At 36.8% G+C, this 112,444-nt stretch overlaps 8 protein-coding genes, 1 long non-coding RNA gene and 1 other non-coding gene across 10 annotated transcripts; 6 read left to right on the top strand and 4 right to left on the bottom strand.

The window, feature by feature from the left end:
* The first annotated feature begins 3,524 nt into the window (after positions 1 to 3,524).
* Positions 3,525 to 7,091, top strand: LOC103999931 (transcription factor VOZ1-like). The gene is made up of 4 exons (XM_065188390.1): positions 3,525 to 3,915; positions 4,037 to 4,192; positions 4,573 to 5,092; positions 5,272 to 7,091. The coding sequence occupies exons 1-3, from the start codon at positions 3,724 to 3,726 to the stop codon at positions 4,759 to 4,761; spliced, it is 537 nt and encodes a 178-aa protein (XP_065044462.1). The 5' UTR covers positions 3,525 to 3,723; the 3' UTR covers positions 4,762 to 5,092; positions 5,272 to 7,091.
* A 71-nt stretch (positions 7,092 to 7,162) lies between these two features.
* Positions 7,163 to 9,344, bottom strand: LOC135676796 (peroxidase 19-like). Its single transcript, XM_065188382.1, has 3 exons — positions 8,902 to 9,344; positions 8,614 to 8,814; positions 7,163 to 7,967 (listed from the first exon to the last, which is right to left on the bottom strand). The coding sequence occupies exons 1-3, from the start codon at positions 9,178 to 9,180 to the stop codon at positions 7,386 to 7,388; spliced, it is 1,062 nt and encodes a 353-aa protein (XP_065044454.1). The 5' UTR covers positions 9,181 to 9,344; the 3' UTR covers positions 7,163 to 7,385.
* A 17,235-nt stretch (positions 9,345 to 26,579) lies between these two features.
* Positions 26,580 to 28,376, bottom strand: LOC135676811 (uncharacterized). The gene is made up of 3 exons (XM_065188409.1): positions 28,173 to 28,376; positions 27,051 to 27,116; positions 26,580 to 26,961 (listed from the first exon to the last, which is right to left on the bottom strand). Exons 1-3 carry the CDS (start codon positions 28,351 to 28,353, stop codon positions 26,669 to 26,671), a joined length of 540 nt encoding a protein of 179 aa, XP_065044481.1. The 5' UTR covers positions 28,354 to 28,376; the 3' UTR covers positions 26,580 to 26,668.
* On the top strand, positions 26,918 to 27,917 carry LOC135676819 (uncharacterized). Its single transcript, XR_010514437.1, has 2 exons — positions 26,918 to 27,257; positions 27,375 to 27,917. It is a non-coding gene; the product is annotated as an uncharacterized LOC135676819 (long non-coding RNA).
* An 885-nt stretch (positions 28,377 to 29,261) lies between the features above and the next one.
* Positions 29,262 to 50,159, top strand: LOC103999796 (urease accessory protein G). Its single transcript, XM_009421657.3, has 7 exons — positions 29,262 to 29,430; positions 29,547 to 29,741; positions 30,825 to 30,885; positions 31,833 to 32,034; positions 48,521 to 48,642; positions 48,771 to 48,875; positions 49,773 to 50,159. The coding sequence occupies exons 1-7, from the start codon at positions 29,366 to 29,368 to the stop codon at positions 49,854 to 49,856; spliced, it is 834 nt and encodes a 277-aa protein (XP_009419932.2). The 5' UTR covers positions 29,262 to 29,365; the 3' UTR covers positions 49,857 to 50,159.
* A 682-nt stretch (positions 50,160 to 50,841) lies between these two features.
* On the top strand, positions 50,842 to 64,950 carry LOC103999778 (uncharacterized). The gene is made up of 3 exons (XR_010514439.1): positions 50,842 to 51,035; positions 60,190 to 61,807; positions 64,713 to 64,950. It is a non-coding gene; the product is annotated as an uncharacterized LOC103999778 (transcript).
* A 9,969-nt stretch (positions 64,951 to 74,919) lies between these two features.
* LOC135676831 (serine carboxypeptidase-like 50) lies at positions 74,920 to 76,480 on the bottom strand. The gene has a single exon (XM_065188446.1). It carries the CDS (start codon positions 76,447 to 76,449, stop codon positions 75,130 to 75,132), a length of 1,320 nt encoding a protein of 439 aa, XP_065044518.1. The 5' UTR covers positions 76,450 to 76,480; the 3' UTR covers positions 74,920 to 75,129.
* A 5,014-nt stretch (positions 76,481 to 81,494) lies between these two features.
* Positions 81,495 to 90,106, top strand: LOC103999762 (aspartic proteinase oryzasin-1). The gene is made up of 14 exons (XM_009421606.3): positions 81,495 to 81,594; positions 81,717 to 82,112; positions 82,193 to 82,253; positions 83,995 to 84,089; positions 84,188 to 84,300; positions 86,564 to 86,732; positions 86,850 to 86,889; positions 86,964 to 87,028; positions 88,581 to 88,694; positions 88,805 to 88,869; positions 88,990 to 89,146; positions 89,234 to 89,353; positions 89,608 to 89,696; positions 89,823 to 90,106. The coding sequence occupies exons 2-14, from the start codon at positions 81,738 to 81,740 to the stop codon at positions 89,905 to 89,907; spliced, it is 1,548 nt and encodes a 515-aa protein (XP_009419881.2). The 5' UTR covers positions 81,495 to 81,594; positions 81,717 to 81,737; the 3' UTR covers positions 89,908 to 90,106.
* Positions 90,107 to 92,600: 2,494 nt separating this feature from the next.
* Positions 92,601 to 93,958, top strand: LOC135676838 (protein RADIALIS-like 3). The gene is made up of 2 exons (XM_065188466.1): positions 92,601 to 92,998; positions 93,730 to 93,958. The coding sequence occupies exons 1-2, from the start codon at positions 92,764 to 92,766 to the stop codon at positions 93,732 to 93,734; spliced, it is 240 nt and encodes a 79-aa protein (XP_065044538.1). The 5' UTR covers positions 92,601 to 92,763; the 3' UTR covers positions 93,735 to 93,958.
* A 9,551-nt stretch (positions 93,959 to 103,509) lies between these two features.
* Positions 103,510 to 108,218, bottom strand: LOC135676840 (DNA-3-methyladenine glycosylase 1-like). Its single transcript, XM_065188479.1, has 2 exons — positions 107,091 to 108,218; positions 103,510 to 103,854 (listed from the first exon to the last, which is right to left on the bottom strand). The coding sequence occupies exon 1, from the start codon at positions 108,064 to 108,066 to the stop codon at positions 107,110 to 107,112; it is 957 nt and encodes a 318-aa protein (XP_065044551.1). The 5' UTR covers positions 108,067 to 108,218; the 3' UTR covers positions 103,510 to 103,854; positions 107,091 to 107,109.
* Between the last annotated feature and the right edge of the window lie 4,226 nt (positions 108,219 to 112,444).

Below are 112,444 nucleotides of genomic sequence, written 5' to 3' on the forward strand. Positions count from 1 at the left end.
ATATATGCAATAGTTATAAAGTGATATACGCCAAAATATAATAAGCAAAAAGATTCGGTATCAAGTCACACGTGCCATCACTCACGTGATTGGCTTGCTAGGCACCTATAACTAGCAGCTTAATGCATAAATATATTATGATGTTGATGGATCTGTGTAATGAGAATCAAATTGTGATAAGATCATGATAACGAGACTGATTTACCTCTAAACACAGGCCCTAAATAATCTTGGTCATAGTTTACTCGAGAGGGACATCGAGATAACCGGACATACAGGTATATTGTATACTCATCCATATGACAGAGGTGGCTAGTCTCATAGTTGCTCGTGTGGGGACACTAGAGCTATAGTGCAAATGTTCATTGGAGAATAAGTTCATTAATTGATCTGCTTGTGGAATGCTGGATGGTTAATGATACCTTATTGTCAGAGAGTGATTTCGTCATCCTAGTGGTATACCTGGTCTTTAGACTTGAGATACCAAGGATGTCCTGTATGAGTACTCCACTCTTTGATGCCAAACTTTTAGGTTTGGAAGTTCTGGATCTAGTACAACTAGTCATCAAGAGTAATAGTCAATCTTACGATGGCTATTGAGTGTCGATAAAGGATCATCCACTCTTAGTATCATAAGAGGAATATCTCATATGTTCTTGCTTAGATAAATCCTTGGCCAAGGTCATTCGGATTGAGAGAGAAAGAATTCTCTGGGAGAATCTGATTAGAGCGAGACTCAAGGAGAAACCGTAGAGACCTGACAGCACCAGGCTCGATGTATAATATCTAGGATATTAGATGGATGATAAACTATAAGTATACGATAACTAAGAACATATATGTTCAAATGATTGGATTCTCTTGTATCGTTTGGGGACTATAACGTAGTTGTCTAATACGTTTGTAGTTGATGAGTCGAGTGAATTATTATTAAAATAACAATTCATTGAGCCAAAAGAAGTTATGAAAGGTATAACTCATGATCAGCTCGATATTCGGCCTAGAGGGTCACATGCATATGATAGGTATTGTGATGAGTAGAGGTTCGGATATGAGATATCTATCGGAGCCCTTATTTTATTGGATATCCAATAACATCTTGAATTATTGGATCCTATGGATGATATCTAATAAGAGTCAATTAGAGATTATTGGATAGAGTTCTACTAATCTAAGAGGCTTCGGTAGTTGGATGGATATCCAATACCCAATATGGTAGGATCTATTTTGGTTAAGTTGATAAGGGACCTCTATAAATAGAAGAGAACCAAAGGGTTATAGGCTAGACTTTTTGATTGCCACCTCCTATTCTTCTCTCCCCTTCTCCTCCTTAGACAATAGGTTTAGAGATTTGGGCAGCGATTTGAATAGCATCTTCGTAGCCCTTATTGTGTGGATCACCACTAGAGAGGAGGATACTTGACCTTCTTCATCCTCTCCCATAGATCTGTAGGAATATAGGGATATACGATCTACATAGGTAACACAACTATCTCACACGTGATTTTTAGTTTCGTGGGTTTTTGCACACCAATCTTCGTACGATGATAAACACATTTTGAGAAATTTGATATTTTTGTTTTATGTTCTTCCGCTGCACATGTGTTGTCGCTCCTAAATTTCCCTATAGAGTAATTGGATAGAGTTCTAGTACCCAATAGGGCATGATCCATTAGGGTTAAGTTGACAAGGACCTCTATAAATAGGAGGGAACTAAAGGGGGCATAGGCTAAACCATTTTTGGCTGGCACCTCCTATACTCCTCTCTTCCTCTCCTCCTCAGTCGATAGCCCTAGTTTGGGGCATGTGGACAGAAAGAAGGGTCAACCCCTTCTCGATCATGTGGTGAGCGCGGAAAGAATGATTGTGTAGCGATTTGAGAAGCGTCTTCATCATATCTATTATGTGGATCATTGCTAGAGAGGAGAACAGTTGACCTCAATGATCCTCTCCTATAGATCTACATGTTTTCAAGGATATACGATCTCCTTAGGTAACACATCTTTAACATACGCATAGTTTTTTGGTTTTGCGGGTTTTTATGCACCAATCTCGCATGACGATAAGAAACTATTTTCTATGGGAAATGTAAGATTTTTATTTTTTGCTCTTCCATTACGCATGTGATGTTGTCCCAAGTTATCCAACAAACACTAGGGATATAATACAGGTGCTCATTGGATAATGAGTTCACTTATTGATTTACTCACGGAATGTTGGATAGTTGATGATACCTCATTATCAGACAGCGATTCTTTCATCCCAATTGTGTATCTGGTCCTTTAACTTGAGAAACCGAGGATACCTTGTATGAGTACTCCACTCTTTGATACCATACTTATAGGTTTTGAAGTTTCAGATCTAACATAATTGGTCATTAGGAGTGGTAACCAACTTACGAGGGCAATTGAGTGTCAATAGATGTTCATCCGCTCTTAATGTCATGAGAGAAATATCCTATGTATTATTGCTCAGGCAAATCCCTAGCTAGGGTCATTCGGATTGAAAGAGAAAGAGTTCTCTAGGAGAATCCGATTAGAGCGAGACTCGAGTAGATTCCGTATAGGCCTGACAACACCATGCCCGGCATGCGGTCTCTGGGATATTAGATGGATGAGGGACTATAGATACATGATAGTTGAGGTCAGATAGGTCCGATGGATTGGATTTCCTTATATCATCAAGAAACTACAACGTAGTGGTCTAGTACATCCGTAATTGATGAGTCGAATGAATTATTATGGAGATAATAATTCATTGAGTTGGAAAAAGTTTTGATATGTATGACTCATTATCAGCTCGATATTGGACCTAAAGGGTCACACACATATGGTAGGTGTTACAATGAGTAGAGATTAAGATATGAGATATCCGTTAGAGTCCTTATCTTATTGGATTTCCAATAAGCCCCTGAATTATTGGATATTGTGGAGAAGATCCAATAAGAGCCATTGAGAAATTATTAAGTAGAGATCCACTAATCCAAAAGACTTGGGTAGTTGGATTGAGATCCAATACCCAATAGGGCATGATCCATTAGGATTAAGTGTTATGATCATAAAGACACTAAGAGGAGAGGGTGCATTAGTGCTTTCGAAATAAAGTTTCGATTTGAAAGTTCGATGAAATATACATATCAAAAATACGTTTAACATAGAATTTGAGTAAGTGTACTGAGCAACTAAATCAGTTAGTAATAGTAAAGAAAAACATAAAGAGAAATGTAAACCAGATTTATAGTGGTTCAATCGTCCTAACTTACGTCCACTCTTGATTCTTCTTCCCTCGAGGTCATCGGCTTTCACTATCGATCTTCTTTCCAACGAATGAATATCAACAATCTTTACTATAACTTTTTCTTCTTTTAATAGGAGAAACCTTTTATAAAAGGCATCACATGCAAAAGACTTAATACTTTTTATAATACTTTTATTAATTTTTACTCAATTCTTATCTTATCAAACAAACATGATATTAACTCTAAGTAACTTTAAAAATAGAAGAAAAAAAATTAAATCCCCCGTCGTCGAAGCAACGGCAGGAACTGGGTGTCACCCCCGATTTGCCGCCTCTGTTTTGCGAGGAGGTTCCTACCATCCTCCATTGCGAATGCTTACTTACTGAGGCATCTTCTTCCACTTCTTTTTTTCTTGCCGCCTCGATTTCACCCCCGATCGCCAATTCTAGGGTCCCGATTCCGCCTCGATCGCTCGATCCTTCGCCATGGGGACGGGCTGCAAGTCGGCGTTGCACCATCTGCACAGGGACAAGGCCAGGAACCGGGTGGACGACCTCCAGTCCGCCATCAAGGATTGCCGCGCCGCCGACGTCGCTGTCCTCGAGGAGCAGGTCCACCAGAGGCTCCGCGAGTGTTGGGCCGAGCTCAACCAGCCTTCACCCGCCACCTCCCTGCAGGTAATCGAGTCGGAGGCCGATCTTTCTTTCTGTCTGTTTGTTTGTTCGGTCGATTTGGAGTTTTCGGTTGATTCTTTGTGGACAGGGGAAGACTCCTGACACTTGGGATGTGTTTTCGTAGACGCTCCGTCTGTTGCAGCTGAGCGAGGAGGAGGATGATGCGACGAGCAAGCTGGCCGAGTTGGCGTTCGGGAACACACCAAAGCCCGAGCTAGTGGAATTGCAACAAGCTGATGTTGGAGCCGCACAAGGTGGACGGGCTGCCAACTTTCAAGAGGTGAATACAAACCTAATCTTCTTTTCTTTGTGCGTTACCACAATTTGGTAATTGAATCTTTGGACAAAAAACCAATACACTGAGAGGTGAATACTCAGTCCTTTGCTTTCATTGTTCTAACCAGAGAATTCGCAAGTATATTCAATTTTGATGGAACTCTAAAGGCAGAGAAGAAAGCTGTTCATGAATAGAGTGAAAAAGAATATGACCCATGCAGGATATTTTGTTTTTGAATAAAAAATCAGGATATAAGATAAGAATATGGCCCATTTTACTTGCATGTTATGTGGGGATAAATATTTTAATAATTTAAACTTATTTTTTTCATTAATTTGTGGTGGTCATTTTGGAAGTGAAAGTTGTCAAATTGGCTCTTGCAGGAATACTATGTGAATCAGAATGTAGTTGGGCAGAAGCTCCCATATGCCGACCACTCTGAGAGCAACCTCCAGACAGGGCCAGATAAAGTGACTTGCCATGAAGGGGTCAATCATTATAATTATCAGCAATACAATATGCATCAAGAACTGCCCCATGATCTTTATGTTGATGTCGATCCTACTGAGTAGAATGGCCGAAATGTGTTTCCCTATATGTCAGATGTGCTGCCAGCTATTTGCCCTCGGCCTTCTGCATTTTTAAGGCCAAAGTGTGCTCTTTGGGATTGTCCAAGGCCTGCTCAGGGATCAGAATGGTGCCGAGACTATTGTAGCAGCTTCCATGCCACTCTAGCGATTAATGAAGATATGCCAGGTATGACGCTGGTGCTTCGCCCTGGAGGCATCGATTTGAAGGATGGTCCACTTTTTGCTGCTCTTAGCACAAAAATACAAGGAAAATTTGTTGGTATTCCAGTATTTGAAGGTGCTGCAACTGCAAGGTCACCATGGAATGCTTCAGGTATGGGTGTACTCCATCTTCAGTGACATTTAAATACTGCTCATTTGTCCATAATTTCTAGCCAGCTAGTTCACCCATTTGAAAACTCTACTGTGTGGTATGTATGGTTGTGTCTACTTTTCTCCTTTTCTTCTTTTGATGAACTTAGGATTGCCAGGAATTTTTGTATTATGCTGCAGAGCTATTTGATCTTTGTGTTCTTGAAGACGAATCACTAAGAGAATGGCTTTTTTTTTGACAAGCCAAGGAGGGCATTTGAGAGGGGGAACTGGAAGCAAAGTTCATTGCCAAATTATAATGGCCGTTGTTGGCATGAATCTAGGAAGCAAGTATTGAAGGAATATGGGTGGTTCAAAAGATCCTACTACATGGATCCTCAACCGCTAACTCACTATGAGTGACATCTGTATGAATATGAGATCAATGATTCTGAAGCCTTTGCATTATATAGACTAGAATTCAAGCTCATTGATCTAAAGGAAAGTGGCAAGGCTTAGTTGACCAGTAATTCACTTGTGGATCTGCAACAGCGGATGGGAAGGCTCAAAGCAGAGAACAGTGTGGATTCTAAGAAGAATACCAAGAGCAGGACAAAAGCAAATCAGAAAGACAGTGCTGGAGACTTCTATGTAGCTTCAGACGTGGCTGATCAAAAGGACAATACTCCAAATATTTTCCGTGCTCTGATCCAGATAGCTTCTCTAGATGAGAACTCTGCCTATGAGCAATATGCTTGTACGGTCAATAGCTTGAATGACTGTTATGGAAAATAGGAGAATGTTAGCAACCACTTGAAACTTGCTGCATTCAGACACGTAATCAGCATTTTCTCACTCATTTCTGGTAACGAGTTGTTTTGCTTCAATTTACAGCATACATCCTAGCTGTTTGATGCTGCTAATTAGTCACAGCCTTCTGACTCTGTTTTTCTGGTACTTTATAATACAAGTCTGCAGTATTAAGGATCAGCAAGTGTTAGAAAAAAAGAATCATTTTGAAGCACAGCAGCTTGATCATTCTGAAAGTTACAGTATGTTGCCGACTGTAATTATGTCAATTGGCTTGACAGTAGAGCATCTCTGTTTTTGGGATGCATCTTTTAACTGGAAGGACAACTAACTAGTTATTGCATGGCTTTTTGGAATGGGAGATGAGAAATTGTATGCTTCTCTCGGTCTCCACGGTGCAGTGTTTTCCTGAGATTTTGAAAAAGCTTAATTTGTTAGTGGTTCTAGTCATCTAAATCTCAAATCTTTTTGCACTAAAGGCTTGCTGGCGCAGGCTAAAGCCTGTTTGAACCCTTTTTTCTGCATCTGAAAGCTGCTGTTGTGATTTTGAGGTTACACCCTGATATATCAGTATTTTGTTGGTTGCAGTACTATATAGTTATACAGGATGAAGAAAGATGATACAGCTATTCTGTTGTGAATTACTTGGAGGACAGTGTGTTTTGTTCATTCTGAACGTATATTGCCTGTCAGAGTGTGTAAAATTGAAAAGCAGTGAAATCTGATTGTGAGATAACAGTCCTCAAAATGTAGTCCTCATGTTTCAGAAATGTTGTTCCTCAAGCAATAGCAGCATGAGTTCTTTTATGGTATAGATGAAGATAAATGTAACAGAAACTGCTGCTTGGAATCTCATGCTGTCATGTAATCTGCTAAACTGACCCAAAGCTTATATGATGTGATTGAGTGAGCAATCTTCAGATATCAAATGATGATAGCCACGAAAGCCAGCCTAGTTTGCTTGTGAGATGGTAATGGAGGTGGATATGTTTCAGCACACAGAGTGCCCAGTCCGGTGCGTAATGGAGAAAGGGTGCAGAGGAGAAGTCAGTCATAGATATATCTGATGTCCATAGATCCTGTTCCTCAATATGTTCAGCCACTCATGCTCAAAGAAGCACATCAACAGCAGGGTAGTAATCAAGGCAAAGGACATCTGCAACTTATCCATGTTTCACTCAGATTTCTTACTCCATGGCCTATATCATAAGGTTCTTGTTCTTTTGCCAATAACTTGTCTTTCTTAAGTTGTTTTAATGAAAAAAGTACAATTTAAATGGTATGATAAATAGCAGCTCGAATTGAGTACAGTGTGTTGCAGAAAAAGCGATCAATAAATGCAGCAGACTTCAGTTGAACAGACGCAGCAGCATCTCTTTGTTCGAGAGAGGAGATCGGTTCAACAAGGAAGCAAAGAATAGTGAGGCGCACAGATCAACAAATGAATACCTTTGGAAGTAGAAAAAGTGACTAGAGCAAGGCCAATACACAAAAGATCATGCACATCAAGCTGCCAGGTGCTTGCTACAGACCTTCCTGATCTCCCCCGTCTTCCCCTTCTTCACCCTGATGGATCCCATCTTCTCCATGCCCGCAGCGAAGGCGTCGAAGAACCTGACCTTGTCCCTTCCCAGGCCCTGCACCAGAGGCCTCGTCCGCGGGTCCAGGAACAGCGCCTGGTCCGTGGCCAGCAGCCCCATCTTGGCCTCCAGGTTGCCGTAGTACATGTGGTCGAAGGAGAAGGGGGTCTGCACGTCGAACGGCGCCACCACGTCGTTGTTGCCGCCGGAGCGGGGGCACGACATCCGCAGCGCCTTGAGGAGCCGCAGGTCGATCGAGGGGTCGGGCTCCCCGGTGCCGCGGAAGTCGTACAGTCGGCTCACGAACTGGTCGCAGTGGGAGAAGCCGATGGTGTGCGCCCCCGACAGCGCCACCAGGTCCTCCGTGCGAAACCCCTTGGCCGCGAACAGCCGGATGAGCTCGTCCACCGTGGAGTTGGCTCGAGGGAGGTTACCCCTCACCTTCCCCGCCATCGACACTCTGCTGTCCTTCCTCCCCTTCTTGACGCCATAGTTCGGCCCTCCTGCCTGCATGCACTCAACGATCTAATTAAAGGGAAATACCAATATACGCTTCATTTCTCTTTGTCCTTCTTCCTGTCACAGGCCATCTCAATCATGAGGAGATGGTGGGAGTGTTACACAGTGCATTTGTCACGAGAAATAATGGCCAAAGAACACATGTGAAGTGGATCTCTTACATCGAAGCAGTGTCAGATCAGTCGCTTGACACTGAGAAACCAGACAAGAAACGATGGGATAATCTAAGCGGCTACATGTATCAGACAGCTCAAAGAAAGAAGACACTCGACTAAATGGCAGACTTTGAGTTGATCTTGAGAAGGAAAACAGAACCCAGATGTCATCTACCAAAACAACAAAATCTTATGATTATATATTTACAGCTACAAGTAGATCCAGTTGTCTGCTGTGGGCTGTGAAACACTATCTTCTACCTAGCAAACAACTCCAGGCCACACCTAAGTTTGGCTTGTACAAGAAGCACATCAAGGAGAACCTCCAACACAAGTGAAGAGGCTGATGGAGACCAATTAAGGATTGCTTTGATGATATCATGAACGGGATGAGGTGCATGCATTCTTTTCGCTACTCCTAGTAGGTTATCTTTATGGCTTCATCGTTACGATAAGTATGAGAGCTTTGAAGGAAGTACCAGGCGGACGAAGTCTCTGGCAGCCATGGCAAGGATGTCGGCGCAGGTGACCATGCCGGGGCACTTGCTCTCCACCAACGCCTTGGCCATTTCCACTGTCTCGAACGCCTCGGGCGCCAGGTTCTTGTTGTCCTCCACGTCCCTCTCCACCACCACCTGCCCGCCGGTGGTCGGCGCGATCAGTATGGACGCGTCGCAGCCCTGCATCCAACACACGCGGCGCACTTTAGCCAGTGAAGATAGGATCCTGCTACAATGCGCCGCGCAACACAGATTTTTCGGCTTTACTTCGACGAAGCAGTCATGGAAGAAGAGGCGGATGGTGGCGGCACCGGACGCCGGCGAGTCACGGAACCGTCGGGCGGTGACGGAGGCGACGAGCTGGTCGACGTGGGGGCAGGTGTTGGCGTAGAAGTCCAACGAGAGCTGGTGCCGGACGGGGACCCTCTTCCTCTTCGTGGCATTGCTGTAGCCGCCCTCGACGAACCCAACACAACATGAGACGAAATAGAACCCCAACGAGAACGTGAGAAGGGCGACACGGAGGAAGCTGGAGCGGCCTCCCATGGCAGAACACAACAGCAGAAGAAACAAACACGCTTTGCCTCTCTTCTCACAGGGAGGAGGAGGAGGAGGAGGAGGAGGAAGAGGAGGAGTTCCAAGAAGAACCAAGCTGCATGTGGGATGGAAAGGATGTGCCCCTTGCAGCCATAAATGACGTGGGAACAAGACATCTAATGAGAGAATCCATAGCCCGTGACCTAAAGTGTGTCTCTTCTGGGTCCATCGCTGAGGATAGACTTCAAGCCACACATGCTTGGTTCCTTTTACCGCGGTCTATGTTTTCCGGTGTGCATCATCTAAAGCCTTTAAGTGACTCAAACCACATGCAAGCCACAGCCATGGTGGAGATTCCTACGTATGCCCACGTGACACGGCCATGGACATGGCAATACAATAACTTTAAGGACATAACAGCCGGGTAGTTGGTGCCTACCATGTCGGATTTAGATTGCTTTTTGGTCGGATTAGGATTCTGGTGGGAGATGGATCTTCAGTCAGATTCTGCAACTGTGTTCTTCTCACTTGGTTGCATGGAAGCAAAGGATGATACCCCCTTCCTGCATACCTCCAACTATGCACCGCTTTCTTTTGCTGGGTTGTCTTCCAAAGGAGAGCTTATGGCTTGAATTCCTGCTATGAGCTACAACTTGGGGACCAGGAGGAGTGGGAGGTGGGTGGTGGATCAGCTGAGTCAAGTTTTGTTTCAAGCTTGCTGCCTTTGTGTTCTTGGCGATTCATGGCTTGTTTGTCTGTTTTCTGACTCCGGTTTGTGCTGCCTTAATTCTACTGCTGTAACTCTTATAAGTTCAATATAAGTTTCCAATTTACTGCAACAACAAAAAAAATCTATTTTAATAATATGATTTTGATATAGATCACTTAAGTCTGATTTATTTATATCTAAAATAATCTTATATTTTTAAAAATATAACATATAATTTTTTATAAAATCTTAGTTAATAAACATTAGTTTACTGACTCACAATAAATAATTAATATAATGACACATATAATTTAAGTTAAAAAAATAATTAATATCTATTTTAATTTTTATAGTTTTAGTTACGAACTACTAAAGCTCTTATGATTTGTTCATGTTTAAAATAATCTCTACATTTTAAAAAACATAGTACATAAGTTCTTCTTATCAAGTTTGAGTTAACAGACGCTAGAGTCTGCGTACATGACATACTGACTCGTAATAAATTATTAATATGATGATACATATAATTTAAGTTTAAAAAAGATTAAAGTTCATCTTATCAAAAAAGAGAAAGCGACGGAGGTCATAGGAGTGGACGAAGGCGGAAAAGCAAATGTATGAGAGGCTAGAGGTGGAGGTAAGGAAGAGCTAGACCACTATGTTGTAAGCACGATGGGTCGGGGTGCAAGAGAGGACGAAGTGGGAGGTGGTGGGGATGAAAAAACATAGGAGGAAGAAGAGGGACTAGGAGACCACAGCATGCTTAGCGTCGGATTAGTTAACACACATTCACTTAGGCAGGATCGGAAACTCCTGAGCTTGTCATCAACATGAGAAAGGCAGTGTATATATGACGCCCTTTTAAGCAGTAGTAGCTCGGTGCTGCTAGTGGTGGTCACTTCCATGACAACATCTCATCTCGCCATTGATGGTGATCTTAGTTTTTTTTAACTTAAATTATGTGTCATTATATTAATAATTTATTGTGAGTCAACATACCATGTGAGCAGACTTTAATGTTTGTTAACTCAAACTTGACATTAAGGATTTATATATTATGTTTTTAAAAATATATGGATTATTTTAGATATGAATAAATCATAAGGACTTAAGTAATTCATGGTTAAAACCATATAAGCTAAAATAGATCTTAATCCTTTTTTGAACCTAAATTACACATATCATTATCTGAATATTTTATTATGAGTCAACATGTCAATTAAAAAAGCTCTAATATTTATTAATTCACACATAATGGAAGAAACTTATATATTATATTTTTAAAATATAGAAGTTATCTTAGATACGAATAAATCATAAGAGCTTAAATGATCTATGATCAAAATTACATAGGTTAAAATGGAGCTTAATGCAATGTTCAATATTTGTTATGATGTTTTGAATGTTTTGTAGAAAGTTTTTTTTTTCAATCTATTGACAATTTATTTATTATTATTTGATCATTTGTCCTGAAAGAATGATAAAACAAAAAGAAGACATTATTCAAGGAAATTTTTATCTGTCAGTACTTTCTTTATCATCATCAAATTATTTATCATGAAAGGATGATAATTGAAAAACACATTATTCAACTTTAACGTGTTTTACCAAAAACATTACACCTCTATTCAAAATATATTATAATCAATCTGGACTAACGCTGAATCGGTTTGGCTGAAAAATTCGGTTCAACAAAAAATCACTCGTATTTTATATATGAATTCTATGAAGCTTTAAGTCCATGGAAATATTGCATTGAAAGAATGACGAATCCAATACTGGGACATCACTTGGACAATGATGAAATGAAACTATGTGACCAGGAGATTCAAGCACAATCCATCTAAACAATATTTAATCTGATAGAGAAGACAAGATGCATTGATAAATACTATTATCACTGATGAGAGCAGGGTAAACCAGAAGTCATCATCATCCTAATAAATAATCCTCTATCAAGTTCAATTAACTTGTTGATAGAAATATATAATTAATTAATCATCATCCGACACGATAACTATCACGTGCTTATATCCATATGTTTGATTGAATAATAATTCAAAGAATATTTTACTTCTTAAAATATTTTATTCACCCATGTGATAATGTATACACATATATTTTTAATAAAGATTTATCTTTTTTTATCATTCGTTTACTCGAAGACTTGAGATTATTAAATTAAGTGTCAGAAGATATCGAATCAAAAAATCTTTTTGATTCCAATTTTCAAGTGTTACACCCAAAATTTAATGTCTTCATCTTAAAAATATTTTAAATAATTTTGTACATACGATTTTGAATCACATCACGAACAACTAAGCTTATGATGTCTCCAGTGCCACCTCAACACAGGAAGGAGACATGACTTGTGGTTGACCGCCTCCACTAGTGGGTACTCTTATTCATCAAGCATCGAACAGCACAAAGCTTCGTACCGTGTCTCACATGGCAGCCAAAAAAAAATCATTTGATTGATCAGATCATGATTGGAAATAAAGTGTTGATTGTTTTGTTCTATAATTATATTTGTGATTATTCTTCCCATGTATTGGATGTAATTTTACCATGTACATTATATATAGTCTATTTCTATTTCCCTCTTTGCATTTATTATCTCTACATTCTCAAACTTTCACTAATTTTCAAGCTTTAATACTTAAATCATTCAATCCTCTTGAGAAAGAAATAATAATTACAAGTTAATCTCATAATTTAATTTTCATATGGGTAACAACATGAGTCTTCTAAATTATCAAAGAAGATTCATAAATATATTCATGTGCTCAGTTAAGTAGTCCATGATTTCATAAAAAATACAAAAAATCATAGGCATAATTAATGTAAGTATCAGATATCAATTATTTCATTTTATGATAGTTTCGAGATAATATAATCAAGAAAATTAAGAAAAAAAATTCATAGATCCAAATAAGAAAAAAAAAAACCTTTTTTTAATGGTGTATATAATCTTTTTTAATCAAAGGTTGAATATATTTTTCGAAAATATCAATTAATTTAGCTGGTAAAATTAAATCCCCAACCCACAGATTTCGAAGCAAAACCAACGGCCAGTATATGATCTCTCACCAACTGCCTTGTGGGGCCAACGTCTGATGTCATCGCCCACATCATCATATATATTTATATTTATATTTATATTTATATTCCTCCCATTATTTATTTACTTATATTGCTTCCTTTGTCCGCGCACGTATATAAACGACGCCTAAGCTGGGATTCCATCGACGCCTCTTCCCTTTGCCTTCGAACCTTCACCGCACTTCACCTTCGCGCAATCGAGGGTCGCGTCGAGTGCAATGGCGGCCAGACTTCTCTTCCGGCAGCTCTTCGAGAAGGAATCCTCGACCTACACTTACCTCCTCGCCGACCTCGGCCACCCCGACAAGCTTGCCGTTGTGAGTCGGCCGCTCACCCCCCTTCATTCGCTTTTCCTTTGTTGACTTGCATTAGGTTGCGGTAGTTTCCTCTGTTTCTATTAGATTGTTTGGTTCATTCGACGAAACAATAATTTTTTCCCAATCACCACAGCCACCTCCTTGCCAAAACGCAACCACCACACCCCCTTTTATATTGATCTAGGGTTAGGTTAAGAGGGGGTATGGGCTGTACGCTGATAAAGCCCACCATGGGCTGAACCCACTTTGGGCTGTCAACCCAACAACCTCCCCCTTCAGCCCATAAGAGAGGCTGTCCCATGACTCCTCAACGTGAAGCCATGCCGACCAGTCTTTCTTTTGGTAAAGTTTTTGTCAACATGTCTGCTCCGTTGTCATCTATGTAAATTTTCTGAAGCTGCAACTATTTCTTTTCAAATACATTTCGAATCCAGTGGTATCTGACATCTATATGCTTTAACTTAGAATGAAACATTGGGTTCTTACACAAATGAATGACACTTTGGCTATCACAATGCACCAGATAATTTTTCTGTTTCAGCCCCAATTCTTGTAAGAATTCTTTCATCCATAACATTTCTTTGCATACCTCTGTAGCAGTAATATATTCTGCTTCTGTGGTGGAGAGAGCAATACATCTTTGTAACCTGGATTGTCATGTGTTAGGACTCTAGCTTGGAGAGTCCTAATTGAGAGGGACATTCATATAAAATTGTTAGGACTCTAGCTAGGAGAGTCCTAATTGAGAGGGACATTCTATTAGGACTCTAGCTAGGAGAGTCCTAATTGAGATGTGCATTCATGTAGGAGGTTTTTTCTTAGGGAAGAATTAGGAGTTGTAAGGGAATTTAACTAGGTAGATGCTTGTTAGAGCTTTAACGAGCATCGCCTCACAAACTTCTAAAGTTTTGGGTCCTTCCTCCACAAAATTTGCTTATTAACTCTTCTTTCACTTAGTTGTCACTTCCAAGTAGAAGTTAAAGTGCGACAACCGTACACGTTTATGGCAGCCATCTCTTTCACACGACATCAAGAGGAGCAATTGAACCATGAAGCTCGGAGGACTAGGGTCGCTCCTCAACCAGTAATATTGAAGCCCTCAGCCCCCCCTACTGTCGACCAAGTCCCTGCACCAAAGAGGTTAACAGGAGAAGAGCTTTGGGAGCGATATGCGAAGGGGTTATGTTGGCATTGTGACGAGCCGTGGAGCCGTGAGCATCGCTGTAGTAAAAGAGGACTTCTTATGATTGAACCGATAGAAGAAGAGGTCATTGAATATTCAGAAGAGAGCCTTGAACATGAAGAAAAAGATGCAGAAGAAGAGTCACAATCGACCGAAGTTACGGTACAAACACTAGTTGGCTACTCAAACCCGCAAACGATGAAAGTTGGAGGCCTTCTCAAACAACAACCGATCACTGTTCTCATCGAGACGGGCAGCACTAATAACTTCCTAAACAGTAAGGTTGCTGTCCATATGAACTTACCTATTGAGAATTGCAGCAGGTTTGTCGTTATGGTCGCCAACGGACGGATTTTGAAGTGTGATCATAGGTGCCCGCAGGTGAAACTATTGCTGCAGGACCAAGAGATAATTGCAGATTTCTTCCTCCTCCCTCTTGATGATCATGAGGCCATACTCAGAATTAAATGGTTGATGACATTAGGTGATATTTCTTGGAATTTTATGCAACTATTTATAAAATTTTACAGTAAGGAGAAACAGGTGATACTGCATAGGAAACGTGAGGGCGACGTAACGACGATTTGCACACAACAAATGGAGAAGGTTTTGCATAAAGCATACAACGGCTTTTTGGTACAACTTGAGCAGCAAACTAAGAGAGAGCCAACAAAATTTGAAGATCCAAATCTGCTTCCTTTGCTTGCTGAATTTTCAGATATATTTGACGAACCGCGCAACCTTCCTCTTACCCGTCGGCATGATCATTGTATAATGATTCTTCCAGGCAAATCTCCAGCAAATGCTCAGCCATATCAGTATTCACATCTCCAGAAGGATGAAATAGAAAGGATTGTAAACGAGATGCTCAAAACAGGAGTTATTCGGCCATGTTGCAGCCCCTACTCTTCACCGGTGCTCCTCATACGAAAGAAGGATGGAATATGGCGATTATGTGTTGATTACCGAGCTCTCAATGGCATAACCATCAAGGATAAATACCCTATTCTAGTAGTAGATGAGTTGCTAAGGGAGCACAAATCTTCACAAAGCTGGACCTTCGATCCGGGTATCATCAAATACGAGTATGCGAAGAAGACATACCGAAAACCATCTTTTGAACACACAACAACCACTATGAATTTTTGCTTTCTTCAAAAGAAGGTGGAATATCTTGGGCATATCATATCAGAGGAAGGTGTGGCAGTAGACCCCTTCAAAATTGGAGCAATGCAAAACTGGCTGACTCCGAGGAACATAAAATTGCTACATGGCTTTCTGGGTTTAACAGGCTACTACTGCAAGTTCGTGAAAAACTATGGAGAGATTAGTGCACCAATTACTTCCTTACTGAAAAAAGATGTCTTCCAATGGTCGAACAGAGCCTCCGTTGCCTTCGACAAACTTAAGATAGCCATGACGACGACGCCGGTGCTAACACTACCAGATTTCAACCGACCCTTCATTATTGAGGCCGACGCATCTGGAGTCAGAATTGGAGCCATTCTCATGCAAGATGGTCAACCACTCACATACACTAGCAAGACATTATCTCCCTCCCATCAAAATAAGTCAACATATGATAAGGAGATGCTTGCCATTGTGCGCGCAGCAACGAGGTAGAGACCCTACTTGATTGGTCGACGATTTCAAATTAAAACCGACCATAAAAGCCTCGAGTACTTTTTGGAGCGAAAGATATCATCCCCTGAGCAGCAAAAATGGGTAACAAAACTTCTTAGATTTGATTATGAAATAACTTACAAAAAGAGGAAAGAGAATGTTCTTGTAGATGCGCTTTCGCAGCTACCCGAGCAAGCTGAAGTTTCGACCATTTCACTTCCGACCAGCAACTTTCATAAGGATATTAAGATGGAATGGCAGGAAGATTCAGAGACTAGTAAGATTATAAAAAATTTGGAGGAAGCACCAAGCTTCGTGGCTCATTACAATTGGGAATCAAAAGAATTATACTATAAGGGACGCATTGTGCTTATGATAAATTCTACTTGTATCTTCACGAGTAGATTTTGGACCAAGTTATTATATATGCAGGGTACTAAATTGAAAAGGAGTATGGCATATCACCCACAAATCGACGGTGAGACAGTTGTAAATAGGTGCTTGGAGACAGCCCAAGGCCACCCACCAAATATGACTACCCAAAGAGAACTCCAGACCCAGCGAAGTGCCATTATTGATTGACGGATCGTGACTCGATGACGACGACCCACTAATGAAGTTCTAATACAGTGGGCGAACCTACCAATAGAAGATGCCACTTGGGAGAACTATGACGACTTGAAGATCAAATTCCCAGAATTCATGAATCATCAGCCTCGAGGACAAGGCTGATTTGAAGAGGGCGGGTCTGTTAGGACTCTAGCTTGGAGAGTCCTAATTGAGAGGGACATTCATATAAAACTGTTAGGACTCTAGCTAGGAGAGTCCTAATTGAGAGGGACATTCATATAAAACTGTTAGGACTCTAGCTAGGAGAGTCCTAATTGAGAGAGGCATTCATGTAGGAGGTATTTTCTTAGAGAAGAATTAGGAGTTGTAAGGGAATAGGAGTCTTGACTATGAGTCCTATTAGGAGTTGGTTAGAAGTAAGAGTCTTAAGTAGGAGTCCTATTAGGAGTTAGGGTTTAGAAGCCCTATAAATAGCCATGTATTCCTTCTCTTTTCATAAGCAATAGATGAATCTTTTCTGCAGCCTTTGAGCAGCAACTTGGAGGGAGGAACCCCTATAGAGTTCCAAGGAGGCCGATCCCCTAAAGAGATCAACCCCAAGTTTAGAATCTGCAAGGGTTCTAACATCATGACACAACTCCCCCTGCAAAAGTAAGTACATAACCTGAAGTAGACTTCCTCATATCTGCATCTGTGTAACCTGTCAACACATGTGGTCCACCTCCAAAGCTTAAACAAACCTTAGAGCTCCCTTTGAGATATCTAAAAATCCACTTCACTGCTGCCTAGTGCTCTTTGCCTGGATTTGCAATAAATCTGCTAGTAACACCAATTGTATATACGATGTCTAGCCTCGTACATACCATTGCATACATTAAACTTCCAACCACTGAAGCATAAGGAACCTTTTGCATTTTCTCCTTCTCCTCATCACTTGACGGACTCTGTTCTGAGCACAACTTGAAGTGACCTACAAAAGGAGAACCAACTGGTTTTGCATTACTCATACTGAATCTTTCTAATACCTTCTCGATGTATTTCTCCTGTAACAACCAAATCTTCTTATTTTTCCTGTCACGGAAAATCTGCATACCCAGTATTTGCTTTGCTGGCCCCATGTCCTTCATTGCAAAAGACTCACTCAGCTCCTTCTTCAATCTGTCAATTTTAGACATATCTTTCCCAAGGATAAACATGTCATCAACATAAAGTAAGAGAATAATAAAATCCTCACCAAACCATTTTATGTATACACAATGATCTGAAGCCGTTCTTTTGTATCCATTTTCTGTCGTAAATGAATCAAACTTTCTGTACCACTGTCTTGGAGCTTGCTTTAGCTCATACAAGCTCTTCTTCAATTTGCAGACAAAGTTCTCTTTACCTTTGACTTTGAAGCCTTCTGGTTGCTCCATATAAATTTCCTCCTCCAAATCCCCCATGAAGGAAAGATGTCTTTATATTTAACTGTTCAACCTTCAAGTCCTAGCTAGCAGCAATACCAAGAGCAACACGAATATAAGACATTTTAACAACAGGAGAAAAAATCTCTTCAAAGTCAATACCTTTCTTTTGACCAAAGCCTTTCACAACCAATCTAGCTTTGTACTTTGGTTGAGAACAATATTCTTGAGTCTTCAACCTGAAAACCCACTTGTTCTTCAAGGCTTTCATTGCATTTGGTAGTAGCACCAAATCATAAGTGTGATTCTTCTGAAGAGCATCCATCTCTTCCTGCATAGAAACTAACCACTTCTCTTTCTGCTCACTTTCAACTGCTTCCTGGTAACTCTCTGGTTCACTTGCATCAGTAAGCATCACATACTCATATGTAGAGTACCTTCTGGAAGGTTGACGTTGTCTAGAAGATCTTCTCAACTAAGGTTCTGCGGGAAGTTGCTCTCCAACTTCTTCTTGCTCAACATGTCCTGCAGGTAGATCAACATCAGGCTCTACACTATCTTCCTACACATCTCCCCCATCACCTTGATATATTGGAGGAGTAATTGGGTCACAATCTGCTAATCCTTCTATAAAAGTATTGGCTGGTGCCTTCTTCTTCAAATCTTCAAAAGTTTGATCCTCAAAGAAGACTACGTCTCTGCTTCTAAACACCTTCTGCTTTTCTGGATCCCAAAGCCTGTAACCAAAATAATTATATGAGTAGCGAAGAAAAATACATTCTTTAGACTTACTATTCAGCTTCGACCTCTCATTGTCTGGAATATGTGCAAATGCACGATAACCAAACACTCTCAAATGCCTATAGGAAATATCTTTCCCTGACCATACATGCTCTGCAACATCACCATCTAGGGTTGTACATGGTGATAAGTTGATCACATCAACTGCAGTCCTCAAAGCCTCATCCCAAAACCTTTTAGGTAACTTAGCCTGTGAAAGCATACATCTGATCTTTTCCATGATGGTGCGGTTCATCCTTTCTGCAATTGCATTATGCTGAGGTGTACCAGGAACTGTCATCTCATGTTGGATCCCATGTTATCTACAATAATAATTAAATAATTCTGTATACTCACCACCATTATTTGATCTTATGCATTTCAGTTGCCTTTCTGTCTCCCTTTCAACCCTGGTATGAAACTCTTTGAAGACATTAATAACCTGATCTTTGGACTTCAAAGTATAGGCCCAAACTTTCCTGAAAAAATCATCTATAAAAGTAACAAAATAAAGTGCACCACTTATACCAAGAACATTAACAGATCCACCAGGAGTTTTTGTCCTCAAAGGACTATATATATATGTATAAACACGGTCTAAAGCATGCATTTTTCTAGATAAAGCAGGATTAGCAAATGAAACTCTATGTTGTTTACCTACCAAATAATCAATACAAGGGTTCAGATGTATACCTCTGAGGTTTGGTAATACCTCTCTCTCTTGGAAAGAGCTTGCAACCCCTTCTCGCTCATGTGTCCCAGTCACCTATGCCTCAACTCCATGCTGAAGTCTTTTTCTGTAGCATTTAACTGCTCACCATAAGCTTTAGCCTGCAACCTGTACAAAGTATGACATTTCTTTCCATTAGCTATAACAAGAGAACCCTTACTGAGCTTCCATTGCCCTCTGTGAAATTTGTTATCATAGTCTTCATCATCTAGCCTTCCAACTGAAATTAAATTCAGTCTCAAGTCAACCACATGCCTCACATTCTTAAGTACCAACTTGCAGCCAAGGTTGATCTTTAAATGGATATCACCCATGCCTATGATGTCTGCTGTGCCATAGTTGCCTATCTTGACAACACCAAAATTTCTAGACTTGTATGTAGCAAAAAATTCCCTCCGTGGTGTAGCATGATAAAAAATACCTGTGTCAATCACCCACTCAAGATCCTGACCCACACAATAAAAAAATATCATCAGAATGAGACAAAATCAAATAATCACCACCCTGCACTGTAGCTGTGATATTATCTTTTGACTCTATAGACTCCACTTCTTTTCCCTTTTTCTTGCTCTTCTTAGGTTGCTTAAATTGGTTCTTGTAATGTCCTTTCTCACTACAGTTATAGCAAACAATATCTTTTCTTGATCTTGACTTGCTCCTACTCATGCGTGAACTGCTTCTAGACTTTGACCTTCCTCTATTCTCTGAGATAAGTGTCTGTGAATCATTCTGAGATGTTGCTGAACTCTTTCAATTCCTCATTCAACAAACTGTTTGTTACTTGACTCATAGTGATAACACCATCTGGCGCAGAATTACTGAGAGAAACCACCAGTGTCTCCCAACTTTCTGGTAATGAATTGAGAAGTAACAATGCCTGCAACTCATCATCAAGAGATATTTTCATAGAGGATAACTGGTTAGTAATACTTTGCATTTCATTCAAATGCTCAGCAATAGAAGCACCCTCTCTATATTTTAGGTTTATAAGTTTTTTTGATCAAAAAAGCTTTGTTGTCAGCTGTTTTTCTTTCATAGAGACTTTCCAACTTTTTCCAAAGAGAATATGCAAAAATTTCAGTAGAAACATTGTGAAAGACACTATCATCAAGCCATTGTCGAATAAACCCAACTGTTTTTCGATCTAACCTCTTCCACTCATCATCTATTATAGTTGTGGGTTTTGCACTATCCCCCTGCAAAGGTTCATACAAATCTTTGCAATACAAGAGATCTTCCATTCTTGGTTTTCATATCATCTAATTGTTTCCATTTAAACTAATTATGCGAGAAACATTACTGGCCTCCATGTTTAAATACAAAAATTAAATCACCAAAACCCTTGCTCTAATACCAATTGATGGGGATATAAAGCGGAATAACTTTTGTATATGAATAAATACTAGCAGACCATGATATGTAGCGGAATTAAATGAAATCATAATCAAATAGAACACCAAGATATACGTGGAAAACCCCTCCAATGTGAAGGGTAAAAACCACGGGGCAAACTAGAGATAATCCACTATGAGAATAATGAATATACAAATCTCAATCTCTTGCCCTAAACCCTAGCAACAATCACAAGAGAGCAACTAGGATACAAGGATCACGTCACTGTCCACAATGTCTAAAACCTCCCCAAGTAATCACAACAAGAGTCTACTGTAGATTTAATCTAACCTGAGATGAGAACACTACCAGATGATTGAGAACAGTCTCTCTGCGTTGTCTTTGTTTTCTTCCCTTTCTTTCTCTTGTTTTTCTGTCTTTTCCTTCTCCTCTTTGCTGCTGCAAAGCTCTCCACGTTGCTGCCCTTTTCTGCCCAAAAAACGTAGCCACCTCCTTGCCAAAACGCAGCCACCACACCCCCCTTATATTGATCTAGGGTTAGGTTAAGAGGGGGCGTGGGCTGATAAAGCCCACCATGGGCTGAACCCACTTTGGGCTGTCAGCCCAACATCCAGGACGGCGGAAGTCAATGTTGTATAAAGTAGAAGTCAAACTTGTCTATGACAAGGGTATGTTCAACATGAAGTCTAAGTTTGCTGCAACGTGTTATCACAAATAGCTGCAATTGATTACATCAAGCACCAGTTAAATGATATATCATGGAAGAACTTAGCTTCTGGTGCCTTGGAAGGTTGATCCTTAGTTATTGTTCACTGGTGGATCCAAAATTTCCTCTGGCTTCTTTTCCAAAGTTTGTCAAACTTTTGAGTTCGTACACAAACCTGCTTCTCGATGCCTTCTTATAACTGTGTGTTAATGCATCTCTTGTCATCGTCTTTTCTCGTCACTGTGTATGGAGCATGGTTACAGTGAACATAGATGGGAGAGTTGATCTTATACCTGTGAATTATGAGAGAGCAGGCGCAGGTATGGTTTCAGAGAACTTGGGGCTAATAAACAGTTGTTCTGAGGAATAAATCAAGTAAAAGAAATGGACTGTGGAGCTTCCTGTTCTGGTAGAAAAGTTAGTCTACTATACATTCGAAGTTGGTATCCTACTCCTTTGACTGAGGATATTTTAGGTTTTTAGGTTGAGAAGCCTTATTCCACTATGGTTGACTCTGATGGTTGTTAAGTGATCAACTCACATTATAAAACATGTTAAGTTTTCCTGTTATAGGTTCCAATATTAAGATGATTATCTGTCTTCTACTCCTCTAGTAGTTAGTTGTTGAAGTCCTTCAATGTTAATATTGTACTCTTATTTATTATTTCCTAAAGATTCCTGCAATCTCTCGGTGTTGATTGTGGTGTAGCAGCATCTTTATTGAAAGGATAAAGCCTATGATGTGTAATATTTAAGATAAAGTTCTACCTGATAAGGTAATACTTGATATATTAAAACACAAAACTTAACAGAACATCTTGTAGTCATCAAAAAACAAGACAAGTTGACTATTCAGATATTTGTTCTGGAAATGACTCGTCTAACATCTCAAAACGTTACCCACTCAATGGTTGTGGTTTATGAACTCCTTTTGTTATTCTTCATCTAAAACACCCCTATACTATTAGAAACCTTAGGTATAGTAGAATTTGTTTGTTGGTTGCTTATAAGAACTAGCTTGATCTTGGGAGTTTTCAGCTCAAAAGCAATTATTTCAACGAGTAATGACATGCTTCTTCATACATTATCCATGTGTTAGGTAACAGTAGTTGAGGCCTAAAAAAATATTCAGGTAGCACATTTCACTTTGGATCAAGCTTTTACTAAAGTTAAATAACTTGATGATCTTGAGTGAGTTTTGAGCCACCCTTTTTGGTGTACACTTCAATATTCAAAGAATTTGTCTTTGGTATCCAAGATAACATTCTTGAACATGTCGTACTGCTGATTGAAGAATCCTGCAACATACTTTCACTCTTGGTCCATGATCTGGATTAACTATCAAGTTTTATTAAATGAACTACTATGATTGTGTTTGTAATTCTTGTTAAAAAAAAGATAAAACAGAAAAGTACGCTTTTCCCTTTAAAACTATGCAAACAGTTCATATGTTAAATATCTGTCTTTTGTACAGCTTATTGATCCGGTGGACAGAACTGTTGACAGAGACATAACTCTTGTTAAAGAACTGGGGTTGAAACTTGTCTATGCTATGAATACTCATGTCCATGCTGATCATGTTACAGGAACAGGATTGATAAAGGTACGTGCATCTTTATACAAGTCTGTTTTGCTGATAGCATATTGTCGGATATACTAGTGTTTTATGAGAGAGAATCACTCATATACTGTCATGAGTTTTCCCCAGAGAAAACAGAATATACTTATGCAGATTATGTACATGCATTTGGTGTGATTATGTCCCTTTTATGTTCAATTGTATATATCTCTTGCAGGCTAAGATGCCAGGTGTCAAGTCTGTCATCTCTAAAGCTAGTAAAGCAGTAGCTGATCATGTGGTTGAACATGGTGATAAAATATATTTTGGAGATCTTTTTCTGGAGGTAGGTGTATACGTTTGGATAGGTGTAGTGAACTCAATCAAGGCATTGTTCGAACTTCTATTTCTTTGCCTATTTTCAATTGTCATATGCCTCCCATCTTATTTATGTTAGTGCATGTCATTAAGTTCTGGAGTAAATTTAAGCTCTTTCATATTAACTATCGAAGATTATTGTTTATGTCGTTTATATTAATGCCTTTGCCACTGCAATTCTTTATAAGGGTAAAGCTTATAAATCTGACAAGATTGGTGGCAGAGAAACTTTCTGGTGTTTTGTAGATTCCAAGAACATTTCTAAATTACATATTGACAAGGAAAAGGTGTTATTAAGCTTAACATAAATGTTCAACACAAACCTCTTCACAAGGTTTTTATTGAAGGATAAAATACACGTCAAATTAGTTGTTAACTAATTTGTCATGTTGGCCGCCTATATTGGATGCGCTTATAAATATGATACCATGAAATGTCTAGTTTTGATTATAAACATTATAAAGACGTCCTTGGCTGCCACTTGACAAGGACACATATTTCCATAATTTTGCAGTTGGACATTCTAATATTTGTTTGATGAAAACTAAATCTAAAATAAACTTATACAGGTTCGTGCCACTCCTGGTCATACTGTGGGTTGTGTCACCTATGTAACAGGAGTTGGATCTGATCAGCCTTATCCACGAATGGCCTTCACTGGTGATGCATTGCTGATTCATGGCTGCGGAAGAACAGATTTTCAGGTACAAATATTTGAACTATCTTATATTATCATAAGACATATCTTAAACTTTTCCTTGGTATGAAACAAATCTAATTATGAACATTTGAATGTTATCCATTTATAGTTGTTAGCAGAAATAAGTTCTAATATAATACCGTTAAGAAATATTTAAAATAACTATATGACAATTAGATTTTAGGTTACTGTGGTCCTTCAATTGTTGATCTTAGAATTGGCCACATTTTTTAGTTCACAAAGGAGTCAGATCATGCTAAATGCATTAACTATGGCAAGATGATTATTTATCTTCTTATAAATTGGAGATCTACCAGTTGCAGGAATACGTCACTTACAAATATTTCCTGTTCATTCTTGGCATTCTTAGGGTTGTTATTATGTTTATTCGGTTGGTGGAGCTAGATAGCAGATGCTTTCATAAGGAAATTTAGATTTGATATTACATGGTTTCTATCATTTTTTTGCATTTAGTTACTATGGTTTTTGATGCGTTTTGCTAAAAGAAGTGGCAAGGTTCTTCAACTGCAAACTTGACAAGCTTTATGTTAATGAATTTCATCTGTGCTTGAACATGATACACATAATTTCTTGCTACTGTTGTCACTATGTCAGAGAAATGAAGTCTCTTAATTTATTTAGTTTTGTTGTGCTAGTTGAAACCAGAAGATCTCAGTTCTATTTTCAAATGAAGTTTTAATTGAATGGTCTGCTGTACAGGGTGGAAGTTCACATCAGCTGTACCAGTCAGTGCACTCACAGGCAAGAAACTGTAATTTCATGTGCATATTTAAACATATTTTTAGGTGCATTATCAATTTAATGGTTTATGTTATTACATGTATCAGATATTCACATTGCCAAAGGATACGCTCCTTTACCCTGGTCATGACTACAAAGGATTCATGGTAAGAAATAACTTCTTGCAATTTTTCCTTATCACCAGGATTATACATTCTGTTTCTGCATGCAGGTTACTACTGTTGGAGAGGAGATTGTCTACAATCCTCGGCTAACAAAGGACGAGGTGGTATCCCTTGCAATGTTTCCATTTTTTGATGGAGATATGCTAAGTATCTTAGTTATGAGAAAAGCACAATTTTTTCTTAAAGATGAAAAAGATTCAACCTCTAGCTTGATAAATCACTCACAAGGGAATTATATGTAGAATGAAATCCATATGAAGACAGTGGTACTAATCCAATAGTTAATTTGAAATGACAGAATATCCTTTTGCCTATAGTCGAGCTGATTCATTATTCAATTCATTTTTTTTGTTTTGTTTTTTCCTTGTTAATGTATCCTTTCTAATTACTCTTATCTTGAAATTTTCTTCACAGGAAACATTCAAGGACATCATGGAAAGTGAGTGTTGATAATATTTTAAATTTTATATATGTCTACCTGTAGATTTTCACTCGCACACTATTTCTACCAGCAAAGCCTTTTGTTCTAAATATGCTCCTTTTTTTCTGTGTTCAGATCTAAACTTGGCATATCCCAAGATGATGGATGTTGCCGTACCATCTAATATGGTCTGTGGGCTGCAAGATATAATCTCAAAAGTCTAAATATCTTCCGAATGAAAATGTTGTAGGTGTGGTTCCAGCGCACCATAGTGTTTCAAAGATTGCATGTTCCATTTTGTCAGTACAACTAGATTTTCTGAGTGTTGATACTTAAAGAATCTCCTGTCTTTACTAGTGGAACCTATTGGTTTTAGAAAAATAAAAAGGTCCACTATCTTGTAATGTGGTGATGTTACTAGTTGAGTACTACATTCTTGGCTTTCAACTATCGTTGAGGAGCCATTTGGTGTGAAAAGACAAATTTTCTACTCTAGCTTTTAATTTGTTTTAGATCATTTGTATTAAATATGGTCCAAGCAGAACTATGGATCTCTTGCTAACAACATCATCATCAAAACCCTTCTCTTCTCTGGTTCATGATGATATCAAGGCAAAACAAATTTCAGTTCTTGTACACCTTTTTTTTTTTTCTAAGCTGAATATCAAGGCATGGTGATATATTTAGATCTCAAGTTGGCAACCTGTGTTTCCTTTTCCTATTTGTGTCAATTATTATAGTTATAGTCGGATGCAGTAGCCTGGAGAGCATTGCTTGGAGCAAGGGAAGTATATGAAGACCAGTGCCATAGCAGGAATGTGCAAGTTTGACACAAGGCATTAATGGCAGGAAAAAGCTATATGAACCTGTAGGATGCAGTAACTGTGATATTCTGTGAAGAGAAGATTGCAGTAATGGAAGTATGTGAAGGATTTGCAGGAAAAGCCACTTCCTGAAATGTTCATGCTTCAGATTTGTAATATTGATGTCTAACAGTATGGTGAGCATAACATGGAAACAGAAACATCCTTTCTGTATTCAGGGGAAGAGCTGCACATATCCAGTCAATATGGCAACAGACAAGATGACTGCCGGTGGTAGAAGCACAAATGCTCCAATTGTTGCAAAGAAGACAGAGTCGTTTCTTTGTTCAACTTCATTCAGGTAAGCCTGTCGCTTGATGTTTCTTTTCTGTGATATGGTCAATGTATTCAGACTTGCTTTCAGCTTCTTACCAAGTGGAAGGATGAACTCACCATCTCTGTCTCCTACTATTTCAGAAAGCTGTTCTCGGATGGTAGGTCTGGGGGGATCACCAAGACTGTCATAACCTGTTTGCAAAGTCACAGTGAGTCATCTTTGACAAAGTGGTGGTGATGCTAATGCTAGCTGGTAATCCTTTTGGACAACTTGTACATACCACTTGCAGTAGGAGAGGAAGATGTCAGTTGTTCCAAGAGATCCAGTTGATTTCGTGCGGATGAGCCTTTGAACACACACACAAGTTTCAGATTTACTACAAAGAAAATGCTCAAGCATACATGTTCACAAATTTGTTTGAAAGAGTAGAAGCATTGTCGTCCTAAAGGTAGAGGCTATCAACAACGGAAGCAAAAGAAGAACCAAGGTAAGGGAAATGATGAGTGTGTGTGTATATACAATATGTATATAGGGAGAGTTCAAATCCTACTTTATTCATCCTTTCCCTTGTTCCTAACAAAGTTCTAAACTATATTTTTTTCAGGTTTCTGGCATTCATCTATGGTCATCATGATCATGTCCTGGAAATTTTTTTATGGAAGATCACTTTGACATTGAAAGAAACTAGTGGAAGTTGGTGCTTGCCCGAAGTTTATCTCTTTGAGTCTTGACCCAGGTACTAACATTTTCATTAGTATCCCTCTTTACTAATTGACTACACATTTATATAGAATGAACAAGGATAAAATTGCATGCTGCAGTAAGCATCTTGAAACTTCTGTAATGATAGAAGACAGGTGATGTTTTATCTTGAAACTTCTGTAATAATAAAATTCCGTGCTGCAGTAAGCATCTTGAAGCATCTTAAAATTGCATGCTGCAATAACCTAGCAGAGGTTAGGTGATTCTTGTTTTCCTTTTGATAAACAAACAACCCAAAAAATACACTACTGATTGATAATATATTTTGATAGAACACTTTGTTTTGGGCAATTAATGGCTGTAAAAGAAAACTATATTATCACTACAAGGCTGAGAAGTATTTCCATCTTTTTCCCTGTACTAAATGATTATTTCTGGTATCTGGCTAGAATTCACAACACTATCTATATATACTAAATGATTCTTTCTTCTACATGTTCGAAGATTACTCTTGTGGTCAGAATTGTAACAGCAATATAGCATTTGAACATCCAAAGCCAAATAACTGGTCTACAGCAGATTTTCTTTCCTTTTTCAGTTTCTATGATCTCTACACCTTTGGAATTGAGATCCTTATAGTATCCATTGCAACAAGAAAAAGAAAGAAAAGAACAACAAAAACAAAGGTGAGAATCTTTACTGGTTGGACTGGTATCCTCTGCAATACTCTCTGATTGTGATGCTTTACAGGGAGAGAAACACTTCTCAGAGCTTGTGGGCTTGAACAGCACACTCTGGTTCTTTGTTGGCACTCTCTCTGTAGCCTGAACCCAAGGAGGAGGCTTGGGGAGAGAAGAGGAAGGGGCGAAGTTCCAGGCCATGGATGATCTCAGAAGCTTTGAAGAAGTCCATATGATTGTGTGTTATTAGGTTGAGTTCCAGCCACAGAACAAAGAAGAGCTTAACACCACAAGTACTAGTGAGAGGGGAAGCTTGATACAAGAACACTGTGGAAGTACTTGCATGAAAGGAGTATCTTAGGACAACCAGGTCCACTATTTCAGCAAAATTGTCCATACTTGTATTGGATCAATAACTTTAATGGTTCCCATTTCTCCATGGTCTGAAAATTTTGCATTTATAATTCTTTAAGAATCTCCTTGGGAAATACATATATATATATATATATATATATATTTATATACATAAAAGAAGTTATTAAAATAATTTTTTAAAAGGATAAGACCAAGGTTTGCCGTATCGGACTGTACCGTCCGGTACGGGCGGTACGTACCGGTCCGACAGGCTAGCGGTACGTGGACCGCCCTGTACCGGTCCGCCCCGTACCGAGCACTGTAGCAGTGCACTGTAGCACTGCTACAGTGCTCGGTACACCTGGATATACCGAGCGGTATATCGTACCGTACCGGTACTGAGCCCGGGTCGAAACGTCGGTACGATACGGTACGGCGAACCTTTGATAAGATTAAATTTGTTCTTTAATTTAAATTTAAGAAGGTTGTTTGGATGAAAAAGAATATATGTTATAAATTATTTTGTTTACTGAATTGGACCTTATGAAATAGTATAGGCTGATATTACCTTTGGGTCTTCTGTTGAATATGGTTTCTTTTTCTGTTGAATATGGTTTCTTTCTTTAATATATCGTGAGATGCTAATAAAGTTAATGTACTTGATTAGGTACTTTCTGAATTTTTTTGAAATAAGAGATGATTGGGTGAGAAAAAAATATAAATATTATCGGCCAATTCTCTCTCTCTCTCTCTCTCTCTCTCTCTCTCTCTCTTTCTCTTACTTCTCGCTCTCTCTCACCTAATCTGTTTACCCCTCGGATCTCACTTTTCCTCACCGTGAACTCCTCCCTCCGACTCCATGTCTTCCCAAGACCACCACCATCATCACCACCACGAAGGCGATCGCCACCATCATACCCATGAGTAAATGTCCTCTCTTCCTCTCCTCTTTTCGTTTTGTTGATGCCACTCGCGGGGCGTTTCCTCGTCTCTCTCATTCACGGGCTGCTCTTCTGTCTTCTTGATGTGGTTTCCCGCAGAGAAGGCTCCTTGGCCGCGGCATCGTGGGTCGGTCCGGATGGGAGGGTGTACCACTCCCACGACGGCCTGGCGCCGCACTCGCACGAGCCCATCTACTCACCGGGATTCTTCAGCAAGCGAGCGCCGCCCCTTGTTGACAGGGACTTCAAGGAGCGCGCTTTCACTGTTGGCATCGGCGGCCCCGTCGGCACCGGGTTACCCTTCTCCTTCCTCTTAAATCAAATAAAGCACCTTTAAGTTTCAAAGATTCTTAAAAAAATATTTTTTTGTCAATTTTTGGACTTGAAAGGTTAGAATTTTGGCTCAATGTTGTCACATAAAGGGATCTCTCAACTTCTTATGGACCAAAATTTTAGGTAAATCATAATGTATTTAGGTTTTGGTATAAGTAGAACAAGTATTACATAATATTTTGTGGTGCATCTACACACAGTGTGTGAGCTATCTAACTTGTGGTGTCACTTGTTTGACCAAAGTTTTATTTTGGAATTAAGCTCTATTATCAATACGATGACTAAGTTTTGCTTGTTTTATGGATACTGTTAGTTTGATGTCAAATGCAAAGGATTGACTTGAAGACCTTACCATTTCTTAGTGAAACTAATGTTACATACACACATTACAGCAAGCAATATACCCTGGAAGTTCTTTTAGAAAAATGACAGGTTCTAATAGTGTAATTCCTTCTAATAGTGTAATACCTGCTAAATCTCTTGGGCCAGATGATGTCATGAGTATAAAAATATCACAATATCTTGCATTTGAAGAAATTAAAAAAAAGGAAATGAAGTATACCGTAGAACCTTGCTGAGCATCTGGGGCATCAGTGATGATGAATGTCTTAGATATGGTGGATGTGCTTCGGGCTAACAACAATGTTTTCTGATAGGTTTTGATTGAAAATAATGAACAGTATAAAGAAATACAGGGATCTTAATAAACATGATGCTTGCAATGAAAGTGAACGTGAACTTTTCTAATAATTTTCTGAAAATTATTGTATTGTACCAACTAATCTGCAATTCAGTTAAGATTTTTTTCTGAATTTATGATCGGATGCAAATTACTTATAATTTCAAGTTTTTATCTGTACCATGGTCTTGTCATCAAGTAATCAGTCTAGTTTCTAAAGTGATTTTTTATGTGCTTATCTTCTTTTTTCCTTAGTGTGCTAGGAGTTCCTTAAGTCAAAAAGAGGATCTCTAAGATATGATTGTAGTATTTACTCACACAAGGTTGATTATCTATTAACATCACTAATTTTTTGCATGATGCAGAAAAACAGCTTTAATGCTGGCACTTTGCCAAATTCTACGTGACAAATACAGTCTTGCAGCGGTAACTATGAACTTCGAGATCAATGCAGTTTAAGCTTTTTGTCCTCTGTTTCTTTGAATTTTTTGTCAGTGGATGACAATGATAATTTTTCTGAGGAAACATGGAAGTAAAGAAGAGAACTGGATATCTTATTTGTTGCAATTTATTTCAATTTCTTGATCTGGTAGTTATTGCTCTCTAAAATCAAGAGGTTTAGATGGACACATGAAGCAAGACTTATGGAGAAAACTTTCGATTAATGTTGACGTTGTGAAAGTGTTGGAAGGCCGAACTTGTTGTGTTGGAATTGATACAAATTTGACAATTTTAGGTGCTTAAGGTATACTGTGAAATAAGTGTTGTTATAATATTTGTGCTTATTCTTCTTGTTTCTTATTTGGTTCCTTTGTTTTAAGCTTAAATGATATTGAACTTTGCTCCAAAGGATGAAAAAGAAGGAATTTTATACTCTAAAAATTTGCTGCCTCATTAAGAAGTTTTACTTTTGAACTTTCTAAGGCTGTACATAAGAAATCATCAATGACAAGCTTGAACTCAAAGATAATGCCAATGAATCAGTAGAGGTTGCCCCTTGAAGCATAGAAGTTGTGCATTGCATCTTTTGTACGTTTCTATGATTCACATATCATGGGTAATTTATGGAACCTCTTAAGCATAGTTACATAAAGAATATATGGTTGCCACTAAAAATGGTAGCCCAGCGCATGAGATTACCGCCACTATGAGGAGGTCCAACATAACCAACCTTACCACTGCAAGAAGAGACAGCTTCCAAATGATTTGGTTTTGCATGAGAAATACACGTTCAAATTTTTTTGTGCAGAATGCAAATCTGCCATATAGCGTTTCTTTGCTTCCTACAGTTTTCAATCATATTATATATTATAAAACTTCATTGTATTAGTCTGGTTTAATTCTTTTAATGAGTTTTTTATGACATTATCCAGGTAACAAATGATATATTCACAAAAGAGGATGGAGAATTCTTAGTGAAGCATGGAGCACTTCCAGAGCAAAGGATTCGTGCTGTTGAAACTGGAGGCTGCCCACATGCTGCTATACGAGAAGATATAAGTATTAATCTAGGCCCTCTGGAAGAGCTATCTAATTTGTTTAAGGCAGACATACTTCTTTGTGAATCTGGAGGAGGTATTTTCCTCAACTCAATCTTCAGCTAGAAAATTTATTTAGACCTATATATTATGCACCACATATTTGAGTATCAGTTTAAGAAAAAGGTTGACTTAATTCTAGCCTTAAATTTGGGTGTCAATGTGTCATGTTAGATCAAGATGTATATACTTGTACAGAACTCTCAACCCAAACTAAACCCATTTAATAATCATCGGAAATATTCGAATCCAAACCTCAACCCATTTAATAGTCATGTTACCCAACTTAACCTACTTGACCCTTTAATATAAAGGCTTGGTCAAATCGTGTTAATCATGACATGATTAATCTATTTTCAAGAAGACTTCACCTTCTTACATGATTTAAACGTATTCATTTATCCTAATCATTTAATGGCACAATTTGAGTTACATATTGTCACGCCCCTCCGAATTTAATTTTCATTCAGGAGGTGTGAACCTAACTCAAAATTGATAATATTATAATTCAACAAATAATCTAGGATCTAATCACACATTTGAGGTCACTAAGAAAAACATTCAAGTCATTCACCTCTACAATCCACAATTCACAAAACCCGTACAGTTTATAATCATACATCATGTCACTAGATGATTCTTAAAATCCAAAGACAACTTAACTAGACCATAACCACATCATAAATCCATAGTTGTGAAAATCTATACAATTACAAAACCAACATGTACCACATGTTTATATCATTCATTACATAATTTTAACTCAACATTCCCAAAATCATAACATAAGAGATACTTTTCAAATATTTATAGGATACATCAATTTAGATTTGTCATTGATACACATAAAAGGAACTTATACAACATCAACATATCAAGTACTAAAGATTTGCCCCAAAATCTTCTAGCTTCTAATTGTCTCAACCCAACTACATATTTTAGCGAGCGATAAGTTATCCTGAAAAATTTATATATCAATGGGGTGAGCATATAAAGCTCAGCAAGTGACTAACATATCCATAGCAAAGAGGACAGTTTTTTTTTTTTTAAACAAATAAGGTATCAAAAATACAAAGCAGAGATACAAGATGAAACAGAAGCATGTGTTGTTTGAATGCAGAATTACGATGTCATTTCGTTGGAAGCATGTTTTGTTCATATAATCGAGGAAGGGTAATTAGAGCATATCATTGACATAAGGAGCATATCCATGGCATATGGTAATTTCAAGGTATAACAAAGACTTATAACATTTCGGAAACATATCAAAGAAAAAAATATAAATAGAAACTCAAATGTCACATGACGATGCATTCATTTCATTCTTATCCAAAGCATGCATAGAAACATAGCCAAAGCTTTGGATATCATATCAAACACATAGAAGGTGAAGTGAGATCATAACATAATATGATCCATCCATTTCTAAATGACCACCAAACATAAGTCTCCCACGTTTGGGAGCTCCATCCTCCCACGTCTGAGTGAAGTCAAAGGGGGCCGGTAGAGCATCGCGGGCTCTAAGCATAACTCCCTTTACCATTTCTGGCAAAGGTTCACATTTATCCCACAAACACTAGACAGTGATTGAAAGAGCCGCTCGGGCGCTCGCCTAGGCACTCGCCCGAGCCCAGGCGCCGCCTGGGCACTCGCCCGAGCCCAGGCGCTGGGCGCTTCGGGCGAGCGCCTGGGTAAACCAAGTGACCGAACCAAGATTTTAGGTCTGGTTCGGTCCTGGTTCGGTTGTTAGTTGGTTCAATCGAACCAACTAAACCGATATAACCCTTACCCAACCCTAACCCGCTGTCGCTGCCGCTCCCGATCTCGCTGCTCGTCGCTCCTGCTCCCGCTGCCGCTGCTCGCGCCTCCCGCAAGCCCTCCAGCTGCTCGCGCCTCCCGCGAGCCTTCCCACTGCTCGCGACTCCCGCGAGCCCTCCCCCTGCTCGCGCCTCCCGCGAGCCTTCTCGCTGCTCGCGACTCCCGCTGCTCGCGCCTCCTACTCCCTTTCCCTTCCCCGCTGCCGCTACCGCCGCTCGCCGCTGCTTCCTCGTTTCTCCGTCAGGCTATACTCTTAATATTAAGTTTATTTGAATTTTGAAATGATTAATTTTCAATACTATTAATAGATTAATAATATATTATTTTGATTTTAATGTTGTTAATTTTTATTTATTTGAAATTATTGTTAGGTTTCAACATAAATGGCAAGTGTAGAGAGCAACTCAATAGAGTCTCCAATGGTATCAAAAAAGGATCCTGCATGGAAGTATAATTATTTAAAGGATCCGAAAGATCATAATGCAGTGACTTGCATATTCTGCGATAAGACTACCGGAGGTGGTATTTTTTGTGCAAAACAACATCTAGTAGGAAATTTTAAGAATGCAGCAGCTTGCAAAAGATGTCCACCTGAGGTAAAAGAAGAGTTGTTGAGAGTTATATGAATGAAAAGAAGACACAAAAGAATGAATCTTACGGGAATTTACTAGAAGACAATGTTGAACATCTCAGGGATGAAGAAGAAGATTATTCTATGAGTATTAACTCAAGTGAAAAAAGAGTATACGACAAAAAGGGAAAAGAAGTTATGAGTACTAAGAAAGGTAAAAAAGAATCGATGGATCTATATATGCTTCAAGGATCCCAAAAACAACAAGGGCAAGTAGGAGGCTCAAAATTTAGACAAACAAATATAAGTGATGCTTGTGATAAAGAAATAAGAGGAAGAACAATTCAGCACATTGTTCGCTTCTTCTATCAGGTTGATCTTCCCCTTAGTATAACTCGTTTAGACAGTTTTAAGGATATGATTGAAGTTATTGGAAGATATGGTGCAGGATTAAAACCTCCAAGTTATTATGAGATGCGAGTTCAATTGCTGCAAAAAGAGTTGAATTATACAAATGACTTACTAAAGAGTCATAAAGAATCATGGGCAACACATGGTTGCTCTATTATGTCAGATGTTTGGACTGACAGGAGGCGTAGGAGTATAATTAATTTTATAGTTAATTGTTCTTTAGGGACTATGTTTGTGAAGTCAATTGATGCTTCATCTTTTGTAAAATCTGGAGACAAGATATATGATTTGCTTGACAATTCCGTTGAAGAAATTGGAGAACAAAATATCGTTCAAATCATAACCGACAATGGAAGCAACTATGTTTTAGCTGGTAATATTCATCTTTTGATTTTGTTAATTATTTTATCTTCAATTAAGTGTGTTAAACCTTTAAGTCTTATCATTTTTGTTATCCTTTGTCTCAGGTAAATTGCTTGAATAAAAAAGACAACATTTGTATTGGACTCCATGTGCAGCACATTGTATTGATTTAATGTTGGAGGATATTGGAAAGATCTTAGAAATCAAGAAAACCTTAGAAAGGGCAATTTTTGTTGTTAGATTTCTTTATAATCACATTGGGGCTTTGAATATGATGAGAGAATTTACAGGGAATAAAAAATTAGTGAGACATGGTGTCACCTGATTTGCTACTTCATTATTGACATTACAGAGCGTGCATCGTCAAAAACATACTCTGAGAAATATGTTTACCTCTGAGAAATGGGTGACAAGCAAATGGGCAAAAGAAGCAAAAGGCAAGAGGGCTATTGATATCATCTTAATGCCATCCTTTTGGAATCATGTAGTTTATATATTAAAGGTAATGGGTCCTCTTGTTCGAGTCCTTCGGTTGGTGGATAATGAAAATAAGCCTACAATGTAATATATTTATGAGGCTATAGATAGAGCAAAGGAGACGATTAAAAGATCTTTTAATGAAAATGAAGAAAAATATGAGAAAACTTTTACAATCATTGATGAAAGATGGAATTGTCAACTTCATCGTCCCTTACATGTAGTAGGATATTATTTGAACCCTGAATTCTTTTATAAGATTAAATATGTTAGATTTGATGCAAAAGTTTTGGGTGGGTTATATCAGTGCGTTGCAAGATTAGTTCCCAGCCTTAAGGTTCAAGATAAGATTATTCATGAATTATCTTTATATAAAAATGCTGAAGGTCTTTTTATAATTCCAATTGTCGTTCGATCCAGGACAACTACCTCTCCGGGTATTAATAATTTGATATAATTAATTTGATATATATTATGTTACTATGTTATTGCTAATAATAACATAAATTTTGCAACTAAATGGTGGAGTCTATTTGGAAATTTCATCTCGAACTTACAGAAATTTGCTATCAAAGTATTTAGTTTGATATGTAGTGCTTCGGGTTGTGAGCGAAATTGGAGTGTCTTTGAGCATGTAAGTATTACTAAATATTTTTGTTTTAATTTATTTATTTATTTAGATATATATATTAATATATTTTTAAATTATATAACATGACAGATTCACTCGAAGAGAAGAAATCGGTTAGAACATCAACGATTGCACGATCTTGTTTACATAAAGAATAATCAAGCTTTGAAGACTCGTTATGATTTGAAAAATAGATTTGATTCAATCTCATTGCAAGATATTGATGATTCAAATGAGTGGTTAGTATGAGAAATGGGTGCTAACTTGCAAGATGCTGAAGACGAGCTTGTATTTGAAGATGATAGATTGACATGGGGAGATGTAGCAAGAGCTTCAAGTGCTGGAGAATTACAAACATATACAAGACAAATGTCAAAGAGAAAAATGAGTGCAAAAGCATCAAACTCGGCTCCTGCTATTGTTGAAGACATAGAGAATGAAACATATCTTGATGAAAAGGAAGGAATCGAAGGACAAGAGGAAGAAGACGAATTCAACGAAGATGATTTGTGTGAAAATGACGATAATATTGATTATGATGAATGACTTTGATTGAAAATTTTATTGTTTTGAATTTTGAAACTTAATGTGACATTGTGATTTTGTATCTTAGATTTTCTTAATTTAATAGCATATTTTTATTTAAAATTTTAAATAATTATATTTATTAATTATATTATATATTTTTATATTTTAGCGCCTCGCTTCGCTCGGGCGAGCGCCTACCGCCTCAGGCGTTTTTTGACCTTGGCGCCTTTTGGCGCCTAGCGCTTTTTAAATCACTGACACCAGAGTACAAAGGGACAGTATGAATAATGAAATCAGCATATATTGGAAGCACATGCGGAACAACGATATGTACATATACCTTTCGAGTCAATACGATACAAATATAATCTTTCACAAATGTATTCAGATTTGAAAGAAAACAAAAGCAAGAACATACAAGGATTTCAAGAAATCACGTATAGATCAATTGGAATAAGAAAGTTAGATGAATTCAATGTCCAAAGAAATGAAACTGGAAGTAAATAAAGGACAAAAGTATACAGGAATTTAAGGCAATAATGTAAAGCTTAATTGAAGTAAGAGTTTTTGCTGAAATCGATTTCCAAAGAGAAGAAACAAGGAAAGACGAAATCGACCAAAGCTCAATTCTGACAGAATTTGATAGGAACATTTTATGAACTATTTGGATAACCAATTATGCTCCAATTTATACAAAATATGTGTCATTAGAAAGCTTTGTCAATCTAGTTTTAGGCAAATCAAGTTTTATAAGAATTGGAATTTACCACAGGGAGTTACAAATAATTTCGTAGCGAAAGGTCTGAAAATATTATCTCTGTTTTACTAAATCCATAGGGTCGATGAAAGCAAATGTTTCAGTTAGCAATTGTACTCTAAAAATTTCAAATCAGTTAGCAATTGTACTCTAGCTTCGAATAAATCATACTTTGTATGAATCTGAGTTCACAACAGAAAGTTATAAGTAATTAAACAATAAGAGGTCAGAAATTTCAGTTCCTGTTTTGCAGAATCTGTAGGATTAATTTAAACAGAAATCTTAGTAGGCATTTAAATACCAAATCATTTGATCTTAGTATCAAAATAAAGATTTTTTTTTGTCTACTTTCAAATGGAATAGGTTTTGTCTAAATCAGAGTTTATTACAAAATGTTATGATCGAAATATTGCATAGAGGTCAGATTATCGAAAAATTATAGATTCATAGCTTTATATCAAAACGAAAGAAGGTCTAGTTCTCAATTGAAATTTTTCAAATTTTGCAGAACAAAAATGGAAACAGAAATTAAGGTTACTGTGGGATGGGGTTAGAACACTTGCCTTAAAATTATTTGAATCCCAAATGTGAGAAAATTGATGAAAAACCTCAAGCTCTTCTTCCCTTCTCTTCTCAAACTCACGTTGGCTACAACTCTTCAGGTTTGTTTTCTTTAACCTTTCATCTAGTTCTATTTTTTTTTTGGGTTTTGGCTAATGCAAAATTTGCAAGGTGTCATGCATGCATGAAAGGGGCTAGGTGTCATATTTAGAGTAAATATAAGTGGCACCCTTAGGTTAGCTAGTGACATATGTCCACTATTTTCTTTTTTTTTAACTTAAATCTGAATCTTTCATAAATTATATTAAACTTCTAATATTTACTCTTAGGTCCCTAGTCATAAACTTTTAATATAATATCATTTAATATAAAATAATTATTAAATAATCCTTATTTTTATAAACAAACATTTTACTAAATTTTCAAAAATGGGGGATGTTACACTCTCCCCTCCTTAAAGAAAAATTTAGTCCTCTAAATTTATCATACCTAATTCGACAAAAAGATGAGGATAAGTTTTCATCATTTCTTCCTCAAGCTCCCAGGTTGTTTCCTCTCTAGAATGATATCTCCAGATCACTTTAACTAGAGGGATAACTCGATTCCTCAAGATCTTTTCTTTGTTATCAACAATCTGAGTGGGCTCTTCCACATAAGACAAGTCTTTATCAATCATCATCGGCTCATACTTAATGATATGAGAGGGATCAGGTATATACTTTCTGATCATTGAAACATGAAATATATCATGGATATGGCACAATGATGGTGGCAAGACAATCATATAAGCAACATAACCAACCCTCTTAAGAATCTCAAAAGGTTCAATAAATCTTGGGCTTAACTTTCCTTTCTTCCCAAATCTTACAATGCCTTTAGAAGGGGAGACCTTCAGGAATACAAAATCCCCGATTTGAAACTTAATATTTTGTCTTCTGTTATCAGCATAACTCTTTTGACAACTCTGAGCAGTCTTTAACCTTTTTCTTATAAGTTGAATTTTCTTAGTAGTCTCTTGTATTTTTTCTGGTTTTAATAACTTTCTGTCGCCAATTTCTTCCCAACATATAAGCGTTATGCACTTTCGCCCATATAAAGCTTCATAAGGAGCCATCTGAATACTTGAATGATAACTATTATTGTAAGTGAACTCAATAAGAGAAATATCTTTATCCTATTCACCTTTCCAATCCATAACATAGGCTCGAAGCAAATCCTCAAGTGTTTGAATGGTTCTTTCTGATTGACCATCAGTTTGAGGGTGATAAGCAGTGCTAAACTTGACTTTAGTGCCAATAGATTCATGTAACTTTTTCCAAAATCTAGATAGAAATCTAGAGTCTCTGTCAGAGATTATCTCCTTTGGAACACCATGAAGTCTTACTATTTCATTGATATATAAATCTACAAGCCTATCAAGAGAATAAGTCATATTAATCGGTAGGAAATGTGCAGATTTTGTTAACCTATCAATGATAACCCAAATAGCATCATGCTTTCTAGAAGTTCAGGATAGTCCTGAAATAAAGTCCATGGTAATACATTCCCATTTCCATTTAGGAATATCTAAAGGTTGCAACAAACCTCCAGGTCTTTGGTGTTCTGCTTTGATTTGCTGACAAGTCAAACACTTTGAAACATATATTGCAATCTCCTTCTTCATGTCTTCCCACCAATAATGAGTTTGGAGATCTCTATACATCTTAGTGCTATCAGGATGCATGGTGTACTTTGAATTATGACCTTCCCTCGGGATTTGATTTTTGATATCTGAGTCATTTGAACACATATTCTATCCCCAAATCTCAATAGGCCATCCTCTGAAACTCAAAAATTCAGTTTCAATCCCTTTTCTACTGCATTCCTTAAGTAGATCAAGCGTCGATCTCGTAGTTGTCCTTTTTTAATTTGTTGAATGAGATCAGATTACACTTGGATGGAAGCCATTAATATCATTGAGTCTTGCCCTTTTCTCATAATATTCAAATCATAATTCTCTTCTAATAATTTCTATTGCTTCACAACCAAAATCGTCATAAAACTTATAAATTTTCTACTAAGGGCATTTACTACAACATTAGCTTTACCCGGGTGATAATGAATGGTATAATTATAATCCCTCAGAAGTTCTATCCATCTCCGTTGTCTCATGTTTAACTCTTTTTTTGAGTAAAAATATACTTTAAACTCTTGTGATCAGTAAATATTTCAAATGTTCACTCATACAAGTAATGCCTCCAAATCTTTAGAGCAAAAATAATTGTTGCCAATTCCAAATCATGAGTTGGATAATTCAGTTTATAACTCTTTAGTTGTCTAGAAGCATAAGCAATCACTTTCCCTTCTTGCATCAAAACACGTCTGAGGCCTTTTCTTGAGGCATCAGTATAAACTATAAATCCCTCATCACCACTTGGAATAGTGAGAATAGGGGCACTAATTAATCTCCTTTTTAACTCTTGAAAACTTTGCTCACAATCATCACCCCATACAAATTTCACATTCTTTTGAGTGAGTTTGGTGAGAGGTTGAGCGATTCGGGAAAATCCCTCCACAAATCTCCTATAATAACCTGACATGCCCAAGAAGCTTCTAACTTCTGTCACGTTTGTTGGTACTTCCCACTTAACAACAGCTTCCACTTTCTTTGGATCAATAGATATACCCTTCCCTGAAATCACATGGCCTAAGAAAGCAATTTCATTCAACCAAAATTCACATTTGCTAAACTTTGCATACAACTTCTTTTCTCTTAGTATGAATAATATATTTTTCAAGTGTTCTTCATGCTCCTGATTACTCCTTAAATATACTAATATGTCATCAATAAATACAATCACACAATCGTCCAAGAATGGCTGAAATATCCTATTCATCAGTTTCACAAAAACTGCAGGGACATTAGTTAAACCAAAAGGCATCACTAAGAATTCATAGTGACCATATCGAGTTCTAAAAGCTGTTTTTGGAATATCCTCCTTCATGATCTTCAACTGATAGTAACCTGACCTTAAATCAATCTTGGAGAATACTTGTGCACCCTGCAATTGATCAAACAAATCATCAATTCTGGGTAGGGGATACTTGTTTTTTATGGTCACCTGATTTAATTGTCTATAATCAATACAAAGCTTTAATGTTTCATCTTTCTTCTTAACTAATAGCACCGGAGCACCCCATGGTGAAACATTGGGTCGAATGAAACCCTTATCTAATAGTTCTTGTAGTTACTTTTTCAATTCCTCTTGCTCAAGTGGTGCTATTCTGTAAGGAGGTTTAGATATTGAGGTTGTCCCGATGACCAAATCAATAGTAAATTCACCATCTCTATTTGGAGGTAAACCAGGCAAGTCATCTGGAAATACATCAGGTAAGGAGGTAAATCATGCCCAATACTCTCAAAATAAAAGATGGGATGATCTAGTATACAAAAAGTGATCATTTTGTATAACAATCTATACTGGTATGATTGGAAGATAGTCAATCCATACTTAGTATAATATCAAAACTCCAAATATCTAGGAGAACCAAATCAGCAAGAAGTTCGTGTTCTCCAATAGAAATCAAACAAGATGACCAGATCGAGTTTATTATCAAACAATCCCCAATAGCCGTATTTAAATATAACATATAATCCAGTAGTTTAGGTTGAATGCCCATGTGATAAGCAAAATATTACGAATCAAATCATAGATGAGACACATTTTCAAACAAATATTTGCATTCTTTCAGAAACATGAATAGTACCTTCGACTACTAATTCAAAAGCTTTAGAATCATATTCCGTGATAACATATATTCTGACATGGGCTGATAATTTATGAGACAGTAATTCTTTTTTCTTGTTCAAAAGGCAGTCTTTTATTTTATGATCCAAATTTCCACAAGCAAAATAGGCTCCAATCACCTACAAGTACAAACTTATTTTATAATCTAACTCGCATCGCACACAGGATTGAATCTTTTGTGGTGACTTCCCTTTTTCAAATCGATGATGTCTTGACCCTCTTATTATCATATTCTGATTCATTTCTAATCTTTTTTTTTTTTTTTGTAAACTTGTCCTTGCTATTCCTGTCTTTGATCTCCAGAAATTCTTTTGATCATCAGAACAATTTCGTACATCAAATATCTTCTCCAATCGCATCATCTATTTTTCTGCTACCAGTGTATTAGGTTCACCACGCTTCTACTGTGCCACTCTGATTTAATATCCCCGATCAACCCTTTAATCGCACTTAATTAATCAAAAGCATATGAAGTAGGAGGACTAAATGTTCTCGTCATCTTAGATTCCTAAAATGCATCAAAAAAAATTTTTCACCAATCACTATAGTTTACTAGACCTCAATATATTTTGCACGTCAACATATCAAGTATTTCAGTGATCCTCAAACCGTGCTCTGATACCACTCTGTCATGCCCCTCCGAATTTAATTTTCATTCAGGAGGTGTGAACCTAACTCAAAATTGATAATATTATAATTCAACAAACAATCCAGGATCCAATCACACATTTGAGGTCACTAAGAAAAACATTCAAGTCATTCACCTCTACAATCCACAATTCACAAAACCTGTACAGTTTATAATCATACATCATGTCACTATATGATTCTTAAAATCCAAAGGCAACTTAACTAAACCATAACCACATCATAAATCCATAGTTGTGAGAATTTATACGATTACAAAACCAACATGTACCACATGTTTATATCATTCATTACATAATTTTAACTTAACATTCTCAAAATCATAACATGAGAGGTACTTTTCAAATATTTATAAGATACATCAATCTAGATTTGTCATTGATACACATAAAAGGAACTTATACAACATCAACATATCAAGTATGAAAGATTTGCCCCAAAATCTTCTAGCTTCCAATTGCCTCAATCCAATTACATATTTTAGCGAGCGATAAGCTATCTTGAAAAATTTATATATCAACAGGGTGAGCATATAAAACTCAGCAAGCGACTAACATATCCATAGCAAAAAGGACAATTTTTTTTTTTAAACAAATAAGGTATCAAAAATACAAAGCAAAGATACAAGATGAAACAGAAGCATGTGTTGTTTGAATACAGAAGTACGATGTCATTTCGTTCGAAGCATGTTTTGTTCATATAATCGAGGAAGGGTAATTGGAGCATACCATTGACATAAGGAGCATATCCATGGCATATGGTAATTTTCAAGGTATAACAAAGACTTATAACATTTTGGAAACATATCAAAGAACCAAATATAAATAGAAGCTCAAATGTCACATGACGATGCATTCATTTCATTCTTATCCAAAGCATCCATAGAAACATAGCCAAGGCTTTGGATATCATATCAAACACATAGAAGGTGAAGTGAGATCATAACATAATATGGTCTATCCATTTCTAAATGACCACCAAACATAAGTCTTCCACGTCTGGGAGCTCCATCCACCCACGCCTGAGTGAAGTCATAGGGGGCTGGCAGAACATCGCGGGCTCTAAGCATAACTCTTTTTATCATTTTTGGCAAAGGTTCACATTTATCCCACAAACACCAGAATACAAAGGGACAGTATGAATAATGAAATTAGCATATATTGGAAGCACGTGCGGAACAACGAAATGTACATATGCCTTTCGAGTCAATACGATACAAATATAATCTTTCACAAATGTATTCAGATTTGAAAGGAAACAAAAGCAAGAGAATCAAGGATTTTAAGAAATCACATATAGATCAATTGAAATAAGAAAGTTAGATGAATTCAATGTCCAAAGAAATGAAACTGGAAGAGGCGCATATCGAAAGCAAATGCGGAACAATGGGATGCATGTGCCGAACCATTACGATGCAAACATGATCTTTAGATTATAGCTGCAGATATACAAATAAATAAAGGACAAAAGTATACAGGAATTTAAGACAATAATGTAAAGCTTAACTGAAGTAAGAGTTTTTGCTGAAATCGATTTCCAAAGAGAAGAAACAAGGAAAGTCAAAATCGACCAAAGCTCGATTCTGGCAGAATTTGATAGGAACATTTTATGAACTATTTGGATAACCAATTATGCTCTAATTTATACAAAATAGGTGTCATTAGAAAGCTTTGTCAATCTAGTTTTAAGCAAATCAAGTTTTACAAGAATTGGAATTTACAACAGGGAGTTACAGATAATTTCATAGCGAAAGGTCTGAAAATATTAGCTCTGTTTTACTAAATCCATAGGGTCGACGAAAGCAGATGTTTCAGTTACTAATTGTACTCTAAAAATTTCAAATCAGGTATATACAGAAAGCATTTTGAGTCTAGCTTCGAATAAATTATACTTTGTATGAATCTGAGTTCACAACAGAAAGTTATAAGTAGTTAAGTAATAAGAGGTCAGAAATTTCAGTTCGTGTTTTGCAGAATCTGTAGGATTAATTTAAACAGAAGTCTTAGTAGGCATTTAAACTCCAAATCATTTGATCTTAGTATCAAAATAAAGATTTTTTTGTCTACTTTCAAATGAATAGGTTTTGTCTAAATCAGAGTTTATTACAAAATGTTATGATCGAAATATTGCATAGAGGTCAGATTATCGAAAAATTACAGATTCATAGCTTTATATCAAAACGAAAGAAGGTCTGGTTCTCAATTGAAAATTTTCAAATTTTGCAGAATAAAAATGGAAACAAAAATTAAGGTTACTGTGGGATGTGGTTAGAACACTTGCCTTAAAATTATTTGAATCCCAAATGTGGGAAAATTGATGAAAAACCTCAAGCTCTTCTTCACTTCTCTTCTCAAACTCATGTTGGCTGCAACTCTTCAAGTTTTTTTTCTTTAACCTATCATCTAGTTCTAACCACATCCCACAGTAACCTATCATCTAGTTCTAACCACATCCCACAGTAACCTTGAGCTTATCCAAAACCCAAAACAACTTTTGAATAAATCATACTTTGTATGAATTTGAGTCCACAGTAGAAAGTTATAAGTAGTTAAGCAACAAGAGGTCAAAAATTTCGGTCCCTATTTTACAGAATCTGTAGGGTTAATTTAAACAGAAGTCTTAGCGGGCATTTAAACTCCAAATCGTTCGATCTTAGTATCAAAATAAAGGTTTTTTTTTGTCTACTTTCAAATGGAACAGGTTTTGTCTAAATCAGAGTTTATTACAAAATGTTATGACCGAAACATTGCATAGAGGTCATATTACCGAAAAATTACAGATTCATAGCTTTATATCAAAACGAAAGGAGGTCTGGTTCTCAGTTGAAATCTTTCAAATTTTGTAGAATAAAAATGGAAACAGAGATTAAGGTTACTGTGGGATGGGGTTAGAACACTTGCCTTCAAATTATTTGAATCCCAAATGTGAGAAAATTGATGAAAAACCTCAAGCTCCTCTTCTTCTTCTTCTTCTTCTTCTTCTTCTTCTCTTCTCAAACTCACGTTGGCTGCAACTCTTCAGGTTTGTTTTCTTTAACCTTTCATCTAATTATTTGGGTTTTGGCTAATGCAAAAGTTGTAAGGTGTCATGCATGCATGAAAGGGGCTAGGTGTCATCTTTAGAGTAAATATAAGTGGCACCCTTAGGTTAGCTAGTGACATATGTCCACTATTTTCTTTTTTTTTTAACTTAAATCTGAATCTTTCATAAATTATTTCAAACTTCTAATATTTACTCTTAGGTCCCTAGCCATAAACTTTTAATATAATATCATTTAATATAAAATAATTATTAAATAATCCTTATTTTTATAAACAAATCTTTTACTAAATTTTGAAAAATGAGGGATGTTACACATATGACTCAAACATGGTACTGTTTACATGCTAATTAAAACAAATGCATGCTTAACATGTTTAACTTGATTATTAATCGGGTCAATTCAGGTAAGTAATGTCAGTCCCCCAAATCTGAAGCCGACCAATTTTGCTAATCAGGTTAGTCAAGTCAACCTATCTATGAGCCAAATCCAGATAGGCTCAACACAGACCTAACTTATTTCTGTTGGGTTCTCGTTGGTTTGCTATATTGGGTCAAGAATTGACAGTTCTATGTTTGATCTTCTTTGTGCCTTATTTCTTGCTTTTAGAATAAAAGTGCTGGGTAAAATGGATAAGCTGATGTTGATATTACTGTGGGTAAAATAAATAAAGATGAAATCCTATATACAAGATAAGGACATAAAAGAACATAGGCAGAGGTTGTTGGATGAGAATGAAAATCGACAATGCTCGTCTTTGGTGGTTATGGAAATTCTTATGGAGGGAAATTAATAGTCCTCAAGCTTAGGATGTTTTAAGATGTACAAATGTATTCATCTTGTTAGGTAAAGTTGGTTTTTGATAATTTCTTGCACGCTTTAGGTATTCAGAGGATGCGGATCGGCAGAAATCTTTTGTCATGCCAATATGCATCATTAGGTCATCCTAATTTAGCAATGTACAATTGTCTTAAGCAACATTTGCAAATGCCTATGATTGGGAACATTTTGAAAGCATAAAATGTTTTTTAACTATATATAATCCATAGAATATCGACTAAGAATAATTTTGTGATCTACAGACAAGCCCTTTTATGTGTGGAAGCATCCTGAATGATTATGGTGGTTAAAAATTTGTAATCTTAGGCATGAAAAAGCATTTAACATGTAAAATGTATTAACATTGATCTAATTGTAAGATTTTAGGGATGGCCTTTCAGCATTAAAAGTAACATCTGCAAGTGGTATCCTCTTCCCTCCAATGACTATGAGGCAAGATCAAATTGTTCTTCTGTCTCAAATTGTTTTCAGGTTTTCCTACATAATTTTGTATATTTGGCATTTTATGGGTTTTGCTTGGCATGTGATTTAATTTTTTTGACTTTTTGGAACTATTTTGACTGTTGAAAGACCTTTCTGGTTTCTGGACAAGATTTATGATATGACTAGAATAATATAGGCTCCAGTTAAAAATGACAACAATGAATGGGCGATGCATTAGTAATTTGGTGGTTATGAAAGAGAATCTCTTGGACCTTGTTAACTGAAACCTTGATGTATTTATTTGGTCTTTTAGGACCTTGGGGTTAGAAAACTTGTGTTCTCTTCTCACTTTGTAATGTATTCTTACTAGCAAGGATTTAAACCTTGGTGAGTTAATTTACTAATCATATGCGGGGTAAAAGAAATTCACAGCTTTATTTTGCCACTTCTTTACTTGTTCTTTATGCTTAACTGTTGTGTTCTGATGCTGGTTGGTTGTCTGAAGCTGGACAAGACAACTTTTCCTGTTTCTCATTTATTTATATTACTTATCCCTTCTGCTGTCTTTGCTGTGCATAGCAATGAGCCGCAGATTGACAGCTCTTCTTCATAGACAGAATGATTTGATAATTGAATATGCCTTTATGCTTTCTCCTACAACGATTTAAAAAGGTGCTCGGGCGCTCTCCTAAGCGCTCGGGCGAGGCGAGGCGAGGCCCGAGCGCCTCGCTAAACTTCCAGGCGGTGCGCTTCAAAGAGGCGCCGCCTGGGCGCTCGCCCGAGCCCAGGCGCTGGGCGCTTTAGGCGAGCGCCTGAGTTAAACTAGGCGACTGAACCAAGATTTTAGGTCTGGTTCGGTCTCCGGTGGCTAGTTGGTTCAATCGAACCAACTAAAACCGATATCAGCGACAACCCAACCCTAACCCTCATTGTCGTTGCCGTTGTCGTTGCTCGCAACCGCTGCCGCTATCGCCGCTCGCGCCTCTCGCTGCTCGCGGCTTCTGCTCCCTCTCCCGCTGCAGTTGCTCGCCGCTGCCGTTGTCGCTGCTCGCCACTGCCGTTGTCGCTTCCTCCTTACACTCCCGCTGCCACTGCCTCCTTACACTCCCGCTGCCGCTGTCTCCTTACATTACCGCTCCCGTTGCCGTTGCCTCCCTACACGCCCGCTCCCGTTGCCACTGTCGCTTCCTCTTTTCTCAATTAGCACCCCCTTACACTCTTCCTTCTTCTCTTTCTGTATACTGTTAACAGAATACAACAGTATATATTTAATATATTATATCTTAGATTTTCTTAATTTAATAGTTAATTTTTATTTAAAATTTTAAATAATTATATTTATTAATTATATTATATATTTTTATATTTTAGCGTCTCGTTTTGCTCGGGCGAGTGCCTAGCGCCTCGGGCGTTTTTGGACCTTAGCGCCTTTTGGCGTCTAGCGTTTTTTAAATCACTGTTCTCTTATAAAGTAGGGTTCTGATGTAGTAAACTATTACTTCATTTATGACGATCAGAATCGGGCCTGGTAATTGTTCGTTTTTTTAATTAATTTGTGTTGCATTAGCACTCTTTTCTTTGTCCTTCTTAGATTGAGTTATATGGATCCATTACATGGTTTGTTAAGATACATGGTTGAAATTAATTGATCTTACTTATTGATGCAGATAATTTAGCTGCTAACTTTAGCAGAGAATTAGCAGACTATATAATTTACATCATCGATGTTTCTGGTGGTGATAAAATACCTAGAAAAGGCGGACCAGGCATAACCCAAGCAGATCTTTTGGTATGCCAGAATGTCGGTTTCTTCTTTGTTTTTCAAGTTACAATTCCCTACTACTCACTTTGCTCTATTGCCTAATACTTGAAATTGAAGTGCGAGTATCATCTGATTATCTACATTTTATGTCTTAGGTAATAAACAAGACAGACATAGCACAAGCGGTCGGAGCTGACTTGAAAATTATGGAAAGGGATGCACTACGCATGCGCGATGGAGGGCCTTTTGTTTTTGCTCAGGTTCAGTAAACTGATATAAAGAACCAACTTAAAGATTATGCGAGATAAACTATCTTTAGTGGTATTCTGACAGTTGAATCATTGTAGGAAAAATGTAGTTTTTTTTTTAAGTTAGAAAACATCAGGCTAGATAAACTATCTATAGTGGTATTTTGACAGTTGAATCATTGTAAGAAAAATATAGTTTTTTGTTGACAGGTGAATCACTGTAGGAAAATTGTAGTTTTTTTTTTAAGTTAGAAAACATCAGTTTAGCTAAATTGCTGAAAAGAGGTGAAGACCCTTTATATGTAATTGATTGGAGAGTTGGAGACTGATAAAGAACCAAAGGTGACTCCACCCCCTAAATGACAAAACCATGTGAGGTCCATCTCCAAATGAACAATTCCTCATGGTTCAAACAACCTGCAAAGAACCTGCACCGGCCATGGTACCATGTGTGGCTCACCCTAAAGTGGACAATTAGCTGAGAGAGCAGCTACATTGGTGATGACTAGTTATTGTGTTTTAGAGGTTTTTGTTCTCATTCTCTCGGTTGAATTACTGAATTGGTATTTGTCATCTTCATTGCTCCCAAGCTTAATCCTTTATTTGCTGTTTAAAAATTGCATATATCACATGTTAGCACTTTACTCCCATCTTATATCTTATTTCAGATGAAACTACTTCAAAAGAAAGAATAATCTACAGAGGGTACGGTACTGGACGGAGTGCCACAACCCACTTAAGTTCTTTCTATTGACATTGCCATGCTCTAATTTTTTTTTTCTGGTTTTATGACCACAAAAAAAATCTAGCATATATAAACTACATCTTGATACAAAATGGACTTTTATCTTGTACTGCTCTTGCTTTTTGACATGGTGTTTGAAGCTTATTCAGGCTGTCTACTTGCAGGTGAAGCACAGAGTTGGCGTCGAGGAAATCGTAAACCATGTCTTGCAAGCATGGGAGGCAGCTACCGGCAATCGGCGCCGTTGATCTTGATGTATGCTCCCTGAATCAAGCTTTGCAACTCTCAAGGCATGCACTTCCTAATAAGTATCGGCACATGTTGAGAGCTAGAAATGTATGAGGACTGAGGAGTTGGTACTACGTAGGATCTTTAACTTAATGCTTTGCATGTGCATTTGTACGATCTCCACGAGATGATCCTTGTGGTTGTGGATCATGTTTCCCGCTAACTCTTTTTAAGGGTTGAGAACACTGTGAACTAAATTAGCAGGGCGTTTGCTGGAGACACACACTCTCTATATTTATTTTGCGTTCAGCAGTTATGATGAAGTATCAACATTAGCAATAGCAAGAACACACGTGAAATTTACATATATGATCAGGACAAGGAGTGAGTAGTACTCATGATAACAGTTCTGCTCATTGATTACTGTCATTATATATTTAATGTCTGTATTGGTACATTATAAATTTTTTTAACGCCAATTTTTTATGGTTGATCCGTCATAATCCAATTTGTTTTTATAGAGAAATCGATTTAGAAAGAAAGGTTGAATCCCTCAGTGTGGATATTTGAAAGAGAAATTTCTGATTTGCATGTAAGTGTTTGATGTGGGAGTAAAGCAGTAGCTAGTCTTTTCATCGAACAATTGATGGGCATCATCGGTTGTTTAAAGGGTGCCATGGATAACATTAGGCCGGTGGGAAGAAGAAGATTAATATCTCCAAGACGTAATTGATATCATTACGACTTTCTCAACTTCTTTGAAATCTTGCATTAAAGATTAATAGAAACCAAAGGAGACCAATTTGGAGCTCTTCTCTTGCGAATGTCTCGGAGGACCATCTCCATCGAGTGTGACACCGAAGTCCTCGACGCGTAAGAAGCCGGAGTTCGTCTCTCACGGCGTTTGTCGCCGGCCCGAGGAAGCACAGGATCGGACCTACACGGCCGTCGAGGACGGGAAGTTGATAGGTTCGAAAAGGCGCCTCTCTCTCTCTCTCTGTCTCTGTGATCAGTATCACGTATCTTGATGCCAACTTTAGATTTGTTTCGCGATTGTTCTGGCCATTGAGTGGGGAGTCGACGGCCTCTTTGTTCTTCCCCGCAGGGCCCAAAGCGGAGATACTCCATACACGTCGCCTCGCCGTTCGAAGCAACTAGTCGCCGTTGGTCGCTCCCTTGATGGGAAAAATTAAGAGCCGGTAATCCCTAAATTTTGATGCTTGATGGATTTCCTTGTCCAAAATCCCTCTCCTTGTTCTTGCTAAAACCGAAAGTTTTATTCGATTCTCAGATGGTCACAAAACCCATATTGATGCACGAATTGGTATTTTACTAATACGAGCTGAGATGTGATGTGAGACTGATTAGGTTAATTTTTGTGCTGTTTGGCGGAATAGTTCTTGTCGATGGGTCAAACTAAAACCGTGTACCATTTCTGGAATTTGTTGTGATTACAGATCTTTCTTGAGTTTCCTCAATGCATGGAACATTACACGGTTTCTTAAGGTAAGAACATTTGACGTGTTTATAGGAAAAAAGATGGTTTCTTGAATATATATATCTCTTTTAAACCCCATCATTGAAGAGATAAGAATTTGAATAAGAAGTGCTTTGGGGCAATATTAGTTGATGCATATCACAGCTATGCCAATAAAAGAAGTAGGCAATAGTTTGAATTGAAATGAAACCATTAGGGATTGTTCCTTCTCTTCAAGTTTCTCTAACTTCGGAGAGAGAGATTTTCAGCTTGAAGAGAAATGTAATTTCCGTTTTTAATTTCTTCTCTTCAAACTGGAGAACATTGCTTTGTCTTTAATTTTCTTTAGTTATTGTAAGCAAGCATGGGCAAATTTCTCTCATTATTACTTTCATTTGGTTATCGCATTCAGACAAGAGAAAGCAACCTTCTCTTTGGCCAAACAGTCCATTAGATATAGATAATTGTCCATTTTGTCAAGTAACACTGGTGGATTTGTAGTGAAGCTTGGTTGAAATTGACTGGTGATGATAATGTCTCCCTTTTTTTCCTGTAGTGAAAAAGGTTTTCTTATGAAATTTCTTCTGTTTTCTATTGCATATTATATTTGCTTATGCTTGGCTTATCTAGTCATTCAGTGGGCCAAGAAAGATTGTCTGATCTTATATCTTGTACGACGCTTTACCATAGCTTTTAGTCTTGTTAAGATTGTCCATGGTGGTCATCCATTGAACTTGCTTCTGGCAAAAGAAAATATGCTTGACATGAGGAACTTTCATCCTTTAGATATATTTCTTATCACATCCTCAACAGAAGAGTAATACACGACTAATTTTCAGTGAATTGAGCTCCTTATTCTTGTGTCAGCAAAGCATTCATGTGACTTGCATATTCTCTGTTTTGTGTATTTTCTTAAATGATGGATTTTTTTTCCTTGTGGTATTGCTACTTGGTTCTTTATATACTTCATTATTTACTAAGTTCATGGTACTTTACTTTCTTGGCTCACAGCATATATACCATATGCTAGTTTGCTTCTTGACTTTCCTGCCAGTGTAAGGATCTTGTGCTAGAGTGTCCCTTTGGTTTCTTGGTTCTAAAGTTCTAATCATGTTATATATTCAAGTCATCTAATGGGATGCAAGTCATTCAAGAATGTGTCCAAGTGCATGATTACCGAAGAGAATAAGCAGCATGAATGTAGTTGGAAAAGAGTTTAAGAAAGCATTGCTTGAAGATTTTGATTAAATTGTTTCTTATTTTCTTATTCCATGGGCTGATTCCCTATACCAAGTTTTAGTAGACATTTTATGGATATCAGTGTCACAATGCTATTCTTGAATTCTGATAGAACTCTTGCAGATTCTAAACTTGGGGTTGATCTCTTTAGGGGATCGGCCTCCTTGGAACTCTATAGGGGTTCCTCCCTCCAAGTTGCTGCTCAAAGACTGCAGAAAAGATTCATCTATTGCTTATCAAAAGAGAAGGAATACATGGCTATTTATAGGGCTTCTAAACCCTAACTCCTAATAGGACTCCTACTTAAGACTCTTACTTCTAACCAACTCCTAATATGACTCATACTTAAGACTCCTATTCCCTTACAACTCCTAATTCTTCTCCAAGAAAAAACCTCCTAACAGAGTGTCCCTCTCAATTAGGACTCTCCTAGCTAGAGTCCTAACAGAATGTCCCTTTCAATTAGGACTCTCCTAGTTAGAATTCTAACAGAATGTCCCTCTCAATTAGGACTCTCCTAGCTAGAGTCCTAACAGAATGTCCCTCTCAATTAGGACTCTCTAGCTAGAGTCCTAACAGACCCGCCCTCTTCAAATCAGCCTTGTCCTCAAGGTTGAGATTCCATGAACTCAGGGAACCGGGTCTTTAGCTCCTCATATGGTTCCCATGTGGCGTCTTCAAGCGGTAGATTATTCCAATGCACTAGTACTTCAGTAGAGGGATGTCGGCGACGCATCACGATCCTGCGATCGAGGATGGCCTGTGGTTGGGCTTGAATAACTCCATCCTCAGTTGTGTTGGGCAGTTGGATCTGGGGTGACTCGTGTTCTCCCAACTTGGGCTTTAGGCATGATACGTGGAAGACAGGATGAATTTTGGCATCTTCAGGTAATTTAAGTCTGTATGCCACGGCTCCAATACGCTCTGTGATCTGATAGGGCCCATAAAAACGTGGGGATAGCTTCATGGAGGCTCGAGTGTTGATAGAGAGTTGCTTGTATGGTTGTAGGCGAAGATAAACCCAATCTCCCACTGAAAATTCTCTTTCACTTCGTCGTGTGTCGGCTTGCTGCTTCATTCTGGCTTGAGCGGTAGAGAGATTATCTTTTAACAATTGTAAGAGTTTGTCCCTATCAATCAATTCTTGGTCAACCTGATCTACCTTGGCCGAGCCAATTACATACTTTGGAATCACAGGTGCTGGTCGACCATACAATGCTTCATAAGGGGCACATTTTATAGATGAATGATATGCAGTATTATACCACCATTCGGCCCAAGGAAGCCATTTTGCCCACTCTTTTGGTCGGTCGCTAGCGAAACACCGGAGGTACGTCTCTAAGCACCTATTTACCACCTCTGTTTGGCCGTCAGTTTGTGGATAATATACTGTGCTCATCTTGAGTTTGGTGCCTTGTAACTGAAATAACTCGGTCCAAAATTTACTAGTGAAGATCCTGTCACGATCACTTACGATGGACCTTGGCATCCCATGCAGTTTAACAATATTTTCTATGAAAATCTGAGCAATACTAGCAGCAGTGTAGGGATTTCTCACAGCACAAAAATGAGCATATTTCGTAAGTCGATCAACCACCACGAGAATCGTGCTTTTACCTTTGGAAGATGGCAGCCCTTCAATGAAGTCCATGGAAATGTCAGTCCATACTGAGTCTGGTATGGGTAGTGGTTGTAGCTTCCCTGGATTTGCCACAGTTTCACCCTTGTGCTGTTGACATACATCACATTGTGCCACATATTCAGCAATAATTTTTTTCATCCCTCTCCAATAAAAATTTTGCTTCACTCTTTTGTAGGTTCTTAGGAATCCAGAGTGCCCTGCTGAAGGTATAGAGTGCATTTCATGCAAGATGATTGCGATGCAAGGAGAGTCAGGTATAAGCACAATGCGACCTTTGTAGCGTAAATCCCTCAAATCCCAAATGTAGTGGGCTATTGCACTTGGATCCTCCTCCAATTTTTTTATGATCTTGCTGATCTCTAGATCCTTCTTCCATTCTTCCCTAATGTCCTCGAGGAGACCGGTGGTAGGAAGGGAGATGGTTGAAACCTTAGCTTGTTCAGGTAGCCGTGAGAGTGCATCTGCAACAACGTTTTCTTTCCCCTTTTTGTAAATAATTTCATAATCAAATCCAAGAAGTTTGGTTACCCATTTTTGCTGCTCAGGGGATGATATCTTTTGCTCCAAAAAGTACTTGAGGCTTTTATGGTCAGTTTTAATTTGAAACCGTCGGCCGATCAGGTAGGGTCTCCACCTCGTTACTGCGTGTACAATGGCAAGCATCTCCTTATCATATACTGACATATTTTGATGGGAGGGAGATAATGCCTTACTAGTGTATGTGAGTGGTCGACCATTTTGCATGAGAACGGTTCCAATTCCGATTCCAGATGCGTCGGCCTCAATGATGAAGGGTCTATTGAAATCTGGTAGCGCAAGCACCGGCATCGTTGTCATGGCTGCTTTAAGTTTGTCGAAGGCAGTAGAGGCTTTGTCCGACCATTGGAAAGCATCTTTTTTCAGTAAAGAAGTGAGTGGTGCACTGATCTTCCCATAGTCCTTAACAAATTTTCGGTAGTAGCCCGTTAGTCCAAGGAACCCCCGTAGTAATTTCACGTTTGTAGGTTTCGGCCAGCCTTGCATTGCCTCAATTTTTGTTGGGTCTACCGCCACTCCTTCTGATATTATATGCCCAAGGTACTCTACTTTTTGCTGGAGAAAGTTGCACTTTGGTTGCTTAACAAAAAGAGTATTCTCCCGAAGGATCGTCAAAACAATCCGTAAATGCTGAAAGTGAGTCTCAAGAGAAGGGCTGTAAACGAGAATATCATCGAAAAATACCAGCACAAATTTACGAAGAAAGCTCCGAAATATATCATTCATGAGACTTTGAAAGGTTGAAGGAGCATTAGTGAGTCCAAAAGGCATTACCAAGAATTCATAATGGCCATCATGTGTGCGAAATGCAGTTTTTGGAATGTCATCGTTACATACCCGAATTTGGTAGTAACCGGATCGGAGGTCCAACTTCGTGAAGACTCGAGCTCCTTTCAATTCATCAAGAAGTTCATCCACCACTGGTATTGGGTATTTGTCCTTGACGGTGATGCCATTTAAAGCTCGGTAGTCGATGCACATCCGCCAAGTTCCGTCCTTCTTGCGTACAAGTAGCACCGGTGAGGAATAGGAGCTGCAACTTGGTCGAATCACCCCTGTTTCAAGCATCTCCTTTACGATCTTTTCAATTTCATCTTTCTGGAGGTGAGGATATCGGTATGGTCGAGTGTTCGCTGGTGGCTTGCCCGGAAGGATTGGAATTCGATGGTCATGTTGCCGAGAAGGAGGAAGACCGCGCGGTTCAGCAAATATGTCAGCAAATTCAGTAAGCAATTGGGCAAGATTTTGATCTTCAAATTCTATTTTCTTCCCCTCTGGTTGCTGCTGGAGGTGCATCAAAAAGGCACCATTTACCTTGTGTAAAACTTTTTCCATTCGTTGGGTCGAAACAGTGGTAACGTTGCTTCCGCGCTTCCCGTGTAGGATGATTTGTTTGCCCTTACAGTAGAATTTCATAATTAATTTAGAAAAGTTCCAAGAGACATCACCTAGTGTAGTCAGCCATTCTATACCAAGCACTGCCTCATAGTCATCGATTGGTAGGAGGAAGAAATCGGTGGTAATTTCTTGGTCTTGCAGTAATAGTTTCACCTGCGGGCATCTTTGGTCGTACTTTAGGATTCTACCGTCAGCAACCTTTACATCGAACTTGCTGCAACCTTCAATATGCAGTGCCATCCGAGCAGCAACCTTACTATTCAGGAAGTTATTAGTGCTACCCGTGTCGATGAGAACAGTGATCGGCTGTTGTTTGAGAAGGCCTCCAACTTTCATCGTTTGCGGATTTGAATAGCCGGCTAGTGCGTGTACCGTAATGTCGGTCGGCTGTGGCTCTTCTTCCATATCTTCTTCTTTATGTTCAAGGCTCTCTTCTAGATGTTCAATGACCTCTTCTTCTACTGGTTCAATCATAAGAAGTCTACCTTTTTTACAGCGATGCTCGCGGCTCCACGGCTCGTCGCAATGCCAACATAACCCCTTCGCAGATCGCTCCCGAAGTTCTTCTCTTGTTAACCTTTTCGGTGCAGGGACTCGGTTGATAGTAGGGGGGGCTGAGGGCTTTAGTATTGTAGGTCGTGGAGTGATCCTTGTCCTCCGGGCTTCATGGTTCAATCGCTCCTCTTGAAGTCGTGCGAAAGAGATGGCTGCCATAAGCGTGTATGGTTGTCGCGCCTTAACTTCTCCCCGGATCTCCGGCTTTAAGCCCTCAATAAAAGTCCCCAATAACTGTTTTTCAGACCAATCACGAGTTTGATTAGATAACCTTTCAAACCTGGCTTGGTACTCCTGAATGGTGGAGGTTTGTCGGATCTTTGCTAGTTGTCCGTCAATGTTCTCGTAATAAGTTGGTCCGAAGCGAATCAATAGTCCTTTGAATTGTCGTCATGAAAGGGCTCCATAAGTGTGTTCAAACCAGTCAAACCATTGTATAGCATCCCCTTCAAGGTGTATAGCTGCAATTTCAACCATGGATGCATCCGCAGTTTTATGGTACCGAAAATATCGCTCAGCGCGCGAGATCCAACCAATTGGGTCTCCTTCTTCCCATCTAGGGAAGTCCACTCTCATGCGTGAATAGTTGGGGTCGGTCATAGAGCCTCCCTTCTCTTGGAAGTCATCTCTTTGGGCATGATGTGATTGGTTAGAGCTCTCTCCTTGATGTGATTTCTTCGGGCTTGGTGGTCGGCCCAAACTGAATTCAGTAAGGAGAGTCCGAATCTTATCCTCCATTCGTGCTTCAAAGGCTTCAAATTTAGCATTTATTGCCTCCTCAGATGCCATAGTATATGACTCTAAATCTGTGATGTTAAGATCTCTCTTTTGTTGACGAGTTAAAGGCATGTATAGGTTTGATAGAAATCAGTGAAAGTTTGCTGCAGAATTGTGTTGTCTTGTAAGAGCAGAATTATCGTCGAAGAAACAGCGGTTTCTCGACGAAATTTCCACAAAAATTTGAGAGATTTGAGGAGAGAGTTGACAGCAATATCTCAGTTTATATGATAGCAAGGATGTCCATCAAAAAAATTTCGACAGTAACAGCAAGAAAATTGGTGTAAGTTGCGATAGCAGAATTCTCGTCGAAAAATTTCAGCAACTTACGATGAAAATTTGCAGCAATATAGGAACGAATTTTTTTTTTTTTTGGATTTTCGGAGAGGGATAAATAAATTGCAGCAGCAGTAAGGTAGGAAACCAGAACCTGTTGCAATTCACGGGGAGATCAAAGGTTGATCTGCGGTGGTGGAGATGATGGTGGAATTCGGCGACGATCTTTTAAGCAATTGTGGGAATTGCTTTGGATGGTTGTGGAGGGTTGATGGATGGCTGTGGAAGGGCAGCGAGACGCCAAGAACGCTGCTCTGATACCAGGTGATAGAACCCTTGCAGATTCTAAACTTGGGGTTGATCTCTTTAGGGGATCGGCCTCCTTGGAACTCTATAGGGGTTCCTCCCTCCAAGTTGCTGCTCAAAGACTGCAGAAAAGATTCATCTATTGCTTATCAAAAGAGAAGGAATACATGGCTATTTATAGGGCTTCTAAACCCTAACTCCTAATAGGACTCCTACTTAAGACTCTTACTTCTAACCAACTCCTAATATGACTCATACTTAAGACTCCTATTCCCTTACAACTCCTAATTCTTCTCCAAGAAAAAACCTCCTAACAGAGTGTCCCTCTCAATTAGGACTCTCCTAGCTAGAGTCCTAACAGAATGTCCCTTTCAATTAGGACTCTCCTAGTTAGAATTCTAACAGAATGTCCCTCTCAATTAACAGAATGTCCCTTTCAATTAGGACTCTCCTAGTTAGAATTCTAACAGAATGTCCCTCTCAATTAGGACTCTCCTAGCTAGAGTCCTAACAGAATGTCCCTCTCAATTAGGACTCTCTAGCTAGAGTCCTAACAAATTCAGACCACTTTAATGATGTCTCACTTATCAGCTGTGTTAAAATAAGAAAACATTTCAAAAATTTTGGGTTTGATTTGGGCCAGCTATCATATCATACACAATTTCATGTATAGATCCTGGTTTCATACTCTATACAATAAATGTGTGAAATCCATGAGGAATCATACTTTAAAATATGTCGAATAGTGGTCAGATCTCCAGGTTATCAGGCTCCATCAACACCCCTGCCTGACTTTGGGCTAGAATACATGCAGAATTAAGTTGTAACTCCTTTGACCACCCTTCATTCTTCTTGAGTTTCACTGTTGCTTCGCTAATTTGGCTAATCATGTAGCAAAAATTAACAGAGATGTAAACTTATATGATGGAGCATGTTTCCTTTTGTTTCATTATTATTTGTTATATTATATTATTTATATAATATGATAATGCATGGCCAATTATATACAACATAACTTGCTTGGATTTTCAGCTGCCTTTATAATTTACCACATAAATAGCTGCTCAAATGAGTATCAAATGTCAAGTTGTAAACTCTTAGAATCGTGATTTGATCATAGGGTATAGTTATTGTTAAGTTTTTGAAGTTAATTATTTTGTCAAGTTAGTTATTGAGGCGGAATACTGGCATTTGTCCCATTATTTTGTCAAACATGGAGGGAATTGTTCAATCCCCACCAATATGAATTGTGTAGATCATTAAGAAAAAAAAATTAATCACTACTGCTACCTAGATCATAGGCATAACAATTTTGTGGGAGCTGGAGTGCAATTGAATTGCATTGTTTCCGCTTTGTCCCCACAGTTTTCAATATCAGCTTTTTAAGTTATTATAAAGTTAGAGATGCATCTGTACTTATTTCCACAATCAATTTTCCTATGACACTCCAGCCAATTGCAACAAGGATGTTATTGAGATAGTAATTATCACCAAGGGTAGCTGTTCCTATTCCCAGAATAGCTATTTTGGAACCAAACATGGCTTAGTGTCATGGATAAACATAATTGTCATTTTATGCCTCCTATTGTATTTTTATACATCATCATAGTGTTATGGTTTAGTGTTCAGAGTAAGCAAGTAATCCTTCATATTTTCACTAAAACGTTTATCCTGTTGAATGCTAAATTATTTCTTTCTTAGAAAGTGATAGAGCAATCAAGTTTATCAAACATGAGTTTGTACAGTCCTGAACATCATCTTTCTTCCTTATTTGGATTAATTTTTGTGGTGTGCTTATACGAGGATCATTTATAAGATGAGTGCATGATTTGAATTTGTAAAACCCATGTTGGTCTTATTCTGTTGCCCTTCATTTGTCCTGTTTGGCAATTGAGTAAATTGCCAAAAACATGATTTATGTTTGGAAATTGGTCTTATTCTGTAGCAGCTCATTTGTCCTGTTTGGCAATTGGTGTAAAATTTTTTTACAACATTCCTAGATTTTCCTCTACCCAATTAGTTGGGACTTACGGTTTTTTTGTTGTTGTATGTTTCTGTTGTGCCAATTTGAGTTCAGAATATTTAGTTGGTGATATTTATGCTTGAAGTATTGTCATAATATGAACAAGAACAAGTATATTGGCAGGTCTGATCTGCTGCCAAGATGCATGGATTTGGACACCTGTTAAAACCAGTGTCTCTCTGAAGATAATTTTGACTCACTCTTCAGAAATCTCATGGATTTATCAAACTCGGTAGCCGAGCATGAGGAAGTGGAAAAAGAGTGGGTGATAGTTAAAAAACAAAGGATTGTCATTTTGATTCCCCCACCATCACCTGTAGACCAACCTGAGAGTCCTGAGGCAAATTCTACCAAGTCAACGAAAATCATCAGGAGGAGCTCAGGTAATCCAAAGAAAAGGGGTCGCAGGCTCTCGAACAGCCGAAGCTATAAACCTACTGCAACCATTTCTAAGGGTAAATCTCATATTGAGGTTGAACTTAAACCTTCTGCAAAACCTTCTGAAAATGGAACTCAAACTGATGGTGAGCGACTGGGATATCAAAGATCATTGCAAAACCTTGTTTCTCCAGTTGCAATCGGTACTACAGATAATATTCAGCATCATGCATCTCGGATGCCATTGATGCAGCATGCACCACTAACTCATGAACTCATAAATGGAAATTGTATGGTTTATTCCAAAATGCAAACATTCATGTTCTCAAGAAAAACTGGAGGCATTCCAAGGCTACCAATTTGTATGTCAAAGGTTGCAAATTGGAGATTGCGCGCATTAAACCTTGAGAGGAAACTCCAAATATTGGGAGGGCTTAGAACCTGGTTGGTCTCAGCGGGGCTCGGTCAATTCATTCATATTTTTGAGAAGGAAAAAGTGGGAATTTATCAGTTAGTCAATCTTACAATGAGCAAACTCAAAGATATGGGTGCAGATGCAGTTGGGCCAAGGAGGAAGCTGATTCATGCCATCGAGTGTCTCTGCAATCCTTACTACACCGAGGAATGCAGTAATTAAACTATTCAAATGAATATCTCCTTCTGTATCTCCATCAACTTTCTGTTCCTCTTTGCTGCATAAAAATTTTGATGCTACATATACCGACATATGCTATGGAAAAAGGTATAAGACGTCTGCTCTCACTCGTGGATACTGGATACCAACATTCTCAGTGATCAGAAAATTTGTGGCTTAACAATTTATCAAGATTATATTGTTCATGTACATGTCGAAATTGTTATCTCATACAGTAGACTGAAACTCTGGGCTTGTACTTAAATATGCTTCAGGATGAAGTTAAGATTTTAGTCAGAAAAGTTGCTGAAAATGATGCCAAAGTCAGGTGACATAAGACATTTTAGCCATTATTCTATTGGTTGCACCAGTTGCTGAAAATGATAACTGGAGTTGAAATCCATCGTGTTAGACCTTTCAAGTCAAGCTCTGGAACCCCACTCAAAACTTATGCTCTTTATTCCTAGATTTTTGCGTGTGGTAATGGCTTAAATCCTCATGTATTAGCAATTACAAGAACAGGGCTCTATTCTTTATTATATTGTGGGTTCCCTGCAGATCAAATCATACTACAAGCATTTGAATTCTGAATCCTTCAGTCTTGAAGGAACTCGTCGATCTTGTGCGGTTGGTTGACCAACTTCTCTTGCTTTCGGTTGATGCATGTAGAACTTCTGGTGTAACAACAGCTGCTAAGATTCAACCCCCCAAGTCAGCAAATGTCATCAGGTCAGAAACTATTTCAGAAAGAAGTCATTTTAGTGTTAAGAATATTGATTTATGAACTTTATATGATGCAATATGGATTGTTCATTTCATGTTTTCTTCTTGCTCCATGGATTCTGTCACAAATAACTGGAAATCTTGACATATTTCTTAGCTGGTTATTCCAACCTAACTCTATTAGCTATACAAAGAGTCCCTAGTCTGGAGGCACCAAAACTGCTGTGAGCAGGCTAATGATACAAGTACATGCACCCAATTCTATTTGATTTCTAATCCATTTGTTGGACTTGGTTCATCACTAAGGGCTTAATACTGAAGCTGCAATCTATTTATACTCCATATCTTAGATCAATTGTCTCGCAGGCATCTCATATTTTGATGTTTGATCTTTCAAGTAACAAACATATGCATTCCGAAAGGCTTCTTTTTCATTTTTATTACCATGCACCGTAGTTGACTACATGACTCAAATTCTTTGTTCTCATCTGTGTCGGTTCTAATTCTTCCTTTTAAGTGATAATTTTGTACAACATATAATGGTTCCTCATAGTTTAGGGTTATATACTTAAAGATAATAATATTATTTCAAAAAGATGATATTAATCGTCCATACATAATTTTAAGTGAATATTTATATGTTAATATTTCACCCAAAGTAGAAATATTGATGATATCAATAGTTCATAATATCTTGAAAACTCAAAGCATTAATATTATTTTATATTTTATAGTGGTACTTTCTTTCATAACTCTCATGCTTCTAATATCCCTATACTTTTTTATCTAAATTATTCAGAATGTTTAGGCCATGTGTAATTCACTGTGTATTAGATCTTAACTTAAGATTGTTTATTGAAAGATCCGTAGACTTAATTGATGAAAGTAGTATGAAATAAATTAATGAAATAAATGCTTAAGAAAGATCTAATAGGTTTAGTTTAATATTTATAAGAATGATGATTATAAATAACATAAATACTTCATTATATAACACAAGAATATTTTTAAGAGTTATTAAAGATATATTTAAATCTACTAATAAGTCATTGGTCTACATTAATAAAGGAATTAACTATGACTCAGTATGATAATACTCGAGAGATTCGGATCACATCCTCAATATAGTTAACACGATTACAAAACTTAAAACATAAGTATTATGCATGAAAGTTGATAAGTCTTTTTTTATATGGTTCATTCTTAATTCTCTTTCTCTTTAGTTTGACCTATTCAAGATTGATTATAGTATAAATAAAGATAAGTGGAATTTGAATGAACTAACTAGTATATATGTGTTCAGAAAGAATTAAGATTAAGGTAAAAAATATCTTATAATATTCTGACTACTACACAAGGAGTCGGTAATAAGAAAATAAGGTTGAAATATCATTCATTAAAGAAATTTATCGGGTTTAAAATTATTAAATAGATTAATGAAAAGAAAATTGTCCAGTAAAATGATTTTTTTTACAAGAAAAGATATATAAAAAGGATATTAAATATATAGCTTGGTTCGAAAAGAAAGATAAAAATTTGACCTTGTATGTTTCGAATCAAACATTACAGAAATTTCATCTAATACTTAGTGAATTGATTCTGATACTTTAACTTATGTTACGAATAATATATAAAGATTTTTTAATCCAAAAATTAAAAAAAAGAAAAAAAAGAAAAAAAAGAAGAAAGATTCATCATTAGCAATAATAGATTTGTAAAACATCCTGAGCTGAAAAAAAAAAAAAAGTGAGACAAAATCTTAGGAGAAAAAAAAAAAAAAAGGAGAAGAAAGAAAGAAAGATTCGTTGAATATGATTTCTCAATTTAGAAATCCAATCCAACCACATCTATTGTTTAGTTGAATATGATTGATATGGATTGCTGAAAAAACAAACAAAAATCGTGAGAAATCTCACCTAAACAAAATGAATGACATCTTTTTCCTACTTCTATTTTTTTTTCTATATTACTGTTGTATGCATTCAAATGAGAAGGTATTTTATATATCAATTGTGGATAAGGACATATCAACATATCCCCATTTATAATATCACAAGATGACAATGAGGAAGCTCTTAAAAGAAAAGGAAAACAGTCTTTACATGATGAAGGATAAAGAATCCAATCACAGAAAAGGGCTCATATAATTACATACAATGAATAAGAATGACAGTGTGCCATTCTTTGTTGTACAAAATTGTCACTTAAAAGAAGAATTAGAGCTGACACAAATGAGAAGAACGAATTTGAGTCATGTAGTTTACTACGGTGCATGGTAATAAAGATGAAAAAGAAGCCTGTCGGAATGCATATCTTTGTTACTTAAAAGATCAAACATCAAAATATGAGATGCCTGCAAGACAATTGATCTAAGATATGGAGTATAAATAGATTGCAACATCAGTATTACGTCCCTTAGTGATGACCTAAATCTGACCATTACACTAGATGCTGACATTTTATAGCCAAAAGATGAAGCTTCAGCAGCATATAACCTTCCACTTGAGGAATTCCATTATCAAACATGTCAAGACCAAAATTATTATCAAGAAGATGAATCAGAATAAGTCAGAGCATTCAGCAACCACAAGCAAATCAAACACTCTCAATAGATATTTTTTGCTTCTTGAAATGTTACACAACCATTTCAAGCTGTGTAACATCTACATCTCAAGTGCCTGCAATCAATTGAGCCATCAAGGGCTAACATTTCCAATCATACATGAAATCTTAGCAGCATGTAACCTTCAACTGACATCAAGATGTCATTAGGACATTCATCAAGTATTTAGCATAAAGAAGACCAGAATTTTTATGAGGAATAATGATCAGGGTAAGTTATAGAATTCAGCAGACATAAACAAATATGCTGACAGCATGCATTCTAACTCTTTCCTGTTTCCAACCCCAGACAAGGAGCCTTCAGCTTAAGCGAATCCACAGACTCAAATAAGGATCAGATTGTCGCCAATAATGTCAAAGCACTGCAGAATTAGCGGACTGGACAGAGTCACAAACAACTACGGTTTGTCTCTGCCCTCATTTCTCCACTCCTGAAACCATCCTCGATTCCTACTCCAATCACTGTACTTTCTTCCACAAACACCCTGTGTGCAAGATCCCTCGACCGGGCGGCCATGGCAGCAACCGTGACCAACCAACATCAACAAGATGTGCAATCATAGAAGAACAGAATACAACCCAAAGCCATCCCTTGTACATCGGAAGAACAGAAAAATCGAATTTTGGATCAGATGCGGCAGCCACAGAAGAGGAAGAAGCAGCAGAAACCGCCGACGAGGACGACGGCCTCAAGGAAGTAGAGGACACGGAAGGTGAGGTCGTCAACGAGGGAAAACCGGAGCCTGGGGCGCTTCCACCACCATGAGGCGGAGAAGCTGGGTTTCCACAGCCAACGGTGCTCCTTGTTGAGTTTCCTGAACCAGCCGCGCTTTTCAGCCATCGGTCTCCACCACCAAAAGGCCCAAGTTCGGGGGCTACCACGCTTGGAAGCTTCGCTAGCGACGTGTAGTTGGAGGGGCTATATATAACGGAGGACGAAGTGGTGCAATCTTCGGAAGGTTCGTCGACACGCGCTTTGGTTTGGCTTGCAGGCTTTTTTAGCACGACGAAGAGAGCAAATGCCTTCGCTCTCAAGTATGCGTTGAAATGAAGTAATGCCTCAGCAATATTCTTCTCCTTTTCAACAAAGATCTCAACTTTAGAATTCGGATCACCAAGAACACACATCAGAATTCCACCATGATTACAAGTAGCTGGCTGAGGAATCTAATCTACTTTCTGGTTGTTCTTCTCTTCTTACCAGATTACTGGATGTAACGACAGAAACTTAAAGCCTTGTTCACATTTCCTTTTGTGCTTAAAGGAGGCATCTTTAGCTTGCAGATTCGGCGTAGGGGAAGAACAATATGATTCTGCTGTGACTCTCAGAACATGGAGGTGCGGAAAGATGGATGGTTCTTTTTGACGACTATTAATGCTGTTGATCGAAGATTAGGACTTCTCGAACGAAGCTAGAAAGAAGATACAAACAACTGAGCTGTCGCGATTCGTAGTGATGGATGACTAACAAAGCTAGCACAAGGTCAGAAGAAGATTAGCTCAACGATAACAGGCTTCACCGGCACAATTCATACGCCGCAAGGAAGAGATTCTTCATAAACAAGCTTGACAACAAAAGTTATCCTAGAAATGAGTGAAAGCAGTGATCGAAAGACATCGAATAACTTTGTTTGGCTTCGTATTGTGATAAGCCAATCAAATTTTGATGTCAAGAGTGAATCCTTTTGATTATAGTTAACCTTTTCACTACATCATGGAAAAGAAATGGCTATTTCAACTACGAAAAGATTAGTTATTTCTTGGTTTCATTCATCTTGAGTTGCTTGCATATCGATCTTAGTTTTATAGAATAGACTTTTCAAGAAATCGTAAGCATAAAAATTATAATTTTATTATTATACAAAAATTTTAATATCAAAAGCTAAAATCAAATAATCATAAATCAAATATTATGATTGTATACCTTTTAATGTCGTTCAGAATAACTTTCTTTTGTTTTGCAAACGTATCGTCATCCAATTCGAATGAAGCAACTATATTGATCTACGAGGAATAACTATAACTATAGCGATGGAATATGAACTGAAAATAGATAAAAGAATATTTGTAATCTTGTAACTTAACATATAAAGTCCCTAAAAGATTTTGTTTACTTATATGCTCTAAATGTCTAAAATAAATAATCATAATGGTTCATCTCATCGTTGTTTTTCTCGGGTTTTAGTAAAATTGGAATGAAAATCAGGTGATCTATTAGCTAAAATGGCTTTGCTATCAAAAAAACATATAATCTTATCCTAGTTGGACTTTCTTTATATTGACCGATAGTCATAATTAGAATCTAATAAAATCTATAATATATTTTACCTAATTAAATAGAATTACATAATCTAACATTATCTAATTTGGTCTATTAATTGATAAAATATAAAAATAATTTAAAATAAAATAAATAAAATAAAATTTTATTTAAAAATAATCTTACCTAATTAGATTTTAAAATTTTTGAAAAGTACCACTAATTTTATAAAATAGATTAATAAGTCTAATAAATATAATAATATTATATTAAGTCTAACTATCAATATGAGTCATCTCAATTATATATCATTAATATAATACTTTTTTCTATTTATCATAACACTTTTAGTATTTTCCATAATAACCATTGTAATTTATCTGGTGAAGATAATCATATTATCATATTCAATTATAATATATACATATATAGATGTTAACATGATAGTAAAAAATAAATAATTTTAATTATGTAAGTAAAATATTAATTATAATATCCACTCAAATATACATCATCATATTTTTTATGGGTTGTTAAGTACTTTAGGTTGTAAGGCCTTAGTAAACATATCAGTAATCAATATAACAGAACTTAAGTTATCAATTGATATTTATTATTTCTGGACTCTTAATCAAATTATCAAGTACCTTATACTATAATATCTAGAACTGCTAAAATATTTATCATAGAGAAGAAAATTACTGTAATATATTATAAAGTATCTTCAACAACTTAGCAATTGAGTTTGATCACACTAAGTTCTGAGATAAAATTTCATAATCATAAAACTTGATTAGTAACCTCAAAGCATATCATAAAATTAACTTTTATTTTTAATAATATATATTATATTATATTATTTTTTAAAAATTATTACTTCAACTAATATAAATATAAATAATAAAGTGGGAAGTAAATTTATAAAATTAGCATATGAAAATTTTATCATCTTAAGCTGATCTCATTTCTTATATATGAGTATATAATCCTTTATCCATTATAGATTCCTTACTACTTTATTTATTTTATTTATAGCCTTTCAATATTCCATTTATGGGTAACTCTAATATCTATCCAACTTTCTTTTCAATATTCCTTTCAACTTTCATTTATGAGTATAAGCTTAATCATATAATAAACTTTTAACTAGACATCCATAAGAAATATATTTTTTTATCTTTTTTCAAGTCCTTCCTAGAACATTAGGTTTGCCTAAAATTTTCATATATATAGTAATGGGTGTATCATAAGCTGAATAAAGTTGTATACTAAATCTCTTTAAAACATAATCAATATATCCTTTCTGATATAGTCTTAATATTCTTTGAGATCTATCCCTAAATATCTTAATGTCAATATCATACGCTATCTTATTCTGATCAATCATGTTAAAATTTTTAGTGAGTGACATGTTAGTCTCATTCAATAAACTAAGATCATTATTAGTAAATAAAGATATCATCCACAAACTAATATAATAAACTTTTTCCAACTTATCTTCATATATAAATATTGAATAATAATTTTTTTAAAATATGAAGAAAGTAATAATATTATAAAACTTTATATGTCATTGTCTATAAGCTAGTTTAAAATTATAAATAGATTTTCTAAGCTTGCAAGTTAAACTTTCCTTTTTCCTCTTTTATAAATCTTTTAAGTTATTCCATATAAAATTTCTCATCTAAATCCCTATTGATAAATGTTATTTTCATATTCATTTGATATAGCTCAAGATCATAATGGGCTATTAATGTCATGATAATCCTCAATGAGTAATTTTAGAAATTAGAGAAAATATCTCATTATAATTGATACTTTCTTTTTGAGAAAAAAAATATTTGACCACAAGTCTAGTTTTACATCGTTCAATACTAACCCTCAAATAATATTTTATCTTAAAAATCCATTTGCAATTGATTCTTTTATAGTTATTGGGTAATTCAATTAGTTTTCAAATATAATTCTGGTCTATCAATTTCCAAAGTTTCTTTTATTGAATCATACCATCTTTCAAAATCATTATTTTCGATGAGTTATAAAATTAATAAGAGATTCCTTTTGATACTTATGGCATAATCTGATTCTTGTAGATATATTAAATAATTATAAAAAATGATAGGTCTCCTTTTCTTTTGAAATCTTTTCAAAACTCACAATTGTGGTTATTATATAAGATCATCAATAGTGATATCAACATCATATGGGACCTTATTAATATTATTTTATTATTTATCTTCATCAAATTATTTAGTAATTTGAGAAACAACAATCTCTTGAATAGGAAATGATAAAGATGTATCAATATCTCTTCTAAATTAAATTTCATGATTATCACTCCCACTAATTCATTATTCTATAGGAATCTAATAAGAAGAGTATAATTATGATCCTCATCCATAAAAGTTATTATTCCTATCAAATCTGATAATTTTAATATTTTATCTAATTATTTCTTAATTTTATTTCTATAATTTTAAGAGTGTCAATAGCTTGAGACATTACATAAATTAGATATATATAGCCATTACTTCGATATATCATTTATAAAGATGATATGATTTTTTTCTTCGTATAAAAGGAAACATGGAATGATTAACATATATAAATATTATTAATCTCAATAATTCATAAAACTATATTTTATGTTAAATACTTGATTATGGAGTCATTATTGTTTGGAAATCTTGGGGGCGACATCATATGCGCAACGGAAGAACAAGAAAACAAAATCCCCGATTCCCAAAGAGATGTTCATCGTCATGCGAAGATTGGTGCGCAAAATCCGCGAAACTCAAAGCTACGTATAGAGTAGATTGTGTTACCTAGGGAGATCGTATATCCCTATTTCCTTACAGATCCTTAGGAGAGGGTGAAGGAGGTCAAGCGTCCTCCTCTCTAGCGGTGATCCACACAGCAGGGTTGCAACGACGCTCCTCAAAACTTCAGGCCTGCTTTGAGGTGGAGAGGGAGAGGAGAATAGAAAAGGCAGGCAAAGGCTCTAGCCTATGAGGCTCTGAATCCCTCCTATTTATAGAGGTCCCATATCAAACCCTAATGGGTCCTCCCCTAGTGGGTATTGGATCTGCATCCAATAAGACAACGGCTCCGTCGGATATCTCATATCCGAACCTCTACTCATCGCAATGCCTACCATATGTGTGTGACCCTCTAGGCCCAATATCGAGCTGGCCGTGAGTCATACCTGTTAGAACTCCTTCTAACTCAGTGAATTATTATCTCTGTAATAATTTACTCGACTCATCGACTACGGACGTACTATGCCACTATGCCGTAGTCCCTAGACGATACAGGGGAATCCAATCCATTGGACCTATCTGTCCTCAGTTACCGTGTACCTATAGTCCCTCATCCATCTAATATCCCAGAGACCGTATATCGAGCATGGTGCTGTCAGACCCATATGGTTTCTATTCGAGTCTCGCTCTAATCGGATTCTCCCGAAGAACTCTTTCTCTCTCAACCCGAATGACCCTAGCTAGGGATTTGTCTGAGCAAGAACACATGGGATATTCCTCTCATGACGCCGAGAGTGGATGAACCTCTATCGACACTCAATAGCCCTCGTAAGGTCGACTACCACTCCCAATGACCAACTGTACTAGATCTGGGACAACCAAACCTATAAGTCTGGTATCAAAGAGTGGAGCACTCATACAGGACATCCTTGGTGTCTCAAGTCTAAGGACTAAATACACCATTAGGACTACGGAATCGTTGTCTGACAATAAGGCATCATAAACCATCCAGCATTCCGTAAGCGGATCAATCAGTGAACTAATTCTCCAATGAGCACCTGTATTGTATCCCTAGTATCCCTACACGAGTAGCTATGAGACCAGCTGCATCCATCATATGGACGGGTATACAGCACACCAGTCTGTCCGGTTATCACGATGTCCCTTTCGAATAACCTATGACCGGGATTATTTAGGATATGTGTTTAAAGGTGAATCGATCTCATTATCGTGATCTCATCACGATCCGATTCCCATTGCACAAATCCAAGGACATCACAATATATGTATACATTTATGTAATAGTTATAAAGTGATATACGCCAAAATATAATAAGCAAAAAGATTCTGTATCAAGTCACACGTACCATCACTCATGTGATTGGCTTGCTTTGCACCTATGACTAACAATTATAAACTCAAGATTCTTATTAATTTTATATAAGTTCTTATACAAATTTCATAATCAACTTTTATTAAATCATAAATATATTAAGTTTGTCATCACAAAAAGAAAGATAATATCCTATTAATTTTAGATAAAAAATAAATGTTTAGAATTATAAGAATATAGTATGCATTATCAAGATCTATGAGATGAATTATTTTTAAACGTAGGATAAAACTATCACTTAAAATGATTCCCGATGATCTTTCATGGTCCTTTATTTTTTTTGAGTTAAAACAAAATCCTATCTATTATTAATAACATCAGTTGAGACACAAAATATAATTCACCTAATTTAAAAAGAGATTTTTATAATATTTAATTTGAAACATATAAAGTTTAGCTTGTACCTTTGCCTTTAACTTTTCTTGTTACATAAACATACAAAGCAAATATTATAATATTTATTCACCTGACTTTTCTTGTTACAGAAATAACATTCGTTTTTCTTTTATGAGTTTGTATGTTATTTATAAACTCAACTAATTTTTTTATGAATTACGCTTTATTTTTTATTATTATCTACTCCTCGAGTCATAATCAAAATCTCATGAGATCTTTTCTAGTTTAATCTTAATTTTTTCATAAATAATTTAGCTTATTTAAAATTTATTTATTATTTATTTGTGTTGTAATGAATTTTAAATATAGAAGAAAGAAAACTAAGAATGAATTGAATGATAATATATTTAATTTTTTTGACAAAATAAGTCGTAGAATTTATCAAATTATGTAACATAGAGCTTTAGTTAACTCTTTTGTTAAGGTGTTAGCAAATGACTTGTTAATAATTTTAATGAGCAAATTGATTTCTAAAATAAAATTTAAATATTATTACTAATTATAGCCTAAATAAATATTTTACAATTATTTATGTCATAAAATTTTTAGTAGTCAAGGTTATGCTTGTTCAACAAGTTTGAATAACATTTAAAAGACTTAATATAAATGGTATATATTCAAGTCATTTATAATAATAAAAATTATCATTATAATAAAAAATATATATATAATATTAAACCTTTCATTTTTGTAATAAATATTGAATTATTGATATCATGTTTATTTCATCTTTGAGTGAAATATTAATATATTTAATATTCACACAAGATTTTACAGGACTTATATCATGTGGAATAGAATTTATTACCTTTGAGTATACAACCCAAAACTATAATAATATCTAAAATAATATCATCCTACTTTATCACATAACTATTCGAAGTAGATATTATTTTGAGATTATCTAAATATCTTAATTATGTATATTATGAATTTTATTTTTTTAATATTATTTAAGACTAATTCTATAATATAATTTATAAATCTATTAGTCTAAACTACTTTTACGGCTAAAAAACTAATACAATAATATTAAATATTATGTAAACAATAAAATATTTATTATAATTCACATAGCATAGCATGAAGCCACTTTGATGATTATAAAGTAGATAAGACTCAATAATATAAATTATAAATAATATTTACAAAGTTTCCTTTAATGTAATTCATATAGAAGCCATTCAATAATAATAAAATAATAATTATAATAATTATTAAATATTAATCAAATTAAAAAATCATATGATGACTATAACAATGATAAAATATAATTATACCTTCATGTGAAAAATAAATATTTTTTATAATTTTTTAATATACATGTGAATAACCACATAAATATTTAAAAATAATAATTAAAATTTAAGTACCATAAGCAAATAAAAAAAATTTATAAATATATTATATGAGAAAATTATAAAAACAATAATTTATATATTTTTTAAATTTTCGTAAAAGACCTTAAATTGGTCCAATCAATCAATTTAATTGGATAAACCCATAATTGGGTAATCCAAATTGGATTCATCACACAAATCCAAAATTAAACAATCTAAATTGGGTTCAATCGATTTTGGGCTAACCACCAATCCAGTTAGACTATTCAGAATTGATTAAAATTATCAACATTTAATTTATCTAAAATGAAAATTAGGTTAAAATCTAGTTGTGATCAAAATCCAATCAAATTACAAGGTCATTAAAACCAAAGTCAAAATCATAATTTGATTAAAATTAAGGTTAGGCCAAAGTCATGATTAGGCAAAATTTTGATTTCTAAACAAATTAAGTCAAAATCTTAAAGGTGTAGCTCAAACTTAGACTTTGACCAATTAGGTTAAATTTAGATTCAATCAAAATTAGGACTCCAAATGGCAGGCAAAATCTATATTTGATCACATTGACTGACATTAAAATTCATCCAAAATAGAATTTTGTTAAAATCAATTTATGGTAAGATTTGTTTAAAAGTGTGTCACCTATCATTGCAACTCGTTTTACCCTAATCGAAAGTAAATCCTTTGAGATACGCAACTCTTGCGTAATATATTTATATTATAATCTAATATACTATTACTACTGAGCAAGTCTATCTTGATATTTCATAAACTTGCTGGTATAATTCATGTTATATATATATATATATATATATATATATATATATAAGTCTGACATAATACAACAGAGGTCAATGGCTGAAGAAATGATTAAACAAATTGTTTCATTTAGCTGGGGAAGATAATTGACAGGAGAAGTACGCATGGGTGGTGGATTCTTGCAGCTTACAAGAACTCCTTGGAAGTCACAAGCAAAGTGGGAATGACAACACCTGCAACACATACATCAAGCACAACTTTAAAGTTCTTTGACATGGATCATCATGCAAGGTTGTCTGACCACTTAATGTACTACCAATTCATACACATACTCTTGCAAAGTTTGAAGCAATACAGAAGGAAAATAAAATGATGGACCAAATTGAATGAAGGAGAGGGGAAAAATGATCAAATTAACCACGGCAAAAGATGTCCTATGTGCTATCTTTTGAACTCAAAAATATGGAAACACCTTTGCCTTGTCCAAGACTTGCATTTTAAGTCAAATATTAGCAGATAAAACTTCCAAGATAAGTTGAGCACATCAAGAAGAGTTCGTCTTGTCTTCTTCTGCCAAATATTAAAAGCTTCATTAAAATCATGACTCTCTCTCTCTCTCTCTCTTTCTGTATACACACATCTTTGTTATCGTGTATGTGAGGTTCTTTTGTTGAATGATGCACAGTAGGAAAACAACTGTGTTCAATCGCAATTGAACAACTATTCAAGTCTGGCCTTCTTGAAGAAACCATGTCCATATTTGTAGATCACTGCAGGTTGAAACAGACAGTAGAGAAGCAACGACTTACGACTTCTCAAAACACAAGCACACTTCTCCTCATCTCTTCCACCTGTGAATTATGTATGACACGAAGAAGTTTTTGTGGGATCATCATGCAAAAGTAGCATGGCTGTAAGCATCACATGAATCTTAAATGAGACAACAGGTTTGAAATAGTCTCCCGGTATGGCTTCAGCAAGTGTGAGCACGACGACTCCTGCGCTCGAGAAGACCAACGGTGCCACTGGGACGCGAATTTGGTCCGTCTGATCATGATCGAACGGGTGCGGACGTCGTCTCCGTGGTCAATTGTCGGTGGCCGTCAACGAACGCGTGTCGGGAGAACCGAACGAGAGAAGCTTAAGGAGCTGCGACATTTTGACCGTCGGCTGTGCTCGCCCACGTGACCAGGCGGGTGTGGTCGCTGACTCATCTACAGTCTCACAGGTTGACTGTTGACGACATTCATCCCTCTCAGTGTTATGGAACTCCAAATGGTCGAAGGCTAAAGTCCAAAGATATGATTTGATCGTTGACCATTCTCATCCTTCTCCTTCAAGCCACGCTCTTTTCAAAAGTGCCCGGTGAAGAAGAGGGTGGAGAGATCATGTTAGGATCCGACAATTGTGATCACAACCTACGAAGGGAAGCACACTCATCAAAGCCCCACAAGCACTGCTGAAGCGCCACCGGCAGCGCCCTCGACCAGCTTCCACCAAACTGATGAGATTTCTTCGGGAGTTCCTAAGAGAAATTGATCCAAGATTGATATCCAGAAGAGCATAATAGAAAATAAAATTTCTTCAACTATATAAGAAAATCTTTTATTCCGTTAAGAGAAATTATTCTATTAAGAAAAATTCTTAATATATTTTTTTTTTTTAATAATTTTTTTTAATAATTATTCTTATCTTTTATTATTTTATCGTTGAAATGATATAGTAGCAACAACAATTAATGAGGCCCTTGGAAGACTGTGGCAGAGAGAGCCAAAACACCATAAATGATCGCTGAAGCTTCAAGCACCGGCACCCCCAAACAAGCCCTTCTCCATGACCCAGTCCTCGATCATCGCCTGGGCTGACTTCCCTTGGTCCGCAGGCACAAGATGGCCGGCACCGTAGACGACGACATGGCTCAAGCTCCCCCAGCGCTGGACGTACCCGACGAGCTCGCCGTCCAGTTTCCACACCTCCCTCTTAGCCTTCATGAAGCTTCCCAGCCCTTCCCATTTCATCTCCTTGATCCAGGCCTCCGTTGACACCACGCCATCCCTGAGGTCGTACACCCCCTGGTACAGCAGCACCCTGCTCCGCCTCACCAGCTCCTCCACCATGAACTTGGTGCTCTTCATCACGTCAGCGTGAAGGGCCTCTCCGACCACCTCGCTGCACTCCTCCCACACCACCTCCTTGGCCACGCCCAGCGCCGCCTTCACCTCCTCCTTGTTCAGGAACACGTCCAACATGCCTGAGTCGTACGGCCTCTTCTTGGTCAGGTCGTACAGCGTCGCGAGGCCCGTGGCGTTCTCCAGCCACTCCAAGGCCTTGCCCCTCGCGTCCGAAGCCGCCGACCAATTGGCCGCCAGCGTCAGCCTTATGGCCTCGTCCTGCAGCTCCACGAGCCGCGCCCTCTGCCGCTCGTTGATCAGGCCGGTGAAGTACGCGGAGACGGCGTGGGTGCCGACCTGGGTGACGGGGTGCGTGAGCCCGTTGCCGATCGCGACGCCGCGGAGGTTGATCCGGCGGTGCGGCGGCAGCCGCGCGTTCTGCCGCAGGATGTAATACCCAGCGGAGGGGACGTACTTTCCGGCGTAGCTCTCGCCGGTGATGTAGAGGGGCCGGCGGTGGAAGGAGCGATCGAAGGCGAGGAAGTGGCGGAGGGCGGAGATGAGGTGGGCAGCGACGGCGGTCTGGTTGCGGGGGACATCGACGGGGGAGGGGGCGACGCTGAAGCCGGTGCCAAGGGGGTTATCGATGAAGAGGAGGCCGAAGCGATGGTTCCAGGTGTCGGGGTTCCGGCGGAGGGTGGGGGAGTCGGGAGAGACGAGATAGGGGCCGAGCTCAAAGAGGTTGCCGAGCATGGAGGAGCAGCCGGGGCCGCCCTGGAGCCAGATGAGGAGCGGGGTCTGCGGTAGAGGGGAGATCGGCTGCTGGGCCTCGTAGAAGGCGAAGAAGAGACTCGCCGCCGACGAAGTGTTGGCGGCCGCCGCGGGGCCGATTGGGAGGTAGCCGGATCTGGTTGGGCGGGCTTCTTTGGGGAAGAGATGAGAAGAGGTGGTGGGAGCCGCGAAGAAGGAGAACGGCGAGAGGAAGAGGAGGAGGACAAAGGTCTCCATGAGGGTGAGAGCTGAGAGACCTCCGGTGTCGCGGGCAAATAAATAATGGGAGTAGGAGAAAGAGAGCATTCATAGGTGTTGTCGATAGCATTGACTTTGTGTCTATCAAATAGAGAATCTACTACTTGCAGCAGATCAGTCAAGTAGTTTACAAACAGGTTCGATTTGCCATCAATTTGTGATTAAGTCACTGACTGATTGGATTGCCTGAAAAAGGTCGTAATAATTTGACGTACATGTGGTCGCATCTGTGACATCCACGTAGACGGCCGAATCTGACCATTCCTCGGCCGTCGGCATTTATATCGCACTATTTGGCGATAAATAAATGATAGGACGACAAAAAAAAAAAAAAAAAAAAGACTGATGGAATCATTCCAGAAAACATTAATTTTGTTCAAGATTGTACAATAGAATTCAAAATTCATTTTGATTTATGATGTTAAGGTCAAAAATGAAAAAAAAAAAAAAAACCTAATACACAGAGGACCTTCTGTACCTTCTGTAGCACATAGAACAGTTTGGAAGAGTGAGAGGAAGAAGAAAACGTGATGAAACAAGAGTATCTGTACAATAAATGACGGATGCTTGTATACTTGCACAAACAGAGGAAAACTATGTCTCGAAAGTAGAATGTCATGTTAATTTTGAATGTAATGGTAGGTATGGACAAGTTTGAAGATACATCACTGTGCTCTATGCGTTGTCAGACGAGGTGAATACCTGCACCTTTGGTTGAAGTGTCTCAAGGGGTCCTTTGGCCTCTGAGCGTGTCTTCCCTGCTGCAGTTGTAGAAGGGAAAAACAAAAAGGAAGATTTAGAGCAAAAGATGAATATCCACTGGCATCATGACTAATGCCAGTAAGTCGTGGCAAAGCAAAAGCAAAAGCAAAGGACAAAGCAAAAACTGTTTTCGAGAGTATTTCACTGACTGAGGGCAAAACGAAACTTGACACTGAGAGGAGAGGTTTCTGTCTCGACCGAACCGACTGTAAGGATTATCTATTCCTCTAGCCAATCATACATTATAACTCTCCTTTCTTTAGCTGACGATGGGATTGATTCTATACCTTCGAGAATCTTATGCCTATTGAATGATTCCAACTGAAGAATGTTCGGCTAACTCTGAACAATCAATGCAGGTTCAAGATGATAATAGTACCTTCCATAAAGCCCAAATTGGCAGAGTCAAAGTAAGCATGTTCATATGGTCCTACAAGAAGAATTGTTTAATATGTTATTGAGTTATTCCACAATAACATTCAAAGTAGACTGAAATGCATTATTGATTGTTTTAATTCAAATTTTTGTTCAGCTGAACCATTGCCTTCTTTGTGCTGTTAAAATCACACTTTTCACTGTGACAAGTTTGGCCATCTCCTACATCTGGGATCTAATTGCAAAAGCTCAAGTAACCCCTGGCAACTAGCACACAAACCAAATATAGAGAGATTGTTTTCATAACTCAAACTCTGATCACCTAAATTCGCATCCTTCTCATCGTACTGTCCTAGCAAACCAAATATAGTTTTAATTCCTAGACCAATACTAGTTTTGACACCTCGAACCAAAACCGATACACTGAACAGTATATCAACCTGTACCACCTGGTATCACTGAAAAATAAAATAAAATAAAATCGTAGACACCTCGAGCCATATGGTATACTACTGCTTAGTACATATTGACCGCACGTATCTAAAACCATGGTCTTGATAATTCAAACAACATAGAAAAATAATAAAATTTCAGATTTTGCTTCTTTCAAGCACTCTTTCATGAGAATCGTTTGCTTGTAACATTTGTATAAGTTATCCTCTTTTTTGTCTCCGTGAAACCAATTAATGGTGAGTTTCATTTTCCATGATTATACCTGAAAGTCAATATACAAAGGCATTATTCATTTACCATCTTCGCTTGTGTTATAGGTCCACATAAACAAAGCTCCAAAACTGGACCTCCATAATCCAGAAAATCTACCTAAGTTTCAATCCATATTTACAGTGGATTGGCATAAGTATTGCATCGAACATGCACTTCTCTGATTCAAGATAGAGAAAAGTATTTCAAATCCCCAATAACAGATGACTACTAATCCAAGAGTCAATCACTTTGTACCATGAGGTTATAAGATTGACTCGCCATATACCACCTATGCTCTTCAAATTGGCCAAGCCTACATGAAATAAGGCCCAAATACAAACGAAGTTGAGGTATTGCTTACAGCAACTACATACAGAGTTTACATACAGAAGACAGATTCAAAGCAGAATGACATATCCTTAGTGGTGAGAAAATGCGAATCTTGGATACAGAAATTAGTCATATATAAGCAGAAAACATGTAATGCATATAAAGAGCCGATACAAATTACCCCCACCAGTCAAAGATGGTCTACAAACATGTATTCGATCTGCAATTGTAGTACAACAAACAAATATCAAAGAACTGACAACAATTAGAACAGAACGGAACATATTATGACCAACCGGAACAAGTTATCAGACGGATCCTGGGAAAGCGGATAGAAATCCAAAGAAAAAATGACGCGAAATCAAAAGGATCCGACGAAGAAGAATACTTACCGTGTGTCGTTACCTTCCGCCATCGCCGATCTCGTCGCCGCCCGCGGAGGACTCGACCGGGTTGGGGCTCGAAACCTGGCTTGATATGGTCCGTCGAGGCATCTTTCGCGGGCTAAGAACATTCTGGAAACCATCTCGAGACTTTGGGATGTGTACACGAATGATCTTAGTTTAACCTAATAGTTGTTACCTATCACCTATTAAGTGAAACACGTACAAAGAATGCAAATAATTTCTTATTTAATGATTTGAGGCATTGATGTAAGGACATTAACAGAAAATTCAATACGGCATCAGAGTAGAATGTCGTATATTCAGATCCTATCCAAAAATTCAATTACAAATCTACCCTTTTGTTGCACCGATTTTACTTTATTTTATTTTTCCGAATGGAAAACTAAGCTTCAAATTAGGTTATTGGAACGGAATATATCCCAAAAAAAATACAGAATTCCTTTCAAGACCGGAGGAGAACAAAATATCTTATCTGAACGGTAAGATTTTGACTCTCATGTTGCCCTCCCTGTATACGTGTTCAAGACATAAAAATTTAGTATGTGTCTTAAAATATATTTGAAATGTATATTATGGGTCTCATACATCTTTTAAATATGAATTAGTGATTGATAATATTTTTTCAAATTATATTTGACCTTAATGCTATATTGAAAATGCATACTATTTAAGGGTAGTGTCAATATTTTAATATTTACAATAGAATATTAATTTTTTTTTTAAAAATTCTAAAGTATTCTATGACTTTATCTAAAATTATAAAATTGTCAAAATGATTTAATGAGAAAACTTAAGATGAAATTTTATTTATTTGTTTTTAAATATTTGTTTAATAATTATATTTATTTATTTATTTATTACATATTTGAGTCCTACGAAATTTTTTATAAGATTACATTATTCGGTTTTTATTTTATTTATTTATACTTATTAATTTAAATAAAAAATATGTATAGAATGAACTTTTTAAATATAATTTTATCAAACAATATTTACCTCAATGTATATTTAAAATATAATTTTTATCTATTATTTATCAAACATAAAATATTTCTTAACTATATATTCACTCAAATCCTTATTTTGTTAATTGCATATTTACTCAAATCTTTTTCTCCAGCTGTATATTTAAAAAATATAAATATGATTTCAAAAGTATTATTAATCTCACAACCATATAAAGTATTTCTCAAATATCATGAAGAAGGCATAGATTTACTATAAATCAACACAGTTTCAGAGCAATCAAAGCTACAAAGCCTTCTTTGGGTACATCCCATTGAGTGTAGGATTCTGCAAGCAAACGACCTGAAGCATGATGCATGTCGTTACCCTCTAAAATGATAGAGGCTTGTGAATCGGCAATACAGAATTAGATTGGATTCATTTCAATTCAATTGGATATGTTTCATTTCAAATCCATGATCAGCATTATGTGAGAATGAGAATTTTAATAGCATATTGGGAGGGGACCCAGATAAGTATTTTTGGATATTTTATTTAGGACAGTAAAAAAATGACATCATTAAGTTTTATGTGAATCATGGGTGATATATACTAATTTGGATAAGATATTGATGGAAATAAAGACTAGTGATTGGGTGACAAGACCGGACATCCGAACCGCAATCTGTTGCCCATTCAAAACCTTCGGTTTGCGTGAAAGCAATCGTTGTGACGCTTGAGCTTGGTTCGCTTCCCGGTTCACACGACGTGGCAGGGCGCTTAACAGCGATCGCATCGCCACTTTGCTTGCACGTCACCGAGTTCTCCGACTCCGTAACGAACGTCCCCGAAAATGGTACCCGATCAACGACCACGTCTCTCACTCTTTTCCTTAATTTGCTGGTTGGACCCACATCGAGCAACCGCATGTCACGTACAAGCTGGCCTTAGTGCCGTGTTTGGTATATTTGACGAGTCCGTCAGTTTTAAGTCTTGCGTTGTGATTGGTTCCGTGACTTGTGCGTTCCCGCACGGAAAACGCAACACCGCGTTGGGTCGACGCCAATAACGTCTGGGCTTTAGGTCCGACGAATAAGGAATCTGAACCGTCAAATCTGAAACGATAAGTACGTGGCACCATCGAGCGGACTTGTGATGCGCTTGCGGTCGCAGATTATGCGGGAAAATCGAACCACGCCGGAACGCGATCCTTGTGACCCTACACTGAGGTCGCCTGGATCCCCTCCAATCATACTTCTAAATAGTATCTGTCAATTCACACATCTGCAGGTTTCAACCACCAACTTTAAATTTGAGACGGTCCGATCAGAACTCCACGCGTATCGACAATAGAGAGGATCCCGTACCCGAGGAAGAAAGCCGTCTCATCGAACGGCTTTGTCGCTTCCAGGGAAGGATCGGACGGTGTACAACGAGAAATCCGTCGCCTTTCGACTCTATATATTCGTGAGACCAGTGGGTTGTTACGTGCTTCGTTGCATTGCAAGGTTGTCGAGCTCCTGTCTCTGAGAGCCGCTCCCTTCTCCCCACATTGCCTTCGCTCCGCTCACCCTTCTTCGATCTCAATCCCGCCGCATTGGTGAGTATATCCTTGTTCGATCTGAGCTTCTTTTTTAATGTTTCGTGGAACATTTTCGATTTAGTTTCCGCGGTTTAATCTCATTCGTCCTGTTTCCTGTTTATTGTCCGATCATGTCCTAGATTGAGGAACCTTGGGTGATCATGGAGACTGGGCGTGGATGTCTCGCAATTCCTCTCCTTCTTTCGATCCTCTTGCTTCCTTTGGGATTCCCGACCACTGGTGCCGCCGATGCTTTGATTCGGATAGGTCTGAGGAAGAAACCGTTGGGTGAGAATGGCCGGATCGCAGCCCGGCTTTTGGATAAGGAGGGGAAGGATTTGATGGCCCGGAGGCACGGATTGAGAGGTGGTGTTGGGAGTAATGAGGAAGATGAAGATATTGTTTCCCTCAAGAACTATTTGAACGCTCAGTACTTTGGGGAGATTGGCATCGGTTCCCCTGCGCAGAAGTTCACCGTGATTTTTGATACGGGTAGCTCGAATCTGTGGATTCCTTCTTCTAAGTGCATCCTCTCGGTGAGCTTTGTCTCTCTTTGGTTGGAAAATCGAATATCTTGCAGTTCTTCAAATCACCAGTACGTAGTGCGTCAATGCAGGTCGCTTGCTATTTCCATTCGAAGTACAAGTCAACCGCATCCAGCACATACCAGAAGAATGGTCTGTCTTTGGCATAAAATGAACGACTTTATTTTGTCATTGTTCTCTTGTAGTTGCCTCCCCCTTTTCCTTATTTACACGCATGTTGCCAGGAATTTATTTCAATAGCATTTATATTCTATAACATTGTTAAAACTTTAATTTATATGGTTCAGAGATGGAAAAGATGTGGAAGTAGGCTTCTACAAATGATGAATTATGAACAGGGTTTTGATCGGTCATTATAGAAGCAATCCATTTATGTTATACTTCTCATATGAATGATTGTAAAGGACACATATATCTAAAAGAATAACAGTATCAACTTGGCTCAGGGGCCAACCAAGTGGAAGTCATCTTTACCATTTGACCGGGCTTTCTTCTTTTAAGTTCTTTTCCCTTTTGAATAAGTGTCCAATGGCTCTGGCGCCTGTGATACTTTCCTCGTTGTACCTAAGTTCATCTGAGATCAATAATAAGACTTGAGTTAGCTTCATAATTTCTTCCCATCAGTTACCTTTGTGTCGGGGTTCACCTCCTCAAATATATCATGGACAAGTGCATCTTTTTTATTTATTCATTTATTTATTGGGCCCTTTCTTTTGTGTGTTCTCAGATGAGATAATATTCTTTCATAGTATTGTATTATAGGGTTCCGATATAGTTGAATTAGTATAGATGATTTTCCATCATATCGGTATCTATTGGTATTACCTCTAACTTATTCTGAGTGTAGTTGCCTGACTCCATCTTCTCTTATAACATCATCGATTCATCTATTCATACTCATATTCACTGCACTATCTACGTAGGTACTTCACTTATTCCAAGTTTTTTATCCTCTAAAGCCTGTCATCATCTTAACTTGTTCTTTTCTATTAGAGATGTGTAGAAAAACAGACACCAAATGTATCTCTGTGGTTTACACGTCCTTCTTTTAGTCTATGAATGTTATTTTCGTTACTGTTTTAGAGTAAGCTTAGCATGTTCTAGGAACTGGCTTGGCTTTCCCCTAGTGTCTTACATAGGCAATGCTCTCGATCATATTTATGTATTGGAAAAAATTCATTTTGTTTCCAAAGCATGCTCCACTGTATCTCTTAGCTTCGAGTTAATAATTAAATGTATGTCTCTTCTTCTTTTCAAATATTTGTTACTTAATTCGCCAAGTAAATATCTTTCCTTTTCTTTATAGAGATTTTCAAAACTCATATTATACTTTAATTTTTATGACCAATCAGTAACCTTGGTGCCTTGAGGGCTTCTTCTGACAAACTTGCTCTTAGCTATAAAATCTTTGACTAGCTATGCTATTTAGCATTTTCTTACAGGTGACTAAATGTTACTATTCTTATTTCTTAGAACTATTAATGTTGATAAGATCATTAGAGATGAAAATTTCAAACTCTTCATCTATTTTCTTTTCTTGCCAATATTTCCTTCTATACCCCTTCTCTTCCTTTTTAACATGGTCTTTTGTGTCTTCCTCAAGTTCTTCAAATCTGGCATTAGTTATTATTTGAATTAATATATGTTCTTTTCAGTATCAACATTTGCTTATTAAATCAGGTTATTTTTTTACCTCGTCAAAGTTTATTGTTCTTGTAAAAGAGTTACTTATTAAAGGCATCTATGTTCATACCTGATTGTCCTTTGCTGCGCTTGAATATCTTTGTAGGCAAGTGTACCTTGATATGTTCTAGTTACTGTTTTGCTATAGCTAAGAAGAGATTCTAATTGTATGTGGCTTTGTCTTGAGCAGGAAAGTCTGCAGAAATCCACTATGGATCTGGATCAATTTCTGGTTTCTTTAGTGAAGATCATGTCACCATCGGTAACCTAATTGTTAAAAATCAGGTTTCAAACTTTTTTATTATTTTACATGTTATTCTTTCACTGGTCCTTAAGATGTCAAATTTCTAATTTTATGGTCTCCTAAACTATAATTCATTCAGGATTTTATTGAAGCCACTAGTGAACCAAGTGTCACATTCCTGGTTGCCAAGTTTGATGGGATTCTAGGACTTGGATTTCAGGAAATATCAGTTGGGGATGCTGTACCTGTGTGGTATTTTAATATGACTTCCTTTCTCGGATGCAAAACTATTACATGATAGTTGATCGTTCAAATTTACTAGACCTGTTTTGAACATGTAACCATTTACATTGCTGTTGTTTGTTTGACAAAGTTCAAAGAATGTTATTCCAATATTTAGTTATCGACAAACAGAAAATTTATTAATATGCTTGTTAGTGTCTTGAAGAATCTTCAAATCCAATTAAAATTAGAAATGCAGAAACATAAGAATGACAAATGTAGCCATGACAAAGAATAGAGATGCAAATTATTTTTTTTATTTACACTATTTGTATTGGACAACTATCATTCTACATATCCTGCACTTTATTTTTTATGCTTCTTCACTGAAACTTGGTTTGTCATAAACAAGTATAATTATGAGAAAGCAGGCTGTTCCAGACCTATATCCTTTACTTGAGAAATTATCTTGTTAGGGTGATTCATACTTGGATAGGGTTTAGAGATCATTCCTTACGGCTTAGAGATCATTCCTTGTCCACAATGGTTCTATAATTTCCTTGTTAAAAACTTGTGACAAGCATAGATTTGCTTACTTAAATGCTAGTTGTGTATATTACTTTTATTTAAGGTCCTTATGAATGGTTTTTAACACAAATAATGTTTAAGTAAAACATGAAGGGAAATTTTGGAAGGGCCCAAAATTACCTTGTTAGGGTGATTCATACTTGGATAGGGCTTAGAGATAATTCCTTGTCCAAATTGTTCTATAATTTCCTTGTTAAAAACTTGTAATAAGCATAGATTTGCTTGTTTAAATGCTAGTTGTGTATATTACTTTTATTTAAGGTCATTATGTACACCTTCTTGGTTTTTAACACAAATAATGTTTAAGTAACGTGAAGAGAAATTTTGGAAGGGCCACTGAACTTTTATAATAGGTGCTCACCAGATATGCAACTCAAATTTTTGTTAGGAATTATCTCTTTTTACCGGAGTTCTTTCCATCGGGGAGAGAAGTGTAGATTTAGGTCTAGGTCAGAACAACCCTAGATTTATTAGGCCATTTTCACTTAATTTATTGGAATAATAAAAAAATAATAATGATCAACCCAAGGATTGAAATATCATATCCTATCGGAGTTTCGACATTCACTCGGTATGGTACGATACTATATACCGAGCAGTATACAGTATATATATATATATATATATATATATATATATATATATATATATATATATAAGGTGATGTCACCTTTTATAAGAATATTTATATATATATATATATTTATACATATATATATATATATATTCTTATAAAAGGTGACATCACCTTATATATATATATATACATATATATATATATACATATATATATATATACATATATATATATATATACATATATATATATATATACATATATATATATATATATATAGTTCCGTCTGGTAATGAATGATTCGTGTACCGATCAGTTGACGGACCAGTATATACCGTCCGTATCGAACGATATTATACAAAATTGCATGCCTTGAATCAACCAAGCCTCTGGGTCCACAAGCTCACTTATTTGTAGTTATTAGAAAAGGAAACTAATCCCATCACCTCCCAAAATCATACTAAATGAGATTTTTGGAACTATCAAAATTAAAAGATTTAATAGAAAATAATTTTCTTGATTTATGATTTTATTATTTCGAGATTTATAAACACCAATTATACCAAAAATTGTAATCTAGATATAAAAAAAGTGATGGAAATGCAGAGTAATACTAGTAAATTTCCTATCACTGCAGTGAATAAAATATCTCTGTGGATACAGCACTTGAATATGTGGCAAATTGCATAGTTGATTTGCAAAGCGACTTTGTAATTGGTAAATTTATTGTTAAGATTTTGAAATGCAGAACCCATTCATCATTCTCAACATCTGTAAAATGAACATTTTCAGCTAATGTTTTCCAAGGAATATGCGCAGTTATTAGTCTAGCTTTCTTTATAGTGATCTTGAAAGACTCCATAAGCTTATTTTTTATAAATGTTCTAGTGAAAATTTCCTGGTGCTTAGATGTTTTTGTAGATGAAGCATTATCGTTTTAAAGTGTCCTTTATGGCATCAATTATAAAGTTGATGTTTTGTGTTGTGTTCATTGCATCATTCTATCAGGTGATTAGGTGGTTCTCGTATGCTTTAGATATTTTGGAAATTATCTTATTTGAAAATTTTCATTTACACGTGACTAGAAGTGTTTAGTTTGATTAACTCAGCTAACCTTTGTAATGGTAGGTATAATATGGTCAACCAAGGACTTATCAAAGATCCTGTTTTTTCATTCTGGTTTAACCGAAATGCTGAGGAAGGGGACGGAGGTGAAATTGTTTTTGGAGGAGCTGATCCAAACCACTATAAGGGTGAACATGTATATGTCCCTGTTTCTCAGAAAGGTTACTGGCAGGTGGGTGTTCTTAGCATGTGTACTCAATTAATTGAATACTGAGTTGTGCAGATTGGCTATTGAATTTACTTGTTTTCACAACTGCTGTTACATGTTTCCCTAAATTTGTCTTGGCAGTTCAACATGGGAGATTTGTTTATTGGTGATGAAGCTACTGGTATTGCTTAGTGGTTTATATTATCATAACTGGATGTTCTTACATCTACTAATACTATATTTTGTGTTTATCAGGCTTATGTTCTGGTGGGTGTGCGGTAATTGCAGATTCTGGAACTTCTTTGATTGCCGGGCCAACGGTTTGTATATACTTGATCATCCTTTGATGCCATCAATGTTTCTGTTATTTGTCTCAGAAAAAAATAATTTATCTATGTCTTAGAAAGCTGGACATGGATGTGAATATCATATGAATGTACAATAAAATGAAATAAATGTTAATAATTCTTTATTAGAAAAGAAAATTTTGTAGTAAATGTGAAAACGAAAGCATCAAAATAATATTGTAGATAGAAAAATCAATCAAAGAAAATTTTTTAATTAGATTAATGCAGCTTAATTTAACACTATATGGTTGGAAGTTTGGGACTCAAACCATGTGTGTACCATTATCCAGAAGATTTTGGATAGCGGGATTTAAATACATATAAAGATATGTGATAGATACATATTTATGTAAACATATCCAGCTTGACTTAGATATGAAAACATATTTAGATGGATATTACTCAATCCACTTTCAATGTCACTGTAGCTTCATACTTTGTGGAGAACAATTTACCTGCATCTTCAGTTCCATGTCAAGGTTACTGATTGGACATCATTAGTGTAGTGTAGTAGTATCTAGGAGATCACGTGCATGGTCTAATTGTTGAGTCATATACTCATAGATTCCCTTTGGAGACTATTTTCTCACAAGGCTACTTATCAACTTATCAAATACCTTAGATCTACATGTCTGCCAATGATTTTTAGTCTTGATAGGTTGAGTAGATGGATGAGGTTATCGATTGTGCTCATGGTACTCTTTCATGCTGACTTTGTCAGAAAAAGAAAGCAATTTGCTTGAAATGGTGTTGCAGTTAAACACCTTCCTCATAATTTTATTTTGTGTCTACATACCTCATCTTAAAATAAAGAGTATTCTTCAGTTACGGAGCTCTTTCGCCTATAGTTTTGTAAAATGCCAATCTTCTCACTCTTTCTTGATGTTAAGTTGTCTATCCTAAGTATTACAATTTTGTGCGATATCAAGCTCCTTGTTCTTGCTTGATGTGAAGTTGTCTCTCCAATCACTATTCACTATGCTCTTTCCAAAATTCAAACTGTCTGGTAATCTGTTAATTGATAGCTTTGGGTATTTCATCTGAAAAATGTGTAGATCTATATACTGGTTTGTCGGTATCAATGTATTCGATGAAGATCTAAGTGCCAAATAGTTTAGAACACGTTTTTACTGCATCTGAATTTATTTATGTGGCCTACTGAAATCATTACAGTAGTTAATTATTGTGTGCAATAGCTTTAAGTCAATTTTTTTTTAAAAAATACAAGTGTATATTTTGTTCTTTTAAATAAAATGATATACAAATGTATATTTTATTTTTTTAAAAATAAAATAATACACTAGTATATATTGGAAGAAATTTCTATTACATTAAATGGTATATTTGGACTCGAACCTGAGACCTATCACTTATGTAATAATGCATTAATCAATTGGATGTCTCAAGACAACTTTTAAGTCAGTTATTGCAGCAATGACTATTAAAATTGAAGTTACAACCATTGATTTTTTATCAACATAACACCAGACTTTGTCAATGAAAGATCACCTTCATATCTTTGCAGGCTGCTATTGCAGAAATTAATAACAGAATCGGAGTTTCTGGTGTTGTTTCTCAAGAATGCAAAGCAGTAGTTGCTCAATATGGGCAACGAATTTTTGAAATGTTGATATCACAGGTCTGAAACAACGTATTAATGCATAGATAATTTAGACATTCATTTTGACTACCTTAATCAAGTTACTTTATGCATCAGAAAAGGCATGCTAATCCTGGTTTATTTGTCAGACACAACCTACCAAAATGTGCTCTCAGATTGGTCTATGTGCTTCTGATGGAACTGGTGCCGTTAGGTGAGCAATCGAATTGTTCCTAGTTATTTTTGTATTCTCTTAGAAATTCAATAATATATCTGTATGTTGACTATTGTTATTCACATACATCATGCACTTGAATCTATATTATATATCCAGCATTGCCATTGAGAACGTAGTCAGTGAAAACAAGAATGTTTCATCTGGTCTGCACAATGATGCTATGTGCAATGCTTGTGAAATGGCACTTGTGTGGATGCAGAATCAGCTAAGCCAGAACCAGACACAGGAGGAAATGTTGAATCACATCAACGAGGTTAGATTATTTTCAAGTTTCAAGTATAACGCCATTTTCGCTTCTGCAGTAGTTTGTTTATTTAACTTTTTCATCTCATGCTTCCAGCTATGCGAACGGCTGCCCAGCCCCATGGGAGAATCATCTGTGGACTGTGCTGCCATACCTTCCATGCCTAGTGTCTCTTTCACCATTGGTGATAGGATATTCGAGCTTCAACCAGAGCAGGTATGATCCTGTTCTACATTTCGCACAAGTCTCCTGACAGTTCTTTGGTTCTTGAATATATGATTAAATTCCAAACAAGTGGACCAAATGTTTTGCACAACCCATGTGCAGAAAGAATGAGGTCACTATTTTATTCTTGACTAAGGAAGATAAATGTGTAGCCGTGGATCTATTTCTCCACCTACGTTCCTTTTGTTGATGTTGTTCATCGTTAATACTCATGATCATCTTGCTCCTCTGATTGGTGCCCGCAGTACATTCTCAAGGTTGGTGAGGGAGCTGAAGAACAGTGCATCAGTGGGTTCACAGCTTTGGATGTTCCGCCACCACGAGGCCCTCTCTGGTGTGTATTTTCCAGTCTTCCTGCCTGCATTCTTAAGTCATCGTTTTGTGTCTCTCCGTCTGCTGCATTTGTGACGTGTAGCAATGTAATGTGCAACATCTTGCGTAACATCTGAAATTGCTGCAGGATATTGGGAGATGTATTCATGGGAGTCTATCATACTGTGTTTGACTATGGCAACTCGAGAGTTGGCTTCGCACAAGCAGCTTAGACAAGTATGCGATGACTTGATCATATCCTGAAATACTTGTTTTTAGTGTTTTATTATTAACGCAAAGACAGTATATGTGTACACAAAATTGTGTTTGCTATGTTCACTCTCCTTGAATTACTAAAATGCGTTTGGTAATCGACTTGTGGTTTTCATATTGTGTTGTTTTCTAATTACTTGACCATCCACTTGTTGGTTACATGATTCAGGCCAATGTAGGCTTTAATTGGGTTTTATTTGCAGACTTATTTTTTTGTCTATTTGGTTCGTGAATGTGTTAAGAGTCTCGTTTTAGAGACGAAGATCCAAAGGAAATGTGGATTTGCTTTCGGTTCATAAATCAGTTCAATTTTGATATATTCAGATCAATTTGGAGTTTTGCATGAAGTTAAATCACACGAGTATAAGGGGACCGTAATTGGCAGTTTGATTTTTGCTGAATAGCTTTTCATTGTGTTAGGTAGACTCTTTTAGGTATACTATATCTGGATGTAGTATTCCAGTTTAAATCTTCTAGACAAAGAAAGATATGGATTTGTTTATAAGGGAGTGTACTTACTACTTTTGACTTAAGTTTACTAGTCCTGTGTATGGTCAGATATGATGAAAGATTCGATAAGTGTTTTGGAAGTATGCACAAGAAAAGAAAATTAATGGATCAGTTGTCATTAAACCATGTTATAATTATCAAAAGAATTCAGAATGGTAGAAGGAGAGCCAACCTATGCAACCGATACAGTAGTAAATCATTTTATATTATGATGTCCCAAAGATTTGCAGAACCTGTCATAAAGCTTTGCACACATCAACATATCCTCATCCTCCAAGGAGGAGCTTCTGAGAGGCCTATGAGAAATGTCATAGGGTTGTATGGTACCTTTATTTACACAGTTCTCAACAAGAAAGTGGATGCTGATACTATGGCTACTTTTTGTGGGGGCCTGGCAGCTTAAATCTACTGAATGCATTTATCAAAATTAATAATTACTTGAGTTAGGTGCTTCATTACATCTGAAAAAGTAGAGCATCTTATCTTGACCAAATTCTTTGCCTGTGAATCTGTCATTTCTTCATCTAAAAATATTCGAGTTAAAAAGACTTTTAAAAGAGGAGGACACAAATGAAGATGCTACCAGCTGATGAGAATAGTATATAGTGATTTGTCTATGGTGGAGGAAATGAGATAGGTGATAAGGATTCTTACTGTTACCGGGAATCTGTATTGCAGTACAGATTCTTAAGAACTTGGGTCAGTCCTGTTCTCTCAGCATCTCAGCAGAGAAGCGATTCTTAGCTGGTGCCAAATTCTTGAGGATCTTAACATTCAACATCTCTTAGACGAATATTTCTTTTGGCCACAGTTCAGCTAAGATTCTGATTTCTGATGGAGCAAAGTTCTGTTTGTCACCAAATGGCAGTAGTGATAACAGTGCATCCACAATGCTTGGCCACTGCATTCCAAGGTCAGAGGAAAAGAAGCACCAGTTTCAACTTTAGAATGTTGATAGAGAGCCCCATTTCTTTAATTCAAATCCAGAAAAAGTATTCTTCCCATATGAACAATAGACTGTTTAATATGCTACATAATGCAAATGTGATTGTGTGTGCGCGCGTGGAGAGGAATGGAACAAACAATTCTTTCTGATCTGTTGTTTGCTATATCAAGTACTTGAGTTGATGATACATGAATAAGAAAATGTTTCAAATTGTTATGTAAACTGATATCACAGTGATTAGAAGCTGGTTTTGTCAATGAAAAATATGCTTACCTAGGGAATATTTGATAATACCATGATCACAAAAAGCAGAATTATTTTCATTTTGATCACTGCAAAATATTATTCCAGATATATCTGGGAATCTGAAGCAGTTCCTACGCTCCTGTGCTTTTAACCTTTCAAACTTAGGAATAGATACTCTTTTGGATCTTAAGCCATGCCAAGCAAAGCGAAGGAACATCATCAACTTGCCCAACACCAACTCCAGATCATCCATATCAACTTGATGGAAAGAGGAACCTGAGGTTGTGGCAATCTATCCGATGATTTAAATTTTTTTTTATTCCAGAAAAGCTTTCCATGGATTATCTCAGACTCGTATGTATGCTTGCTGCATGATCAATTTAATATCATTCTGTCATCGGTGCATCTCCTTGTCTATGATCCTAACCTGGACATTTTGTGATCTCAACAAATGTCATGATCCTAACCTGTGTAATGTGTATCCCTTCACAGGCAGGATAGGAAACAAGCAAACAACAATCTAAAGCTTGTGGCAGCTAGCTACATCTTAGCTAATGCATCAATTTTTCTGATATTATTATATGATTCTTTTTATGTAGTCGATATAATTCCTTGAAATTTTCTCTCTAAAGCTTTGATGTCTTTCTCTGCTTGGACTTCTCTCCAAAGCCGGATTTTGGAAGCATTAAGATGATTCCATGCAAAGCAGTGAAAGGAAATCTTATTCTGAACATCCTTTTTAGGAGGGACATTTTGATCTGTCACTCCACCACACAATCCTCATCTGATTCTTTCCTACTCACTGCAACGGTTCCAGTGATCACATCTCTCTCTCCCCCTCTCTCTCTCTCTCTCGAAGAGTATTATTCGCCAACTGGAACCGCCACCACAGAACCCCTCCACTCTTGCTCTCTAAGAGTATAAGTAGCACCTGGTGTAGCTGGTCTCTCCATATCAGCTTACACTTAGTTGTAGCAGTGAGCTGAGCTCTGAGAGAGAGAGAGAGAGTGTGTGTGTGTGTGTACAATTCCCTCCTTCCTGTCACCCTTTGAAGCATTTTATCAAACACCTAGCCCCTCTCTCCCTCGTCTCTGTTCGGTGCCCTTCACAGAGCATGGCATCCGGTTCGGTGACCACCTGCTGGACCGCGAAGCAGAACAAGATGTTCGAGAAGGCGCTGGCGGTGTACGACCAAGACACGCCGGACCGCTGGCACCACGTCGCCCGCGCCGTCGGAGGGAAGACCGTGGACGAAGTGAAGCGCCACTACGAGCTGCTCGTCGCAGACGTCCGCCGGATCGAGAAGGGCCATATGCCTTACGCCACCTACCTCTCATCTGGGATCAGGGGTACTCCCTCTCTCTCTCTCTCTGTCTGCAGGAGTTGGTGGCGCATCATGTTCTTAGGCTACTTGTCTTCCTCTGTCACGAAACTTGGGATGTCGCTTTTGGTCGTTCAAATGACCAACAGACCCAAGCAAGGTCTAAATCCATACGACCGGACACCAATCCGGCTGTGTTGGATCAGTGATTTATCGATTGGATCAATGGGTCACGTGATCAGATTTTAGATTTTATATAACAAAAAAAATTAAGAAAGAAAGAATTATTATTTACACATTTAATATATAAAGAGATAGAATTTTATTTGAAGGTTAAAAAATATATTGAAGATTAATTATTTGGCTAAAGAAATTGGATGGTGAAAGAAAAATAGAAAGAAAAGAACAAATAAAATTATTTGGATAGTGAAGAAAGAAGTAGAGAGAAGGACGATTAAAAAGATAGTAGAAAATATGCGCCTTATAAAATTATTTATTTTTTTTTTCTTTTTTTCAAAAATATATTTTCGATCTGATTTTAATAATAACTGTAGCATAAAAAGGCAAACATATATTCCAACTAAGACTTACTTAGTCTTCATAGATGAGATGGATAGATGCCTTTGCCTTTGCCTTTGCCTTTGAGGTCACTTCACCACTCCTAAGCCAAAAGATGGTGCACGAATGACTAGAGCTAATATGGATTGACATAAGTTTATATGGATTGTTCAGTCTTCTGATTTCTCTCTCTTTCTGCAGGTTGAAATGGTTGAAACATGAAGGCACGAATGACCGACTCTCTTCTCTGCACATCCACTTGGAAGAAACAGATACTGCAAATACTGTAAAAGGATCAGGAAGTCTTTGATCTTTAGTAGCCTACTCTTCTTTCTTATATCCTAAACTGTATATATATTTAGTAATGTTCGTAACAAATTTCTATATAATTTCCGAAAAACAAAAAAATCATAATCAGTGTGTTTCTATATAGTTTGAAGAGAAATTTTAATTCAATCACTCAGCTTCCAGCCGGCCATAGATTTGTGTCTTCTTCTTCTCCTCCTCTGAATGTGTGAAGAGCACTCGAGAGACGATCATGTCTCGGTCGGTCATTTTACTGCAGCCCTTCATTTGTAGCTGAAGTAGTACTCACATGAGAGGCAGGAAAATGGCAGCAGTGTTTGTTGATCCCTCCACTTTAAAGCAACCATCTTACAAAACTTGCTTTTTGCTTCTGTAATCCCCATTCCCGATGCCATCATCATCAGTATCCGAAAACCAGAACAAGAAAAGAAGATTGTCCCCAAAAACCGTGAAACTTCCGTTTGGGTTCCATCTCCGATGCAACACACTAGCAAGTAGTACAGATGAACAATGAGATAGTTAGTGTTAGATGTTCTTCCTTCTTCTTTTCTAATTAAAAAATACACACATGATTAGATGAAAGAATAAATATATTAGTATTAATTTTTAAAATATAGTATTGAAGTAAAAACTGCAAAGAACTACTGTTAAATAAAATTGCTATAATATGAATAATAGCCAGCTTCTTCTTCTTCTCCTTCTTCTTCTTCTTAAAAAAAAAAAAATAATAATAATAATAATAATAATAATAATAATACGATAGAGATAGTCTTCCATGGATTAGTATTTGACTTCGCTTCTTTTGTGTGGTCAATGTTGAAAACAAGAGAAAAAGTCATAAACATAGGAAAATGCGACTTTGGAAGAACGGAGATATCTTTATCATTAGACTCAGAAAATGTGTTTTATTCTAACTTGTACTGCTAATCTAAACGGTTATCATGAGATACCTCTTCACTACAGATCTCAAGAAGAATTAGCGCAAGTCAGATAAGTGAAAAAAGGAAAGCAGCTCAAACTTTGGTTTGAACTATGATAGAAAATTAGTCGGATTTTTGTAAAATAACCAACGAATTTATTTTCAAAAATAAAAAAAAATTAGAAAATATAATCCAAAAGAACCAACAGTATCTCAAGATATAATAGAAATTTCTCCCTCTCATGCAAATGAAATTCAGGAGAACACAACACTTCTTAATAATATTAAGATAGTATTCCTCTTCTCTGCCTGCTAGCGTGATGATTTTCACTTTAAGCAAGCAAACAAATCTTTTAAAAAATTATTTTGATTGATTTTTAGTTTGAGCATAAGAAAAGATCATACAAGAGAGAATAATCAAATAAACCCAGCATCATAATTTATATAAAGTCTCTCCAGTTTATTAACTCTATCAATTCTCTCAATGGTACCCTTTGGAAGCTTTCTATAATTATGTTGGACATTCAACTCATTGTATTCCAACTCAACATCGTCCTTTTTACACGTATCGATAGATTTCTTGATTTCTTAATCAGCCCATGGGCTCGTCAATCTTTGTAGGACCGTTGGTCTTCCTCGTTCTTTTCTCTCCCAAAGGATCTCTACATATATGTTTTTTTGTAACTTGATAATTAATTATTAAAATTAAAGAGTTTTTTGAATTGATATTATAATCGAATGTAACTTGGGTTATGTAAGGATAGGATTTTTAAGTTAGAAATAAATATATTAATAGTATAAATTTAACAAAATCAATGTAAATTATGTAAGAATAGTATCACGTATCTTTTTCGGACTTTGAGGAATTGACTTGCGTAAGGTTCGTATTTCAATCCGTTACAAATTGTCCTTCTATAAATATTAAAATATCTACAAAAAAAAAATATTTAAACTATTAGATTATTTTATTATAATATAAAACTTTAAAATTTAAATGAATTAAATAATCACATATGTAGATATACCTGATTTTTTATTCTACCACCAAAACGAACAACGAGCCTCCATAGGTGATGGATCGAGGTCCTCGATCCAATGCATCTGTATATCAATATGATATGTTTGTTAAACTCAATCTTAAAATTGATCCCACGATAGTATATTGATACACCGTATGCCATTGGTGCATTAATGTGATGACGATCATATGTTGATCGTCATGAATCATATTTATCCGAGGTGGCTCCTGAAGCATGTATTAGTGAATGTTAGAGCTTCTACTTTTGCTACTGATCTGTTGCTCCGTATTGTACTATTGCTTGGGGAAGTATGACCAACTATCACTGTACTGCTATTGGTCGTATGATTCTCCATAATACGATGACTATAAATATGATGAGCTTCACGTGTCTACATCATGTAAGCGCTATCGCATCTACTCAAATTCATCCACTGCCTTCTCCTTTCCCCTTCCCCTTCCACGCAAAAACTTGACTAGTACCTTGTCGAGTTCTATAATTTGAATCTTGGGTGGTATGCGTTAAATATTTCTCCTCAGTCTATGCACCACCCTCAAGTTATGTAGACGAGATTAACAACTGCCCAGCATCGTCGCCATCATCCGTCGATGCATTATTGTTTGTGTTGTTGTTATGTCTCTAAACCAAGCGAGTTGCTGAATGTGATTGTGAAGGTGTCTCATTGCCCGACTTGATTCTTTCTAACGATGCGACTGATGCTACTGCTTTCCCCTTTTCCTTTGCACGTTGGGCGAATGACTGTGACCGTTGGGTGTTTGTAGTTCCTCGAGCAGTTTGACTCGATGTTGTTTGACTCTTGCCACATTGTGATCGAGGGAGATTTTTCACCTATTGGGGTTGTGCTTCCTCTTCTTCTATTGCTTTAGTGATAAAACACGAAGGACGTTAAGGATCTTCCATCTCATAAAGTAGAGGATCCTCTCAATTCTCTACTGCTTCAACTCACTCTAACATCGGCTCTAAATCTTCGTTATAGAATTAGAGGTTGATGGGATCAATATCTGGTTCCTCTGGCTCCTTATCCAGCTCAACACATCGCAACCTTAGCTGCATGTTATAATGGACATATACTAGTTTCTCTAACTGTCTACACAAGAGTTTGTTGTGAATCTTCATATGAATCAATGCAAACGTTGACCAATTACGTTCACAACCATTAGATGTCGTCGTTTGTGAAAGTACACGAACGATAACCTTCCTTAAACATGGTGCATCTCCTCCAAATTGTAGCTACCACTCGACGACAAGAAGATATAAATAGATTTTATTAGCATAACAAATAAATAATTACTCAATATCAAATATAATTAATAATCAATGTGTAACTTTTCCTTATTAGGATTCATAGTGTAATGACACGAGACAACTACAACATCAGAGAATGAACCAACTGTTTTTCGAAATAATCGACCATCCATAAGAGCATCGGCTGCATTAGTAGTGTTTGGCAAAAGTCAACATATAACATTTTGTAGTGCCATTAGTAAATCATTTTGCGTTCCAAGAGCGTACCGATATTGAATTGCCGAGTTTAGATAATACCTTGCAAAACATAATTTTATTAGTATAATTTTTTTATATATATAAAATAATACATTAAATTATTCTGAATATAAATTTACTTGTATTATGGATGATATATTGATCCATATGAACAACGATGATCAATGATCCGTACGTATTGGTCGGCCTTGAAATCATCTTTGAATGCTTTCCTGACATCTACTCTTGTTGAAATCAACATATATTTAAGATATAGCATTTGTAGACGCTTGTCCATATCGACCTTATAGAGAACAATATAAAATCGTTCCACACCTTTTATTATTTCAACCACGGTCTCTCAAACTTTAGAGGAAAGAATGGACTTTTCTATATTCTTTCCATCACTCAATCTCGAATATTTGGAATCAGACGACTCTTGTGAGGTGATCATTGCCTTCAAGTCATGCTTTTTTTATCGTAATGACTTTAATAAAATAAAATTGATAGCAAACCGAGTGACTCAGAGTATCTCACCGTTTAAATATTTTTGCATTAAAGAGTGGGCTCAATAATGATTATATATAAACTTTGTAATTGATTATGCTCGAGCTACATAATTCTTGACTATGCCCAGCTCACCAATATCCTTTAGCATTAGATCTATTGATGGAAAAATAATATTTTTCTTTTTTACATCAATTACAAACTGGCCTTTTTAAAATTCACTCCATTGTCGGTTATTTTTTTTTTGGACAATATACTATGGTCTAATCTCTTCTACTACAATGTCTATTATGCTCTCATCTTGGATCTTTTCATAAGCATTAATTGACTTATGAAACACCACCATTCTATTGCAATAAACAAGAAAGTTAATGATACTCATTCTTGTTTGTCTTGTCCAACTGTTATACATCAGTGTCACCCCCATATTCATCTTAGTGCCTTTTGAAGGATTTGATCCAATCCTTCAGTTTTGTTGCCTCCTCATCTAAGTACATGTCATAAATCTCTCTCGGTGTTGGAGGTTGGATCCTCATGCCAGACTTTTGAATAGATGAGACCATACTTTGATAATATGGACCTTGGGCTGTATTGACTGGAATCTTGTGGAAGTTGAACCATTTTGAAATTATCTTCCTAGCTTCTTTTCTTTTGTATATGCATCGTCAATCCGTGTTTGTTTCGTTGTTTGTGGGGGATAGACTTGTAGATCAATATCAACAATATCTGGTATGGACCTCCTGCCAATACCTCTCATAAAACCATGGAGTCCACCATGCCTCATGCTACTAGTTCGACCTAACTAAGGAGGAGCAATTGGCTGCCTCATGTTGGTCGACCTCTGGATTCCTCCAGCATTACTATGCTCTAATTATGAGTCAAGTCATCGATGCCTCATTGATTCATCGACCATATAATAATGCTCCAATGATGCACGAATCTCAATTGTGAGATCCTGATCGACTTCATCACTGCGATCCTCATACTGATCATTAATTGGTTCCTACATAGCCTTGTAGTATTCTTATTCAACTCTTACCTTCTTTTTTAATTATCTTGCTTTGCTCATTATAACTTACTTTGAAATAATTTACGGATCTCCGTTAGAACCTTCTTGCATTTTGCAACATCGGGATACCTGCCCGGTCAAATGCATCTTCACCTAAGTTATTCCTCCACCCTTGCCAATATAGTCATAATAAATATATTGTCAATTATGACGATTCTCATTTATATTTCGGGCAAGAATCTATGCTCATGTGGTTGTTCCTTTGGTGTCATGATTCTACCAAATTTAAATCAAATAAACTATAAAGTATAAACATGTTAAATTGACCTAATATCGATAAAAAATTATTAATCATAATATTAAATAATTTTATTAAAATATAATTAATTCTATTTTTCCATCATAAATATGTGAAACACATAAAAAAATATTAAGTACATTATTTTGAGCCAATATACATCAAATTATGATAAAATCATCATTAAATATACTAATTGTTGAATCTCGGATTTTGATGATGAAGTCAATTGTCATTTGTTGTCTAATCTATGTGTTGAGATAAGTGTGCAGGATTAACTACGATGAAAGTTAGACAAGCAGCAGGAGTTGCGCCGGAGTCAAGTTCATGATCACGTTGGGAGTTCAAGAGTTCGACGGAAGTTCGGACGGTCGTCGGAGGTTCTGCGAGAACAGATCCGAGAAGTCCAGAAGCTTGCCAAGTGAAGCTCGTCGGAACTCGCCAAGTGGATTGTCGCAAAGTCCAGGAGTTTGCCGGAAGTCCGCAGGAGCATCACCGAGGGTTCATCGGATGATCGACGGAAGTTCGTCGGAAACTCGCCGGAAGAAGCGATTGACGCACCGAAGCAAAGCTGCAGAAATTGTCTTAGATTTAATCGTAGTTAGCATGTTGATTAAGTTGGAAAATGGGAGGTGATCCCATTGGCTTAATCTTGGGGCAATTGGGCCCCTGAAAGACTGAAATTGGGCCGAATGGAGCTAACCATTCGGACCCTGATTGCACCAGGAGGTGCAACCGCCCAGGCCAGGAGGTGGCACCACTTGGGCTAAGTCTCCCAGCGAGACTGGGCGGTGCAACCGCCCCAGCCAGGAGGTGGCACCGCCTGAGCTCAGTCTTCGAGCAAGACTGGGCGGTGCAACCTCCCTGACAGAGAGGTGGCACCGCCTGAGCTCGGTCTTCGAGCTCTGGCAGAGAGGTGCAACCGCCTCAGTCAAGAGGTGGCACCGCCTGGGGCTCAGTCTCCGAGCCAGACTCAGGCGGTGCAACCGCCCCTGACAAAGAGGTGCAACCGCCTGGGCTCAGTCTTCGAGCTCTCCAGTCAAGAGGTGCAACCGCCTGATCCCGGAATTCCGGGATTTGATCGTTTTGAGCTCCAAATTTGAATTGAGTTGGGGCCTATAAATACCCCACCCATTCAGCACTGAAAAGATACAGACCTACACCGAAATCTTGATCTTTTCTGTGATTCTAAGAGCTCAAAAGTGTTGTAAAGCCTTTAAGTCTCCTCCTTCTGTTCTTCAAGTTTTGAGTTGTAAAGTGAGGAGAGAAAGATCTGTAAAGGTTGTCTCCTAAGCCTGTCAAAAGGAGAGAAACTATAAAAGGGCAGTTGGCCTTCGCCTATTGAAGGAAGGCCTCTAGTTGACATCGGTACCTCGTTAGTGGAGGAAGCCAAAAGTGGAGTAGGTCAAGACTGACCGAACCACTCTAAATCTCTGGTTTGCGTTTATTTTTGAGCACTTTATCATTACTGCAAACCTCCTTCATAACTACTGCTCTCTGCGCTTTTACGAACAAGTTCTAAGTGCTGTTCTTTCCGAATTTGCATTCAGACGTAAATCGGTGTTTTCGTACATTACAGTTTACGTTTACGTTTTGATTCTGCAAAACTGTCTTCTGCGCCTTCACGAACAAGTTTCTAAGTGCTGATCTGTCCGAATCTGCTTTCAGACGTAAACCAGTGTTTTCGTACGATATTTACATTGCAGTTTACGTTTACGCCTTGATTCTGCAAAACTGTCTTCTGCGCTTTTACGAACGAGTTTCTAAGTTCAGATCCCTTTAAAACTGCGTCTAGACATAAAATTGCGTTTAGACGTAAAATTGCCCAAACTGTGTTTAGAAGTTTTTAGACGTAAACTGAGTTTAGACGTAAATCTGCGTTTAAACGTAAATCTACGTTTAGACGTAAATCTGCGTTTAGACGTAAAACTGCGTTTAGACGCAAACTACGTTTAAACGTAAAACTGCGTTTTAGACGTAAACTGAGTTTAGACGTAAATCTGCGTTTAGACGTAAATCTGCGTTTAGACGTAAAACTGCGTTTAGACGCAAACTGTATTTAAACGTAAATTGTGTTTAGACGTAAACTGCGTTTAGAAGTAAAACTGCGCTTAATCTTAAGTAATCTTAAAATCGGCTTTTACATCGAAATCGTTTTTATCGAACGAACGCAGCTTTCATTTTTAATCGCTGAAAGATTTCCGCTGCACTAATTCACCCCCCCCCTCTTAGTGCTCTCGATCCTAACACTAATCACATGATTAATATAATTAATTATCCATTAATTACTTCTCTTTCAATACTATAAATATGTCAAACACCCTAATAGATATTAAAGATATTAAATTAACCTAAAATCAATCAAATTTTGATTAAATCATCATTAAAATGACTAATCACAATATTAAATAACTTTAATAAAACCTAATTAAATCTATTTTATCATCATAAATATGTGAAACATATAAAAGAAACACTAAATACATCATTTTAATCCAATATACATCAAATTATAATGAAATCATCATTAAATATACTAATTACATGATTAATATAATTAATTACCCATTAATTACTTCTTTTACAACACTATAAACATGTCAAACACGTATTAAAAATATTAAATTGATCCAAAATCGATCATAATTTAATTAAATCATCATTAAAATCACCAATTATAATATTAAATAATTTTAATAAAACCTAATTAAACCTATTTTACCATCATAAATATCTTTCAATATTTAATATGCATGAAATATAAACATTTGACTTGTTTAATTTCAAATTAATCAATAGTTAAACACACTAAATATAATATTAAAATATAATATTAAATATCTTAATTACTCTCTAATTAAAGATAAAGAATACATACCTTTTTGATTAAAAGATTCTTTCTCTTGATCCTTCCAAATTAGCCTTGATTCAATTCGTTGGTTTGTAGAATTTAAGAGAGTACAAAAAAAATAAGTTTAAGATAATTTAAAAAAATGTAAGAGTAAAATAAGAGAGATGAGTTTAAAAACTCATGAGAAATGGCTCCAACGGTCATTTTGACCGTTGGAATATTATTACAGGTCGATAACGATCGAAACTCATGAGAAAAGACTCCAACGGTCATTTTGATCGTTGGAATACTGTTATAGGTCGGTAACGATCGATTTTGATTATTACCGACCTGTGTCGAGTGATAACGATTAAAATTTCGATCGTTATCCCCCAATATAACATGTATCGTCCAATACGAGACGATATTCAGCGTTTCGTTCGGTAACGAATGATCCACATATCGATCCGCTGACAAACCAATACGTACTGCCCATGCCAGATCATATTATTCAAAATTAAAAACATAGATTCCAACTCTATATAATATAGCCAACCAGGCTTAATAAACCTTTCACCTCCTCCCACTGCATCACTCTTCGGGAGAAGGGAAACGAAGGCAATCATCAAAGCCTTAGAGAGAAGCGCCCCTCCTCAATGCTCTCTTTGTTGCAGCGAAAAGATGAGGCTGAGATGGACCCAACAACAGAATGCAACACTAACAGCAGCAGCAGCTATGTATGATGACAGAGAGGGAGAGAGACATACAAAAGCTTCCTGTAAATCGAACAGAAATTGGGGCAGAGAGATGCATGCAAGCACAGGCACGACCAGCAAAATAATGCTTCACCATCCCATCAAAAAGAACTCTCTCTCTCTCTCTCTCTCTCTCTCTCTCTCTCTCTCTCTCTCATACACACATTGTCGCCCAAGCCTTCATAACTCTTTTTCACTCTGCTTTAAATTTTTTTTTTGTGTCCTTCTAAATTACCACATTGAATTAAGAACGATGTAACAGACCATTTAAATCAATTCTTGGTTGAGCATCACATGATGAGATCATGAGATCTTAAGAGATTGAAATGGATACTCAATTAACATAAACAACTGTGTCAGTGACTTTGCAACAAATAAATCTTACAACCTTATTTACACTAAATGACTGTTTAAGATATCAGAGGCAGTAAAAGTTTTTAATTTTAACTGAAATTATCTCAGATTTAGTTTAAAAAAAAAAAAGCCAAGATATATGAATTCAAACACTCAACAAACAAGAATAAGATTAAGCTGATTAATGTTTGAAAACTATGCATGCAGGCAGGGATGAAGAGAGGGAACGAATCATGACACCGAGAATTATGATGCAAAAAAAAAAAGACAGAAACTTCAGAAACATGTAAAACAATAGAAGATAAGAGAAATAAAATCTTATCTTGATGCATTAATCATCTCATGATACAGCTAATAGTCAAAAGTTCACAAGCAGCTCAATTAAACTCTGTATACATGTTAGATCCTTGGTGGAGCTTCACAGAGATCACTAATACTAACAAGTTGAGATTCTGCACAAGCACACAGTCACATATGCAACTTGTAACAAAAAAAATGGTTTCATAATCTATTAAAGAACAGCAATTATAAAACTTCTGATGACCTCAAAATTCAGCAGTCCTAACTTTCCACCACAGAGAATAAAAATCTACTTGGATCTTAATTATGCAAAAACCTACAGATCAAGCTATTACCTCTCTGGCAACAGCTTCATCAGGTTGTAAGTTCAACTTCAAATAAATGTTGTCACGCTAGTCAAATTCCAGAAAAAGAAAACTTGTTCTATTTTCTTTTCATAGAGAGGAGAAAGCAACAGTCGCTTGGCGACAACATTTACCGAGCAAGAATTGTTTATAACCCTCCAACAATCTGCAGGTACTTGATTCTGGAACAAATCAACACATGCATGAGTGATATACAATTGTTGCTTTAGCATATCATGATTTCGGAAGTGATAACACAAATAATCTGTATAATTGATCAGCCCATCCAAATGAAGAATTTACTAGTCACATAATATAACAAGATAAAGGGACAGTTAGAATAGTACATTAAGATGAACCAAACAAAATACAAACTTATCATACAAAAGGAACAAGACCATGTTGGCATAATCATCTGCCATTCTATATCAGAGGCAAACAAAACCATCAACAGGTATAAGGCGTAGGTGGTTTATACTTGGGCCACAGTTGAGCAAACCACAATTGGCATTGTTCTGCACCTCAGCTATTTTTTTCAACTGTATTTCAGATAATCTTTAATAGAACAAAAAACATTAAAAGACCCAATAACACAAGACCACTAAATCATTAAATTGCAGATCACTCAAAAAAATAAACAATCATATTGATGTAGAGACGATAATTTTGCTGGAAGTAAAACATCACCCATAGTAACAACAACCAGGTCCATGTTTTGGAAGTAAATACTCAAAACTTCAAGTAAATGGATGGAAGACAAGGAATAAAGAAAAGGGAGGGGGGAAAAAATTAAGCATGGAACAGAACTCAAATAAATTTTGGATTAACTCACTTCAGGTCTCTCACAGAAGATCCATCTCATAATGCAATACATAGCCTAATATAGACTCAATAACTAGTGTCGACTCTTAAGTAGCCTAAACACGGATTTAATAAGAATTACATTCTAAATTATGACCATTATTTGTACGGTCAAAATGACTTTTTTGATGTATTAATATCCAGAGACCACAAGATCATACATAAACAAGGTGAGAAGGATCCACGATATAAAATTAAACACAAATTTTATGCCCATCAATCTAAAAAATTTATAAAAAAACACACAAACCTGAACTATTATACTCATAATCCAAAAACAAGTAGAACTCCTAACTAATTCTTATTCATTTATAATTCATATCATCACCATCAAAGTTTTGACTCAATGCGAACAGTTCCCAAGACTTTCAATACGAGATACGTCACTTAGGTTAACTCAACTGAAATATAAGTTCAAATTTTGGTTGTTGGGCAAACTGTGGATGGTTAACCAATCTAACAAAATCTACATGTATATACAAACAGCATTTAACAATTATGCAGGTTAAATAGCAATGTCAGGATTCATCCATTTAATCTATAGACTAACAAATGTGGAAGCCAAGCGATTCATGATCATGAAAGTTCATGTCCATGTGCATGATTTGGCCACCGAATAAAACAGAGGACTTATTGGACATCCTAGCTTTTTGTCCAGCTATTGGTAGAGTAGAATCTAATAGACAAGGGGACCACTCAAGAGCTTTTGAGCCAATCAAGATCATGCTGGACCTAAGCCAGCCATGAATCCTACATTTTCTTTTTTAGGTTGACAGATCTTACCCAATTCAGTTGATATCAATGGATTCAATGAGCCTCCCTATCCAAACAAATTCAAGCCATTTCTGACCAATCTCAGACAACTCCAATTAATTATAATGGATTCCAACTGATTTACTTGACACAACAAATTCAGGTAGATCCCAACTAATCCTAATGAATCCCAAGCTGATCAAGTAGGACTTAGCAAAGTCCAAATTAACTGATTTCAATTTTCAACTAATACAACCCAGTCATGAACCTAAACTCAGTGACAAATCTGAACTCAATCTTGATTTTTGGAGGCTGTCTTGGATGAATGTAATAGAGAAGACAAAGAAAAAAATCAATGGAACAAATTTAATGGATTTTTGAAACTAAGATCTTAATGATAAAAAGGTCTTTTCAAATTTTGCAACTATGCCTATCATTGGATACTATCATAAGATGGATAGGAGAAGAAGAAGAAGGTCTTTTCAGATTTTGCAAATATTCCTATCAATGGATACTATCAGAAGAAGATGGAACTAGAAGAAAGACTGTAAAAGCTCTGACAACAATTGTAAAACAGTGGAGGAGATGTCGACACTGGTACACTCATCTTTAGACACAACCAATGCTTTTGCCATCTGCCAACTTTTTCCATCCACCATAGCTCAAAACAATGGAGACAGGAGATAATATATATATATATATATATATATATATATATATATATATATATATATATATATATATATATATATAGAGAGAGAGAGAGAGAGAGAGAGAGAGAGAAGAGGAGGATGACAGAGACCAGCATTTAACTTAAAGGAAGAGGAATGATATCACAAGGTATTACAAATGCTTTCTTCAGTTGCTAGTACTCTTGTTTGCCTCTTGTACAGGTTTCATGAAGCATGCCTTGTCTCCACCTCTACTGTGTCTTCACGATGTACTCAACCAAGGTTTTGATCATGGTTCACTTTACTGATCCATACCGATATACCAACCAACTATCAGTATGGTACGTATCGAGTTATTCCGAACCGTACCGAGCATATTGACACATGGTACATGAGAGTGTACCAATATACCGCTCATATTGATCCCTTGTCGAACCAGTATGTACTACCCAAACCGAGCGGTACAATGCGGTATGATGAATTTTTGATAAAACATGCAAAAAGCACCAAGGGATTTAGTTGTTCTTAGTTTGACAAGTGATTGCACATTGTGTTATGGAGATACTGAATAGCAATTATCAAAAAATAATTTCTTAAACAACTACAATGCCAAAAGATAATTGTGTTCATTTTGCATTAACATTCAATTATGTTAAGAAGTGGCATTTTGATTTGGCTGCACAAATTAGCAGAAATTGAAACTTGCAAATTGGTTTCTCTCTGATTTACCAATAAATTATTACCATCAGCGTAAATGGATAATAAAATTCAGTTAGATATATAGTAAGAAATGATTTTGCAACAGAGGAGCAAATATCCTAGTTTTTAGTGACTGATATTGATGTAGAATACGATTTGCAGTCTACTAGATGACCAATAACATTATGACAATATGTTGCTTCCACCAATTGCCACGGAGAAATTATGAAGTCTAGGGTGAAGTATCATACAGATGAAAGGCCAACCTGTCATTCATAAGAAGTCCAATAGCATGGCATTGGAAATGCTCCAGCTAATGAGCACATACAACAATGGGCATGAAACAAAGCAGAGAACTTCAGCAAAGACAGCAGCTCAGCTCGCTGAATAGGAGAAAAGGAAGAAGGACAAATAGCCATTTCAAGTAGCAGTACCAGTAGGAATCTTGCAGTTTCATCCAAGACTAGGAAGCATCTGAATAGGATCGATAAGCTGTGCCTGCTGCACTGTTCCTCCTCCCATGGCAAAAATATCGATTCCTTCAGTGCTGGATGTAGCCATAGTTGGTGCGCCCCTCGCTTCACCGAGGCGCCACATGTACCAGGACCCGACGGAGCGATAGGGTCTCCACCGCTCGCAGAGCTGCTCCATCTGCGAAGGCCGTGGGACATCCTCGAGGCTATATAGCATCTGCACCCCCTTACGAACACCTAGGTCGCCGACGGGGAGCACATCCGGGCGGTGGAGCGAAAAGATCATGAACATGTGTACGGACCAGGCGCCGATGCCCTTGACCATAGTGAGCATGGTAAACAGCGACTTGTCATCCATGGCCACGATGGCGGCGTCGGAGAGGATGCCATTGTGGTACTTGCGGGCGAGGTCATGAAGGTAGGAAGCCTTGCGGCCAGAGACACCGATCTGGCGGAGCTGGTGCGGGTTGAGGGCGAGGACAGCCTCGGGAACGACGCCGGCCTCGCCGCCGCAGAGGGACAGGAAGCGGGTGTAGACGGAGGTCGCGGCCTTGAAGGCGAGCTGCTGGTAAAGGATGCTGCGGGCAAGGGCATGGAATGGGGGGTGGAGGCACTGGAAGAGGGGCGGCTCGTGGGCGTCGATGACGCGGGCAAGGTGGGGGTCGGCGGCGCGGAGGTGACGTAGGGCGGCAGCGATCTCCCCGTCGGCGGACAGCGGCCGGGGAACCACGCGGACGGCGAGGCGGCCGGTGGAGGAGGGGGTTTTCTTGGAGGCGTCTTCGGCCGCGGAAGAAGAGGACGAGGTGGAAACCTTTCGGGTCTTTCGGGGGCGGAGAGAGATGGTGGCGGTGGTAACGGGAGAGGGATTGGGGGTGGGGAGTTCCTTGGGGGAGGAGGAGGAAGAAGCGGCGGCGGAGGGGGGGGTTTGCTCTCCCATGGAAGCGGAGATGGGGAGGAAACGTTGGCGGTGGTGGCGGCGGTCGCGGGAGGAGGCAATGGGGCATCGATCTTGGAAGGGTCAATAAAAGGAGCAATAACAAGAAAGTAAGCTACAGAATTGTAGGCGACGACGTAATCGCCCGAGTGATGTCGAGCACAGATTTAGTCTTTTAAGTCGTCCCCTCCGTATCAACTCCCGACCTACTGTTCTCAACCACGCTTTAAGATGCGTGCACATGGCTTGATCATCGCCACTTTAACACTAAAAATAATGTGTAATAAGGAACAAACAGAGAGATTTCATTGGTATGTGCATGGCATGTATATTGATTATCTTTGACTCGATTTATTTTGAGGTGAATTAGTTCGAGCAAATTTTAGCTACCCGATTCGATTCAATTGATTTGATTCAATTGATTCATGGCAACGCATTTGAAGCGTCTGCTGCATCAGCAAATCATCGTTACAACAACAAAAGTTGATATCTCAATGTGACGTTCGTCAAAGTAAGTAAAAAATATATAATATTCGATAAATACATCTTTGTTTCATACCTAATAACTTAGAATTATCAATTTCTAATGTCATTTAAATACTAAAATATTTAACACTTTAGATAAGATGGACAGTTTCAAAGAAATATAACCATTGTCGATACTTGGAAATTAGAAATACTTTTGAAAAGTAGTCATCTAATACTAGACAATACTAGGTAGGTCAAGTTGAAAAATCTACTTCTACACCACTTTAAACATCAAACTTTTTGGAAACAATCATGAGTTACAAGAGCAAATTGCACAATCTCAAACTTATAATTTTGATTTGAATGAGACATTTATAATCGATGACAATGAAGATAGTTATAAGATATTTGAACAAGAATGGATTGATTAAAGAACAACAAAAAAGTTAAGGAAGATATATATCATAATATACATGATGTCCATGCTATTGTCGATGAGCTTATCGATTTTAATCTAGATATGTATAAAAATCTCTATGAGGAAAGAGTTATAGAAGCCTTAATCTTTTAACTCCATATCCAAATGAAGATGAACTTATCATCGATGAGCTATATATTGTTGGATAAGTAAAAATTTATCAAATCTATAATTTGTTGATATGATACTGTTTAATATAATAATTTATTTATGATATTTGACACATAATTTATTCATGTTTTATAGGTATTTAAAGATATTTTAGAGTTTAAAAAAAGTTTTGCAAGAATATTATAAAGAAGAATTTTGAAATAAAAATTATCTATGTATGGCCAAGTCTATTTTATCTTGAAGGATGTAATCTTTTGATTTCAAGCTTTTGACACTTGGCGTATTTTTGTTGTACCTATATATGTATCCATAAATAAAATAATATAATAAATAAAGTATCATATTTTAAAGATATAAATATAAAATATTAAAATATTATACCTCAATGATATTATCAATTGGCATTAGAAGCCTCTTCAGTAGGAATCGAAGTATGCATTTGATATACTTACATAATAAGCATAGACAAAATTATAAAACATATGTACATATCTTTAAATGAACTCTAAACTAAAATATAAATAAAAATACACAAACTATACAATTGATAAAAGTCGACGATGATGATACTATCATCACCTAAAACCAACTTACACGTGAGATCTTCTATATTTTATCTATTTAACAACTCTTTTATAAAGTATTTTTTATTTATATAATAAAAAAAACTATTCATGATTTGGAACATGAATTGGGCCAAACTTAGTTGAGAGATTGACAAACCAAAAAATGCAACCCTCACTTTAGGTTTTCAAAATACTAAAATGGATATATCGTTATGTCATAATATTAGAAATATACATTATATAATTAATTAGAGTCTTCGTAAATATATCCATATGATACTACTTAGGAGAAATAGGTATCATGTAGCCGCCTCCACTTGGTTTAAAAGGAAACCGTCTAAAATAATCCATGTAACTATGACTATTAACTGTACACTGTCCAATATATGACATGGTGAGGGAGGTATCACTAATTTCATATCTACCAAAAAATATAATTAATTAGTTATGTATAACATAATAATATTTATTATAAATTATTAAGTAATCATATATATATATATATATATATATATATATATATATATATAAACCTATTATAACTCCTTCGTCTATGTTTTCAGAGTCGAAGGGATCTACACAATGAGATATTAATTTATATATAAAAGTAAATATTATAAATAAGACAAAGGTAATCAGAATCATCTAAAAAAAATTTGTCACTATAATGATAGGAAAAAAGATTTCATGTTAGGTCATAATGTTGACATTTGTATATTCATTTATGAAGTATAATATTGAATGTTGACATTTGTATATTATCAAGTAGCACAACGATGATAAAAGTCATTTTTAGATCAACACAATTAGAAAATTCAACTTGACATGCTAATTTTTTGAAGTCAACCAAATTGCAAAAGATTTTGACTTAATATAAGGCCAAACTATCTCTAAACTGCATAGTCCAACTCTATCAACAAATTTAAGTATATATCTCATTTTTAATTTAGGAGGATCAACGATATATTGTGAACCACCATGATGATCAACTACATTTAAGTCCAAAGTAAGTTTGGAGCAGAAAAATACTTTCTCCAACCAATCATAGTAGGCTGATTCCTGATTCTATACTATTTTAGAGATATTATATCATCATCGACCAATCAAAGCACCTCAAAGTTTATATTAAAACATGATGGAAACTCTAGAAGAACATGTTACTATCGAGGGTTCTCGAAGACTACAAACCGTAGAGGGAGGGAAGCAGTCGTCGAAGAGGACTAACTCACTGTCATCGAAGGTTACAATCACTGCTTGTTTAGGAGAAGAAGAAAGGAATGCTCTATTGCTTACTAGAGAGAAATTGTCATTCACAAAACCACTGTCGACTACAAATAGTCTGAAAACACCTTATCGTTGTTGCCTACACTTATACTCTTTATCTATCGGTGTAACCCGTTATCTGCCTGCCCCTTTTTCATTTAAGCTGGCAGATCCGACCCAATAAAGTTTCCACCCAATCTGTTGCCAACAAAGCCTAACCCGATCTGATCCGAAGTGACCCAATCAGAAGTGACTTGACCAAAATCTAGGGCATTATCAATTTTTTTTAATAAAAAAATGTATCCCATGGTAAAATTTAATTGTAAAAACATCATCCGATAAAAATCTAATAAGTTTTTCAATAAAATATCATATTCTCTTTATGGATTATGGTATCACTATGATATAAATGCTTAATCTAGTTTGTGGCATGTATTATTCATTCGGTATCATTTTGGTCTAGTTATTTTCGCCAAATAAACATTTGACTGACGCTTGTAAAATAATTAAAAATATTTTTTTATCTAATTATATTATTATTATTATTATTATTATTATTTATTTTAATTTTTAGAAGAATTTAAGTTGGAAACTCTCGAGTAATATACACATGAGTTCCATATTACAACATTTGATAACAATTATCCTACCACATCAAAAATGTTTTCCAACCCTATAAACTCGATCGATTCAACCTTAGGTGGTGGTAATAAATCATCTGTGTTTGGTACAGTAAATTTGGCAACATATTTTTTTTCCTTATAGAAACAAATAAGTAGCATATCATACAAGCTTAAACCTATTACCATGTACTGATTTCCAAATTGTTAGTGTGTCCGATATGCAAAGATAGGGCTTTTAATTATGTCACCATTGAAAGGGAAACCATAATAATATAATAAAGGAGAGGGAGAGAGAGAGAGAGAATAGCTACCTAAAAACCAAATAGTTTAGGTCATGGGCTTTCGAAACCAGTTGTAAACGGGCCAAATCTAATCGATACCAAATCGACTCGAACCGGCTTGAGGATTGCAAGATCAATGCAACGCTCAACCCGGTCCAGCTTTGATTACTTTCCACATCAAGTGGTGTTTCTAATCACATAGTTAAAAAGACTAGGAGTTAACTTGATCTTCTTGGTGAGGATTCAAGCCAAACACATTATTTATTGAAGTCAATTTGCAATCCATGCCTATCTTATGCTAAGCTCATGCATCAGATAAATAGAATAAGAAGCTAAATGCGTTAGCAAGAGGTTCACAGTCTATTTAATACTCGATTGCATGCTCACACTCACAGCTTTTCACTTGTATGTGTATTCCGTTGCCACATTCTGGCACAATACTTCTTGATGACACTTCGTCTCTCTTTCCAACTCGGTTCTTAGGTTGAGAACCATGGATGCACTGAACATTCTGAAACCAACTCAAATGTTCTACTGCCTGATTCTGGTTTCAGCAAGCAAATACAGATTTGACATCAACCAATGTAAACC

Source organism: Musa acuminata, chromosome BXJ1-1 (assembly GCF_036884655.1).
Source record: "Musa acuminata AAA Group cultivar baxijiao chromosome BXJ1-1, Cavendish_Baxijiao_AAA, whole genome shotgun sequence".
In the NCBI taxonomy this organism is placed as follows: domain Eukaryota; kingdom Viridiplantae; phylum Streptophyta; class Magnoliopsida; order Zingiberales; family Musaceae; genus Musa; species Musa acuminata.

Bases quoted from the DNA above. Each gene is read 5' to 3' on its own strand.
- LOC135676838 (XM_065188466.1), top strand. From the start codon at position 92,764: ATGGCATCCGGTTCGGTGACCACCTGCTGGACCGCGAAGCAGAACAAG.
- LOC103999762 (XM_009421606.3), top strand. From the start codon at position 81,738: ATGGAGACTGGGCGTGGATGTCTCGCAATTCCTCTCCTTCTTTCGATC. The intron at 84,301-86,563 runs GTATTTTAATAT...TTGTAATGGTAG, and splicing joins GGGGATGCTGTACCTGTGTG to GTATAATATGGTCAACCAAG. The intron at 89,354-89,607 runs GTATGATCCTGT...TGGTGCCCGCAG, and splicing joins TCGAGCTTCAACCAGAGCAG to TACATTCTCAAGGTTGGTGA.
- LOC103999931 (XM_065188390.1), top strand. From the start codon at position 3,724: ATGGGGACGGGCTGCAAGTCGGCGTTGCACCATCTGCACAGGGACAAG. The intron at 3,916-4,036 runs GTAATCGAGTCG...GTGTTTTCGTAG, and splicing joins CACCCGCCACCTCCCTGCAG to ACGCTCCGTCTGTTGCAGCT. The intron at 4,193-4,572 runs GTGAATACAAAC...TGGCTCTTGCAG, and splicing joins GGGCTGCCAACTTTCAAGAG to GAATACTATGTGAATCAGAA.
- LOC135676831 (XM_065188446.1), bottom strand. From the start codon at position 76,449: ATGGAGACCTTTGTCCTCCTCCTCTTCCTCTCGCCGTTCTCCTTCTTC.
- LOC135676796 (XM_065188382.1), bottom strand. From the start codon at position 9,180: ATGGGAGGCCGCTCCAGCTTCCTCCGTGTCGCCCTTCTCACGTTCTCG. The intron at 8,815-8,901 runs GTAAAGCCGAAA...TGTTGGATGCAG, and splicing joins TCCATGACTGCTTCGTCGAA to GGCTGCGACGCGTCCATACT. The intron at 7,968-8,613 runs GTACTTCCTTCA...GAGTGCATGCAG, and splicing joins CCAGAGACTTCGTCCGCCTG to GCAGGAGGGCCGAACTATGG.
- LOC103999796 (XM_009421657.3), top strand. From the start codon at position 29,366: ATGTCTTCCCAAGACCACCACCATCATCACCACCACGAAGGCGATCGC. The intron at 29,742-30,824 runs GTTACCCTTCTC...TGCATGATGCAG, and splicing joins GGCGGCCCCGTCGGCACCGG to AAAAACAGCTTTAATGCTGG. The intron at 48,876-49,772 runs GTTCAGTAAACT...GTCTACTTGCAG, and splicing joins GGCCTTTTGTTTTTGCTCAG to GTGAAGCACAGAGTTGGCGT.
- LOC135676811 (XM_065188409.1), bottom strand. From the start codon at position 28,353: ATGGCCTGGAACTTCGCCCCTTCCTCTTCTCTCCCCAAGCCTCCTCCT. The intron at 27,117-28,172 runs GTAAAGATTCTC...GTGTGTTCAAAG, and splicing joins AGAGGATACCAGTCCAACCA to GCTCATCCGCACGAAATCAA. The intron at 26,962-27,050 runs GTATGTACAAGT...CTTTGCAAACAG, and splicing joins TTCCTCTCCTACTGCAAGTG to GTTATGACAGTCTTGGTGAT.
- LOC135676840 (XM_065188479.1), bottom strand. From the start codon at position 108,066: ATGGGAGAGCAAACCCCCCCCTCCGCCGCCGCTTCTTCCTCCTCCTCC.